The 115645-nt window shown below is 60.5% G+C and overlaps 6 protein-coding genes across 11 annotated transcripts; 2 read left to right on the plus strand and 4 right to left on the minus strand.

Moving 5' to 3' along the window:
- Positions 1 to 1320: 1320 nt before the first annotated feature.
- Positions 1321 to 50264, minus strand: PIP5K1C (phosphatidylinositol-4-phosphate 5-kinase type 1 gamma). 3 transcript variants are annotated; one of them, XM_059159463.1, is made up of 19 exons: positions 50080 to 50264; positions 28422 to 28453; positions 27016 to 27108; positions 25889 to 26019; positions 25060 to 25177; positions 21982 to 22134; positions 20522 to 20821; positions 19671 to 19876; positions 18180 to 18263; positions 16472 to 16520; positions 14924 to 15008; positions 13134 to 13295; positions 12163 to 12301; positions 12033 to 12065; positions 10597 to 10701; positions 8416 to 8530; positions 7013 to 7090; positions 4379 to 4462; positions 1321 to 4152 (listed from the first exon to the last, which is right to left on the minus strand). In XM_059159463.1, exons 1-19 carry the CDS (start codon positions 50171 to 50173, stop codon positions 4150 to 4152), a joined length of 2064 nt encoding a protein of 687 aa, XP_059015446.1. In that variant the 5' UTR covers positions 50174 to 50264; the 3' UTR covers positions 1321 to 4149. The 3 variants fall into 3 exon arrangements, with proteins under 3 accessions (XP_059015446.1, XP_059015447.1, XP_059015448.1); XM_059159464.1 differs by lacking the exon at positions 7013 to 7090 and having other exon boundaries at positions 50080 to 50263; XM_059159465.1 differs by lacking the exons at positions 4379 to 4462; positions 7013 to 7090 and having other exon boundaries at positions 50080 to 50263.
- A 4276-nt stretch (positions 50265 to 54540) lies between these two features.
- Positions 54541 to 81125, plus strand: TJP3 (tight junction protein 3). 3 transcript variants are annotated; one of them, XM_059159467.1, is made up of 21 exons: positions 54541 to 54750; positions 65332 to 65388; positions 65518 to 65627; positions 66355 to 66457; positions 66700 to 67009; positions 68181 to 68284; positions 69313 to 69478; positions 69749 to 69857; positions 71252 to 71310; positions 71551 to 71617; positions 71844 to 72000; positions 72459 to 72567; positions 72647 to 72884; positions 73006 to 73217; positions 75577 to 75672; positions 78465 to 78535; positions 78818 to 79028; positions 79111 to 79211; positions 79394 to 79657; positions 80453 to 80499; positions 80876 to 81125. In XM_059159467.1, the coding sequence occupies exons 2-21, from the start codon at positions 65341 to 65343 to the stop codon at positions 80976 to 80978; spliced, it is 2685 nt and encodes an 894-aa protein (XP_059015450.1). In that variant the 5' UTR covers positions 54541 to 54750; positions 65332 to 65340; the 3' UTR covers positions 80979 to 81125. The 3 variants fall into 3 exon arrangements, with proteins under 3 accessions (XP_059015450.1, XP_059015449.1, XP_059015451.1); XM_059159466.1 differs by lacking the exon at positions 54541 to 54750 and adding an exon at positions 61283 to 61473; XM_059159468.1 differs by lacking the exon at positions 54541 to 54750 and adding an exon at positions 65983 to 66067 and having other exon boundaries at positions 65326 to 65388.
- Positions 81083 to 88733, minus strand: APBA3 (amyloid beta precursor protein binding family A member 3). Of its 2 annotated transcripts, XM_059159469.1 has the most exons (11): positions 88422 to 88733; positions 87186 to 87788; positions 87058 to 87097; positions 83903 to 84048; positions 83665 to 83751; positions 83415 to 83576; positions 82803 to 82979; positions 82508 to 82720; positions 81765 to 81884; positions 81516 to 81656; positions 81083 to 81421 (listed from the first exon to the last, which is right to left on the minus strand). In XM_059159469.1, exons 2-11 carry the CDS (start codon positions 87759 to 87761, stop codon positions 81350 to 81352), a joined length of 1734 nt encoding a protein of 577 aa, XP_059015452.1. In that variant the 5' UTR covers positions 87762 to 87788; positions 88422 to 88733; the 3' UTR covers positions 81083 to 81349. The 2 variants fall into 2 exon arrangements, with proteins under 2 accessions (XP_059015452.1, XP_059015453.1); XM_059159470.1 differs by lacking the exons at positions 83903 to 84048; positions 87058 to 87097 and having other exon boundaries at positions 88422 to 88732.
- Positions 88734 to 88884: 151 nt separating this feature from the next.
- Positions 88885 to 92320, plus strand: MRPL54 (mitochondrial ribosomal protein L54). The gene is made up of 3 exons (XM_059159471.1): positions 88885 to 89448; positions 90086 to 90251; positions 90860 to 92320. Exons 1-3 carry the CDS (start codon positions 89331 to 89333, stop codon positions 90990 to 90992), a joined length of 417 nt encoding a protein of 138 aa, XP_059015454.1. The 5' UTR covers positions 88885 to 89330; the 3' UTR covers positions 90993 to 92320.
- Positions 92321 to 93176: 856 nt separating this feature from the next.
- RAX2 (retina and anterior neural fold homeobox 2) lies at positions 93177 to 94506 on the minus strand. The gene is made up of 2 exons (XM_059159472.1): positions 94291 to 94506; positions 93177 to 93580 (listed from the first exon to the last, which is right to left on the minus strand). Exons 1-2 carry the CDS (start codon positions 94504 to 94506, stop codon positions 93242 to 93244), a joined length of 555 nt encoding a protein of 184 aa, XP_059015455.1. The 3' UTR covers positions 93177 to 93241.
- Positions 94507 to 97942: 3436 nt separating this feature from the next.
- MATK (megakaryocyte-associated tyrosine kinase) lies at positions 97943 to 104205 on the minus strand. The gene is made up of 13 exons (XM_059159473.1): positions 103671 to 104205; positions 103435 to 103494; positions 102970 to 103083; positions 102743 to 102858; positions 102420 to 102639; positions 101756 to 101849; positions 100434 to 100499; positions 99603 to 99702; positions 99429 to 99513; positions 99267 to 99340; positions 98965 to 99160; positions 98484 to 98570; positions 97943 to 98390 (listed from the first exon to the last, which is right to left on the minus strand). The coding sequence occupies exons 1-13, from the start codon at positions 103698 to 103700 to the stop codon at positions 98151 to 98153; spliced, it is 1482 nt and encodes a 493-aa protein (XP_059015456.1). The 5' UTR covers positions 103701 to 104205; the 3' UTR covers positions 97943 to 98150.
- Between the last annotated feature and the right edge of the window lie 11440 nt (positions 104206 to 115645).

Consider the following 115645-nt stretch of genomic DNA (forward strand, 5'->3'; position numbering starts at 1 on the left):
GGCCCTAAGGGCTGTGGGCGGAGCAAGAGAGAACCAGGAACAGCGAGTGGGGCGGAGCCTGGGGAGGCGTGACCCAGAAGAAGAGGGTTCCAGGGGAAGTGGAGCCGGCGTGGGCGGGGCCCACAAGGCGGGATCAGGAGGAGGCGGGGCCTTGGGGCGGGGCCAACGACAGGCGAGCCGTGCGGCCGAGGTCTCTGGGCCGGTGCAGGCAGGCGGTGAAACTTTGAGATCGTGGGTTCGAGTCCAGGCCGCTCAAAAAGGCGGCGCACGGAAGCCAGGTGGGAGACTGAATAGCCTTGAGGCTGCACAGCCTTTCACAGTCACCACCATGCTGCATCGCCCGCAAAGATGGGGAAACTGAGACCCAGAGATGGAAAGTCACTTTAATAAACAGTCCCCTCCTCCCACAGCCCCACTGAGGCAACATGGAACTGGGATCTGAACTGGGTGGTTCAGCTCTGTTCTGCGGGTGCTGGGGAGTCACGGGAGGGTTTTTAAGCAGGAAGGGGGTAGGGGGGGCTGGTGGTTATGTGGAGTCCCTGCTGGGCTGGTGGCCAGGAAGGACCACAGCGGGTAGAGCTGGAAGATCCCAGAGTCGCTGTTCAAAGCTCCCCCAGCCCACCCCAGAGGATGGTACTTCATGTTCCAGTTCAAGGTCTTCAAGTGTTTGAGCACACAACTTCACGACCTCACCCTGAAAGTTAGGTGCGCCCGCTGCTTGGTGTGGAGGCCACTGCGGCACGGATGGATTTCCAAGGACCTTCTCTGCAGCCGTTCATAACAAGCCAGCTTGTCACGGGATGTGGATAAACCGACAGGTGGGGGTGGGCCCTGTGGTTTTCAAGACCCAGAGGTACGGATGAGAGCACGGGCAGGTGAGTGTGAGACAGTAAGCACATTCCAGATCTTCTCTGCATGGCCGGCCTGTAAAGGGGCTGTGCTGTTCCTCATCACGACAAAACCAGGTTTCCAGGGGCCAGCTTCGGGATGGGACCTCACTGTCAAAGCAGCGTTTCTCTAGTCGGAAATCCTGGAGAAGCGTTTTCCCCTTAAAAGGGGTCCACGCTTTACTCACTTTGAGCAACTCTGGCAAAACCAATACAAAGTCTGGGCAGTGTTCTTTCGAGCCAGGCTGCACTGATGTCAGAGATTATTCAACGTTTTCTGAACTCAACTGGAACCTGGAGGTGGCCACAGCTATCAAGGCATTGGGTCCCACTGTTGTTATTTTAAATCTGACCAAGGTTTCTTTCTGTCCTCATTCAGTCCTTAAATTCCCAAGCAGACCCCCAGAACGCACAGAGGCAAAGAGAAAGAAGGTTGATGCTTATTACCCGATTTTATTAGAGAGAACTCTTCAACGTAAAAAGGAGGAGGGGCGCTGGGGAGGGGGAAGGGGCCCGAGACTGCATATGTTACTGGGGCCAGCGGGGTGCACGGTTACAGAGGTGCCCACAGCTCTGGGTTTGAGAGACGGCATTCTGTGCCCGATGAGGCCGCACTCCAGATTGTCACACACCAGACCACGGAGGCTGAGCACACGGAACCCCCGGAGAGAATTAAGACACACAAGGTTTGCAGTTTTGTTGTTTGGAAATCAGTTCAACCATAAAAACGACATGGAGGGGCGGGGGGCGGGGCAGGCGATGCAACTGAGCCACCAGAGAAAAGGCGGTGGAGGGTGCTGGCCCAGGGTGCGGACTGAGGGGCTGCAGCGACAGTACCATGGCAAGGGACCCCACTGGAAGGGGACTATTGCACTGAGCCGAGTGGTGGAGGGAGGGGCGAGGGCAGGTGGACAATGGAGGCTGGTGGGGGCTCCCGGGAAGCTGCAGCTTGTCAGTCTCGGAACTTTTCACAGCTCAGCAATCCCAGGCTCTCCGAGATGCCATCTGAGACGCACCAGGAGGGAGACAGGGTGTCGCCATGAAGGAATTTAGATTTCTATGCTGGGGGTGGGCGACAGTTGAGTGGGTCCAGAGCCTTCCTGAGGGGGCGGGGACGGAGGAGGGGAGCCTGGGAAAGGCCATGGGTTTGCTACACATTATAAATAAAGTCTTGCCTTCTGACCCCTGGCCCCCCCAAATAATAAACCAATAACTCCCATCAGCACAGTCTGCAGACCATGTTGGCATCCGTGTGACAGTTCTTTGAAAAGGGACCAAGAATGCCACCCACACAAAACGGGTCCCCCAAGGGGTCTCAGCAACTAGCACAAAAATAGAAACGTCATGATATCCGGGAGGCTTGCAGACTTCTCTGGCAAGTCAGCATCCCAGCGATGCCTGTTCCGTGATTCGCTCCAGAGAGCCCGAGGGAGCCAGCAGAGCTCCCCTCCTTGCTCCTCAGGCTCCGAGTGGCTGCAGGTGCGCCGGGCACGGGCTCACTGTACCAGGAACGTGTGCACGGCTCTGGTCATCCCCGACAGAACTCGCAACGTGCCTGACTATCTGGCCTTGGGGGCCTGAGCGGGGGGACTCCAGTGCCAGCTTGTAGGTGACACAGTTGTCCCTGTCAGTCATCAAGGCCTGAGATGCACCTCTGGACCTCCGCCTGCTCAGCGGCCACCTCCTCGGCGGGAAGGGGTGGGACAGACTGGCGACTCAGGGCACGCAGACAGACAGCGTCTGAAATCGGGTGAGGACGCTTCCCGCCATCTGGTCGAAGCCCCCTTTGACAAGATGGAGGAGATGTCATTTTGCTTCTGATTTGGGACATCCACAGCCTTGTTCTGATGGCTCCTCTCAGGGCTGCCTTCCCCGGGCCCCACGCTGGCGCGTCCCTGGCCAGCCTGGACAGACAGCAGCCAGCCCCACAGGCTCCCTCCAGGTGCACAAAATGAGCTGTGCGGGGAGCCAGGGGGAAGTGAGAGCAGGCGAGGGACCCAGAAGAGGGACTCGGAAAATCAAACTCCTGATCCGTGGGTTCTCCACCAGGAAGGCAGGGGCTGGAAGAAATTCTTCTGGCTGTAGCTTCTGCTCTGAGCCAGCTCCCCCTCCTCCCATGCAAGCAGGCCAGTGTGAGTGGGGAGGGGGGCAGAGCGGGCAGAGGGAACCATCCACGCGGGGGAGGGCATTTCTGTGGGGGCAGGACAGACCCCCACCCCACCCCCCGGCAGACTGTCAGTTCCCATAGTCCCCTCTGGACTGAGTAGGGTCTCTGAGCCCAGGCGAGGTTGCTTCCTGTCGAAGATGACAAACCAAAAACATTTTTCTTTTCCACAAAGAATTTTGTCACCTATCCTGTAACTTGCTTACATATCACCACCTTAAACAAACAAAACAAAACAGAGAAAGCCCATCCCAGTCCTGAAGGGGCTCGCTTACTGGACATCTGAGCAGCCTGACTACTGGAGCGCCCCTGCTCTCCGGAAGCACCCCCGGCCTGAGGGCCCAGCGCTCCTCCCTTTGCCTGGGCCCTCTCTTTGAGACACCAAGCGGGGGCGTGGGGAGGGCAGAGAGGCCCACAGTCCTGAGCTCCATCGAGAGGGGTGGCCTCCTGGCCTTTCCTGCCTCTCAAGTCCCCTGGCAGGTGAGGTGGTGGGAAGCAGATGCAGAGAGATCACGGGCACCGGCAGGGTGGAGGGCCACCCCCAGACCACTGGCTGGCCACGTCCAAGGACATGCGTCCAGTGCCTGGCCCGGAACACCTGAGCCCGGAGTGCCTGCGGGCCAGGGGCCCTTCCCTCCTGGGCGGCAGCCCATCCAAGAGGAGAGAGGCAACCTCGGAGTGTGGATTTCAGCCGGGGTGAGCAGGCCACGGGGCACAGGTCCCCAGAGCCAGCAGGCCCTGTCCCCTCAGGGAGACACACGCAAACACAGCAACAAGCCCGACGTGGGGCGGAGTGGACTCGCTTCGTTCTTCCCGACACGTCCTTTTTTTTGTTTTCTTTTTTAAAATCTTTTTGTAAAAAAGCACACCTGTGCTGCGGTCTTTGTGCAAAGAGTAAGGACCCAAAATAAATACGTGATCGGACACTCAGGGAGGTTCACAGTCTCACAGGCATACGTAGTCGACGGGAGCGGCGGCCGGCGGTGAAGCCAGGTCCTGCAGGCGGGCAGCGCCTCCAGGAAGCAGCCAGGGCGGCGGCGGCGGCGGCGGCGGCGGCGGCGGCGGGCGCTCGGCTCCGGGTCGGTGACTGCATAGACATTACTGCGGAAGGTAAAGTGGGCGGGGGGGGGGCGCGGGTGAGCACGCGGGGGGCGGCCTGGCAGCACCCCAACCTGCGCGGCCTCCCGGGAGGGCCCCGGCCCCGCCGCCGCCCCGCCCCCGCCCGCGCGCCCCCGGCCTCCGTCTCCCCGGCGGTCCCGGGGCAGGTGCGGCCGAGCGGGCGGCCCGAGCCCCCGGCCAGGGCGCGGCGAGCCGCGGGCGCACTTACGGTGTCGCTCTCGCCGTCGGAGGCTGGGCGGGCGTGCGCGCTATAGTGAAGCGGGGAGTACACCCAGCTCCTCTCATCGGTGGGCTGGGCGGGCGGGCGCGCGGGCAGGAAGCGCGCAGAAGAGCAGGGGTGCGAGGAGGCGCGAGACAGGCGAGAGGGAGGAAGGAAGAAACAGAAATAAAGGAGGCGGACCCCCACGCGGACGGCGAGGAGGCGGCTCGGCCCCCGCGCGGCCCTCCCCGGACGGGCCCGCCCCCAACCCCGACCGCTCTGGGGCCGGCGGGGCGGAGCGGCGGCAGCGCGCGGGGTGGGCGGCAGGAAGCGGTGCGCGGAGCGCAGGCGGGGCCCGGTGCAGCGGGGCGGGCGGGGGCGGGGTCGCTTGCTGTCCCCTCCCCTCCTGCTCGGCCCTCGGCACCGCAGCCTCAGATCCCGCCGCCTGCGTGGCCACGGTGGCCACCGGGGACGCGGGCTGGAGCAGGGCACGTAGGACCCTCCCCTGGGGGGCCTGGGTGATGAGGGCAGTCGGGGGCGCAGGGTGGGGCCCATCTAGTGCCCAAACGCACAGATCCGCCGGGGTACACTGAGGCCCCGGCCACCCAGACAGCAAGTAACAGAGGCCCGGCCAGAGGGTGGGCTGCTCCTCCTCCAGCTGCATCAGGGAAATGGGCCCCATTCTGGGTCAGACTCGCGGGCGGGGAGCGCACGTTCCTCCAGCACCTTTCCCTCCTGGGGTTCTCACCGCAAGAACCCCCACAGCCCCCTTCTCATTCTTCCTCTTTCCCCGGGATCCCCATCACCGCCCCCCCGCAACCGGTCTTCATCGCCTGTGCACCTACCCCCCTCGCCCGGCCTCTGTTTGGAGAACGCAGCCTGAGTAGGCACTCACCCTGACTAGAGCCACGGAGGCCACACCTAATGAGACCCCAGATCTGCCCCTCCTCCGTGGGATGGCGATGCCCAGCCTCGCCTTTCCACGCACGGGTGGCTTCATCCAAGCCTCATGAAGGACTAGCACCAGTAGGCGGACTCGGTGCTCTCCCCGTGAACGCAGGACCCCTGCCCTGGCTGCCCCCTGGGGCCCCCACCGGCTCTCCTCACCTCTGTGCCCGCTCCTCCCTGCCCCTCCTACAGCTCTCACTGCAGAACCCACCCTCCCGGGCCAGACTGCCGGCACCCGCACAAGGCCCCTGACCCACTGAGCGTCGTGGGCAGCTCACTCTCGCCTCAGCACCTGGCCCAGGGCCACACACATCCTGAAGGCCGTCCATCCACGGACCGACCGGTACCAGGGCACAGGGGCCCTGCTCACAGCACAGGGGTCACAGCACACAAAAACCAGAGCCTGCCTGGAAGTCCAGGGATGGGGCCTGCCTGGGGCCGCCCACACCCCGTGTCCTGCACCGGGCAGCCACAGCACGTGTGTAGAGCCTGGTAGCTGCCCTTCTGGGGCCAGAACTAGGACAAGAGAGTCTCCACCTGAATTCTGCAAGAGCCAGCCCGACAGACGGAGGGATCGCGGGCAGCAGGACCCAGAATCCCGTGCTGACCCACAGACACATGTCCCCAGTACTGCAGCCCCTCAGGCCGCTTGCACTCACCCAGCCTGCACACTTGCTGCTCCCCTGCTCCTGTATGCCCTCTGTCCGCCCTTCCTTCTCCCACCTCCCCACACCGGGGGCGGGAGCAACCCCTCTCTGGCCGCCTTTATAAGCCGCTCCCCCCGGGAGGGGCCCTCAGGACCTGCTGTGTGTCCCCAGCTCTTGGATCATCTTCGGGGAGTGGCGTCCCTGTCTCAGTGGGACACAGCACGGTGGGAACGTCTGGGGAAGTGGCTTCCACTTCTTGGGTTTGCTTGGCAAAGCTGGACACCCAGTGACCCTCAGAGGCATCTGGGGTTGAGGTGTGAGCCTCCAAGGTCCCTCACCTTGAGAAGAGAAACTCCTGCTCCAGGCCTGTTCTGTTCAACCTGTTCTGCCTGCTTGAGTGCTGTGTGGCTCTGGGCAGCTTACCTGGCCTCTCTGGGCCCCTCATTTATTGCTCATGAGGACAATAACGGGTTCTGATAACACCACTGCTACATGATCTCCACACAGAGTCCCAAACACAACGGGCAGATGGGTGTCTGCAGGACACAGGGGCGGCTTGGGAATTCGGACCCATGTTTTCTCCAAACCGTGCCCTCTTGTGGGCTTCCTGGGAAGCTGAGATCGTGGTTTCCCCACTGTGAAGTGGGTATGGAAATACATCTCCTCTCTCCTGCAGTTAAGAGCTAGGCTTTGCTGACCCAAGGGCAGAAGCCCCTTGGGGAGCCATCGGCAGTCAGGTCTGAACACAGGACAAGTGTCTACCAACTTGTCCCTGACTCAGGCTGGGGCTGCGGTCAGATGCAGACCCCACCACCACAGCCAGGTCCCCTTAGCCCCGGCTGTCAGCCTGCAGGCCTAGCAATGCCCACCTCAGGGGACCTAAGTGATGAATGACATCACTGGGGGACACGTGACCAGCCTCGTCGTGATGATTCTTTCCCCAAGTCCCTTCTCAGAGGACGAGGGACAGCCAGAACCTGCAGCTCCCTGCTGCCCCGGGTGGTGGAACGGGGGCTGGGCTCCCTGGACGCCTGCTGTGGTCACTTACAGTCCCTGAGGAGCTCAGCGTCACGGCCCGCAGTCGGCGATGCCGGGGAGAGTAAATCCAGTACCTCCCATCGGTGAACTGGGCGGGCCGGGCGGGCGGGGGAAGAAGCAAACAGAGGACAGGATGAGGCAACAGGAATCCAGCGGGTGGTTGGGTGGGGAGGGCGCTGGGCAGGGGCAGGTAAGCAGATGGCCAAGCGGGAGGGGAGTTTGGGGGTGGCGGGATCCCACTGCAGCCCGTGAGCTTCTCTGCTGCCCGCAGGGCCTGGCCGCCCACTCCGGAGTCAGGACCCAGACGCACACGTAGGACATGGCCCCCTGGGGCCTCTCACACAGTGATCCACAGGATGGGACACAAACCAAGCCCCCAGGGACGGGGAGCTGACGGCGGGTGTGGGGACACATGGTGTGTGCACCTGTGACTTTCAGGCCAGACGGAGGCCCCAAAACAGAGAGCAGGGTGCTGGTACCTGTAAGGCAGCAGTGGCCTTATAGCCTTATTGGGCCTCCCGCAACCCGGCCACGGGGGCAGAGACAAGACTGAAGGCCAGGAGGAGGACAGGCAGTCCCCTTCATCGGATAAGGCCGTGTGACCCCGGAGCAGGGCCATCCGAGGAAGGCAGCCGCAGGACCCACTGTCCGGCGGTGGTGGTGGGGTCACCGGATGGGACCCTGCAGGCTCCGTGGCCCCCCTGCACCCCCCCGCACTAAGCTCCCGGCCCAGCTACCCTGGCTGCCTGCGGGAGATGCAAGGTGGGGGAGGTGACCCCCTGCCCTGGAAGAGAGGTCCCGGGTCCCTGGGGGCAGGGCCCCTTCCAGCTGTGACAGACCCCCACCCATTCCCAGAGCGGCCATGAGTCCTCGCCCAGTGAGGACGGCAGCGCGAAGCGCACAGTCCCCTTGCCTCCTAGAGAACAGACCCCACCCAGCTGCCCCCGCCCCCGGGTGGAAGAAGAGCCACACAGTCTGCGGCCCTTGGTGGCTGACCCCAGGTCTTCCCAGGACCGAGGGGGTCCCAGGGGAGCTCAGAGCTTGAGGACTCCCAATGCCTCCTAAAGGGACGTGGTGGCACGGCTAGAGCCAGGACCTTGACTGGTGGCCTGGCGGTGGTCATGAGTCCTGGGGAGGAGGGGCGGGGCAGTTCCCTGGCCTCGGAGTGGGCTGGCCCGGATGGCAAGGGGCAGGGCGCTCCCACACCGTGTACGCGTGTGTGAATGCGTGCAGGGGCACACTGGGTGTGCAAGAGTGTGTGGATGTGAGTTGACCAGTGAGAGCACTGTGTCCACAAGAGTACCTTATGAGTGTGCATGTGTGTATGTATGCGTGTGTGTGTGCGTGTGTGTGTGTGCACGAGTGGGTGTCCGGCTGAGGGCCGGGCGACGGAAGGCACCGTGGGGAACTTACAAAGTAGATGTCTGTGGCGGGTGCGTCCTCCTCGTCCGAGGCCTGGCTGGCGGGCTCCGAGGCCTGGCTGGTGGTTTCTGCTTCCGCAGCGGCAGCGGCTGGGGAAGCCTCCACCCTGGGGACACGCGCGGACACAGGAGTCCTGGGGTGGGGCTCTGAAGAGCATCCGGGGCCCCAGCCCCTCTCCTCTCTCATCAGGAGGTCATCACAGAGAAGCCAAATAAAACAAACCTCCCCCCGACCAAATACCTCCCCAGCAAAGGGGAGGGAGTTTCTGCCCCCCGGCTCAGGTGCGAGCCTGTCCCCACTCCTGCTTGAGGGCACGCCCCGCTGGGTGGGTGCCGGCCTCACCACTCACCCCCTGGGTGACCTGGAAGGTCCTTTCCCATTGCTCAGCCTCAGTATCCTCACCTGCGAAGCGGGGACCCCTGGCCCCCGCGCCTAGAACCTCTATAACCTTCACTGAGCACTTACTACATGCCAGGCCCTTTCAAGAGCTCAGCATGAATTTCCCCCGCGACCGTCCCCTGGGCCGGGGGCTGCCTCTGTCCTGAGCTGCAGACGGGGAAACAGGTTCTAGATGGAAGGTGAGGCGAGGCCGAGGCCTCAGCAGGTGGCTGGGTTCTGGGGTGCAGTTTCCATCTCACGAGCAAAATGCCCAGCTCCGGGGATTGGGGGGGGCACCTAGAACCACAGAAAGGTGGCTCTCTAGCCGCAGGGAAGGGGGCTGGTTTGGGGAACCCCCCCCAAATAAGTCACACCGCAAAAATCCCGGTAACAGGGAAAACACGGCGGGTGGCAGAGCCCACTGTGTGCGCAGGGACACCCGCCTATCTGTGATGTTACCCTTGCCGGCAAGGTGCGGGCTGGGCACGTGGTGACCACTAAGGAAGGTGTCTTGAGATCGAAGAGAAATTTTAAAGACCCGTAAAGCAGAAATCCCAAGGGAAGCAAGAGAAACTTGGTCATAGCGCAAACACTGAGCCACCCGGCCGAACGGGACCCACAGACAAGGGTGAGATGCAGCAGGGCGCCGCCGGTCAGTACATCAGACCCAGCCAGCTCCCCTCCAGCCCCCCGCAGGGAACACACGGTTCCCCCACATGCCTGATGACCTTAAAACAGGAATTCTGGGGTGCCCGGGGGGGCTCAGTTAAGTGTCTGCTTTGGCTCAGGTGGATCCAACCCCACTTGGGGCTCCCTGCTCAGCGGGGAGTCTGCCTCTCCCTCTCCCTCTGCCACTCCCCCTGCTTGTTCTCTCTCTCTCTTTCAAATAAATAAAATCTTAAAAAAATGAATTTATGTTTGACTGCGGAGGCTTTGATCTGGTTTTCATATATACATCCATTTTGAGCGCTGCTTTCTTCAACTTAAAACTAAACACAGACAGACACTCCTAGCCAGGAGCCGGGCTCTGAACTGCTGGAAGCTCAGAAGTGGGTAGACAAATCCTTGAGCAGGGTCTCTGCCCGCGCCCAGGGCCGTGGCCTCCATGGGGCTCTGTGGGGGCCTGGGCGCTGGGGGGGGGGGGGGGCGCGACCCTGGCCCCTCCCCAGGAGCCCCCAGTGCCACGAGCACAGTGGCCCCAGCCACCCACAGGATAAAAGCGCCGCCTCCCACGGATGCCGATCGCGGCAGGATGAGCACCGGGGACCCCGGGGCCCAGGGCGGCTCCTCACGGGACAAGAAAGGAGCGCGAACCGCGGCGACCGTGCGCGGGGACCAGCCAGGAGCCGGAAGGCAGGCACTGAGAAGAGCCGCGGCGAACGAACGAGGACACAGAACAAGACACAGTCGGCAAAGCGGGCTGCGTCCAGAGGTGGTCCCCGACGACCCAGAGGCCGCCTCCCGCAAGCCCGGGGTCAGGACCGAGTGGGTGGTGCGTGAGAGCCCCTGGACGCACGCATGGCTCGCAGCTCTGCCGCAGATCTGAGGCCCCGGATGAGGCAGCCGTCCCAGCCACCCCCCGCCCGGGGCCCCTGCAGAGACGGCCGGGTTCCCACGCCCTGCATCCCCCGCTTTCCAGGGGGAGGCCCCCTTCCCAGTCTCTCCCCCTACCCCCGCCCAGAACGTGGACTACATTCCCCAGCCTGCCTTGCTGCCGGGTGGCCACGTGACTGCACTCAGCCAATGGAACCAGAGCAGACGCCCGTTGGCCAGGTCCCGCGATGGGACACTCACCCCGCGTCCTCCTCCTTGGGGACCACGATCTCAACGCTGCACGCCGGCTCCACCTGCACCGTGATCTGCTGCAGGTCCTCCTCCACGTGGGTCTCCTCCTGGGGCCTGGAGGCAGTGGGAGGCCACACTTCACTCTCTCTCTTAACTCTGTCCCCCAGGGCCGCTAGCCAAGCTCCAGGCCAGTGCCGGTCTCCAGCCCTACTGGGAGCCTCCATGGGGTGCTCTCTGGGTGCATCTGACCCGTGCCCTGAGCTGGCCCAGCTCACCCCTGGTCCCTCAGGCTGTCCTGCCCACCTGGGGCCTGCACAGGGGCAGGGACTGCTTGTCCACCTGGGGCCATCCTATGACTCTGGTACCAGCAGGTACAGGGGAGTGACTGCTGGCCGGGATCCTGCCCACTCTCCTGGGGGTAGCTGGGCACGGGCCTGGGGCCTGGCCTGGAGTGGACTGGTTCCAGGGCTTTCAAATGTTCGGGCCCCTGGCGTAGGTGGGTCAGAACATTCTAGCAGTCTGGCAGACTGTCTCCCAGTGACAGCCCTCAGCAGCAGAAAGGTCGCTGGGGCGGGAGCAGGCAGCAAGACGGAGGGAAGTGCATTCTGCCAAATGTACTATATGCATCACTTTTTGTTTCCCAAATGGCAGGAATAACGGCCCCAACACTAAGGGAAGCGATGCCTGTTGGTCGGGTCAGCAACAACGGAAATGCGCCCGAGGGCGGTCCGTGGGGACGGGGCCCCAGGAGCTCCCTGCTCACGGGTGACCTCCATCTGCTCTGTGCCCAAAGCAAGGGGCACCGAGCTAGGCTGGTGGCAAGACGAAAGGTAGAAAGAGGCCCGTAGGTTGGTTTTCTCATATATAGTCATAAAGTATTTCTAGAAAGACAAAAAACCCGTCCAGGGGTTGCTCCCAGGGACGGGAATGGGCATGGGGCAAGGGAAGGTGTTTTGCTATATTCTCTGTGTACCAGTTAGAATAAAAATATTTAATAAAAAAGGATCAGGGGTGCCTGGGTGGCTCAGTGGGTTAAAGCCTCTGCCTTCAGCTCAGGTCATGATCTCAGGGTCCTGGGATCGAGCCCCACATCAGGCTCTCTGCTCAGCGGGGAGCCTGCTTCCCCCTCTTTCTCTGCCTACGTGTAATCTCTCTCTCTGTCAAATAAATAAAAAAAATCTTTAAAAATTAAAAAAAAAAGAATTTAGTTAAAAAAATAAAAAGGATCAACAAGCAGGTGGACGGGTCTTCTGCCTGCCCCATACCCCACCCATCGGGGGTGTGGACTTTGGAGAAGACTCCAGTGACTCAGGATTCTGTGCAGTTCAAGAGCCTAACTTAAATCCGTGCCCGGGAAAGTGGTCAGAGAGGCTGGTCTCTGGGTGGGCAAGTCCTGGGGCTGCGGTGGGGCGGTGGGGCGGGGAAGCTGGGGGGTCTCAGCTCACCGGCCATCCTGTCCCGAAGACTGCGTGCGCCGCCTGCAGAGAGAGAGACCAGAGCAGGTGCATCAGGGGGCTTGGCCTCCCACCTGGTCCCTCCCCCTGCCGCAGGGACGCTGACCCTCCACACCCTCACCGGTACCGCGGCTGCTCTGATGTCTCCGAGGGAGACCGCTCCGGGATGGAGAGCGACGTGGAGGACAGGGTTGTAGCGATGGAGGCGGTGGTGGCCTCCTCGAAAGATGGCGGCGTGCAGGGCAGGAGGTCAGGCCGGCCTGCGGGGGGAGCGGGGGCTGTGGGCGCCGGGGCAGCCCTGCCACACCTCTCTCTGCCTCCACCTGCAGCCTGCCTCGCCTGTAGCCACCCAGGCCCCCGCCCCACCTGCCACCCAACACTCTGTTCTGCTCCACCGCTTTAAGAGGGCAAATACCTTCGAAGTTACCCTTGGCACAGAGGCTTCCCATAACCCGCTGCTCTCAAACCGCAGTCCAAACCCTGCTCAAGCCCACAGGTCCTGCGTGAACAGCCGCTTCCGCTTTCCTCACCCTCCCTGACTTTGCTCCAACCGCAGGCCGCCTGCTGTCCCTCCAACACATCAGGTCCCTTGCTGTCCCTCCAACACACCGTGTCCCTTGCTGCCCCAGGGCCTCTGTATGCGCGGTCTCTCCCTTCCCTCATGCTATTCCCCCCAGCCCCTCGCTGCCAGGAATCTTGGACTCTTTAACTCGGGGAACTGGGAGGGATCTTTCAAACCATCACACCCAACCCCATCAAATGCTTCCTCCCTCTAGGTCTCAGGACACCTGGCAATGGGGTGGGTCACCTCCTCGGGTGGCATCTTCTGTTCAGCTCTCCCTGCGGCCATCCTAGCCACTCCCCATCCCCACTCCCTGGAGGGCTGCAGAGCTTAGGCTGGGACTGGGGTAGGAAGGTGACTGGGACCCAGGACCCTGCCATCCAGGCCACCAGCTTCTAGAGCCCCTTCCTCAAACCGGGTTGCTTCCTGAATGCCCTCCCCTCTCAGCCCCGCAGGGACCGCACCTTTCCCCAGCAGACCCCTTCTCTGTCCTGTCCCCAGAGAACCCGCTCCCCAGCCAGCCCAGTCACCTTCGTCCTCTAGCGTGGGGTAGCTGCGGGCCCCACGGAGATCGTACTGCGCGTCCTCGCGCTCGCTGGGGATCTGGCTGGCCGAGAAGGCAGCAGTGGGCCCGAGGGGCTTGACGGCCAGCAAGGCACCACGGCCCTTCTTGGATGGTGAGGACTTCAGGGCTGTGGAGAGAGGCGGACTGGTACTCGGGGCAGCCTGGGAGCCCCGTGGCCAGGCCCCACCAGCCCCCATCCCTCCCTTGGATGAAAGCCTGCTGCCCGCGTACACAGCTCCCACTGCCCGGCCTCCAGCCCGGCCCTCAAGCCTGGGCAAGAAGCAACATCCTTTGCAAAGGAAACCCTGTCCTGCGTCCTACCCAGCTCTGCCTCAGGAGGTCCCAGAAGCCCCTCTGGCAGCCCACTCCGGCCGTGGCCTCCACTTTCAGACATGCAAACAGAGGCCTGGGACCATGCGGGACTCAGAACCGAGGCCCCGGCTCCTGTCCAGGATGAGTGGCCTGGGCAATGTGGCTCAGCCACTCTGAGCCCCAGCAACCTCGTCTGCAGCAACAGGGTCAGACAAGGGGGGTGGCCCCCTGACGCCCTCTGCCCCTGGCCTCGCCCGTCAGCGAACGTCACCAGGTTCTCTCCCTGCTTGGCCCCCGGGGTTGGCCCGCACAACGCCAAGCACGCAGTAGGTGCTTAGTTCGCTTGGTGAGCAGCCATGCTCCCATCCCCGGAGGCTGGCATCCCCCCCGGCCGCAGTGAGAATGACACCCAGGAAGGGTTCTAAGAAGTGAGAAAGTAAGACGCTGACGACGGCCCACTCTCGGGAGACAAAGGCCAGAACCGTGGGGTTTGCCCATTTCCGCGATGCCAGTGACCCCACTGCCATCGGTTTCAAGCTACTGGCTCGACATAGGGGAACGTGGAGTCGTGCTGGCTCCACGAGCTGGTTCCAGGTGACTGGGCGGGTCACCACCCACACAGGCCTGGCCCAGGCTGGGACAGCAGGTCCCACGCCAGGCGTCGGCCCTGCCCGCCCCTGCTGTCTCTGTGGACCCACCGGGATTGCAAGGTGCACGCTGAGACCACTGCCACCAATGACTCTGCCTGAACACCCATGGCGTGCTGGGCCCCGGGCTGGACACTGGGGACACAGAGGCTGACAAGCACCCTGTCTTCTGGGCGCAAAGGGAGCCGAGGGCAGATGGCAGACAGACACGTGGGGAGAAACGACCCTTTCGGGCAGCTTATGGGATCCTGGCCTGGGGTGTGCACCCGGCTCTGGCACTTGAGGCCCAGCACAGAGAGGGGACCCTCTGGGGACACCCACGGGGCACGGGCTGCCTCTGTCCGGTGCCCTCCTTGACAATGCCTGGTCTGGCTGATGGCCAGCTGCCTCTGTGTCCCCCGAGGCCACGTTTCCCTGCTGAGGACTCAAGGCCACAGGTGGTCCCCGTGAGGACCGGCATAGGCCAAACGCACCTGTCATGTGGGTAAACACATCTTGCCCTCTGTACGGATGGGGAAACTGAGGCATGGGGCAGGGCGTCTCCCGCTTGAAGTCACAGCGGCAGGACTCGATGGGGCCAGAACTCAAGCTCAAACAGCGGGCCCCAGGCCCCAAGCTGGGCCCCAGGACGGTGGCGTCCTGACTCCCCTGTTCTCTGGACCAAGTGCCCGACCGAGGCCCACGGACGGCCACATGGCCAGAGGAGGGGCTCTGGGTTTACTGCACTCTTGGCGACCCCACCTCCCCGCTCCGCACCCCTAGGGGCCCTCCTGGCCAGAGGGCCTGGGAAGCTCACAGGAATTCTTCCGGAACACCGTGTTGCTCATGAACTTGAAGAAGCGCTCGGCATAGAAGCTGGGCCGGTGGACAGAGACGGTGTCCTGGGGAGAGAAGGGGGCCCGCAGGCAGGAAGGGCTGAGTGTCCCCACGCCACCAGTGCTCCCCGTGTCCCGGGAGACAGCCCAGGCCACAGAGCGGCAGTCTGACTGAGAGACGGGTCTACGGCACGGGGCTGGCAGGTAACCCGGCAGGGAGGGGCCTGGGAGGGACATTTCTTCCTTATAAACCCATCCTTTAATCCTTCGAACCACGTGACTAAAACAGCAACCGCAGAGAAGTAAGTGAATAAAGAGCAAAACATGGAAACCAGAGGAGTCCTCCAGATGTCCCCAGACACGGCCTGGGTCCTCTGCCTGCTGTAATGTGACAGATCCCATAGGGACACACGGCCTCCAGAACGCACACTACATTTCCCATCCTCACCGCAGTGAGGCAGGACTGCAGGACCCGGTGCTGGCCGAGGGCGTGGGAGCCAAGACCAGGACGGAGTTCCCGCCCCCTCCTCTGCCTGGAGTGCCATCGGGGGCCAGCCACGTGGGCTGGGGGCTGAGGGCCATGCCCAGAAGGACCTGGGCCTCTACTCCACAGGCCACCCTGCCTGCCCCAGACGGCTCACGCCTGTGACGTTACTCTGATTAACGTCTGGACCCTCAAGAGCTGAGCCAAAGTTTACTCTGGGGATTACATGTGGCCTCATGGGAACTTGGCAACTCTCCCTTCTGTGGCGGCTTTCTAATGCCACGAAAGGGTTTCCTGCTGACTGGCTGCCCCCTGGACCATCTCGGTGCACTTTCTGGAAGCTTCCATCTGGACCCCCGCCTCCCCGCCCCCAAACAGAGGGGAGTGAGGGAGGCTTTTACAAACTACATGAACACATACAGCCCTTAGCACTTTAGTAAGAATTGGTCTGCAGGTGGCCATGGGAGGAGAGGTGTGCACCCAAGGCCCCAGCCAGCTCGTCAGCACAGCCGGTGCCTGGGGCCCCCAGATGGGCTGTTTGCTCCCCTGCAGCTGGTCCTCAAAGTCTTTCATATTTGCAAATAACCTACTGCCAAGGTCCATGCGTTGGCTGTGTTGCTGGAAAAAGGTGCATTTTAGCCCATTCTCAAGTGGCAGAGACATGCTGCAGCAGTCCTCAGCCCTCGAGGCAATGGGTCAGCGTTGTGCAATTGGACCCAGGCGACCTCCTATCACAACATGTTTCCAGAACGTTCTCTGCCTAGCTGGCCCCTGACGCTCCTGGTCCGGCTGCCTTTGGGGAATCCTTCCAACTCAGCTTCCAGCTCTTCTCCTCCAAGAAGCCTTTCTGTCCCCCTCCCCCGTGGAGATCAGACCCCCTCACTGGAGGTCCAGTTGCCTGTGTCTTCCCTTCCTGACCCTGAGCCTTGGCCCGTGACTGCCGGGTCACACGGCCGCCCCCAACGGAAGGAGGGAACACGTCTCTCATCACGGCGCCGGGGGACCGCTGTGTTTGTGGACTCAGGAACGCATGAGCGACACTCACCCCATCATGCACGAGGGCCTTCCAGGTGTGCTCCAGCTTCTTGATGAACCTGCAGAGAGGAAAGCACTGGGCACGGGCCTCGCTTCCGGCAGACACTGGGCCGTGTCTGGGGACACCTGTGGTCATCACGACAGGGGCTGCTCCCGCACCGAGCGGGTGGGAAGCCCCAGTCTAGAGGAACTGAGGCTGCCTGCGGCACCAGCTGAGGCCACCTCCCTCTTCCTGTCCCCTCCGTTCCCCATCCCGGCAGCTCCTACCACTGCTTCTGTGGGGGAGGAAGTGAAAAGGCTTCACTGCTTGACCCCATGTGGGGGACTGGAGACCAGTGCCTCCCAGAATACATCCCTCCCCTGTCCTCATGGCCTCGGCTGAGCCCCAGTCCTCTCAGCTGAAATTATCGTCTGGCACTGTGGCTCTAACGAGGTCCCTGCACACCTGGGCTGAGGACAATGGTGCCTCCTCCAGGCAGCCTTCCTGGACACCGCCTCGTCCGCCACAGGGGAGGGTCCTCTCCTCAGCACACACCTCCTCATGACACCCCTGCCCCAGGATGGGTTTGTGGCTGCCTGACATGTGCCAGGCCCCTCCTTGCCGCCACTCAGAGCCTCTGCAGAAACCTTAGTTTGCTATTTGAGAAACTTCTTAATCCTGCTCTAAATCAGGAGGGACGTCCTGCGGCAGAGGTCTACCCAGGTCGGAACGCAGGCTGCGAACACCAGCGATGGATGGGCAGGAGCCGAGTTTCATACGTAGGAAAGGAAGACACACAAGGGAGAAGTCACCAGTGCTGGGTGGACAGGAAGTGGGGACCGCCGCACCCACAATGCCCCCTCGGTTTGGTCCGGATCGTGCAGGAGGCACACACGCTACTCTCAGAATAAAACACTAATGATTAAGGGGCGCCTGGGTGGCTCAGTGGGTTAAAGCCTCTGCCTTCGGCTCAGGTCATGATCTCAGGGTCCTGGGATCGAGTCCCGCATCAGACTCTCTGCTCAGTGGGGAGCCTGCTTCCCCCGCTCTCTCTCTGCCTGCTTCTCTGCCTACCTGTGATCTCTGTCTGTCAAATAAATAAACAAAATCTTTAACAAAACACTAACAATTAAACCACGCTCACGGCCGAGACCTCGTAGAGGATGAGCACGGGTAATGGGGCTGCCAACACCCCAGCTCTGAGCTACAGGTAAGGCCTCACTGTCTGCTCCGGGGCTCCGCCGTGCTCGAGACCACACAACGTGTGGCTGTGGCCATGAGCGTGTCTTCCTGCCCATGAGTATGAGCTGTCCGGGGATGCCGTGCCTCGTGGCCACAGGGCGCTCCCATCTTGCTGTTTACCCCAGCACACAGCACACAGTAGGTGCTCAGCAGACAGGACTGCATGCAAGATGGGCTGGCGACACCCTCCCCGACCCCCCAGGCCCCATGCCAGCCCCAACCTCTAGCTGACAGGAGATCTCACCACATTCTTAGCACAGATCCTGCAGGTGGTGTCACCGGGCTGGGGACCAAATGCCTCCCTTTAGGACCTGGCAGCCCCCTGGGAGCCTTCGGTGTGTGGGGGGCTCGTGGGGGCGGATGGTGACTAAGGGAAGTCTGGACAGCAGAGCACATGGCTTCTGGGAGCAAGTGAGTGCATGGGGGAAGGGGGAGGCGGATGGGGGACAGGCAGGGGGAGATGCGGGGAGCCAGGGCGGGGGGTGGGGGTTCGCACCTGTAGGACTGCAGAATGTCGATGATGCCTATATGCAGCAGCAGACGCTCCCCGCGGCCGTTCACGGCGGGAATGCCGCCCATCCTGCAGGGGGAGCGCATTCAGCACCCGCCCCCCCAGCCCACTCGCTCCCTGCGGGGGCTGCCCTGCTGGAACCGGCCAATCTCCGCTCCTCTCAGACCGGCCACCGTCAGCGGGAGGCTGCGGACAGGCCGGCCCCGCCCCCCCCCACGCGCACGCACACCCATGCACACGCACACGCACGCTCAGCCCGGGCAGGACCCCCAGGGCTTCTGGGTGCCGTCTGGGGGGTTAGTGGTTTCACTCGGCTCCCCCATTCCCAGCCCAGAGCAGTTAGTGAGGTCACACAAGGAAACGACTGTCCTTAGGTCACCAACGACCCGCCAGGCTCAGGCCCCGCAGGCCCCTCTCACGGCACTGCACGCCCTGGTGAGCTCACCTGCGCACCCCGCCATCCCCTGCCGGGCCCTGCGCAGACCCTACAAACACCAAGACGGCGGGAGGTCGGGCCAGCCCTCGAGGACTTGGCAGCTCCCCACCAGGCTGGCCCCGTGGGGGGCTGGCGCCTGCTCCCCACCCGCCCCCACCACGGCTGGCCTAGAGTGGCAGCCCCCACCCCCCCGGCTGTGCACCAGGACATCTGCTTCTGCTTCTGCCTCCGAACCCCCGCTTCCCCAGCTGATGATGGGGGGTGAGGCGCCTTCCCCCCTCAGGACCCCCCCCCCCCCCCGGATTGGTTCCCAGCAGTTCAATGCACAGAGACAAGAAGCCAACCTCGAACCTGACCATGGCCGCAGTTCCCACCCAGACCACCTTCCACGAGCTCCGGGTGGTGTCCCGGGACGTCCGTGGTCCTCATGACTTGAGGGGGTCCTCCTGGCACCAGGTGGGTGAGGGCCGGGGATGCTGCTTGCTCAGTGCCCCCAGGGCCCAGGACCCCCCCTCCCCATACAGAACAACCCCGCCCAGTGTCCACAGGGCCGGGAGGGTGCGTGGGGCATCCACGAGTCTGTCTCCCCACCAAGCCCCGGGCCCCCGCGGCAGGACCAGGTCAGCCCGCTGTCTTCCCACCAAGCCTCGAGCCCCCGCGGCAGGACCGGGTCAGCCCGCTGCCTCTGAGCCTACCACCTCGCCCTCCTTCACAGTGGCCTGTTGTCCCAGGGACTCTGGGCCTGGCATCCTGGTCCCCAGCGCCACAACCTTCAACATTGTCTGCTGCAGACAGTGGTGTCTGAACCCGCTCGGGGCTCCAGAATGTGGAGGGGCCCGTGTCCCCCTACAGATGGCCAATGGCCTCCATCCACTGGCAGATTCATCTGGAAGGCCCTGGTTGTCACACAGCCGGGTGTCTGTGTGTCCACCCTTGAGACCCCCAGGGGGTCCCAGTGCAGACCAGGAACCGGCCGCAGATGGTCTCGCCCTCCGGGCCAGATCCCCCAACTCCCGCCCGCCTCCTGCCCCGCCACCTACGTGTCGTCCGACTCGATGGCCTCGCCCCGCGCGGCCCCGCCCTGGATGGACTCCATGGCCGTGGAGTAGAGCGCCTTCTGGCCCAGCGGCCGCTTCTCGTCCGCGCTGCTCTGGGCGCCCTCGGCCTGCCGCTCCCGCTCCTGCTGGTCGATGTTGTGCACGCCCAGGAGCAGACTGTAGTCCATGATCTTGAAGCTCTCCAGCACCTGCCGGAGGGGGGTCAGGAGGTCACGCTCCCCTTCCCCTCCCCACACCCGGCTCCGTGTGGTCCCAAGCTGCGTCTGGGTCTGTGCCCGCCCCATCCCACAGCCACACGGGGGCCTGTCCTGACCCCCGACTCACGCTTGGTGAGAAGACCAAGGGGGCAGGGCCGGGCCACGTGCAGGGTGGAGGGCACCTGGGGGGCCACCTCTCCGAGTCGGGACTGGGTGTTTCCTTCCTCCTGTCAGAGCTCTGGCCTGCCCGGGGACAGCTGGGGAGCCCGGGACCCCTCCTGGCCCCAAGGGCTCTGACACCTGGACACAGGGAAGCAGGTCCAGAGAAGTCTGGGGGGTCGTCTGGGGAGACCGGGCACAGTTTTCAAAAAGGCCTGGGGGCCAGCAGTGATGGGCCGAGGGGCCAGGGATGCCGCAGAAGGCTCTGGAATGCCCGGGATGCCCCTCATCTTTAGAGCCGCAGGCACGATGCCCTCCGGGCTGCAGGGGTGGAGGAGACCACAAGGACCCGCCTACAGGTGCTCACGCGGCGGCCGCTCATCCAGCGTCCCCGTGTCCTGGAGGGGACCACGGAGGCTGGAGGCCGAGGGCCTGCCCCGCGCCCCAGCCCTGCAGAGGCGAGCCCCATGGCCTCACCAGGCAGTCCCGCTGCAGCGTCTTGACGAGCGCGGAGAAGGTGTCGGCGTCGAGCAGCAGCCCCTCGGGCATGTCCTGGATGAAGTCCAGGTCCTTGTAGGTGGGGATGGTCTTCTCCTTCTCCTTCTTGCTGGCCCGCCGCTTGTACGTGGAGCCCTTGAGGTCGAACTTGAGGTGCATCTTGACGACCCGCGGCAGGACGTTGTTCATGACCACCACGCGGATGTTCTTGCCGCCCGACTGCACACAGTACAGCCCGTAGAACTTGGGCAGCAGCGTCCTCGGGTTCTGGTTGAGGTTCTGGGGGCGGGGGAAGGGCAGGGTCTGAGGAAAGCAGGGGCCTGGGAGCTGCCCCAGGAAGCCCGCCCTGACCACCTGGGCCCCGGGCCAGCCCCTCCCTTGGCCCTCCCTGCGTCCAGACGTGTGCCGGGATCTGTGTCTCCCAGACGAGAGGCTCCAGGAGGGCCCCCAGCCGAGGTGTCAGGGCCAGACCAGCTGTCCCACTTGCCCACCCTGGGGTGACAGGCGGGCCCTGCCTCTGGGCGCCATCCAGGGCAAGGATCGGCAAACTCCAGGGGGAAGGCCGAGTCCAAACACCTGCTTGTTCTCCCGCCGCAAGCTAACGGCTTTGTGTTATAAAACACTGGGGGGTGAAGAACAGAAAACTAGCGTCTTGGGATTTGAGATTTCCCTGAAGCTCACAAGTGAAGGTCACGGGCGCCGGGCCACCCCGGGCTGCTCCCTCGAGGCCCTCGGGGGCCCTCCCGCTGCAGTAACGGGCAGAGCTGGGACAGGAGAGGTTGATCGGCTCTTTACGGGAAGCCTGCCGACCCCCAACCTAGGGGAGCCGGGGGCCCACCCCAGCATCACGTGCCCCAGACGAGACCCCCAGGCGCAGATGGCGCACAGTCCACGCAGAGCTGCCCGGGAAGGCCCAGCAGGGCAGGTGGGCACTCAGGCGGAGCCCACCCCCATCTGTGCCGGCAGCAGGACCCCGGCTCCCATGTCCACCTCCGCCCGGGGGTCCGTGGAGCCCTTCCAGCTTGTGAGTCACATAGGGAACAGGACGCACCCCAGCAGCTGGGCCTTTGTGACATGCCAGCTGGTGGCCCGGCCCCCCTCCCCCACGCCTGAGTCACCAGCTCCAGGAGCCCCACGAGACACGATTTCTGGGATCTGTGACTCAGGGCTGGTGGGGGGTTGGGGGGGCCTGGGGAGCGAGGGTGGAGCGGGTGCCCAGCCCCCAGCCCCCTGCACCCCACCCGGCTCTCAGGGAAGGCCCCGCGGGCCTGGATGGCCATTCCTGCCTGCCGTGTCTGGGGAGGGGGGCCGCGTGAGGGGGTCCTGAGGGCGAGGCTCAGTGGCCCAGCAAGGCTTCCCGAGCCTAGGAGGAGGGTGGGCGTGCCCCGGGGACAGCCGGGCCCCCCGTGCCAGAGAGCAGCGAGGGAAGGGCCGCTCACCATGTAGTAGCCGGGCAGCAGCTTCTGCAGGAACTCGGCCTCCTTGTGCATCACCGTCTTGATGATGAACTCGTCGTCGCTGGTGACGTAGAACAAGGAGCCGCTGGCACCAGGGTTGGACAGCTCGATCAGTGGCTCGTTGCACAGCGAGTACTGGGGGGGCAGGGAGTGGGCAGGTGGGTCGCTGACACCCCACGGGCCCAGCGGCTAGTGGACAACTCTGGAACAGGTCCCTGTGTCAGCCTCCTTTTACAGATGAAGAAATAGGCTCAGAGAGGGAGACTGACGTGCCCGAGGCCACACAGCACAGATTCGAACCCCGGGCTGACCGGCAGCCTGGGTGCTGATCTCCTAGGGCCCAGTCCCTCTCCTGTGAACAACAGACTCCCGGGTATGTTGGGGGCTGACACATCTGGCCAAAACTCCCTCCCCAACCTCCCCCGCAGCTAGGTAAGGCCACAGCCCGTCGACTCAGGCTCAGGAGCTGCCTATGGGAGCTTCTGAGTGGGGATCAGGGAAGGCTCCCTGAGTGGGGGACTAGAGCTGGGGCACCTCGGGTTTGTACCCTTCCCTCCATCCCATCTATTTCCACCTGGAATGCTGATGTGAGAGCTGGAACCCCAGTCACCATGCTGGCTCAGGAAGTGACCTTGAGTACGGAGACCACGCACCAGAACAGCAGAGAAAAGGGGAACCTTTGTCTCGGGGTGCAGCCCCCTGGCACCTGGCACCCCTACCTCTCTTCCCACCGACATCTGCTTCACCCCCGGGTTTGCTGCCCAGCAGCCCCACACATCCTCCCCACCGGCAGGACATTCTTGGACGCAGGGATTTCTAAGGGTTCTGATCGCGGAGGGTCCCCAGCACCTAGGACAGTGTCCAGCCCAGCTAGAAGGCTAGGTCCTACAGGCTGTTCTCCCCGAGCCTTTCCAGCTAGTGAGTCCATGAACAGCTTTTCAGGACTAAGGTTTTTGTGGTGAGTTTCTGTCCCTTGAGCCCCCCCCAAGGCCTGAGTACCACCGGTGTACAGCATGGAAGAGGCCACAGCATGTTCCCCATTGGGCGGAGGGTGCCAGTCCTCCTCGGTGAAGTATAACACGGGGGCTGGCAGATGGCGGCAGGGGGCGGGACACAGCTGAGAAGCGGGGACGCCCCCTCCCCAGGGGGGCCGCAAGTCCTGCCCACCCACAGCCACAAGCCACCAATCCCCACGGAATCACAGAGGCCCACGCCCGGCTGCCCTGGCGCTCCGTCCTCAGCTCCCACCTGCTCCTAGAACCGCAGCGAGGGGCAGGCAGGGACCCCACAGGGGCTGGTGTCCAGCCTCTGGAGCCCATGGCTACCCCAAAGGCACTGCAGCCGACCCCAGCTAACAGGAGAGGGGAAGTGCGGGGAGAAACGAGTAGGGGAAGGGGATTGTGCACTTTGTACAGAAGTCTAGGAGCAGAGAATGTTCTAGAACCATGTGGCTAAGAGCAGCTGCCCTCAGGGAGTGTCCCTGGTCCGCGCATGGGGTCAGGCCCAGGCTGCCAGGGTGACATGCACAGATCTTCCAGCCAGGTCACCATCCGCCAGGGTGGTGACCCCAGATGTGCCCCCTTCTCCCTCAGAGCCCAGGGGGGCACCTGGGGCCCAAGGCTGATTGACTACCCATGCCCCCTCCCCCGGCTCCCCCCTGCTTTCCCTAGCTAAAGCTAACATGGGGCAGCACAGGGCTCTCACAAACAGGGACAGTGGGCATGCCCCCACGAAACTCAGGACCCCACGAAACTTGCAGCGACGGTGGCCCCAGAAGTCTCTAGAGCCAAGGCAGTGCCTGTTGCCCCCGGGAGCCCCTCGAGAAGACACAGGAACCCCGAGGGGGCAGAGCTGACAGGCAGGGACGATCCGGCCGCGTCCGAGCTCCCCAGCCCCACCACGGGAGGGCCTCTCGGTTCCAGGGGCCCTCGTCACCCCGTCACAGCAGCAGGGCAGGTCTTAAAGAGGACAGAGGACACCTGCTGAGTACCCACTCGAGGCCAAGACAGGACCTCGGCTGCCTTCGTGTGTCCACTCTGGGGCCAGCACCCGCCAGCTGGTGTCTGCACGCTGCTAAAGGGCCCCAGGCCATCCCGTCGCTGGCACGACTAATGCCGTGGGCCTTCGCTCTACCCCTGAGACCCAAAATCTAGGGTCACTTCCACTCTAGAACCATCAGGCTGTTCTCCCTCCGATAAGGTTGCGGGACCACAGGCAAGGTCAGAGGGGGAAGCCATGGAGCCTGCCATGGACGCCGTGGTCTGAGGACTGGACCTTGACCTTGGCAACTGGACAGCAGGACAGCTGGAAAACCCCTGGCTGGAATGAGGGCTGGTCCCCCGTGGAAGGACATGGTCATGGCTGAGGGCACAGGTTCCCGTGGACCAAGAACCCAGCGGGAGCACGCAGCCGAGGTCGTGCCAGCACACAGGGAAACGAGTCACCACCGGGGAGAATCAGCAAGACCACGGCCCCAGGGACGGCAGATGGTGGGGGGACTGGGCAGAGCAGACCAGGCGGCTAAGGCCCTGCTCCCGTGCAGGGGCGGAGGTTTCCAGAAGACAGTCGCCGAACAACGGAAGTGCAGACTGGTCCCCGTCTACACACGCCCTGTAACTTCCAGGAGCCCCACTTGTGCGTGTGAGCTCAAAGGGTAGGGCCTACGTTTCCATTTTTCTCATCTAAGAGACTGAAACCACACCAGAACTGGGGGCACATGCTGAGCTGGTCCCCGCGACCTACCTCCCCTCAAAGGGAAGGCAGGACCTGTGATATGGCCGGGGTGACAGGACAGTCCTGTCGCTCGTGCTCTGAGGAACAGGCCCCAGTCAGTGGGCGAGGAACAGGGTCCCCCAAGACATGGGCTTGGAAGCTGACCATCCCCCAGGCTGGTCCTTCTGAGTCTCTGGCCCCAGCCTACCCTCCACCGCCACACTGGGCAAAGTGTGGCGAGCTGCACCCAAATTCTTGAGCCACGGAAACCACGAGGTAACAGACACACGTGTCTCGTGCCTCTCAGAACTCGTGGCACGGCAGCAGCGGGCTGACCACGGCTCTCACCAAGTAATCGTCAGGTCGGATCCCAAAGAGCTCCCGGAAATAGCGGAAGGCGACGGGGGCGTAGGTCTTGAACCTGAAGTCCTGGAAGTGGTGGGCGGGGGTGAGGTTGCTGCCTTCGCTGTGGGGCAAGAAGGGAGGCTGGTGAGGGACAGGGACGCTGCGGGCACCTCTCCCACTGCCCGGCCCAGAGCAGTGCCTGAGGCCTCCCAGTGTGCGACCCAGCAACCAGCACAGAGCTCCCCTGGGGCCAAAGGGCGTGGCCGGTCTGGGGCAGCATCCGGTATCCACTCCCTCCCATGCTAAGTCCACTGCCAGCCTCTCGTGACTGCTCAGCCAATGCCACGGGCGGGGCAGAAACAACACATGTCATTTCCAGGCCCTGCCCCAGAGGTCCTGTGCTCCCAGTCTCCCTTCCCTCCTGCAGGTGGAACGCAGGCGTGATGGCAGGATCCCAGGCAGCCACCTGGCAACACTGGCTGGAAAAGCTGCACATGAGAATGGAAGACCCCTAGAGGGGACAGAGGACCCCAACACCGGGGAGCCGCCTCACAGCCCTGCACCGCCCGGCAGTGTACTTCACGTGAGAAAAAAAGAAACTTTATGTTTTCTTTTCCTGTTTTCTTAAAATCGCTGTTACGCTGCATCTCTCTGATTCAGCAGAGAGCTAAGAGCATGACATACGGAGTCCGACCTCCAAGCCAAGAAGATGGCAGGAGAGGCCCGAGCTCTTCCCCACAGAGAGGGAGTGCGGAGAGCAGCAAGGCTGTGGAGCACCCGATGGCCGCTCCGCACCCGACCGCTGCTCCCCGGTACGGGGCCTGGGCCCTACCTGGGGAAGAAGATGCTCTCCACGACATAGAAGTCCTGCATGAGCACGTCGCGCTCTGGCTTGGAGCTCAGATTGCCCACGGTGTAGCCGATGCCCAGCTGGATGGCTCCCTTCAGGGTGGACGAGGTGGTCTGCGGGAAAACCCCACTGCATTAAGACCCTCGGCCCCCAGGGTGACAGACCCCAGGGCAGATCGGGGCCCCTGCCCAGTATGTGTCACAGACGCGCTAACCTCTGGGCTGTCCCTGAGCTCACACGACTACACAGCAAGGAGGTGGCCTGGTTGAGACTCCAATACCACCTCATGCGGCCCCAAGGCCCATTTCCCATCAAGGTTCTAGAAGGTTCCAACTTCTCAAAACTGTCCCGACTCAGCTGGGGTCTACCGTCAGGATTTTCTTTGTGGGGGGCACATAAATGTGCCCGATGACAGCCAGACTTCATGTCTGCAACCCGGGGTCCTTCTACCCACTCTCCCGGTGATTAGCACTGTCGCGCTGGGCCAGCAACACTCTGCTATGTGCCTCAGTTTCCCCACCCACAGCTGGGTGTGGAGATGGCGGTCCTGGCCATCTGGGGCTGCTGGCATTATGTGACCCAGGCGCCTGGGCTGAAACCTGCCCAGACTTGAGAAGTAGGCGAAAGGAGCGACAGGTCATGGGGCGGGGGTGAGTCTGGGCTCACGGAAATCTTCTGGAACTGACTGTGGTGACAGCTGGACACACTGAGAACACGCTAGAAACCATCGAACTTTGTGCTGCCCTCATGACCTCTCGGCTGGCTGCTCCGTTAGGAATGCTCCCTGGGCCCCGCCTGGCCTGGCGTCCCACGGGCTTCCCATCAGCTCAGCCTCGCTTTCCGGGGGAAGGAAGAACTGCATTTCCCCCTTCCCCCGACAAGCCGGCAGGCCCAGAGGGGCCGGAGGCTCAGACAGGGCTGCCGGTGACGCCTGTGATATCCGTGACAGGCAGCAAGGACCTCACCGGGACCAGGGGCCTGCGTGGAGGGGCCTGTCCCGAGAGCATCTGCCTCCAGCTGGACACGGGCATGGAGCATCCCTGACCCTGTGTGGGAGCCCCGGGACAGCTGGGAGTCCCCCCCCCAACCAGCAGAGGGCAGAAGGGAACCTTCTTGTAGGTGGTTTCGCCAGAGGCGTCCACGCCCCGATGACCCAGCTTCTTCCCGTGGCCGGGACCCGGCTGTCCAGTCATCAGTGGGGCCTGGAGAAGAGGAAGCAGGAAATCAGCAAAGGAGGCGCCGCCGGGCCAGTGTGCCCTGGAAATCCTGACCAGACGGGCTGAGTCAGTGTCCTCACCAGGCATGTGGTGCGGAGGCTGCTGTGGGCAGGCTGTCACCCGCAGGGGCCACACCGCCCAACCCTGCACATCCAGAAGAGCCCACACCCAGACCGGCGACTTCCAGCTCCTCGAGAAAAGCAGGAAGATCGGCAACCCCAGCCCTTCCGCGTGCACGGGGGGCAGCAGCCTGGCTTCAGGGGCTCCCCGGCACTGCTGGCACTGGGCCGGGTCATTCCCAAAGGCCCCACCCCTCAGGGCAGCCTTCCCTGTCCCAACAAGCGCAGATGTCCCCAGACATCACAGTATCCCCTAGGGCGGAGTCGCTCAGCTGAGACCCCTGGGGTGGAATGGCTGTGAACTGAGGGGAGAGGTCCCACCGGCCTGGGCCTCCTACGGGGACAGCCACGGCAGGCATGACAAGGTTCTGTGTGAGCGACTCCCCAGAGGAGAGGGGTGGCAGGGGCCCAGGCTCAAGGCCTGGGTTGGCCAGCAGAGGGAGCTGGTGGCCCTCCAGTCCAGAGGCTGGAGTGTCACAGACGTTGACATGCCCCGTGCATCTGCGCCATCCACAGGGCCCATCTGCCCGTCCGGCCCCCAGCTGACAGTGCTCAGACCCACCTGACCCGCACAGCCCCGTTGCCCCACGCCAGGGTGTGGGCAGCCCCACTAATGCCAACCAACCCCCCCACCGCACACCCCCCCAACCCCCACCTTCGCCCCTCAGTTCCACGGCCTGTATTCTGCATGCCGGCCACCAGGGGGTGGGCTCTCCTCAGCGATGGGAAGGCGCACGCCCTCACCAGCTCCCCACTGCCCTGTAGCTGCTCCCTCCAGGAAAGCCCTCCCCACAAGGACCCCACGTGCCAGGTGGCATCTAGGGGACATGGAGGTCTAGGGCTCGGCGGCCGGGGCGCAGGCACCGGGATGCCACACCGGGGCACATCCTGGGCGGCTCCGGGAACGCAGGACTCACAGACACGCTCCCACAGGCTCCTTTCAGCACCAGGGACAGTGCTGACCCCCCACCGGCACTACCCCAGCCGAGGGCAGCCCATGGCACACACTTGTCCCGCTTCCTGCCCACCACCTCTCCGCCTCTGGTCTCCTGTCCCTCTGTCCCTCGCTGTCTGGGCCGGGTCCCACCCACTCCCCTCCCTGAAACTCAAGACACTGGCCAGACTCAGGGAGGGACCCAGGGAGGCACAGTGAGCTGCCCAGAGCCACAGCACACTCACCTCCGTCGGGGCCATCTTCTTCTGGGCCAAGCCTGCGGGAGAGAAGGGAGAGGCTTCAGCCCGGAGAAGGGGCGGCCTGCCCTGCCTTTGCTGCACACAGGTGCCTGCGGCCTCACTCAGCTCCCCGGACGCGTGGATGCAAGGTGGGAAGTGGGCACCGACCCCGAAGACATCAGGTCCCCAGTGGCAAGCGACTCGCTGAGTTGACACAGTGCTGTCTACACCCACGGGTGGGAGCTCCCCACTCAGGCCACGGGGATATCAGGTAACCCATGGGGTCAGCTCCTGTCCACACAGTCCCTGGGGAGAGCTGCTCGCCACAGGGAGAGGCTCACAGTGAGGGTGCGGGTACGTTTGTCTGTCCAGACCCTTCCCTCTCATCCCGGCTCCCTGTGAAGCCACCCGCTGACCTCTCCGAGCCTTAGCATCCTCGCTGGGCATGCGGGCTTCTGCTGAGGACTATCTGTTCAAGGAGTGCGGACGGCCGCTCCCCACAGATAACGGGCTTTGCGGGGGAGGGGGGCAAGTCAAGGCCCTGGAGGTGACCCTGGGTTCCCAGGAGGCCTGGTGTCCTCACGAGAGGGAGGCAGAGAGTGGGGGTCCCAGAGACAGGTAGACCCGGTGCTGCCGGCGGGGTGGATGGGGGGGGGGGCGTGGGCCTGGAGGAGGCAGGAGCCGGGTCTCCCTGGGACCCCAGGGGGGACCAGCCCTGCCCGCACCGTGGTTTCAGCCTGTGAGACCATTTCAGGCTTGCGACCTCCAGTGTGTGCTAGTCAGCGTGTGTGGTTCCGACCCAGCTGCGCTGACGTGTCACAGCTGGAACAGACGCTCCTAACCCTGGGGGTCTACTACGGGTCCAGCTGGCAGGAAGGCAGGGGGCAACCAGGACAGACACGCTCAAGGGCTCCCAGTCGGGGTGGGGGCAGGAGAAGGGCCAGGACGGTGGAGTGAGAGCCAGGAGGATGACGTGGGAGGAGGGGTCAGGTCGCCCAGGGAGGACTTGGGCCTTTCCCCCAGGGAGGTGGGAGCCCTGGAGGGCTGTGGGCAGAGGACCTGACTCGACTGCTCGCGGGCGCCCTCTGCTGGCCGCTGCGGGGAAGATGGACTGGGCGGGGTTGGGGGCGGAGGGTGAAGGCAGAAGCCGGGAACCAGGGTGGAGGGAAGGTTCTGGCGCTTCTGGTCCGGGTGGGAGACCATGGGCCCGGCCAGGTGGAGGCGGGAGAGAGAGGGGTGGGCAGATTCGGCAGGTGGGAAGCCAGGGCGGACGGGCTCTGCTCACTGGAGGCAAAGTGAAGAAACCAGCGAGTTGAGAGCCCACAACTCCGGCCAAAGTGACGAACAGGGCAGGGCGGCCTCAGTGAGACGCGCGTCGAGGCCGGAGCGGGCGTGGGGACGGTCAGGTGCCCGCGGTCAAGTGCCCGCGGCTGAGCTGTGTGAGACCAGCCGGACCCCCAAGTCCAGAGCTCAGGGCAGGGCCAGGCTGGACACAAGGCGGGGCGTGGTCCCACCAGTGGGAGGTGGACGAGGCCGGCCGGGAGCAGACATTGGGGGAGGCACCCCGGGCCAGGTCTCCCCCCAGCAGAGGAGGGGCCCCTCCACTTCTAACACCAGGTCGGGCCAGAGGCTGGGGGCAGGGGAGTGACTGCTGATCCCCTTTGGGGAATGAGAATGTTCTAGAATCAGTGTGGTCAGCTGCACGGCATTGTGAATACACTAAAAACTAAACTGTAAGCTTAAAAGTATGAATTATGGTTTATGAATGATACTTATAGAAAAAACGAACCCAAGAGGACCCTGAACCTGGGGTAAGCCTGGGGCAGGCAGGGTGGGGGGGACGGAACCACCACTGCCCTGGGTCTCGGCCAGATGCCGGCGATGGTCCAGAGGAACAGGCTAGGTGGGTGACTGGCCGATATCAGGGTCATGGTTGCAGGGACCACCAGGGGCCACCCTAGCCAGAGGTCAAAGCCGACAGACCGAGGCTGGTCACTTGCCCAAGGCCCCAAGTGCCCACCTGCAGGCCAGTGTGGGTGTGGGACTCCCAGCCTGGGCGCCCTAGACTCAGGAATGAGCCTGGGCCTATCCTGAGGCTTGGTCAAAGACAAGCAGGCAATGGAAGGTGCTAGAAAGCTGACTTGTTATTTGTTGGTTTTACATCTGGGGTGTGGGGGGAGGAGGAAGAAAGAAGGACTGAGGCCAGAGGTAGAGCACGCAGAACATTCTGGACATGGCTTGGGGGCCCCTGCAGTCCCCTCCCCTTCCTGGCCAGCCTGGGGGCTCTGGGCCCTGGAGCCCAACCAACCGTGCCCACCTGTGACCTCTGCAGCCCCCAGCCCTTGACCCTGGGGCTCTCTGCCTGGGTGGTCCAGGCCCCCCCCAAGTCATTTCCCCTGCCCCTGAGTTCTCCCAGCTTGTCAGGGCGGCCTGGTGGCTCCCCTGCACGTCCAGGCCACGCCAGCCCCAGTGTCTGTCAAGAAGTCCTGCCCGGGTCGGCCTCACCTGGGGATGCCTCAGGGTCACCTGCTTCACACCCAGGGTCCCCACCTTCAGAGGGCGGTGGCTGCTCTGGGCAGGCGGGCTGGGGAGGCCCCGCGGCCCAGCCATGCTCCCGCCAGCCAGGCCAGGCACGGCAGGCAACAGGAGCTCCTCCTAGCCCGAGACAAGACCCGTTCTCTTCCTAACGAGCCACCCCATTTTGAGGAAATTAAGTTTTAAAAATAGCCTGGGGAGGGAGAAAGGGCCAGGCTGGGCCAAGACCTGCCTTGGGACATGGCTTCCCAGCTGCCGGGCAGAAGGCAGGGGGCAGCCAGGCCCAGAGAGTTCAAGGTGAGGGGGTGACCTGCCCTGAGCAGGTACCTACTAATGTTTGTTGACTGACTGACAGATGGATGGACAGACAGACACCCTTTCCTCTCCCCTGGTCTCCAGCCCAGCCCTTGCCCCCAGGCCATCCTCCCTGCACTGGCCACAAGAAGGCACCCGTGAGCCCCCGAGTCAGGTCCCTCCCTCCCCTGCTCACAGCCCTCTAGGGCTCCCACCACCCTGGGGCAAAACCCCAAGTCCTCCCTGGGGTCCCCAAGCCCCGCGTGACCTGTCCCATCTCCTCCCCTGCCCTCCATTCCTCCCTCTCCCCAACTCTGCTCCAGCCATACAGGCCTCCTCACTCTTCCTCTGACATGCCTGGGTCCTGCCCCAGGGCCTTTGCACAGTTTGCCCCTCCCCCAAACACCACTCCCAAGACACTTGTAGGGTTTGCTAACTTGCTTCATCCAAGACTCAAATGTTACCCCCTCCGAGCTGTCCCCCAACCACTTCGCCCAAAACAGCCCCTCTGAGGTCACTCTCCTCACCTCCTTGGCTTTCTCCGTCTCCCAGACACAGAGCAGCACCCAGTACCTCCGTGTTATGTACCTCCCACCAAAGGGAGACCTGGTCTGCTCGGTCACCCCCGACAGACACCTTCAGAGCTCTCTTGAGTGCAGAGTCTCTGCAGGACGCGGGTGGCAGGTGGGCAGGCATGAGGTCTGGCGGCTCCATGCAGGGGATGTGCCCCTCCCTGCCCAGGAAGGGTGCCGGCTCTGCGTGACTCAGAGCCACCGAGAGAGCACAAGGACAAGGCAGGCAGGGCCAGCAGCCCCGAGAAGCCAGGAAGTGGGGCTGAGGCCCAGCCGCAAATTCGTCCCTGATCAGCTGGAACCATCGGGCTGCCTCGGGCCTCCCGTGGCACAGGCCTGCAGAGCGGGGCCCCGTGGGGAGGTGTGGGGAGGCTGGGAACCCCAGGGGGCAGTGCCAACCCTCAGTCCTGGGCAGCCTCGGCTGGCCAGGACGCTCACGAGTCACGCTTGCAAATCCTCTCTCTGAACAGGAAGAAAGGCTCCCGGGGTCGGGTGAGGACAGCCGGTTCTCTGCAGCCACGAGAGACTCTGTGCTTCACAAGGAACCGTGGGGCGCAGGGAAGGCCGGCGGCCTCCGATTCTGCCCTCTACGATCCCTGAGCCCCTGGCGCCCAGAGACTGGAGACCCCACGTGGAGAGGCAGGCCACCCCCAGCTGAGGGCTGGGACCAGGGTGCGGGAGCCTGCTGGGTCTCGGGGGGCCTGCTGACCACGGCTGCGTGACCGAGCCCGGGCGCGGCCGGCCCAGGGGCACGATCCCAAGCGGACTGGCAGCTTTCTTCTCCAGCACTGAGCTCTGCGCAGTCTGCGGTGCGGCCACGGCTGACGGACGCGGGCACCCACTGACACGCGGAGAGCGTTTCTAGAAGGGATATGAGGATCTACTGCCAAGGGCTTCTTTGGGGACGGAAAAAAGAAATAGAACTTTAACTCCACCGTCCAACTTCGATGCTTTACATTAAAAAAAGCATTAAATATATTCAAACGCTGGATTGTTCCGTCTTACAAATAATGAGGTGCACCCCCCCCCCCCCGCCCACCGCGCTGCCCCGGGACGGACCCCGAGCCCACGACGCTCAGGGTGGGAACCAGACGCAGACGGTCACAGCGGGTGTGAGTCCACGCGTGACACGCCCAGACCAGGCTCCTCCACGGACGGAAAGGGGCTCACAGGGGCTGGGGGACAGGAATGGCTGATGGGGACGGGCTCCTCTTGGGTGATGGAATGTTCTGGAACTAGACAGTCATGACGGCGCGACATAGCTAATGCAGCAGCACCCACGGAATTGTGTCCTTTAAGAGGGTGAATTTATTTATTTTGGAGAAAAAGAGAACAAGTGTGCGCATGAGCTGGGGGAGGGGCAGAGGGAGAGAGACCCTCAAGGGGACCCCCGCTGAGTGTGGAGCCCCACGTGGGGCTCGATCCCACGTCCCTGAAATCTTGACCTGATCCAAATCAGGAATCGGATGCTCAAGCGACTGAGCCACCCGGGCGCCCCAGGAGAGTGAGTTTCACGGTTCTGTGAACGCGTCTCAGAAACGAGTCCCTTCAGTTGCAAAACCACTGCCCAACGATGCACGCCAACCGGAACATTCTCCGGACACCTCCCCGCCGGCAGGCAGTGCTGCGAGTGAGCGGACAAGCGGCCTCGGTCACGCCGTCCCCTGCACGGAGGCCAGAGGGGCCAGACACCACCGACGTCGTGATCTTACTCTGCAGCCGTCATCCTAGGGGCAGCGAAACAGGGATCGAAGACACTCCCCGGGGTCGAAAGTGAAAAGCCTACGATCCCATCTCAGAATCCAGAAAGCCACTCAGCAAAATGCAACCCGAGTTTCACGTACGAAAACTCTGAGAAACCAGAGAAACGGACAGGAACGGGAAAACGCAGAAGAAAGCGAAAACCCACGGCAAACACACAACGTGCACCGCAAGGGGAGGGGTGCGGCCAGGAGCTGCCGCGGCCGTGGGATGCCGGCCAGCACGGCAGGACAAGCAGAGAGACGGAACGGAGATCCGAAAGAAAGACGACCTTTTAGAAAGTCCAGGAGAACCAAAGGGCCAACCGTCGGCGCGAACCCCAGCCGAACCCCAGCGGAGTGGGCCGCGGCAGGAGTGCGGGGGGGGGGGGGGGGGGAGGCGGCCTTTGGGAGTTCCCGCCCTTTGCACCCACCCCTGCTCTTCACGTGGCCTCGCCCTGGTTTCACGCTCGGGTGAATTTTCATCTGCCGAATGCTGATGGCCCTTCCCTGTGAACACACGTCCCCCAGGGGCACCGAATCCCCAGAGCGGGGAGGGGGGTGTGGGGGTCCAGGTGCGCGGCGGGAGGTAAGGGGGGGACGCATCACGTCGACACAGCGCCATGCCAACGCTGGGCTCCGGGCGGTTTGCAGTGAGCGCCCCCCGCCCCCCGGCCCATTCTTTCAGCTTCTCCGAACAGCTGGAAATTTTCCTCATGCAGTTTTCCCCCAGGTTAAAGGTGAATTTTGACCTGCGCGGCCTGGTGTTTTCAAACTTAGGAGATACGCGTTTCTTGAGTGGATTCTGCCTGAGGAATGTGGGTGAACGTGTGGGAAACAGCGGCCGACCCGGAACTCGGAACTCGGACGTGCGGGGCGCTGTCACGGGATCCCTGCGTCCACCGGCCTCAGGGCCTTTGTGCTGACCGTGCCCCGCCCGGAGGCGCTATCCTATCCCTCCATCTCCCTGCCGCTGGCTGCTGCCCTCCGTCACTCGGGTCTCAGCTTGAGTGCAGCCTCCTAGAGGGGCTGTCCGCTCCCGCCCTCTGCCCCACCTGTCTTTTTGGTTCCTGACACGGGTCACTGTCGGAAGCTGACTGCTCTCTTGCCCTGCTCCTTACCAAGTGGAGCAGAGACCAGGACCGTCTTGCCGACGGACGTTCACCCCACATCCAGACCCAATCCTGGCACATGGTCTGAGCACAGCAAGCACAGGTTGCGTGGAGCTGGGCGGGGGACAGTGGGAAGACGAGGTGGGCATGGCTTTGGGAAGGACCCCGGAGGGATGACAGCCAGGACGAGGAGATCCCCGGCTCAAGAGGAGAGGACTGGGGAAGACGCAGAGCCCGAGGCCGGGTCAGGCGCACAGCGGGCCCTTCACCAAGACAGGGGCTGCAGAGGAGGGGCACCCAGGGCAGGGCACCACGCCGGATGGCGCGTGGAGGTAGCAAGTGCATAAAACAGGGTCCCGCATGTGGGACGTCCCCGATCCACGTCTCTGTCGAGGACTGGACACACCGTGGGGAAATGTGGCTCTCCAGCTCCCCTGTGCCCAGCGCATGAGGGAAACCCATCCGGGCTCTGAGCCCGCAGCCCTAGGAGAACAGCCGCCGCGGCGCTGGGCAGCCACATGGGGCCTCGCAGCGGCAGGACTAGGCAACAGCCGAGAGCTTCGCCAGAGAGGGCAGCGCAGACCAAGGCTTTGGGACGCGCAGAACTGTTCTCGTCCTCTGGCATGGTCTTCTCGCCCGCGGGTTTGCATTTTCACTCTGAGCCCCCGGGAATGATGAACGGTGTCAGGAAGGAATTAGAAACTGTCCCTAATAAGCAGCTTCCCAAAGAATATTCTGTTCATTCCCGTCTCCCTCACTAGCTCATCGCGAACTGCGACCCCCACCTGCTGGCCGGGCCCTGCCGCGGGGACAAAGCGCTACGGAGGGTCTGTCTGCTGAGTAGCAGATTCCAGCACCGGGAAAAGCACAGCATCCTGTAGGAGATCCCAGCAGGTTAAACAGATCGGCCAGTATCTCCTGTGAAGGACCCGAGGGGACCCAGCAGAGGCAGGGACAGTGACCGGGGAGGGGGAATGACATAAAGGTGGCTCTCACCCAGGGCAGTCCCGCCCCATCTGGGGACGTCCATGGTTGTCACGCTAGGGGGGGCTCCTGGCGTGGAGGCTCCTGGCATGGCTCCTGGCTCCAGAACGCCACTCAGCCCCCAGTGTGCTCGGGACGCCCCCCAGAATGACCCAGCCCTGTGTCCACAGTGCCGGGACGGACTCTGGAGCTGCTGAGGGGGGGCGGGGGGCATGGGGGCGGGGAGGACGCGGGGGGGGGGGGGTCGGTACTCCCTAGGTAGTAAAACCTGTCACGATACAAACATACCCAAGTGTACTAGCCTGTCTACTTCGACTTTTGTCTGCTGCCCCCATGGCAGAGCGACAGCGTGTACACATTCCCAGGGCTGGGCTGCTGCACCCCAACCTCTCACCCTCCCGGGAGGCAGCGCTCCCTGGCCGACTGTCCAGCTGGGGAGACTGAGGCTCAGAGGGCTGGGCCCATTCAAGGCGGCAGAGCCTGCACCCGAGGCCCTGCGGATCCTCTCCACAAGCCAGCGCCAGCTCCCAGCTGGCTCAAGGCCACCGGAGCTGACCTGTCCTCATGAGCCACCAGAAACTTCCTCGCAGAGCCCTCCTACGGCTCTCCCAGACCCTCAGGGACCAGCTGCAGCTCTTGACTGTGCTCCCAAGCACGCGGCCTGGGAAAATTTGTAATTCCTTCCTGACACCGTTCACTGTCCCCTGCAGCCATCAGGTCACCGTGTGACCCCCCTCCCCACCCTGTGTCCTGGGCCCGGCAGGAGAGCTCTACACCACTCTCCCCTGCCCCAGGCACAGACACTCCGGGCTGTGCGCTCCCTGAGCCGGCGCCACCTTCAGCCAACTGGTGGCACGCAGCCGTTACTGCCCAGTGTCACCGAGACTCCGAGAGCTCCGGAGGACGGGCCACTTCCCTGCGCCCCCGCCGGTCTCCCTCAGTGACTCCCGTACCGCTCCTTTGCACAGAGCCGACCTCAGTGCGCTTCACAGAGTGAGAAACCCTGGAGGGCTACGAGGAAGAGGAGGAGGCGGAGGGCAAGCACCGCTGCGAGCCTCAGGGGAGAGCGGGGGGGGACAGAGCTCTCACGTACAACCCAAGCTGGACGCCTGATGAGAGGCTGAGGGCCCAGCAAGGCCACGAGCTTCCCACCAGGCCTGTCCTGGGCAACACCTCCCATCACTTTTCTCAGAGGGAGGCTGAGGCTCAGAGGAGGTGCGTTACGCTGTTTTCTGCTGGGACGGCGGCCCGGCCCTGCTGGAAGCACAAAGGTGTGTGTGGAGAGGACACACGCCAAGCTGGATTCCTAGCGACTTAATCCCAGGAGCTGAGAGCAGGACCTGAGCCCAAGGCAGACCCTAAACTGACTGAGCCACCCAGGCTCAGGCTGTATTTGAGAGAGAGAGAGCGGGAGGGATAACCCACCGTCTGTTTTATAAATAAAGTTTTATTGACACGCGGCCACGGCCACTCATGTGGGAATATCTACAGCGGCTTCCGCACAAGGACGACAGAACCGAACCCTTAGAAGCGAGACCATCTGGCCCTTTGCAGAAAGCTTGCGAGCCCTGACCTAAGACGCGTGGTGAGCTTCAAGTCTTGCTGCGCCTGGGGGCCTGAGGACCGCCCCCCGCACCTGTCCGTGCTGCTGTCCTCCCCGGCGGGCGCCTGCCTGTCCCCTGTCAAGTCCCCAGGCAGGGCCCTCCAGGTCAGGAGCCTGAGGCCTGGGTCCCCACCCATCCCCGGAGCCAGCGGCACCCTGCAGAGGCATGGGGGTGGGGCTCCTCAAGGGGACGCCGGGCGGCCAACACGGGACATGCCACCACAGACCTCCACCGGAGGCGGGGCCTGTGCACGAGCAGATCTGAGCACCGAGGGCAGGAGCGCCCCTGGAGCGAGCCCCACCCCCAGCAGGTGCCCGACAGAAGAGCACGCGCTGTCTCAGGACCAACGTGTGAGGTTTCTTGGCCCAGTTTCCTTCCCAGATATATTTTTACTCCCCGGAAGCCAGGGCTGGGCTGCAACACTGCACTTGAATTCTAAAATGCCAGGAGCCAGCGAGGCAAGCCAGGGCTGCTCAGATAGAAGCCCCTCGGCCTGGGTCTTGTCACCTGTGCAGGTGTCTGCTGGGCGGGCTCTAGGGAGACGGTGGGGACCTGGGTGTTCTTCTGACCTGACAATAACTTCCCAGCGTGGGCCAGTCTCCCCAGCATGGTGGGTCTAGGCTTCCAGAATCCTAGGGGGCCGGATCTGTTTTACAGGGAGGCTGGGCGGGGCGGGGCCAGGATGTGGACACAAGCCAAACTAGAACCAGGCCCCAGTGCCCGCCAGGCTCCAGGATTACCACAGGAGCCCCCGCACCTCGAGGGTCCCTCTGCGTCAGGCGTGCACTGACGGCTCAACTCGAGCTCTGGCTCGTGCCTGCGTGGGGAGGGCCGCGCCGGCCCCGCTCTGCAGCTGAGAGAGCGAGGCTCTGAAGCCAAGCGAGCTGCCCGTGGTGGGGGGAGCAGCCTCCAGGACGGGCTCCGGTGGGCCCAGGCCCCTGGCATCCACGTGCTTCTGCAGCAGCCGTGGGCATCACCAACAGGGTATGGCAGAAGCGAGAGCGTGTGAGTCCCAACATGGGTCAGACACTGCCGTGTCCCCTTGTTCTTGGACTGGGCACCAGGGGACAAGTGGCCACCCTGCTCTGAGGACAGGTAAATAGCCTGGGAAACCGAGGCCACCTGCCACACGAGGGAGCAGCTCAGGAGCAGCTCCTCCAGCCTCGGTCAAGCCTTCGGATGAGGCAGGAGGCTCATCTGCAACCTGATTGAAGACCCCACGCTGGAGCCCCCCAGCTCGGCCACCCCCGGCTCCTGACACACAGACGCCGTGATCAGAGACCCCACACCAGAGCCCCCCGGCTTCCAGACACACAGATGCCGAGATTGGAGACCCTGCACTGGAGCCCTCCAGCTTGGCCACCCCCAGCTTCCAGACACATAGATACTGTGAGATACTAAATGTGTCTAAAGCCACTGCATTTTGGGGTAATTTGTTTCAGAGCAATTACTACCTGATAAACGTGGGGTTTCCCCATGGCTCCTGAGTACAGACGAGGAGAGTGGGTTGGGGGTGTCTACGCGGGAGGCCTCCTAGCCCTTCCCTCCACCTTTCCTCCCCTTACTGCACTCCTGCCACATGGCTTCCTCACTGTTTCTCACATGCGCCAGGCACAGCCCTGCCCCAGGGCCTTTGCACACACTTCTCTGGTTGGGGTGCTCTTCCCCATCTCAGCATTCAGGTCTGGATCAAAAGTGTCCTCCTCAGACAGACCCTCCCCACATGCCTGGCTGAAGCTGGCTCCCTGAGCCGATCTCCATCCCCATGGTAACTCCTACCCCTGGTCAGTTCAAGCCTTCTCTTTATTCCTTCGGTCCTGCAGTGGCTGCTCTCTCAGAGGCTAGGTGCCTCCCGAGGCAGGAGTCACGACTTATTTCCCTGCTACGGCCCAGGGAGGCCTGTGCCCAGTACAGTGCCCAGCCACCAGCACCTGCTCCCTTCTCCCCGGTGCTGACACCGGGAGTCCCGACAAGGTCTGGGCCCAGGGCACTAAGGGCTCGGCTCAGGAGGCAAATGGGGGAGCAGGCGCCTCTGGGCACAGCCTGCTTTGTGTCTCTGAGCCACCAAATGAAAAGCTCCTGTCAGCTCCAGCAACCGGCCAGGAAGTAGCACGGACACAGACACGGTAACAAAGCGGTCAGCCCAGTCTGGTCCCCCTGTGGTTCATCAAACCCTCCCTACAGCCACGTGAGGTTGGCACTATGGCTGCCTACATTCATGTGGAAGCCGGGGCTCCAAGAGACCAGCCAGGTCACTGGCCTGAGCTTATCCAGGAAACAGTGGGACTGGATGAACGTGATTCCAGGCAGTCAGGCTCCCGCCTGAGCCCCAAGCATGAGGGAAGGAGATGGGGAAAGACCCGCCATACTAGAGCCAGCAGAGCCTCCCAGGCAGAAGGAAGAGCCAGTGCAAAGGCCCTGGGGCAAGACCATGCCTGAAGAGTTGGGGAATCAGTACAGAGGCCCATGGGCTTGGAGCAGAGTAAGGAGAGATGAGGACAGGAATGGGACAGGCCGTGCTGCCACTGTCACCGCAAGGACCCACGTGCGGCTGGTTACGACAAGGGTCTGTCTCCAGCCCTTCCCAGACTGGGGGCTTCCTGGAGGCAAGGCTGGGATCCACCTTGGCCGGTGCTCCAATTGGAGGCCAGGCTGGGGCTGGAGTCCGATCTGGTTCCTGAATGAGTATCCGTGACACCCGCAGGCTCAGGAGCCCAGGACGGGGTAGGGATCCTCGCCCACCCAGCGCCAGCCTCTTCCCGCGCTCCTTCTGGGCTCCACTGGCGACGGGCTCCCCTCCAGGCCGGGCAGACGGTAAGTGCGCGATAACGAGCTGATGGGCAAGCAGAACGAGTGACCAGCCCGTGCACGGCGGAATATTATGCGGGATTTAAAGGAACATGGTGGCTGTGAGCTAAGCTGACGGGGGACTGAGAGCCAAGCCAAGCCGAAACCGAGTCAGACACAGAACCAACTGAGCCCCCTGGGCGCCCCTCACGTTTCGCTGTTTTAAAACCGACCGCGAATGGGGCGCCTGGGTGGCTCAGTGGGTTAAAGCCTCTGCCTTCGGCTCAGGTCATGATCCCAGGGTCCTGGGATCAAGTCCCGCATCGGGCTCTCTGCTCTGCAGGGAGCCTGCTTCCTCCTCTCTCTCTCTGCCTGCCTCTCTGCCTACTTGTGATCTCTGTCTAATAAATAAATAAAATCTTAAAAAAAAAAAAATTAAAAAAAAAAAATAAAAAAAAATAAAACCGACCGCGAAGCCGCAGTCACTGAGATGGTGGGGTCCTGCCGTAAAGCCAGACAGAGACGTCAGGAACTGGTCCCGAATACGTCTGTGAGAACCCCGAAGTCGGCGTGCACGTCACGGCCCGCGGATTTCCACGGGGATGCCGAGACCACCCCCGGGGCAAAGACGGCCTGAGCCAGCGGCGCGGGCACAGCTGGAGTCCCACGCACGGAGGATGAAGCCGGACCCCACACGCAGAAGTGGCTCAGAACCCAGCGGAATCTAACCGGGGCGACAGACGCAGCCCTGAAGCTCTCAGGAGGGAAAAGGGCGAAGTGTCTGTGGCGCGGGGCCGGCCGTGGTTTCGTGGCGCGGGGCCGGCCGTGGTTTCGTGCACGGGACAAGTGGAGCACGCGCCACCGAGGGAAAATAGCCAGACTTCCTCAAAATTCGAAACGTTTGTACTTTGGGGCGCCCAGCCGGCTCAGCGGGTGGAGCCGTGACTCTTGATCTCAGGGTCATGAATTCAAGTCCCATGTTGGGCATGGCGCCTGCTTTAAAAATAACTAAATAGGGGCACCTGGGTGGCTCAGTGGGTTAAAGCCTCTGCCTTCAGCTCAGGTCATGATTCCAGGGATCTGCGATCGAGCCCAGCATCGGGATCTCTGCTCAGCGGGGAGCCTGCTTCCCCCTCTCCCTGCCTTTCTGCCTGCTTGTGATCTCACTCTCTGCCAAATAACTAAATAAAATCTTAAAAATATATACTAAAAAAAAAAAGATACCAACTTACTAAATGGTACCCTATTAGAAAATAGTAATAATAAAAAATAAAAATAACTAAATAAAATATATTTTTAAAAAATGTTTGCACTTCAAAGGACACCACCAAGGAAATGAAGAGATGACCTACAGCACGGTACAGAATATTTGCAAATCAGAGATCTAAAGGGAAAAGTATCTAGAATACATAAAGAACACTTACAATTCAATGAAAAGAAAAATGGCCCAAATGAAAAATGACCAAAGGGTCTGAACGTCTCCACAGAAGATGTACGAACAGCCAACAAGCCTACAAGGAGCTCCACATCACTGATCACCAGGGAAACACAGATCAAAACCAGAGTGAGAATACTTGACACCCTCCAGGACAGCTAGCGTCAAACACAGAGGAGCACGCAGTGTCCAGGACGGAGGGGGTCAGAGCCCTCACACACAGCTGGTGGGAATGGAAAGCGGGGCGGCCGCTGCAGAAAAGTCTGGCAGTTCTTGAAACAGTTAAACTTAGAGTTTCCACACGACCCAGCACGTCCACGACAACATCTGTCCACACAAAAACCTGCCCATGCGCATTCGTGGCCACTCTATCCGCAATAGACAAAACGTGGAAACGACCCAGCATCCACAGCAGATGAATGGAGACACAAAACACGTGCCATCCGTGTCACCGAACGCCACCCGGCCAGAAGGGGACCGAGGCACCCACACGCACTACCACATGGACGGACCCTAAGCACACGTTGGCCAGTGGGTGAGGGCAGGGTGAGGGCCTGCTAAGGGGGAGAGAGCACAGGCAGAGGTCCTGTGGGAACGGGATGGGGTGGTTTTAAGGAACAGCACAGAAAGGATTTGGTGTGGCTGCAGGGGACCTAGGGGTGCCGAGGCTGGAGGCAGGGGGCAGTCGGGGGGGCAGAGCCCTGACCAGCAGCCCCCCCTTCTTCCCCTATAGTGAGATCTGTCCTGCTCCCCCACCCCAGTCTCACTGCACAAAGCAAGTGCATTTCCAGAGGGGTAAACAGGAAGCCTTGCAAAGGATGGGGGGAGGGGTGGCCATTAATCCAGAACTCGGCACTTAGGCCAGCAGACAGTTTTCCAAAGCCACAGCATTCAAGAAAAAGGGAATGAAGATTCCAGAACTCTGACCACCCTTGCCACAAACACGGTTACGCACATGTATGGGCCAGGCGCAGGCCTCCACCGAAGTCCAGGGCCTGAAGCTTGAGGGCATCAGGTGGCTTCCCGAGGGGGCAGGCGGAGGGCCGAGGCTCGCTCCCGAGGACTCAGGCAGAAGGGCTCAGGGCGCCGTCTAATCGGGCCCTGGGAGACCAGCTGCCTGCGTGCTGGAGGGTGACCCTGCACTGAACCCTAGCAAGGGAACAGGACGATTCTGGATCAACTGATAAAACGTGAATCCTGCCCGTGGACCGTGGACTGGATCGGGGCTAAACTTCTTAAACGTGACCCTCACACTCCGCGAAGAGGACACCCTTGCTGACAGGGCACAGAGCTGCTCCTTCTCCACAGATCCCACACCTGCACATTCACCCACTGGCCACGTGCCACCCCAAATCGATACTCGTGAGCCTTGCACGGTCCCCCGTAGACCCAGGCAGGGGAGTGAAGATTCTGTCACCTCACACCTGGGTGTCTGGCCGACGTCGCTCTGCCTCCGGGTTTCACCCCCTGGACCACACACGAGGACCCTCTCCACGGCCTACTAAGGGGCATTATTTAAATTTTTGTGCTTTTGGGGTGCCCGGGTGGCTCAGTGGGTTAAGCCTCTGCCTTCAGCTCAGGTCATGATCTGGGGGTCCTGGGATCGAGCCCCGCATCGGGCTCTCTGCTCAGCGGGGAGCCCGCCTACTTGTGATCTCTCTGTCAAACAAAAAAAAATTTTAAAAAAAAAAAATCTCAAAAATAAATAAATAAATAAATAAATAACTTTTTGTGCTTTCTGCTGGTGGATTTTTGCTGTTTAACACCCAGCGCTGCAGTGGTCGCCCAGAAGACCGTGCGTGACGTGCCCTAGACAAGCTTCCACCGGCCACGAGCTCAGTGCCAGTGAATCAACAATGCGTAGTTTACTAAACAGAAACACACACACACACACACACACACACACGACACAATGTCATAACCAGGGGTTCACGGGGACCTAACCCTGGGTTCCCCCAGGAGCCCTGCTTCAACATTCGCGAACTCCGTGTTTGCGGCCACGTCACAGGACAGAAGTGCCGGAAGGACAGGAACTGGCCACACGGATGTGTGAGGACAGGGGGGCCTCACGTCCGCAGCTGACGACCCGTGGCACCTCCCTCCCTCACACACACGCACACACACGCACGCGCACACAGGATAACATGCCCTCCGTAAAAAGATAACATGACGCCGTGAAGCGTCAGCAGCTGGTGAATCTAAGGGCCTCGTGCTGCCGTACGACTGCATCTTTTCCTACGGCCATGACATTTTTGAAAATGAGATGTTAAAAAAGAAAAGGTAGGATGAACCCAGAAAACCACCTGGAATGACCGTTCTCTGCTCCTAGAGACAGAGGGGGCGAGAGAGAACCTTCCCTTCCTCCTGACCGCAGGTCTGACTGTTGCTTTCTCAAAGGAAACATGTTATTACTTGTAGTTACAGACTTGCCTGCTGCAAGAACCAGGCAGCTGAGTGGGACAGAACAGAAAGTCCAGAAATAGACCAGCCATGTGCAGCAAGCTGGTATGTGATCAGGGGACATCTCAAATCAGGGAGGAAAGCCGATTATCCAGAACGCAGAGTTGGGACAACCCTGAGCCACCTGGAAAAACGTGGAACAGTCAACTCTCTTAACACCTTGTATGAGGACAAATTCCAAATATAGCAAGACCTTAAAGGCCTTTTTTTTTTTTTAAGTGAAACTACAAAAGTACTAGAAAAATTATAACCTCGGAACAGGGAACCCTTCTCCAGCCGTGACACCACAGAGACACCATAGAAGGAGAGACTGATAAATCTGACCACATGAATACATTCATCCCCGCTGGAAGAGAAGATGGGAAAAGACTGCTCACGCTGTGTCATAAGTGAAAAACAAAAACAAAAACAAAAGCCTTTCACAATATGTAAAGAGCTTCCACAAACCAATAAGAAAAAGACTGAAGAGCCCGGTTGAATACGGGAAAGATACAACTACCCGGTTCCCAGAAAAGAGGGGGAACTCTGGGATGTGAATTATCCAGCAATGAGAAGGGGACCAGCCCAAGCCCACCTCGGGGTGTCCTTCGCACACGAATGTCCGAACCACACCCCACTTCTTAAACCTTTAGCGGCAAGCCCAGGCAACCAGAATAAAGGCCAAGAAACACATGTGTGGTGCACGCACGAGACAGAAAACAACTGTGACAAATGTCAGGAGTTCCTTTTTCCAACCCAAGCCAGCAACTAGGTCCCCCAAATGCCATCACACTGCCTTAAGCACGTAGGGCCCCTCTCCACGCCCTCCAGGGTGGCCTGGGGGAGGAGCGGGGGCAGGGCCCCGTGCCTAATCCCCCACGGCAGTAATCCCAACACACGTGGGCGGCCTGCTGCTTCTGGCCCCACAGCCCAGCTGATGGCAGCAGGCGATCCCCAGCGGGGTCTCAACCAGGCCCATCACGAGGGGTGGCACGTGGCTCAGTCACAGCCGCCGGTGGCGCGAGCAGGAAGGCTTGGGAGCCCAAGACCCCCCAGGGCCTGGGCCTCCCCCGCTATGAACATCGCCATCACGCAGCTCTCATCCAGTGAGCGTGACCCCAGGGCCGTGGGCCTCCCCCGCTCCTGTCCCAGGAATCCTTGCGATCCTGCCATCCTCACCGTGAGATGGGCTGAGATAGGGAGCAGCGAGTTCATCTGCCCAGGGGCACAGCATCCAAGGTGATGGCAGGGTCAGCCCTGGGTCAAGACCCTGCCTGCCCCTCCCACATCAGCATGAGCCCACTGGAACACGCTCCTTCCGGGCCCTCCCCATCGCCACCCCCCCCAGCTCCAGGGCACAGGCCAATCCCTGCTGGGTTCCTCAGCTCCCCCAACCCCCTCAACCCACCCCCCAGAGCCTCCATCCAGGCCCCAGCCTGGCTCAGCACAGCTCACCTGCCTGCCCCAGGACACTTCTTCCCCATCAACTGGCCAGAGTGCTGGGCCACGCCAGCCACCTGCCACAGCCTCCCATGACTGGCCCTGTCTGTTTCAGGGCCCCCAAAACACGGACTTTGTTTCCATGGATCAAATGAGTCAAACTCGTTCCTACCTCGGGGCCTTTGTACAGGCAAATCCTCTACCAGAACACTGGACCCATGGCTGCTTTCCTCCCGAGGTCACTTCCCTGGCAACACCACGACACTGATTTCTTTTCCCACTACGTGCTCACCACTGACCAGCACACTCTCATCCAGGCGAAGGCAAACATTTCCCATAAAGCATGAGACCATGAGTATTTCTGACTCTGCCAGCCATAAGGTCCACAAGCAAAAGTGCTCACCGACAAGTTTGTGAGTCTGCGGGTGCGGCTGTGTGCAAATAAAAAAATTTTTTAAAGATTTTACTTATTTATGTGACAGACAGAGATCACAAGCAGGCAGAGAGGCAGGCAGAGAGAGAGGGGGAGAAGCAGGCTGGCTCTCCGCTGAGCAGGGAGCCCAACGCAGGGCTCGATCCCAGGACCCTGAGATCATGACCTGAGCCCAAGGCAGAGGCTTAACCCACTGAGCCACCCAGGTGCCCCATGAATAAAATTTTATTGATGAAAAAACTGGGGCTAGATGGGCCTTGGCCCCCGCGGCCAGGCTGCTGACCCCGACCCGCTCTGTCTACTTGTTCTCCGTGACAGCCGCGAGGGAGCCGCCCGGCTCACTGCACCTAGAGCCCCGCTGGCCCCCAGCAAGTGCCTGATCAGTGCTGAATGAGCACTATCTGAGGACAAAGGAAGAGGCACCCACACGTCCTCGTGCAAACAGAGTCCAACAGCAGACCCTCGGCGGTGCCAGGATCTGTGCGGAAGCAGCGGCCCACGTGTGGCCTCCTGGAGCTCACCCATCTGTCCGAGGAGGGACGCTCCCCGTGCCCACACGGAGCTGGCTACCTGCCGGGGGCACTTCGGAGCTTCCAGGTCTGTCCACGCTCATCACACCCATCTCACAGGTGGAGACACTGAAGTGGCGTGTCCCCGGCTAGCCAAGGGCTCATCTGGGATGAGAACTGGGCGGTCGAGTTCCAAGGCCTCTCCGCAGAACGGACTGAACCATCAGAGGTCCAAAGGGTCCCTCTACCAAGCAGTATCCAGGACAGAATTCCAGCTGGGAGATTCCGGCCTCCAAGGGGAGACCACTGGCCCACAACCTCAGAAGAGGCCTCCGCCGACAGGCCTCACCCCAGCCCTGCGCACCAGACCTTCACGCAGGGCGTGCCGTCTTCCTTTCTCTCCTTCGGTCCTCCCGCCAGTGTTGGCGGAGACGTCACTAAGAAGCAAATAGTTGAGCAGAAACTGGACAAAGAGCAAAGGAAGCAAACAACATAGATATGAAGGACGAGGGCACATGTGCAAAGGCCCTGGGGCAGGACCAGGCCTGGTGTGTCGGAGGAACAGCCAAGGGGCCCATGTGGCTGGAGCAGAGTGGCCGAGGGGGAGAGAGGGAGGTCATGCAGGGCCTCATGGGCCTCGTGGAGGACTTAGGTTTTTACCCCAGGAAGGTGGGTGTCCTGGAGGGCTACTGGCAGAGGAGAGTGGGACCTAAGTCAGTTTTCTGGAATGAGCTGCTGGGAGCATGGAAGAGATGGGATACCAGGCCAGCGATGGATGACGGGACTAGACCAGGTGGGGCAGAAAAGGAAGAAGTAGGTAGACTCTGGGTCCATTCTGAAGACAAAACCAGCATAATCTGCCACCAGATTAGATGTGGGAGGGGGCGGGGGGGGGCTACTGGGAGGGAAGCCAACTGTTCTGTGATATCAGGGAAGCAGGAAGAACGGGAGGGAAATGGGAAATGGAAAAACCACACCTCGGCTCAGGCCAAAACCCCCGGGCAGATCACAGGTCCCAACAGCCGACCTCGTGAATGCATCCAAGCCCCCAAAAGCTGGCAGAAGACCCCATCCGGCCCTCTCTGGACCAGACCATTTACATAACCAGATTCAAAACACACAGTGTTTATCATTTCACCTCCATCAGACTGGCCGAAACAAGGAGGCTGGTAACATTCAGAGTTGGCAACACTGGGGCAAGGGTCTCTCTCGGCCCCTGCCAGACCTTTCTGGAAAGCCGGTGGGCATCAGAGAACAATTTTCAAGCTGCTCGCCACAGCCCAGCCACTCCAAAGCAGAGACTTCAACCCCCAGGAGTTCAAGTGCCACAGTTAGAGGCCAAGTTCAAGGATGTTTACAGGAAAAGGTGGACTCCAGAAGCAGCCAGAATGGTCCTCAGCAGGAGGCTGGCTGAACCAGTAATGGGCTGTCCCAAAGGTTCCCCAAGCACTCTCACAGGCTGCCTCACGCTAGCTCAGGCGAGGCTCACCGCCAGCCCCAAGCAGGCACACACATCACTCCATTTCACAGACGGGGCTACTGAGGCTCCGAAAAGTCAAGGCATTTGCCCTTCAAGGTCACGCAGCAACTGAGTGGAAGCCAGGTGGTTTGACTGGGCTTCTCCCCCTCTTAACCATGGCCCCATATTCTCTCCCTCTGAAGAATGTAACTGATAGCAACAGCCGGGGTGGGAAATTCAGATTCCTGCGGATAAAAAGCCAGCCAAGTTATGGGATAACATAGAGTGAGGTCAACGGTTGTCACCTAGGGTGGCCATGTCTCCAGGGGACCCTAGAGAGGTCTGGAGACATTTACTGTCATCACAACTCAGGGGCGGTGATGCAGGCACTGAATGGGCGGGGCCAGGGATGCCGCTCAGTCCCCTCCGGGGCCCAGGACACTGCCTCCACACAAAGAATTTTCCAGCCCAAAACACTAATAATGCCAAGGCGGAGAACCCCTAGTGGGGCATGGAACCATCTTGGCGAAGGAGAAGCAGACGTGTTTATGGATTTCTACATTTCTATGAGCAGGAGGAAAAGCTTGGACGGTTATCACCCACACTTAGGATTTACATCAGAGACATGAGTTTGGAAAGGGAGCAGCAGCTCTTAATTTTAAACTGAGTGAAATAAATGATTTGCTGGGGGAGTCAGATTTCTGTGGATCTTGGTGACAGACCGCCGGGGCTGGACCCTTAACTTCCGGGTCGCGCACAGCCAGTGCTTAGAACCAGCAACCCCAGGTGCCTGGGACCTTATCTGCCCCCATCTGAGCCCTTAACAAAACAAATGTTTGCTCTGTGGCTTCCTCATCGTCACTGAGTCTTGGGCTGTTTTGTCTCTAATCAGCCCTGGTAGGAGGGCTGATGGTGGAGGTCAGGGATCTGATGAAACAGAGTGTGTTTGGGTCCCCGAACCATGTCTGAGGCTAGCTGAAGGGCGAGGCCACCGGATGGCCGAAGGAAGCGGGTCATCGACGGAGCACTTCCAGATGGCAGCAGGGACAGAAGTGGCGGGAGGCTTCCAGAGCCCAGGGGGGAAGCTCGCTAGCCCTGGCGCTCTCTCTCCAGATACTTCGCCCACCCCCCCCGCCCCCCCCACCCCCAGCCGCACAGCATAGCCCGCCTGCCAAGGAAGCTTCAGGAGGCCTGGGGGAGGAGGAGGACGGATGCCCGAGTGGGTGTCTGCAGGGCCTCCGCTAGCGAGGGCTGCCTGAGGAGAGCAGCCGATCCTGCAGATCCGGAAACTTCTGTCTGGAAGCTGGAGAATGTGACCCAGAAGGAAGCTCAGAGGAGAAGGGGCCATTCCTCCCGGCAGCAGCCCGGCTCTGCCCAGGGTATAGCGGGCTCGCCAAGAGCCCACGGGGTTGGGCCAGGCCACCTGGCCCCACACACCTGCTGTTCTGGAGGGCGAGGGAGGATTAGGGCCCCCACATGCCAACAGTCGCCCTCCAGTGTCCAGGGAGAAGGCTGGAGGGGGGCGCCTCTTTCTCCCCCACCTGCCTGCAGAGAGAGCCTTGACTCTGAAGGCACCCCCAGATGTCACTGTCCTCAGTCCCCTCCTGTCATAAGGAGGTAAACTGAGGCCCAGAAAGGCAATGAATGGCCAGCGCGCTAGAAACCGGGTCCAGTGACTCCCACGGAGACAGACGAGACAATCAGGAGGCTGGCCCAGATGGCCTCAGAGACCCCCCCAACCCTGGCAGCTTCTGCCCTTCACCACCCAGAAGACGTGCCCCCAGGGGTGATCCCAAGAGCTGACCCCAGCAAGCGGGCGGCCCCAGCAGACTGTCTAGGAAGGGGGAGGCACACCTGGGGCGGTATCACCTCCCCTGCCATGCCCACCTCGGAAGCATGGCCCCTCCCCAGAACGGGGGTGCTACACCGTCCCACACACGGAGAGCAGCCCCCCGCCGACAAGACAGGGTGCGACGCCGTTCCCAGGCGCCCCGGGCGGGAGGCAGTGCGCCCACCCACCGCGTGGCCTCACCCCCCCCACCCCACGCGCCTCCGAGGGGGGGCTGCTCGCCCCTCGGCCTCCCAGCTCCGGGCTCCGCACGTGCCCCGGGTACCCCCGGGAAGGGCGGCGCCCCCGCGAGCCCCCCGCGCGGGGAGTCCCATCCCCCCCCCCGCGGGCGCCCCCGAGTGGAACGTTCCGGCCTCCCCGCGGCGGGTCCCGGCGCCCCTCCGGCGCTCGGGCGGCTCCACTGGGCCGCGGCGGGGGGAGGCCGGGCGGGCCCACTCGGGGCGCGGGGAGGGAGGGAGGTCCGGCACCGTTACCTGCCGCCGCCCCGCTCTCCGCGGCCCAGGCCGCCTCCGAGGTCACGGCCCCCGCCTCGGCGCTCTCCGCCTCGTCCGGCACCTCCAGCTCCATGGCCGCGCGCGCGGACCGGCCGGACGGCGGGCGGCCGGAGGCTGCACCCGAGCTGCGGCCGCCGCCGCCGAACAACAACCGCCGCCGGCTGGAGGGCGGAGGGAGGGGGCCGGGCCCGGGGAACGGGGGGCGGGCCCGGGGGCGGGTCCAGCGTGCGCCAGCGTGCAGCGCGCGCGCGCCGCCGGCCGGGACTGGGGCGGGGCGGGGGTGGTCGCCGAGCGGGGAGGAGGGGCCTGCGTGCATCCCCGCGTCTCGAGCGCCCCCACGCGCCCGGGGGGTGGAAGGACGGCGCCGTGCGCCTCGTCTGATCCTGTGGCTGGAACTGTCACACGTCATAAACCCAAGCACCGTCTACAATTAACCCACTACTTACCATCAGAGCGCCCATGACACCTACGTATGGTGCGTGCTTGGTCATGAGTGGTCCTTATCATGACGTAATAAGTGATGTAATAAGCCAAAATAGATTTGATTTGTGCTAGCAAGCAAGCACGGTATATAAAGTACGTGAGGTTAAGGTCCAGGCATATTAATACCATTACTGGACAAAAGTATGATATTACTAGCGTAGAGATAATGTTGACAGAGAACGTGCAAGCGTCATATATAAAACATAACACAATGTGTAACATACGGGCAAGTACAAGTAACAATGTAATTAAATGTCAGGCTGGATGTGAAAGCTTCCCTGAGCAGTCTCTCCCGAAGTCAGGGGTCTATTCCTTGTTTGCCCTTTTTTTTTTTTTTTTTTTTTTTACTAATAATACTTATCCAGTATCTAATATAGAACATAACACCTAGAAGGAAATAAATATTTGATAGAATTGATCAACCAGATGGGGACTATCATCACTCCCGTTTTACACACAAAGAAAACAGGATCTCGGAACATGGAGGTCACTTGCTGGAAATCACAAAGAATCATGCTGCCTGTCAGTGTATTTATGAACTGGGTTAAGAATAACTGTGTTCACATCATCGTTTAATGGTGAATTTATTGGTGATATGGCTTGGTGGTTACTAATTCTGAGGTCATGATTCAGGGGGTAATAAACGTTGTTATTATTAGTTTTGTTCATGACTAACGATTTCAGCTAGGGGGGGCACGTGGAGGGATTTGGGTCTCCATATGGTAAGGGACAGACCTAAAATGTTTTCACCCAACCCTGTCTGACTCTGGAAGCTTGGTCCCTCACCACTGTCTGGGGTGCGGGCAAGGTAGGTGGGAGACTGTGCTCTGGGGTGCTTGGCAGTGGGACGATGGGGAATCAGGAAGAGGGAGCAGGTCACAATCATACCCAGAGGTTAGAAAGATTTTTCTGAAATGTTTTCCCATCAAAATAAGGAGACAAGTGAAGAAAGAGAAGGGATAATGGGGTGGAGGTTGGGGGACCCTGGCGGTAGGTATGATGGAGGGCACGTGTTGCATGGAACCCTGGGTGTGGTGCATAAACAATGAATTCTGGTACACTGAAAAGAAATTTAAAAAATAAATTTAAGGGGCATCTGGGTGGCTCAGTGGGCTAAAGCCTCTGCCTTCGACTCAGGTCATGCATGATCCCAGGGTCCTGGGATCGAGCCCCACATCAGGCTCTCTGCTCAGCAGTGACCTGCTTCCTCCTCTCTCTCTCTCTGCCTGCCTCCCTGCCTACTTGTGATCTGTCAAATAAATAAATAAATAAAATATTTTTTAAATGAATAAATAAATAAATAATTTTTAATAAAAGGGAAGGGATGGAGAACAGGACTCGGGGTGTGGCAAAAGGGGCCCCCAGCTTAGCTGTACCCAGTTAGAAGGGAGCCAGCACAGAGTGGAGTCCAAAGACTTAAGGGATTCAAAGGATGAAAGAGGAACAAAATGTGGTCCATCCACACACTGGAATGTTATTCAGACTCATGAAGGAAGGGACCCTGACACCTGCCACGACGTGGGGGGGCCCTGAGGACACAGGGCTCAGGAAGAGGAGCCAGACCCAGCAGGATACCTCCCGCAGGACCCCACTCCCCGGAGGGCCCCAGAGGAGTCCCATCCACACAAAGAGGAGACAGTGGGAGCCGGGGCTGGGGCAGGGGGTGGGGGTCCGTGCTTTGTGGGGACAGAGTCTCCATGTGGGGAGATGGAAAGTTCTGGAGACAGAAGGTGGGGGTGGCTGCAGGACAGTGTGAGTGTGCTTCGTGCCTCTGAGCTGTGCACTTAGAGATGGTGAGAGCGGTAAATTTTATGTTGTGTGCATTTTTACCATCATTTATCAACAATAACAAAAAGCCTCCAGGAAGAGCCCTTTGGACATATGCCACGATGGATCTTGAATCTGTTTTGTTTCTTTTTTAAGATTTTATTTTTGTTTTTAAGTCATCGCTACACCCAATACGGGGCTCAAACTCACAACCCCGAGATCAAGAGTCGCACGCTCCCCTGACTGAGCCAACTTGGCACCCCTCCTTTAAAATCCATTTTTTGAATGGTTAGAGGGATGATTCTCAAAGCGTTGTCCTTGGACTGGCCACAGCAACTTTACCCAGGAGCATTTTAGAAATGCAGATTCTCAGGCAGCCCCAGACTTTGTGTATGAAACACTCCATAGGTGGGACCTATAATCTGGGTTTCAAGCAACACCCTCTACCCCTACTCTCGGCAGTTTAGAGGCCTGAATTTGACAACCACTGACTCCAACTGGAGAAGGGCTGGGTGGCTGGGTCGATGATAAGGTCATGAAAAGGAACCAAATTAAAAAAAAAAAAAAAATCAACTTTCAGGTTGATTCTGAATGTCTCCTGGAAGGAAGTCAACACTAAAACCGGAAAAAAAAAAAAAAAAAAAAACATCAAAAAGTGGCCAAACTGGTCTTATTTAGACATGCGGAAGTGAATGTCAAAATCATCAGTTAAAAGACGCTCAGGAGGGGGGCGCCTCTGGGAGGGGAGAAACGGTGGGGTGACTAGGGTACCGCCGATTTTAGCAAGCCTGCATGAGAGCTTGACCCTTCTGAGTGCGTGCATTATTAGGAAAAACAACCCCAAACTGGCTTTGTGGGAGGCCAGAAAGTTCGGGCAGGGAACGGAGAGGAAGGGCAGGGATCCCGGTGGGGCCGCAGCTTCTGATTCTCCTACTTCATTCTTTCATGGGGTCCTGCTTCTGGATTCCCATTTTGCAGGCAGGGAAACTGAGGCTGCCTGGCTGGGGTCGGTTACCTGGTTTTTGGCGCCCCCTGGCGGCTGTTACCATTAGCGCCAGGTGTCCCTGGAAGGACTCCTGGTCCTTCCATCCCCTTCCCTAGAATCCACCCATCCATCCATCCATCCATCCACGCATTCATTCAGGCCACAAAATATTATTGAGCACCTACTGTGTACCAGATACTGTCCCAGGCCACAGGAATGAACAGGACAAGAATCCATAACCTCAATTTGGCAACACCCTAGAGAAGACAGATAAACAGTCATGAGACACAGAGCAGTTTCGGTGCTAATAAATACTTTGAAAAGAACACAGATGCACTACAACGACGACAGAATGTGATGGATAGTACGCGTTAAGCCCATGCTCCCCCGTTGTCCAATAGAATGACCACGCAAGCCAGTTTAAATTTAAAACTTTAAATGTCATTTTTAATTTTCCTTGTGACCACATTTGGAAGCATGAAAAGTGAACAGGTAAGATTAATTTTAACAACATATGTGACCTGACCCAAAACATTCTAGGTGTGGGAATCGAAATAAAAAACGAGTTATTTTACGTTCTTTTTTTGCATGCCGAGCCTTCCAGATTGGACGTGTGCCTTACATCTACCTGCACCTTCTTCTTTCTGACCTGTGGGTGGATAGTGGATAGAGGGTGTGGACCCACTTCGTACCCTGCACGGTTCTGTAAGCACTGTCCAGACACCCATCCACTTATCCAACTTCTGAAACAGTCTTAGGAGGCAGAGGCTGGTGGGCTCTTGCCATTGTTCAGCTGGGAAACCTGAGGAGATGCAGCAACTTGCCCGAAGCTGCCCATCAAAGTAACAGTTGAAGACTCCTAGGGTAGGAATCCAGGAATCCAAGCAGGGGCAGAATTTGCACTCAGATCTGTCCAGCGGGAAGGAGCCAGGAATCCGTAGTCATCTGTGGGATGGCACGCCTGCTGGAAGGGCTTGTCAGCCCCAGGTTCCAGGAGGGCCGCGAGAAGGGGAGCCGGGACGTGCTTGTTTTCCCGAGGACCCGCGTGTGCGTTCCAGTCCCTGTGCTGAAGCCAGGGCCTGGTGCTCAGTGGCACGAACAAGGCAGTCAGTCCCTCAGCGTCCCTGGCCTCTGGGCAAGCAGGGGTTAAGGCCAGCTGCTCCCACGTGAGAGCACCTTGCAACAAAGCCACACGCCCAACCAGCGGCTGGTCTCTCTCTGGCATTGTGCACCTTGTCCTGCTGGTTCCACCTGCCACGGGACAGAACGCTGCCTCCACAGGGGAGGAAAAGTTGGGGAACCAAGTGAGGAGGACAGAGCTCAAACCTCAGGGCCCCTCCCTACCCCCATGCCAGGCAAGCACCCGAGCCCTGGCTGCCGCCGCCTGCCCAGAGGCCATCCTGCCTCCTAGACAGGTAAGTCCCCCCCTCCCCAGCCTGGTCTGCACAGAGCAGCACCAGCTCCCTGACCACGGGGTCCTGGGACCCCCCCATCATCTCCCCTCAACTGCCCGGAAAGCAGGAGACGGACACTCCTGCGCGGGCATTTGACATAGTTTCTAAGGGATTATCTGGCTGGCAGTTACAGCCCCCTGGCGACCTGCCCAGGACACCGGAGCCAGAGACTTAAAAGGGTCATTGTTGCCCCAGGTGGTGCCAGGGAGGAAGAAGAGGTAAAGGCTGGCTTCTGAGCCCCCAAAACCGAGAAGGGGAGGCCTGGGTAGGGAGGCGGCAGGTGAGGCAGCACTTCCTGGAACCCCCGAAGAGACTCCCAAGTTTCCAGGCTGTGGCACGTGCCTCCCCCACTGCTGGGACCCGCAGCGGGCCAGGGAGGGGTCCCACAGCAGGCTTATCTCGCCTGTCTCGATTCCTTCTCTGGGCAAAACTTGCCAATGGAGAAAAGCCAGATGGGGAGGCAGGGCACGGGCAGAACCTCCTGTGGGCAAGGTGCTGGGTGGTCCCCAAGTCAAAAAAGCTCAGAACCCGAAGGGGACAGCGTGGAGAGGAAAGAGGTTTTTCTGGGTCATTTGCTCCCCAAAGCGCAAGACAAAGCTTCCTGGCCAGTCGGGTGTCTGATTGCACTTCAAGTCTCTTTGTCTGGGACAGAGAGGGCCCTCTGGGGCCAGGGAGGCACAGGCACATGAGTCACCAGGTCTGGAATTGGGGGTCACTCCCAGGGAGTGGAGAGGCTTCAAATCTGGAGTCTGTGGCATTGGAAGGGGATATAGTTTGACTGTGAGAATCCCACCTGCCTGGGATTTGGAGAGAAAACCCACGGAGTCAGATAGATCTGGCCACCAGCCACTTTGCCTATCAAAACCTCAATTTTCCACTCTGTAAAATGGATACAGTTCGAGTCAGCATGACCCAGGGCTGCTAAAAGCAGCAAAGGAGAGTGTAGGTAATCGATTCTCAGTCGGTGGTGGTGGGGTAAACGGTCCCACCGCGAACCAGAACTCAGAATGCCAAGCTAGTTGCCATGTCCCATCCTCCTTCCTAATAGACAGAAGTTGAACTCAGGCTCAGAGAGGGACAGCCGTTTGCCTGCAGCTGCACAGCAAAGTCAGGATTTTAGGCAGACAGGAGAGCAGGAGGTCTGGAGGCTGCCTCTGACCACCCCACCCCCAACAACCAATACTCCAGGCTCAGCATCTTATAAAATTCCTTCCTCCATGGTGCAGGGCTTCCGCATGGCCCTGAGTTCTGGCGAAAGTCCGCTGATGGGTGCCTGTTCTTCCTCCTCAGCCTGGCCTTGAGCCAGAGGAGCAGTGTTTGCTCAGGGAGGAGCCTGACACCCTTTGGAATGGGCTGAGGTTAGTGGGAGATGCTGCTGGGAGGAGGGGCTGCCCAGGGAGCAAACTTGCTTGAATGAGCACCTACTGTGTGTCGGGTGCTCTTTTGGGCCTTGGCGATTCAGCAGGGAACCAGACCAATGAAGATCCCTGCTCTTGTGGGTTTGTGTTTTGGCAGAGGAAGACATTCAAGAAACAGGATATATGACAAGGAAGGAAATTGTATCCGGGGTTAAAGACCGGTCAGTGTCACAGGGAGGGAAATGTGGAAAAGCAGCAGGGACAGGAGTGAAACAGTCAAAGAGGTATTTTACAACCCTCAATAGGAAGATCAGGGTAGACTTGCTGTGAAGGTGACATCTGAGGATACATGAAGGAAGTGACTATTTGGGGAATGAGCGTTCCAGGCAGATGGCACAGCCCATGCAAAGGTCCTGGGGCTGAACCGGGGCGGGCATGTTGGAGGAACAGCCAGGAGACCTGTGTGACTGCAGCAGAATGGGAGAGGAGGAGAGAGGGAGGAGGGGAGCACGGGGAGGAGACCGGGCAGGTCCTGCAGGGTCTTGGGGGCCACACAGAGGCTTTGACCCAGGGAGGTGGGAGCCCTGGAGGGCTGTGGGCAGAGGAGGGTGGGACTGGACTCGCGAGCTCCCGGGCACCCTCTGGTGGCCACCGCAGGGACGACAGATTGTGGGGGTGAGGACCAGGGAAGCCAAAGGCAGAGGCCCTGCGAAGTGTGGGTTTAGAACAAACATTTTATTTTGAATCATCTAAAACTGACGGAACAGCTGTAGATTCAATTCAGAGAGTCCCCATATGACCCTCACCTGGTCTCCAACACTAACCCGTCCCGACCGCGGGGTGCTGTGGCCAGGACTGACACACCAACACCCTCCCTCACCAGGAGCTGAGCGCAGGCTGCCGTCGGAGCGCAGGGATTTCCTTTTCTGCCTGGGGGGGGGGGGGGGCCCATCTAGGACCGAAGAGCCCATTCAGCTGTCAGGATTCCTCTGCCTCCTCCCGGCTGTGACCTTCCCTACCGAGAGGGGATGATCAGGGTTTTTGCAGAAAGCGCCTCGTTTGGGGTTTGTCGGGTGCATTCCTTATGCCCCGGTGGCAGGGGGGAGGGGCAGCATCGGGGGCAGCATGTACAGGAGGGTGGAGGTATGTCCCAGGGCTTGGCAATGTGGGGGGTCCCGGGGCACCTTAAGGAGACCACTGTGGCATAGAGGGGGAAGGAAGGTAAGGAGGAGCATGTAGACTCTCTCTTCTAGAAGATTGCAATGCGGGCTGTGGCTGGAGGGGGACTCAGAACGTACCCCTACCTGGCCCTCCCCCTCCCCACCACAGGAGGAAGACAGAGCTCTGGGGGGGGGGGGAGTTCTGCTGCAGGGGAGGAGCACAGCCTCCCCCACGACTGCCACCCCCACGTTGCCAGTCCTTATGGGCTCTGTGGCTGGGCCCGCTGAGGTCCCCACTCCGAATGTGCTCCCCCCCACCCCCCACCCCACCCCCCGCTCCAGGGCACACAGCACTGGCCTTTCTCCTCTGCTCAGTACCTTGGGTGGCTCCCCAGGAGCTATTTACTCATTCATTAAGCACTTCCTGCATACCAGGCACTGTTCTAGGTGCCTGGGATACTCTGAGGGTAGAGCTCGCAGGCCAGTGGGAAGAAGAGATCTTCCAAAAATCGTCCCATAAATAAATGTGCAGTTAATAAGCTGCGACCTTAGCTCAAGAACTTTCAATGGCTCCCTAGTGTTTGTAGAGCGATTGAGCATCCAATCAATGCCAGGCTTTGGGATGTCCTCTAAAACTATCTGCGCTTCTCCTGGCCTCGAAACTGTTTCCCCCCCCTGTAAGTTAGAGGAAACCGGAGGTGGCGGTGGCGGCAGCATGCCAGACCGTGCAGGTCCATAGAAATGCAAACGAATTTTGTCCAAGGGAGGCTGTTGATTACTGCCCTGTCGCAATCGTCAGGCTTACTGTCCATCTGTAAGTTCACGTCAGCATTCTGGGTGTGTGCGTAGGCGCGTGTGAGCGCACTGGGCACGCGTGAGAGCAGTCTGCAGTTCGGTTCATGGTGACATAGGATGTTGGTGTCTTAGTTCTGACAGTACACTGTGGTCGTGGAAAATGTTAGTGCCGGAGGAGACTGGTTGAGGGTCATCTGGGGACTTTCTGAATTGTACTTACAACTTTTCGGTCAATTTTATTTTATTTTTAAATATTTTATTTATTTATTTGACAGACAGAGCACAAGCAGAGGGAGCAGCAGAGGGAGAACCAGTCTCCCTGCTGAGCAGGGAGCCTGATGAGGGGCTTGAATCCAGAACCCTGGGATCGTGACCTGAGCTGAAAGCAGATGCTTAACTGACTGAGTCACCCAGGGGCCCCTCGGTCAAATTTTTTTTGTTTGCTTTGTTAAGATTTTATTTATTTATTTGAGAGAGAGAGATCACGAGTAGGCAGAGAGGCAGGCAGAGAGAGGGGGGAAGCAGGCTCCCCACAAAACAGAGAGCCTGATGTGGGGCTCAATCCCAGGACCTTTATTTAGATCAGGACCTGACCCAAAGGCAGAAGCTTAACCCACTGAGCCACCCAGGCGCCCCCACTCGGTCAATTTTAAATGATTCCAAAATAAAACGTTTGTTTTAAAGCCACACCTTGCAAGGGCCTCCAGGTTTGACCTCCCTAGTACCCAGCTCCTGCCTTAGCCCCCCACTGCCTGTCCTTCCCTAATGACCACGAGGGGGCGCCTGCAATCACCCAAATCAGGGTTTGCCCCACTGTGCTCACTGCCCTCCAGGTCTCCACCTCCCTGGGGGTAAAAGCCCAAGTCCTCACCTGAGCCCCCAAGCCCCTGCATGACCTTCCTCATTCCTCTTCCTGCCCTTCCCTCCTCCCTATACCCCCACCCACTCTGCACCAGTGCCTCCTGGCTGTTCCTCCAATGTGCCAGGCGTGGTCCTGCCCCAGGGCCTTTGCACAGGCTGTGCCCGCTGCCTGTAACACCTAGATCTTTCCACGGCTCCTCCGTCATCTATTTTAGATGTAATTGTTCCTCTGCTTGGATCTCTCTGGCCCAGGGAACTCCTCCTAAACTCGGTTCTCATTTTGAGTGCCATTCCTTGGGGAACCCCTCCCTGAGCCCCCAGCCCCTGTCGTGTCTCCCTCCCGATGCTCTCACAAGTCTCAGTAGCACTTTCTATTTATGTTACATGACGATTCGAATATCATCTGGCTCTCCTGGGTCTGTCACATCAGCCCTTGGTGTACACCCGGCCCCAAGCCCCCTCCGTGGGTCCCACCCCCAGGCTCTCACCCCTCCTGCGGCCACCACTCTCAGGGACCTCCATCCGGCCCCGGCTCTCTGTCTGAGCCTCAGTTTCCCCCCTAGGCACTCGGAAAGACGGAGCAGGGTCATCCCAGGGTTAGTTCCGGGACCCCACTGTCCAAAGCATGCTCCCTCCCCCCACTCCCTCACGCCATGCCCGCACTGCCCCCTCCTGGTTGAATTTGGCACTGACACTTCAGATAGGAAGTCAGTTGGGTTGGGTTCCCGCTTAGGTACTTGGTGTAGAGCAGGAGACACTTTCTTGCGTTAATGACTGAATAAAAACTATGAATGCAAGAATGAAGTAGATTGGGGAAACGCAGATTTTTATGTCCTTAAAGTGATCCGGCTCGGGGGTGGCTGGAATAGTGGGCTTAAGGCCCATTATTATGTGTAATTGCAGCGAAGCAAACTCTCGATAAACGCGAGCCGGGAGCCTCATTACCGCACATTGAACCCCTTTAGTCCATAGATACTGGGGCTGAGGTCTGTAGTGAAGCAGGAGCTTGGGGTGTTCCCCACACGCGGACCACTCCCGGGCACTGACAGCCACCAACACCCACGGACGCATGTCAGCGGGGAGCTCACTTATGTTTTCCTATGACTCATTAAAACAAATACACAGCTATTTAAAAAAAAAAAAAAAAGTTTGACCTTGTTCTACCTAAAATGGTTTTGTGTACAGCCTGCTGGTGGCCAAAGATCATATTGGGGAAAAGCGGAGCTCTCCCCTCCAGCCCCGAGGTTTGGAGTCGGTCCTCAGATGGGTTTCTGCCAAGGCTTACCGTCTTGGGGGAAATTTGGAGATGCTTAGAGGCCCATGCTGGCGGGCTGGGCTCTGCGGACTCGTGTTTTGGGGAGAACTGAAACGGGGAGGGGTAAGAAATCATGGGGGGGGGGCTCGAAGATTGTATTATATCATCCTGTTCCCTTGGCAAACTCTTACCCAACCTTCAAAACCCCAGCTGCAATGCTCCCTCTTCCGGGAAGCATTTCCTGATTCCCCAGTTTCCTCGTTCTTCCCTACTTTCTGCGCCACAGCGTGGGTGGGATTCCTCTCTGCCAGCACGGACTGGATGAGGCTGGGAAGCGTGTGCCTTGATTTGCCCTTTCGACCTTGGCATGAGGTGCCACCCAGACAGCTGGGTGTCCAGGTAAATATAGCTGGAAGGAAGGTGTGGGTGGAGCCACCGTCAGCCCCGCCCACCCAGGTGATTCCTCGCTCCCTCACCTTCCCCAAGAGAGGTCTTCCTGCCCCCAGCCCTGTCCTTCCTAGATCTCACCTTCCGAGGCTGAGGAGGAAGCCTGACCTTTGCTCCCAGAATTTCCTCCCACCAGCCCCGCCCTGCTCGGCTGGGGGCCCGGGCCCGTGCAGAGTGGCGGCTCCCGCGCCCCTCCGTGCATCCTAAGTCCCTGCCGCTGACGTCATCGGGCCTCAGTTTCCCCTCTATGTAATGGGGGTAAAGCTGCCGGCGACGGGGCGCCCCGAGAAAGGCTAGTGCTCGGTTCTGGACGTCTCCGGCACTGAACCTGCTCCTGCTGCCGTGGTCCCACCTGATTCCTGAAAGGGGCAGTGTCCACCGATGTTGAACCGCAGGTTCCGTTCGGAAACGCGGCGGAATTTTTGCCGGGTCTTCGCGGCAGCCTTGCCGGCGGGCCTCCAGCCCCGACGGCCGGCCGTGGCTCAGCCGGGTGGAAAACCCGGCCTGGCTCCCCCGCCCCGGCGCCTGGATCCCGCGATCAGGGGCGAAGGCGGCCTCCCTCCGCGGCGTCCGGGAGGCGTGTCCGGGCGGGGGCGGGGCTGGTAGGGGACAAGGAGGAGGAAGAGGGGCAGGTGCAGCCGGGAGCCGCGGAGCGGGCTGGAGGAGGGCGAGGGCCGGCCACTCTGCCGCCAACGTCCCCAGCCTCCTCCCTCACCCCAAGGTGGGGACCGAGTGACCGTTTCCAAGGCCCCCCAGGGGCAGGGGCGCTGGAGAGTCCCGGGGGTGGACCATGGCCGTGAGATTCCAGGCGAGTAGCCCGCCGAGGGCGGGAGGGGGAGGGGAATGTAGCCGGAGTGGGGGCTGCGACCTGGACCCAGGGCCCCAGATCACCCCAGCTTACAGATGGGGAAATTGAGGCCCAGAGGAATAGCGTGGCTAGCCGGAGGCTGCGCAGCGAGGGGCGTTCGCGCCCGCTGGTGTCCAAAAGCTGTCTCTGGGGGCTTTGTCTGCCCCAGGGTCCTCCTCGTTACCCGGTAGACCTAGGTTCAAATCCTGACTTTTCTGTAGAACTCTGGGCCCACGAAACAAAGCTTCGCTGTACCTCGCCTATAAAATTGGTGACCGTTTTAAAAGAAGGGCGTAGGGAGGATCCTAGGAGAAAAATGTGCTTTCAGCTCTTGGCACATGCTGGGTGCCTTGTGAAGATGTTTACGCCGGGCTCCCGCGGTGTTCCCTCAAGTTTGAGCCACAGTGGAACGGCAGCGCTCACTTCTTGTGGGCTGGGGTGGCTTCGGTGAAAGCGAGGAAGCTGCTGGAGAAGCAACCGCCATGTATTGGGCGCTTGCTGTATACTGGGACGGCAGAGACGGAGATCGAGATGCCCCTTTTCCACAAGAGCGAACCTGCTGGGAGGGATCTCCGTGTCTCTGTCTGGGGGGGCCTCGCCCTCCAGGGATGGAGCTTACACCGATTCGCGGCGTCTGCACTGGGTGGGAGATCGCGCGGGGGTGGGGGTGGGGTAGACTGAGGCCCGGGGGGAATATGGCTGTCCCAGACCACACTGCTCGAGCCCTAAGGTTCCCGCCAGCTTTCTTCTTGGCTGCGGGGAAACAGCTTCCAGAATCCCCCCCCCACCCCCCCCACCCCCCCGCGAACTGGCCTGTTTGTGTTGTGGCCCCCTTTCCCGCCTCCCCCACCTTTGTTCCCGGAGCTGGGGGCGGGGCGGGGGAGAGAGGACTGCGGTCCCAGAGTCTAGTGCCTGGGGTTGTGTGACTTGGTACCACCTGACCTGCCTGCTCTGGGCGACTCCTCCTCCCCTCTGCTGTTGGTCACCGGCCTGGGGCTCGGCGGGTGGAGAAGCAGGTGCGGCCCCGCCCCCTCAGAGCTCTCCCAGATGGGTCACTGGCTGAGGGGTCTAGGAGTTCCCAACACACCGGTTGATCTCCTGGCTGAATAGACCTTTCCCGCCACCGTTCACTCGTTCCCCCAAACTCTTGTCTCCCTGCTGGTGTTGTGGGGACGATGCTGGGGTCCCTGGGCCCCCAGCCCTGCCCACCAGCATGCCCCCAGACTAGAGGGGTATACGGGACATAGTGCACAGGGACATTCCAGATTCCAGTAATTAAGGATGTGAGATGTGTGTATGGGGCCATTGAAGACTCATTTCCTGAAGGAGGAGACAATGGCACTGGGGCTGTGAAGGTTGAATAGGAGTTTGCCAGAGAGTACCATTCCTGCTAAGGCTCTGAGCAGAGGCTGATCACAGGGCCATGACCAGAGTGTGCAAAGAGACAGGCTCACCCAGCCTTCACAGCCCGGGGGTTAGACCAGAAACTTGCCAACTGATGATCACACAGGATATTTTAAGACAATCTGGATGCCATGAATAAAACATAATGAAACACGGAAGAGTGATAGGGAGTCAGGGAAATTTGGCTAGCCAGGGCCGGCTCCCTGAGGAGGCAGCTTTGGAGCCGAGACCCGGAGCGGCAAGGGCTAACCGTGCGCAAATCCTGGGGTTGTGTGTTAGGCACAGGGGGCCATCGGGGAAAGCTGTGGAGGTGAACTGGGCTGAGGGGGCGCCGGGGGGGTGCTAGGGTTGGGTCTCTGGGTTTTAGTCAAGGCCTCTGACAACCGAGGAGGCACGAACCCGTGCAAGACAGGACAAGCCTGGGCCACCTGCACCTGTCCCCTGGGGGCCCTGGTTCCCTGGGGCTGTTTCTCAGAAGAAGGCCAGGAAATCCAAATTCGGGGGGCCAAATTCAGCACAAATCTAAATTCAGCACAAAATCAAAGCCAAGTAAAAAGATTCTGTTTTGAAAAATAAGTTTCTAGAGAAAAGATGCATGGAGCAGAAGAGGGCTGGGGTCTGTGGCGGGAGCTGGGGTGTGGGACGGGCTGCCTGGGTCCGCCGTCGGCTGTGTGACCTCAGGCGTGGTGCCTCTCTGGGCATCCTTCTCTCTCCCTTTGGAGGAGGCCACATCCTAGGGCCCCTCAGGATTGAGCAAGTTGGTGTGTGTAAAGCCCTCGGAACAGGTTTTCTTATCAGTGTGCAGAGGAGGAAAGAGACACCTGCTGCGTCTGGGGAGGGGGGCAGAAGGGGGGCGGAGGCTCTTTCTGCCTTTGGCTTGTGGCTCCTCCGTGCCCCGCTCCAGGGCAGCGGGGATGGAGGCCAACCCATTTCACAGCAGGGGAAGCCAAGGCTGGGAGTGGCTCCAGGACCACCAACAGCCAAGGGGGCTGAGTCTTCGTTGTGAGCGCTGCCCTCTCCCTCCGGCTCCCGCTCCGGCTCCCAGTAGCAGAGCCTGGAGTGCCTGGGAGGCCCCGCCCTGGGCTTTGTTCCTCTCTGCCCCACTCCCCTCTCCCTGGGAGCCAGGAATGCTGCTCTCCCGGGAACCGGCAGCAGCCGCCAGCGCAGGGATTTTCTGTTGAGAGAATCACCCACCTGCGGTGCCGGGCTGGGGAGGGAGGTCCTTTCTACCAGGCCCCAGGGAAATTGAGCCACTGAATTGCGGGTGGGGGTCTTCCTTTCTGCCTTCCCATCCATGATCTGGTAAGTCCGCATTCCCCAGCCGCCACCTCTGTCAGCTCTGTTGGCTTGGCAGGTGACTTTGCCTCTCTGTGCCTCAGTTTCCTCCTCTGGAACACAGGGATAATAGATAATAGAAGCTCCCTTCAGTGAGTGGACTAAATGAGATAGGACATGCGAAGTCCTCGGCACAAGGAAAGCCCGTCCTTCCTTCCTTCAGCAGCTCTTGAACCCCTGCTGTGAATCAGGACCCCACTGCCAACGAGGCAGACAAAAATCTCTGCCTCCGGATTTGGTTTTCTCGAGAGGGGAGGTGGACAGAGCAAAAAAAAATCTAGAGAAGGTGAAGGGGTCCCAGGTTGTGTGAATTGGGAAACCGTGTTGGGGCAGGGTGGCTAAGGGGGTCTGTTGTGGAGTGCGAGGGCTTATTGTTCTCAACAGGGGGTTGGGAGGCCACCCCAATAAGGTAACACGGGAGCCAAGATGAACAGGAGGCCAAGGGAGGACTCAGGCAGAGATCCGGGGGAAAGAGAGTTCCAGGAGGAAGGAGCGGCGGGTGCAAAGCCCCAAGTATTGGAGGAACAGTGAGGAGGCCCCGGGGGGGGCTGGAGTGGAAAAAATGCCCTCTGCCTGGCCGAGCTGGCTTGACCTGCAGGCGTGGGTCCCCCCAGACCTGATCCCCCAGGCATTGGCCTTCTCCGCTCTTACCATTATGGTTCACTTAAACCGGGGTCTCAGCTTTGGCATATGACCATTTGGGGCCAGGTTGTTCTCTGCCGGGGACTGCCCTGCTCTGCGGGGGTTGAGCAGCACCCCTGGCCCCCACTTGCCCGGTTCTTGGAGTCATGATGTCCACAGATGTCTCCCGATATCCTCTGGGGGGGCAGAGCGGTCCCTACTGAGAACCCCGACGTAGACCCACTTCACAGATGCAAAAGCTGAAGGCCCCCGGAGAGGTGGCCACTTGCCCACAGGCTTGGATGGTGGGAGTGTCAGACCCGGGCTCCCCACCCAGGGTAGGGGACCCCCAAGTGCTTCAGTGGACCTGCCATGGCCTCACACCCAGGGTAGGGGACCCCCAAGTGCTTCAGTGGACCTGCAATGGCCTCACACCTACCTTGCGTCCCCTCATTCCAGGTGCTGGACATGGAGGAGATGACCATTTGGGAACAGCACACGGCCACGCTCTGCAAGGTGAAGCCTCCCTCTCCCCGTGTGGGCACCAACAGGAATGTCCTATTGGTCCGGGGCTGCTTGACTGGATGGGAGAATCTTTGTCCCCAGGGGAAGCAGATGCTCATCCTACGTCTCCTCATCTCTTAGGACCCCCAGCGAGGCTTTGGCATTGCGATCTCTGGTGGCCGAGACCGGCCCAGTGGGTCCGTGATTGTGTCTGATGTGCTGCCCGGGGGACCAGCGGAGGGCAGACTGCGGTGAGTAGGGAGGCAGCAGGGGTGCTGGCTGAGAGGAGGGACCCGTGTGGGCCAAAGCGAGGAGCCAGCACAGTGCCTGCTGCCTTCTAGCTCCGGCAACACAGGGCTTGGAGCTGGTGGCAGGACCGAGTTAGCGATGTGGCCCTCCCTCTCCCCAATGCACTTTCTAGTCCTCCGATGTAGCTCTGAGGGTCATAGTGGCCCCAGGCATTCCTGGAATGAGAGGACTGGGAAGGCTGTTTTGGCTGGAGGGAGACCCAGTGTCCTGAGCCTTTGGGGGCAGGAGGCTCTGGGGAGTTATATTGGGGGGGAAATGGCTCAGGGACCTGAGCGACTCATGGGTGATCTGGTTCAGCCCAGACTCAAGGAACAGCTTCAGAGAGAGAGAGAGATGTTGAAACCCAGACAGAGGAAGAGGGGATGCACAGAAGAAATGAGGGGTATGAAGACACCCATTATAATCATAGCTCCTGTTCTGTGGTTGCATTTTATTATTATAGAAGCATCTATGATTGGCCCCATTTTACAGATGAGGAAACTGAGACCCAGAACAATTCAGGTCTTTATGAGACATGGGACCCCAGCGAATTAGAAGCAGGCCTTGCAGAACTGGGGGTGCCTACCCCAAAGTGGGGCACTGGGGAAAGTATTAGGAGCCCCCAGGGAAGGCCTGGGGAGAGGGCTCCCCTGTGAGGGCTCCTCCCTGAGACCCAGCCCCCTCCCTCAGGTTGGGGGACCACATCGTCATGGTGAATGGGGTCTCCATGGAGAGTGTCACCTCCACCTTTGCCATTCAGATACTCAAGACCTGCACGAAGTTGGCCAACATTGTGAGTGGGGGGGTCGGGAGGGGCAGCCTCTGGGCCAGGGGCCGCCTCTCCCCCCAGCCCGAGCCCCACCTGGTCCTGTAGCCCAGGGGCAGTCGGAGTGTAAGCTTCTCCAAGCAAGTGGACTCTCGTCCCCATTTCACAGCTTGGACGCTGAGGCCCAGAGAGGGGGCCAGGGTTCCCCAGGACCACCCAGTGGATGGGGGCAGAGCCTCGAGCCGGCCCCCCGCTTCCTCCCCTAACAGACAGTGAAGCGTCCCCGGAAGATCCAGCTGCCCGCCACCAAGACCAACCCCTCCGGCCGGGGCCATCGGGACTCCGACGAGGTCGACCACGGCCGCGGCTATGAAGGGGACACGTCCAGTGGCTCCGGCCACTCCTGGGACGAGCGCTCGCGCCGGCCAAGGGCGGGCCGCCGGAGCCGGGCTGGTAGCCACGGGGCGAGCTCTGAGGCTAACGGGCTGGCCCTGGTGTCCGGCTTCAAGCGGCTGCCGCGGCAGGACGTGCACATGAGGCCCTTGAAATCCGTGCTGGTGCGGAGGCGAGAAAGCGAAGGTGAGCCCGCAGCCGGGGCGCGCTGGGGCCGGGCGGTGCAGCATTCCCACTGATTCCCGCTGAGAGGCACCACCACTGCGCTGGCCCCCGTCCTGCGTGGCCTGTGGTCAGCAAAGTAAGGGCCCCCACCGATGTGCCTGGCCTGGACCCCGCAACCTGTGGATGTGTCCCCTCCTGAGGGGACCTTGTCACGCCTTCCCAGGTGGGGGTGACCCTGGTTTCTTGGGGGCCTAGCATCCCCATGAGGTCCTCATGAGAGGGATGCAGAGGGCGGGGGTCCCAGAGACGGGCAGACCCTGCGCTGCTAGCGGGGAGCTGAGGGGACAGCGCGTGGGCCAGGTAAGGGCAGGAGCCGGGGCTCCCTGGGGCCCCGGTGAGGACCAGCCCTGCCTGCGCCCAGGTTTTAGAACTTCGAGCCCAGAACTATGAGACTGCAGATCGGTATCATTTTAAAGCCACTAGGTTTGTGACGATGTCGAGCGGCCCCAGGAAGTCCACATACTGGACGTGGATGGAGCGTCACGATCACTGGATCCCCTTCGTGCCACCAACGGGGTCGTGACCTCCAACCCTATCTCGAGTCCATGGCAGCACTGGGACTTTAGAATTCTAAATCTTTTTTTTTTTTTTTTTTTTTTTTTAAGATTTTATGTATTTACCTGACAGAGAGAAATAACAAGCAGATGGAGAGGCAGGCAGAGAGAGAGAGAGGGAAGCAGGCTCCCCGCAGAGCAGAGACCTCGATGTGGGGCTCAATGCCAGGACCCTGAGATTATGACCCGAGCCGAAGGCAGACACTTCACCAACTGAGCCACCCAGGGGTCCCCCACCCTGGGATTTTAATAGCAATGGTCACATCCTGAACCCTGGTGGTGATGTCATTAGTAGCATCTGTGGGGTGATGGAGCAGGGCGCTGGGGAGCTGGGACCACGGCGCTGTTCCTTCCCAGGCCCCCGGCCGTGACCTTCTGTGCTGACATCATGATCCTGGCTGGTGGGTTGTCAGAACAGCCCCAGGGTGGCGTGGAGGGGGCCAGGCCCGAGCTCTCCCTTCAGGTGGGTGGCCCGGAAGGCCGGCGGGAGGGTCGAGGGCAGGTGAGAAGTCTGAGCATGAGAGGAGCCCGCAGCCCAGACCCCAGGCCCTGCCTCAGTTTCCCTCCTCCCCCTACAGAGTTCGGGGTCACCCTGGGCAGTCAGATCTTCATCAAGCACATCACCGATTCGGGCCTGGCTGCCAGGAACCGTGGACTGCAGGAAGGTGACCTCATCCTACAGGTGAGCCCAGACTTCCTGTTGGGGACAGGACAGGGAGACCCAGCCACAGACAAGGTCAGCAGAGCTGGCTGGAACCATGGGCCTCCTGGGTGTTGCCTGTTTCCCAAAGGTTAGAGAGGACAACGCGGGCTCCCTCCTGCCCCCATTCTCTCCTCTAACGCGGCCAAATATCGGGTTCCAGTATTCCCAGAATCCCATGGGCTGGCCACGGCGCTCCTTCCAGAACTCGCCCTGGGTGTTCGGTGCTGACGGTCCAGAGGCCAGGCTTAGAGGCGCGGCTCTGCCTTAGAGCTGGTTTCTTTCCAGACTCTTCTTCTGAAAACCTGTTTCTAGTGATTCCTGGTGTTTGATTTCCAAACCGTTTCCAGTGGATTGCTTCAAGAGTCTCTTCAGAGTTACCTGTTTCTAGTGACCCGGAGGAATTGTCTGTTTCTAGTGGTTTGGGGCAGATGCTAGAAATCGGTAACCCAGAAGGGGGGGAATGAGAAACTCACAATCCCCGGGGTAGATGAAAACAGACACACCACTGGGGAAATGTTGGAAAGGGATTCCCGGAGCGCCCCAGAGAGGACCCTAAGTCCTTCCCCAAATTATGTTTCTAATGCACCTCTAAATGTCTGTTCCTAGTACCTACTACAATTGTCTTCTTCTAGTATCTTGGCTATCTACTCCCTGTTCCCTATTTAGACTTGTTTCTAACAACTGTTCCTTGGGTCTCCTGAGAAGTTCCCCTTCTAGGAAGATGGGGAGTCAGCCTGCTTCTAATTTTCCCCTAGTGCCACCCTGCCCCTCAGAAAATTGGCCGATTCTGGAATTTTTGTGGGAGGTACTTCAGGCATGGTCTCCTCGAAGCAAGAGGAATCCAATTCTATTATTTCCTCTAGAGATTGGCTGTTCTTGTGAATTCTTGGGTATTATGTGTTTCTAACCATCCATCCCCAACCCACACTGCACAGACTATCTGTTTCTGGTATCCCCGATTTTGCATTAACTCCCTTCTCGTCTTCTTCCTTCCCGGCCCCTTTTAGATCAATGGTGTGTCCAGCAAGAATCTGTCTCTGAGCGACACGCGGCGGTTGATAGAGAAGTCGGAAGGGAAACTGACTCTCCTGGTGCTCAGGGACCAAGGGCAGTTCCTGGTGAACATCCCGCCGGCCGTCAGCGACAGCAACAGCGACAGCTCCCTCCTGGACGGTGAGGGGCCGGAAGCAGGCCCTGGGGGTTCAGTGGAGGGCAGGGGAGGCACAGAGTGCCGGGCAGAGCCTGGCGGGGACTGGCGAGCCTAGCTCCGGAGAGGCGCGGAGAGGGACAGAAACTTGCCCAAGGCCACACAGTAAGTCAGAGCAGGCGGGTAACTCGGTCGGGGCCCCTCTGCTGCGAGGGGCCTTGATGTTTTGCTCTGTGAAATGGATCCAGTCTGGAAGGTGTGGGCCGAGGCCTGAGGGGTTGTGCTCTGCCCTGCAGACATCTCGGACCTCGGCTCGGAGCTGTCCCAGGCGCCGCCCTCCCATGTCCCACCGCCACCCCGGCACGTGCGACGGAGTTTGGACGCCAGCCAAACCGACTCCCCCGAGTACGTACGCCGTCGGCCAGAAGGGTCGAGCCCGAGGGAAACATGGGCACATACATCTTTGCACCTGGCAGCCTGCCTGGAAGAGGCTTCCCCTGTCCACCCATAGTCCTCCCTGCCTCCATGACTGGCTCTGGGTTCTTGGTCCTGCTATGACCCGACTTTAATGCAGAAGGAACTGAATTTCACATCACAGCCCAGAAGACTCCAGAACGCATCACGTACATTTAGGGATTTTCTCTCGGGGCACAACAGCCATCAGCCATGGATGTGTGCTGAGGTCTGAGGGCTCCTGTTCCTTATGATGTTGATTACAGATGGGGAGGGGGGGGCGGTGACCTAGCATTGTGTCCTCTGGCGGCTATGACAAGACACGAGGGCTTAGGACATCACAGGAGGGCGTGGGTGGGGCCACGCTCTCTCTGGAGGCTCGCGGGTGGGGGTGGGGCTCTCTCCTAGCTTCCGGTAGCTTCCAGTAGCCCCCCCACCGCCACCCTTCTCCGTCTTCACATCATCTCCCCTCTGTGCCCCTCTGTCTATGTGTCCAAGTGTCCCCATTTCGTAAGGACACCAGTCACAAGGGATCAGGGTGCGTGCGCCCCGCTCTTACTGGTAGGACCTGCTTTCTGCTCGTTATATCCACAACGACCCTATTTCCAAGGACTGTCCCACGCAGAGATGGGGTGGGGCGTTAGGACTTCAGCAGATGAATTTTGAGGGGACACAACACAATGCCTAAAAACTTAAGTGCCCAGGGGCATCTGGGTGGTTCAGTCGTTAAGCATCTGCCTTCAGCTCAGGTCATGATCCCAGGGTCATGGGATCGAGCCCCCCGTCTCGCTCCCTGCTCAGCAGAAAGCCTGCTTCTTCCTCTCCCACTCCCCCTGCTTGTGTTCCCTCTCTCACTGTGTGTCTCTCTGTCAACCAAATAAATAAAAATCTTTAAAAACCTAAGTGCCCGACAGGTGGGGATAAGAAAGTGGGCATCCTGCTTAAGCATCCGCATTTGTGAGGCAGGGGGTCTCTCTGTTATCTGCGGCTGTGTAACAAATTGCCCCAAAGCCTAGCAGCTCCACATGCCAGGAAACGTCCTCATGCCGTGTCCAAGATTCCAGAGCTGGGGCGGCTTGGCGGGTCCCTTCTGATGTGTGATCTTTGCGGGTTACAGCCACAGCGCCCCCTAGGACTGTCGGGTTTGGGGGTGGGTGATCCCCTCCCCAACTAGTTCACATGGCTGCCAGAGCCATCCCCGGGGCCCAGAGAGAGCAGCGGCACCTGTGGTTGCCAGCTGGGAAGGAGCAGGACCAGGAGTTGAACCCGGGTGCAGCGAAGTCAGAATTCCAACAGTTGCCTCTCAGCATCCACCCCCACTTCACCCCAAGTCTGTTCCCCTCCAGGGAGAGCCCCCCACCTCATCGGGAAAATTCGGTGGATTCTAGAACCGTCTCAGAACCAGGTGAGCTGATTGGGGAAGGGTGGTCACTCTGAGCGTCCCTCTGGTTTTTCTGATCCCAGCCAGTAAGTCTGTGCCAGGCAGGGCAGGAGAGGCTGGCATGGGCCTTAGAGGTCAGGGACGGCTCCCTGGGGAGGGTGGAGGGCTGAGTGACAGCACTGTAGGGTAGGGGGGCCATCCGGCAGCGGGATGGCGGCTGGACCAGTCCCTGTGCTTTGGAAAGAGACTGCTGTTCCCTTTCAGACTCCCCGAGGCCAAGTAGCTACGACATCTACAGGGTGTCCAGCAGCCAGAGCGTGGAGGACCGTGGGTATGTCCCCCAGAAAGAAAGCCCACTGGCTCAAGGCCCACACATCCAGGGGCCGCCTCTCTAGGACACATGGTCCTGCCTTCTGGCCCCAGTCTGTTGATGCGTCTACCATATGGCGCCGTTTGGGAAACTGAGGCCCGGAGGGGGTGGGGGCTCTCCCAAGGACGCCCAGCATACCCCCTCCCTGCCCCCTCCAGCCTGACGCGGCCTCTGCCTCCCCTACCAGGTACAGCCCCGACTCCAGGGTGGTCCGCTTTCCCAAGGGCACAACCATCGGGCTGCGGCTGGCTGGGGGCAATGACGTGGGCATCTTCGTGTCGGGGGTGCAGGAGGGCAGCCCGGCTGACGGGCAGGGCATCCAGGAGGGAGATCAGATTCTGCAGGTGACTGGGGACAGCTGGCAGTGGGTGCAGTTCCTGGGTCTGTTCCTGCCCGTGTGTCCTCCCCTGTGCTTGCCCCACGGGCTGGTCACACCCCTTGCCACGGACATTTGAACATTTTTAAAGTCTCCCTGGCAGCGTCATGACCTTGTTGGCCGGATCACGACCTTGCTGCCCAGGACATGGCTCACCTGGGCCACCACCTCAGCAGGGTCATGCCTTCCTGGTGCCTTTCCTGCCCCTAGAACCATCGCCTCCTTCAGCCCATTTTATAATCTTAACCGCCTTGAGTGTCCTCCTTGTCCCGGGCCCCCTTGCCCCTGTCAGCGGGGCACCACGTCTAGTCCCCGCTGTCTTCCTCCTGGGAGGGGGCTCTGTCCAGGGGCGGAGCTGGGATGCCCAGCGCGGGGAGTGGGGGGGCGGCTGGGGCTGTGTCCCATCTCGCGCCCCCTTCCTGGCAGGTGAATGATGTGCCATTCCGGAACCTAACCCGGGAGGAGGCCGTGCAGTTCCTGCTGGGGCTACCACCGGGCGAGGAGGTGACGCTGGTGACACAGCGGAAGCAGGACAGTGAGTGTGTGTGTGGCCCAGAGGGCTGGGGCCCAGTGGCGGCGGCCCCAGGTGCTCACAGAGCCTCCCCTGTCCGCAGTCTTCCGGAAAATGGTGCAGTCCCGAGTGGGCGACTCTTTCTACATCCGCACGCACTTCGAGCTGGAGGCCAGTCCGCCGTCGGGCCTGGGCTTCACCCGCGGGGACGTCTTCCACGTGCTGGACACGCTGTACCCCGGCCCTGGGCAGAGCCGCGCCCGCGGGGGCCACTGGCTGGCGGTGCGCATGGGGCGCGACCTCCGGGAGCAGGAGCGGGGCATCATCCCCAACCAGAGCAGGTGCGCCCCCCCCCCCCCCCGGCCTCCGCTGCTCCGCCGCAGACCGGCACGGCCTCGCCGCCCACCGTCCCCAGGCTGCTTTTCTGCCGCCCTCGGTGACCAGCCCCCTGCTTCTCCCCAGGGCGGAGCAGCTGGCCAGTCTGGAGGAGGCCCAGCGCGCCGTGGGGGCCGGGCCGGGTGCCTCCGGGGGCTCCAGCGCGCGGGCCGAGTTCTGGCGGCTTCGGGGCCTTCGGCGCGGAGCCAAGAAGACCACCCATCGGAGCCGCGAGGACCTGTCCGCTCTGACCAGGCAGGGGCACTACCCGCCCTATGAACGCGTGGTGCTGCGAGAAGGTGGGTCTCCAGGGCGGGGGGGGGGGCGGGGGCGGGGCGAGGGGGACCGGGGGCGGGGCCGGGGCCAAGGGGTGGGGCCGGGAAGAAGGCTCCTAAGATAGTCTGAATTTGTGGACCACGTGTTCTTCGGAAGCCCCCATCCTCATCTTTCTCCTCCCACCAAAAATACCCATTTGGGGTTATTGTGGGGTGCCCGAGGAAACAGGAGAGGGCTTCTTTGCTTTAAAAAATTTAATTCCAAAAAAAAAAAAAAAAAAAAAAAAAATTTAATTCCTATTTCCAATCAAGTTAGCCACATAAATGATCAAAAAAGAAATGGTTACAGATAGTTTAAATAAGGTGTCTTGTTAATGTATCCAAAGTATCGTTTTAATCGATAATACAATTATAAGTTGTCAGGGAGATACTTCGCATCTTTTTCTGTGCGTGCACCGTGTTAGAAATCTGGTGTGTATTTTGCACTCAAAGCACATGTTGGTTCAGACCAGCCGAGTTGTAATTCTCCGCAGCCACACGTGGCACCAGACAGCACAGCGGGGGGCGGGGGGTTGCACATTCCGTGGGTGCTGCAGGCGCCAAACAGACACCCTTTAAAATACACGCGTAGGGCGAACAGGTGTTAGACCGAAACGTGCACGCGCATGTTCGCAGCGGCGTGATTCACAACAGCCCAGATTTGGAAACAACTGAATGCTTAGCAGATGAAGGGATATAACACAGCGTGTCCCCCCATGCGCGGGCAGGTCCCTCCGCCCGAGCAGGAGGGAGATATCCCAGCGCGCCACCCTGGGGGCAGACCTCAAGCCTAGGACGCTTAGGGAGGGAACCAGACACAGAAGGCCACAGGGAGTGTGAGTCTACGTGCGTGACACGTCAAGAACAGGCTCCTCCAGTGACGGGAAGGGAGCTCATGGGGTCTCGGGAGGAGACGGGGGGGGGGGGAGTGACTGCTGATGGGGTGATGAGAATATTCTGAAAGTAGGCGTGGTGGCCGCACAGCCCTGTGAATATACTGAATGCCCCTGAACTGCATGCACACCTTCAAATGTAGAGTAAAATGTAAATTTTAGGTTATGTATATTTTAAAAGGTAATTTCAAAAAAAAGAGCTAAAAATCGTAAGAAATTAATCAAATATTTGGAAATACACACAAAAGCAGCGTGTAGATCATAGATCCTTCCTCTGAGCACTGGGCTGGTGCAGAGACGGGCCCATCCAGATTGCAGTGGGGGAAGCGAGCCCTTGCCCACAGCTTTGGGGGGGGGGGGCGGAGAAGGAATTACCGCAGGGGCAGAGACCTTTAAAAGAAAAACATCTGGGGCGCCTGGGTGGCTCAGTGGGTTAAAGCCTCTGCTTTCGGCTCAGGTCATGGTCCCAGGGTCCTGGGATCGAGTCCCGCATCCGGCTCTCTGCTCAGCGGGGAGCCTGCTTCCCTCTCTCTCCATCTGCCTCTCTGCCTATTTGTGATCTCTGTCTGTCAAATAAATAAAATCTTAAAAAAAAAAAAGAAAGAAAAAAGAAAAAAATCTGCCAGAGGGATGGGAATGGGCTGAGCTGCTCCGCAGTTGCCCCTCCAACGTCCAGGAGAGGAGAAACACTTATATTTTGAGAAAGACTAAAAAATAAAAAGCCACCAATTTAATTTTGACCAAAGAATGTTTAGAAATCTGAATGTATCGAGGTTTTGAGAGAGAGAGAAAGGCCTGGAGTCCGGGAAAAGAGAACAAGAACAGAGTCACGGTACAAAGGGGGGGTGCTGGTTACCCCCTTTCTCCTGTCAGGGTGCCCTCTGCGCCAGTTTCCTCCTGGCTAAAATGGTGCATCCATCCGTCCAGGGGTTGGCAGACTCTTCCTTGTACAAGGTCAGAGACGCACCGTTTTAGTCTTTGTGGGCTGGGTAGTGTCCACCAGAAGGACTCAGCTCTGCAGGAAGGCAGCCAGAGATAATACCTAAAGGAGTGGGCGTGACCGTGTTCCAATAAAACTTTATTCATAAAACAGGTGGTGCGCCAGACCTGGCCCCTGGGTTGTAGTTTGCTGACCACTGAGTTAGCTGGGTTCGGCGGCTCTAACGGATCCCACGTGACCCCTGCAGACACAAACAAGACCCCTATTTTTAAGTAACAGACGAGGCGGGTAGGCGAAGAGGGCTCCTATCCTTCCCGGAAGGATACAAGCCGGCACCGCACCCATCAACCGTGCTTGCACCCCATTGGCCGGGGTACTGTCACATGGCTGTCCTTGCCCGCAGTGGACGCTGGGAGATGTAGTCTTTAGCTGAGCGGCCATGGACCTGGCTAGATCTAGCAGACTTCACTACACATGGGACCTTGATTGTTTTCATTTCGCTGCCCCTCAGCCAGCTTCAAGCGCCCGGTGGTGATCCTGGGGCCTGTGGCGGACATCGCGATGCAGAAGTTGACTGCTGAGATGCCTGACCAGTTCGAAATCGCAGGTGAGAACACAGGTCCTACAGTGGCCTTGTTGTGGGGGGCGGGGTCATTTGACAAGACTTTCCCCCGCCGCTGGGGCCAAAGCAGCTTGATGGCTGGGCTGCTGCGACTGCTGTTTGTTGGCAGCCCGTGGAGATGTGAGCACAGGAGGCGCCAGCACACCTCTAATGCTGGGGGCCGATGTCCGGAATCAATCTTGGAGCTCTTTGTCCAGATAGAGCCTCAGAATCCTTCTTTAAAGATTATTTATTTATTTATTTATTTGACAGAGAGAGAGATCACAAGTAGGCAGAGAGGCAGGCAGAGAGAGAGAGAGAGAGAGGAGGAAGCAGGCTCCCTGCCGAGCAGAGAGCCCACGCGGGACTCGATCCCAGGACCCCGAGATCATGACCCCAGCCGAAGGCAGCGGCTCAACCCACTGAGCCACCCAGGCGCCCAATCAGAATCCTTCTTAACACAGCTCACCAGGCAGCCAGCGTGCCACCCGGTCCCTCGTTTGTGGGTGAGATATTTACTGAGCCATCGACACAGCTTTGAACAAGAGAGACACTCCCCTGCGGAGGGCCCCAAATTAACGACTCCAGAAACAAGCTAGCTTAGGGGGTCAGCAGATTAAAGCTCCTGGGCCAAACCTGGCCCATCAGCTAAGCTTTAATACAGCCTGCTAACTAACAATGGTATTTTCACATTTTTAAAAAGATTTATTTATTTTTACAGAGAGAGCGAGAATACGCACCTGCAAGGGGGGAGGGGCAGAGGGAAAGAGAGAATCTCAAGCTGACCCCCCCATGAGCAGGGAACCCATTGTAGGGCTTGATCTCACAACCGACAGATCACAGCCTGAGCCAAAAATCCCCAGTCGGACACTTAACCCAGCGAGCCACTGAGGCGCCCCGTACTTACACATTTTAAATGGTTGAAGAGAAGTGAAAAGAAAAATTTTGTGACAGGTGAAAATGCTAATGAACTTCGAATCTCGGAATCTACAAATAAAGCTTTATTGGGAGACAGCCACGCCTGCTGACTTACATCCTGCCTGCGGCTGCTGTCCAGCAAGAAACGTTTGCAGAGCGCATGCACTGAACACAGAAAGCCTCTGCTCAGAGCCCCATGGGGCTGAGATCCCAGGAGCCCCCACAGGAGGGGGAGAGGCATTTGCAGACACAACAGCTCATCGAGCTCCTGGAGGGTCCTCTGATGGAGAGAGGCCGTTAGACGAGCACCTGTCAGCTTGAAGCAGTGCTGGGGAGTCCGTGTCCTAAATCCCTTCCTGCTCGTGGCTGGGTGGCCCCGAGCTGGTGGCTTGCCCTCCCTGAGACCTCCCTTCCCCGTCTCTCGGATGGGGCCTGTTGCGCTCACCAGATGTATCTGTGACAGCGGCTCATGGCTGAGGTTCCCGGGTGTGGGGTTCCCGCCGAGGGAGGTGTGAGCGTCTCAGGAGGTGTCCGTTTGGCCTTCTCACTGCCCCCGGGGCTCAGCAGCCTTCCAGGAGGCTTTTCCAAGAGCAACCTGGGACGCAGGGTCTGTGGGACAGGAACTTGGCCGCAGGAGGAGGCTCCGGGGTCCTGAGGGCCATAGTGTCAAAGCCAACATGAATGGCCAGTGTCCATGAGGATGTGGGAAGTTGGAGCCCTCGTGCGTGGCTTGGGGAACAGAGCGGGGCGGCCACTGGGGAGGACAGTTGGCAGCTCCTCAGAAAGTCAAACACAGAGTCATCATCTGACCCAGCCAGTGAGTCCACATCTGGGTCTACACCCAAGAAAAGTAAAGGGCAGGGGTCACGCTGACCGCTGACCCCTGCCCCGCCCTCCCCGCCCCTCCCCCCAGTTCCTAGCGGCATTGTCCATGGAGGCCAAACTGTGGACATGACCCAGGGTCAATGAGTAAACACGCCTCGGTCCATCCCCACGTGGGAACATGGTCCAGCCTTAGGACGGAAGTGACCTTGACACCTGCCACCACATGGAGGGACCCCAAAGACACTGGGCTCAGCGAGAGCAACCAGACCCAGAAGGACTCAACCCACAGGACCCCAGGAGGGCCCCAGAGGAGTCCCGTCCATACAGACAGGAGTCTGTGGGAGCCGGGGCCAGGGCAGGGCTGGGGAGTCTGTGCTTCACAGGGACAGTGTCTCTGTGTGGGGAGATGGAAAGTTCTGGAGATGGAGGGTGGGGATGACAGCGTGAGTGTGCTTCCTGCCACAGAGCTGTGCGCTTAGAGAGGGTTGAGGTGGTACATTTTATGCTATGCACATTTTATAACAATTAAAAAAAAGAAACCGCCTCCCCTCCGTGCCCCAGGGCAGGGCGTGTCTCCTCCTTCAGCTGCCTGGCTTTGCTAGAGGGCTTCCTGGAGGAAGCAGTGCTCCCTCTCAAGTCCTGGAGGACTGATGGGGGATGGGAGACCAGGCTCCTTCCACAGTCTGAGCAAAGGCCTGGAGTTGGGGGTCAAGTCTGGCAGAGGCAGTGTCTGGAACACAGACCCCAATTCAGGCTCCTCCCCCTGCCCCTTGTTGGCTTCGTGACCCTGAGCCAGTGACGTTCTGTCCCCGAGGCTGTTTCCCAGTGGGTCAGTAGCAGTGTGGGCCGCGGTCAGCAGGGAGACTGAGCGCCGTGAAGCGTCAGGCGCGAGGCTCGGGGAACTGCGGCGCGAGGCTAGGGGAACTGCGGCCGTTTTGCTCTCGGGGCGATGGGGAGCCAGGGTGGGTTCTTGAGCGGGGGAGGGGCAGGTGGGCTTGCATATGGGCTGCTGGCGAGCGCCCTTCCGAAGCCCCCGGCTTCTCTCCCCGCCACAGACAGTGTGTTGAGGGCGGACAGACCCTCCAAGATCATCAAGCTGGACACCGTGCGCATGATCGCCGAGAAAGTAAGCGGGGACTCCCCCAGCGCCCCTCGGGGAGGTGCTGTGATGTGGGGGCTTGGGAGGGACAGGCGAGCCCTGGGCCATCTCCGCCCTGCAGGACCTGCGGTGCGAGGCCGGGCTTCACCTTGACCTCGCCCCGCACACGCATCTCTGATGAGCTGTTCTTCACCTGCCTCTTGACTCGTCTCCACTCTGTCTCCGTGTTTCTGTCTCGGCGGTCTCTTCCTCTCCCCTCCCCCGCCCCCACTCCTCCCCCGCCCCCGCCTCCACGTGGCCTGGGCCCAGAACAAGCATGCGCTCTTGGATGTGACGCCGTCGGCGATCGAACGCCTCAACTACGTGCAGTACTACCCCATCGTGGTCTTCTGCGCCCCCGAGAGCCGCGGGGCCCTCAAAGCCCTGCGCCAGTGGCTGGCGCCCGCGTCTCGCCGCAGCTCGCGCCGCCTCTACGCGCAAGCCCGGGAGCTGCGGAAGCACAGCGAGCACCTCTTCACCGGTGGGCTGGGAGCCCGGGAGCCCGGGCAGGCGATGGGGCTGGGGCAAGGCTCTCCGCTGCGCTGATGCCCCCCTCCCCGCAGCCACCATCCCCCTGCATGGCACGAGTGACGGCTGGTACCAGGAGCTCAAGGCCATCATCCGCGAGCAGCAGACCCGGCCCATCTGGACCGCGGAGGACCAGGTGCGGGTCAGGGGTGGGGGCTTGTCCGCGGTCCAGCTTTGACCTGAGGTCAGGGTCATGACCTGGTTTGGGACTGAGATCGAAGGCTGGTGTCTGGGGTCAGGGATCTGGTCTGAGATCAGGGAGGGCCTGGCTGGTTGGGGGGTGGTGTCTTGGCTCAGCCTGGGCGCCCTGCCCCACAGCTGGACAACTCCTCAGAGGACAACCTGGAGCTCCCACACCGCGGCCTGGCGGACAGCTCCGCGGATCTGAGCTGTGACAGCCGGGTCAACAGCGACTATGAGACAGACGGCGAGGGCTACACCGACGGCGAGGGCGGGCCCCACACGGACGTGGACGAGGGTCCCCCAGCGCCAGCTCTGGCCCGGTCCTCGGAGCCGGTTCTGGCGGATGAGCCCCAGAGCCTGCAGGATCATGGGAGAGCCTCCAGTCCCCAAGGGGCCCAGGTGAGCAAGGACCCGGGGTGGCCCTGGCAGGGGTCTTGGGATGGGGCTGAGACACACCGCAGGGTGGGGGAGGGCCTGTTTCCCCCCAAGATATTAACAAACAGAAGTGTCTCAGACCCAGACCTAGGCCATTTGAACCCATGAGTCACTGAACAACTTTAAACAAATGTTTTAACCGCAGTGTTTCCTTATCTGGGATCCAATGGAACAGATCAATCTCCACGTCACAAGGTGGTGGTTTAAATTGAATGTGCTTACCCAAGTCCCAGCCCATAGGACTTGGGTGTTTACCAATAACAAATATTTACATATAGTATTCTTTGTGAGGCTGCCTCAGCCCCCAAAGTGCCTTTCGGTAAATCTGACAAAGGAACCCCTTCCTCCAGGCCCTTTTTAATTAAATGTGAAAATGTACACATCTATGATGTACTCCCAGGAGTTGAGCAGTACCCGACCTGCTCAACTGTCCATGGAAGCTTGCTTATGGGACAGGCACTATCCTGAGCACTTTCCATACATGATTATGAACTCCTAGCAACCCTCTGAGGAATTCTGGAGACAGGAAACCCAGCTCCTCCTGTGCTGACAGGCTAGGGGATCTCAGCCAAGGTCTTCCCTACCCCCATCCCAGCGTATCTTCTCACTAAAAATGAGAGAGGAGTTGCAGGCTTTGTGAGCGAGGAGAGCCTGTGGGCAGCACTGCTTGGGCCAAGGTGGGGAGCTGGGAGGGGGCGCACTTCATCCCAATTTTCCTCACTTTGGGGGAAGTGCTGATCTCCTTTCTTCCCCTCCTAGGTGGACAGCCACCCCCACCACGGTCAAAGGCGACAGGACAGTGTGCGGTAAGAGCTCCTGTACTCCAGACTGGAGCCCCTCAGCCCTTTTCCTGGGACACAGCCTCAGGGGATGAAGGGACCTGGAACCAAGCTGTTTTCACGTGCTCCCAGCCTAGTGGGCGAGATAAAAGCAGTAGGGCCAGTTCCACCCTAGGTAGTCAGGGCCCATTTCCTGACAGGAGTGGGAAAGCTTCCAGAAGGACAAGACATGAGATGGGGCTTTGAAGGATACATAGGAGTTCGTTAATGAGGGCTGACCCCTAAATCCACAGTCCTGCTCATCTCTGTCCACACACACTGTGCCTGGCAGAGAGTCAGCCTCAGGTAAGGGTAGTTCAAGCCTCCCCACCGCCCACAGCCTTTCCTGTTTCCTGATCCCCAGGACATATGGGCGGGAAGCCCTGAAGAAAAAGTTTACACGAGCTCGAGATATGGAATCCTCCGATGAGGACGGCTATGACTGGGGTCCGGCCACTGACCTGTGATGCCTTCCCCGGTGGCCGGGCTGACCCATACTCCCCCCTCCCCCTGGACGGGCCCAAACCCAGAGCTGGGACTCCATTTCCCATTCAAAACCTAGAACCCAGCCTCCTTCTGCCAGTCTTTTTAATAAATAGAGTATTTTCACAACACTGGTGTCTGGCGATTTTTGGAAAGGACACGGAGTGAGAGTTGGTTTTGTCTTTCTTCTCTCGACCCCTCAGACCTCAAGCCAAGATTTTGCCCATTTTTTTAAGCATTTAATGTTTTCCGTCAGAAAACAACAGGGCACTGAGAAGCCTTGGAGTCTCCACGGGCTCCCAGGGCCCCCGGGGCTAAGGCACGGCGGTGGGAAGGAGGGGACGCTGGTGGCTGCTCACAGGTACACGGGCTGCTCCTGGCCGGTGAGCAGGCGGTAGGTGGCCGCTGGCATCGTTTTGATGTGGACCTGTGGGCGGGGAAGGCAGAGAGGAGGTGGTGACTCCTGGGGGGAGGTGCGCTGGCAGGAGGCCCCGCCCCCTCCCCGCCCACTGCCCGCCCACCTCCGTGTGGGCCTCGGTGAGCAGCTCGATGATGCGGGCGTGCGGCGTGGCCACCACGCTGTGCCCGTTGATCTCGATGATGCGGTGCCCCACGCGCACGCCCCCGCGCTCTGCGATTCCGCCCCGGAGCAGACTGCAGATCTGCAGGGCGTGGGGACAGAGATGCCATGGTGGCTCAGGAGGCCGCGCTTGGGGCCACCAGCCCCCACTCCGTCCCCCAACCTCCCCGTCCTGGGGCCAGGGTCTCACGATGCCGTCCTCCACGCAGAAGCCCAGCTGCTCGCGGGCGTGTGGCCGGCGGATGATGGCGGTGGTGACCGGCGGGCAATGGATGATGCTGAGGGTCACTGAGGTCTGTGACTTCACCTCCTGCGCGGGACGGGGGCTGTTGGCCTAGTGGGGCCTCCAGGGTGCCGTCGGGCCTCTCGGCACACTGTAGCACCCCAGGGCCTCAGATTATCCACTCGTGAAATGGAGCTTCGGAGTCAAGGCTCTGGATTCTAGAAGACCCCTCGAGAAGCAGTTAAGAACACAGACTCAAGCCAGGAGGCCTTGGGGCCAAGCGGTGACCTCTCCCCTCCCCATCTCTTCCTATGGTTCTAGAATATCCTCTAGAACATCTGCAGTCTCAGCTTCCCCGTCAAGAGCACGGTTCTAGCAGCATCTGCCACGCTCGCTCAGTAACATGCTGGACGGTATGGGAAGTCCTCCCCAGCTCTGGGCCTCGGTTTCCCCAGCTGGCAACAAGGGTCAAGGCTCAAGAACACACTGGCAGCCTCGTGGCGGAGAGGAGGGCTCCTGGCCCTGCAGCTAGACTGCCTGAGTTCATATGCTGCCCCCACACCATCAAGGTCCCCCTGGACCAGCAGCGCCCCCTCTCGGAGGCTCTGTCTCCCCAGCACACGGGGGTGGGTGGGACCTCACACTCTGCCTTGCCCCTTCCAGAGGGCGCCAGGGAAGGACACCCCGGCCACCCCACGGCGTGGACTCACGCGGACAGCAGCCTGGCAGGCGGCCAGGGGCAGCCCCACCAGGCTGGTCCCGTTGATGGCGGTGAGGCGGTCCCCAATGCTGAGGGCCCCCGAGCGCTCAGCGGGGCCCCCGTGCAGCAGGTTGGCGATGACAGCCGTGGGCAGCAGGGAGCCCCAGCCCGACTCCACCAGGGCCACGCCCAGGCCCTCGCCCCGGCGCTTCTCGATGCACACCTGGGAGGGGGGACATGGGGTGAGGGGGGCATGAGGGCTGCCCCGGGGGAGGCGGGGAGGGGCCACCATCCCTTGTGCTCACCTCCCTGCAGTTCTCGCTGTTGGAGAAGTGGTCGAGGTCCCCGTTGTGGAGGTGGCCGGGGCCCGTGGCCTGGCTCTGCTGGGCGCCCACCTGGCTGGGGTCAAGGCCGCTTTCCCAGAGGAACTGGCTGTAGGCCACGGAGAAGGCCTGGCCGATGGCCTGAGCAATGAGCTGAGCCTGCACGCCGATGGGTGACATCTCTTGGGGGATGCCCCACCCACCTCCTTCAGGTCCCCCAAACCCTCTGGCGTCCTCAGGGCCGAGCCCTCCCGCCCCCGTGGCAGGGGCACGATTCCCAGGCGGCAGTGGATCCCCTGTGGCTTCTGGGGACTGTGAAACCAGCCACTGTCTTGGGGAATCTCTGGGGGTGGGGGGGGAGGGAGAAGGGCCTGGAGCTGGGAAGGTTCGGGGTCGGGCGCCAGTCTCCGGGGCTTCCAGGAAGGGCCAGGGGCTTTGGGGGTGGGGAGGGAGACAGCGGCCAGCACTGGGGACCAGTGGGAGGACACTGTGGTGACAGCATGGCCAGGAGGGCTCTGGAAGAGGGTAGAGCCAGCCTGAGATCCCCCCCCAACGCCAACCCCCCACCAGAATGCCCGGAGCAGGGCTGCTCACGTCTTCGGAGTGGAAGACGTGGCAAAGCATCTTGTAGAGCTTGTGGCTGGGGGCCTGGGACGCCGGCCGCCGGGCCAGCCGCCGCCGCGCCATGAGCACCAGCACGCTGCCGATGTCCGCGATGTAGGAGATGGTCTGCAGGGCATGGTCCATCATGGCCTCCTGGGAGTGGGGGGACACCGGGCCTGGGCGGGCTGTGCGGGCCCTCAGCGGGGCCCCCATACCCCGGCAGCCGGCCCCGGCCCCATACCTGGGAGTCGGCCGTCAGAACCTTGACCCTCTTGGTGGACACGAAGAGGTCCACTTCTGTCATGGGCTGGGTCTCCCCGTCGGGGGCCTGTGGGTGGGGGGGGTGGGAGGTGGAGGTCTGCGAAGACCCAGCCTCTGCTGTGCTGGGCTCTGAGGGCCTCAGGGGACCTGGCCAGCAGCCCATCCGCCCACCCGCCCACTGGCCCTGGGGAAGCCCACCTGCCCAGCCCTAGCTTCACCTTGACGCGGTCCATCGCCTCCCGGGCCTGGGCCATGCGTGTGCTGGGGGGCGGGTTCCGCTCAGACACCAGCTGGGTGGAGCCCAAGTATTTGGCCCCAAATATGACACCGTCTAGGAGGTCTTCGTGGTCACAGGGACCAGGGACTGAAGGCAACAGTGGAGGACGGTCAGCCCCTGCGAGCCCCCAACCACGCCTGTCCAACCCCACGGGCGCTGCCCTGGGTCTCGGCTCCCTCAGGGGTCTGGAAGCACAGAGTTCTACCCCGTGGTTTAGCCCCCCTGAACCACACGCATCCGCCCACTGTTCCAGAACCATCTCATCTTCAGGAGCCAGACATCTAGAGACCTCTTGTTTGTCTACAGCCAGCTCGGACTCTGTCCATGGGGCAGTTTCAAGAGTCCTCCCGGAGTCTAGAACCGAGGCCAGATCCCAGAAGTACTCCAGCACTCGGGCACCTCCACCCTGGCTTTCTAGAATTCTGTCATCCAGCTAGAACCAGGCACTCCCATTTCTAAAACCAGCAACCTTATAAAACCACAGACAACTGCTCTCAAAGGTTCAGGAATCCCCCGAATCAATCCGGAGCCAGTCAGCTTTCCGGCTGTTTGAGAACTCTCCCTTCTCAGCCCAGGACTGCAGGCAACTCCACGGTTCCAGAACTCCCCAATCAGAGCAGGAAGAGATGACTTCCCCCATGTCTAAAATTCTCACACTATCCAGAACCCCAAATGGCTCCTCGTGGTTCCAGAGCTTTTCCACAGGTCCCACCCCACAGGATTCTGCAGGGTCTAGAAATCAGCACCCCTCCAGAACCAAATTTTCCTACTCCATGACTCTGTAACTTCCTAATCGTAATGGCATTGGCCATCACGGCCATTGGCTCTTCCTATGGTTCTGGAACATCTTCAAATGGTCGGAACACTTCGGCTGATCCCAGCGGACCTAAGAGGATATCAGTAGTCCAGAAAAGAGCAACTCTGCGTGTAGTTCTAGAATTCCACCAACCTAGCCCAGCACTGCACGGGAACTCTGCAGTCAAGGCTCCATAATTCCTGAGCAATCCAGAACCAGCCAGTTCTAGAATGTCCTAACAAGGAGTGGTTGCTTTTCTGGTTTAGAACTGCAGGTGAAGGCCCCAGCTTTGGATGACCTGAAGTGAGTTTTATCTAAAGCCCCTTCTGCCCACTATCTTTTGGGATCTAAGCATTCTGGAAAAACAAACAGGTCCACTCAGGGTTTCTAGAACCACACCACCTAGTACTCTAGCGGCCACACACGTGTAAGGATTATGCACCTCAGAAATGCAAACTGGATTTTGGAAATTTAGTATGAAAAAAAAGGTAAAATAATTGTTAAGATGTTGATTATATATGGAAATGACACCTTAACTCGCCTGAGTTACTTAAAATGTTATTACTTTTTCCGTTGTTTTTTTTGTTTTTTTTTTTTTAAGTTTTTGCTTTTTGTTTAAGCAATCTCTACACCCAACATGGGGCTTAAAATCATGACTGTGAGATCAAGAGTCCCACATCCTCTGACCAAGCCAGTCAGGTGCCCCGTGTTTATTTTTGTTAAAGCAGATAACTAGGAAATTCAAAGTCACACATAGGGGTACCTGGCTGGCTCAGCTGACTCTTGATTTCGGCTCGGGTCCTGATCTCAGGGTCATGGGGTCAAGCTCTGTATCGGGTCCCGCACTGAGTGAGGAGTCTGCTCAGGGTTTTCTTTTTTAATGTTTCATTTGTTTATTTGAGAGAGAGAAAGAGTGAGCACAAGCAGAGGGAGCAGCAGAGGGGAAGGGAGTAGTGGGGAGCCCAACGTGGGGCTCAATCCCAGGACCCTGAGATCATGATCTGAGCCAAGGGCAGATGCTTAACTGACTGAGCCCCCCAGGCGCCCCTGGCTGGGACTTTCCCTCTGCCTCTGCCCCTCTCACAGCTAACATGCACACACTCCCTCTCACACTAAATGCAATTTTTTAAAAAAAGTCACACATCACTCATGTTATGATTCTATTGTACAGCACGACTCTAGAACTTTCTGATTACTCTGGAATCAGACAGCCCTGTCCACAGGCCTAGAACACCCCCTGGTCTAGAACTATAAGCAGATAAGCTCTATTCACTCCATGATTACCAAACTCCCCAGTCTAGACAGCTCTGTTCACCATTCTAGAACACGTTCAAGCCCAGGTTCTTTTAAACCTAGAACCACGGGGCAAAATGCCAAGTTCTGGAACTCCCAAGGTAAGTCATTGCTCCACCCATGATTCCAGCACCTTCTTGGAACTCTAAGTCCAAACGAGCTTCACCTTCCGACAACCATAAAACTTGCTCTTTGACTTGCAGCCCTAGGTAGTCTAGGGGGAAATCCTAGAACATTCTAGGTGCCCAGAACTGGTTCTTTCCATGTTTTCAGGGCAGAGATTGACAAATTTTTTCTTTTCTTTCTTTCTTTTTTTTTTTAAAAAAGCACACCCTGGAGCCTCCACACCCAGCCGGGAGCCCAACGCGGGGCTTGAACCCACAGCCCAGAGATCAAGACCTGAGCTGAGCTCAAGAGTTGGACGCTTCAGCGACTGAGCCATCCAGGCATCCCAAGATTGACAAACTTTCTATGCAGGGGGCCAAACTGCAGACAGTCTGTCTCTGTGGGCCAGTCGGTCTGCACTGCAACTACTCAACCTGCCCGTTGTAACATGAAAACCACCGTAGACAATATGTAAATGAATGGGCAGGACTGTGTCTCAATAAAACTTTATTTGTGGACACGGAAATGGGAGTTGCATATCGTTTTCACACATCGAGAAATGCTGCTCTGTTTTTCTCCAACCACTTAAAGACATAAAAGCCCCTGTTAGCTCATGAGACAAGCCCAAACGGGCGGGTTGGATCTGACCATAGACGGTAATTTGCCAGCCCCTGCTCTAAAACCCAGCGCCATGAATCCCACGCCTGCCCCTCCTGTCCCCATCCATTCTAGAACATTCTCACCACTCTCTCCCACACCATCTGGAATCTACTCAACCAACCTCAGAGCCTCTCTAGAAGCAACTCCTTACTGGGAAGCTTTGTACCGTTTTTGGGAGGAGCCTGATTGGGGTGATTCTGAAATTGCTAAATCTCTGGGGCCAGGGTGGGCGGGACACTCACCCTCCTGGAGGGCAGGGTATGGCACCGGGGTCTTGGGGCTCTGGAAGAAGATAGAAGAGGGGTAGGACTGAGTGCCCTGGCTTGGTTCCTGGCAGCAGAGGTCCCCTGGGGGGCAGGACAGGCTCTACCTGGGTACTGGCACGTGGTTCTTCAGGAGCAACCAGAGGAACTGTTTCCAGCCAGGGTTCTGGGGAGCTGCTGGAGCTCCTGCTGCCACCCTGCTCGGCAGAAGCTCCCTCCGCCCATTCCGGGGCGCTGGTATCTCCGTCTGGGTCCTCAGGGGGCTGCAGTGGGCGAGGGGCAGGGTCCGGAGGTTCCTTGGGACAAGACTGGGAAGGAGGGCACTCCTGGCAATGCAAAAGGCTCAGCAGGTCGTCCCGGCCGGCCTCGGCAGACAAGAGCCCATGGCCATCAGCAATGTCCCCAGAGGCCAGGCCGTGGCCCGTGGCCACGTGCAAAGGGCAGGGAGGTCCATCCGGGGACGAGCCCACCAGATCACCAGGCAGAGCCTCAAACTGGGGTACCAGGTCCTCAATACTTGGCCCATCGAGTTCCATCTGTCCCAGGCTGCCGGAGCGTCTTGGCACCGGGTCCCACTGGCAGCGGGGGGGTAGGTCCTGAGAGGGTGAAAGTGTGTCCCTGGGCTCCTCCAAGTCCATAGCTGGAGGGCCCGCGGGAGACTGCGAAGCTGTCAAGAATTCCATGCCTGGACCCCAGGCTCAGGCCAGCATCTGCAAGAGAGATTCAACGATAAGACTAACCGAGTGCCAGCATGGTGTCAGGCTCCAGGTGGGTGCTGTCCGTGTAGAACACAGAATCTAGCCCCCATCATACCCTGCAAGGTATGGTCTCCAATTTACGGCTGAGGAAATCCAGATGCCAAATAGGCAGTGGTAAGAGAGTGGCTTCATAGGCTCGGAACCTGGGAGTACGCCCCTGGACCTGTCAGCCCAGGCCTCTCCCCACCCGTGGACCCTATTCCCCCAGACTTGGTTCTTCCAAGTCTCCCCTAGCGCGACCTGTAACCCAGGCTGGAGACTCAGCCTGACTACACAAACGCGCTGGGTGCAGGTCCCCGACACCTCGCACTCAGGACCTCAGCCTAAGACTAGATCCAGGACCCCAGACTCAATATTAGAGATCCAAGACGCCAGAAAGCGGAGCCTAGTCTCAAAACCTCCAAGACCACGCTCAAGACCAACCCCGGACTCTGACCCGGACCTCAGAATCCTGCCTGAAAACGTAAGTCCACCTAAAGCTACGAGTGAAGCCCCCAGTCCCCTCGCGGACCCCAGCCTCAAGACTTCAGACCCCCTTCCCCAGCCGCCGCCTCCGGACCCCGCTCTGCCCACCGAGGCACTCACTTCCTAAACCGAGGTGGCCTCGGACTTCGAGACCCCCCCAGATTATCCCCAGCCGAACAGTCCTCCAGCGGCCGCCGCTCCCGGATTCCCGGTCCCGGCGCCGCCAGGTCTGTCCGGGCAGCGCTCGCACCCACTGGGCTTGCGCGCGTGTGCGGAGCCTGCTGGGAAATGTAGTTCGCCCAGCCAGCCTCACCGCGCGGGAGCCCTGGGTGCCGGAACCAAGGGTTCGAATCCCGGGCCTCTTCACGCAGAGCGGAAGTCGGGCTGCCCTCTGGACCCGTTTCTTCAATTACAAATTGGGGTTAGTGATCACTGCCTGCCATGGACGGCTGTGGGCATTATTCCAATGGATGGCAGATGGGAAGAAATGGGACCAGGAAGTATTAAGGTGAGAGGCGGTCTCTTTCGACCCCAGAGACACCGGAAGCAGCGCAGGGACCCTATTGTAGACGGACTTCCGGTTTCGCTCCCAGTTGGGAGGCGGAGGGCACGTCCTGGTATAACTTTCCGTCCCTGAAGCTGAAGCTAATAATAGCGCCTACCTCCTACTTGTGAGGACTAAAGGAGATCGCGCTGGGAACGGATTTGGCAAAAGGTCTGGAATATAATGAGTCTTAGGTATTGGCTCCTTTTAGGCTTTCAGTAATGGCCCGTTAAATAGAATCGGGAATGTATAAAGCGTGACCTTAAAGTGATAACGGAAGAAGGGCAATAGGTAAATGAAATACTTTTTGAAAGTCCCCTCTGAACAGTAACAGGGTATCTAGAAAAGATTAAAGAAGGCACCGTGGACGCCCAAGACTGGAATACTACATTTCCCAGAAATCTGTAGGAGCCTACAACTCCCAAGCACCCCTTGCCTGCTGTCGTCTCCCGGAAAAGTGCACGTGCCGGCAGTCAGCATACGTCATGGCGGCCAGACGCCTCATTGGGGCTACGTGGACCTGGACCTGCTGGCGGACCCTGGAGCTCCTGGTGCCTGCCGAGCCTGGAAGACTCCTCATACGGGGCTATGCCAAGAGACCGGGTGAGCTGGGTTGAGAGGGACCCAGAAGAGAGAAGTTTGGGACACTGGGGAAATAGTGCGCAGGCGCTGGGTTGGGAGGGGCTTCCTAGAATCATTGCGCAAGCGCAAAGAGGCAGGCGCTGAGCGCTGTGCGCTCTGCGCAGGCGCAGTGTGAGATTCCCGGGAAGGGATTGCTCTTAACTGCGCAGGTGCGGGGTGTTTTTCTTGCTTGGGGGGTGGGGTTGTCATGAACTTGGGTCCCAGTCCTGTTTGTGGCCTTAACGGCACTGTGTGGTCTTGAGCAAATCGCCACTGGAAGTTTGAGGACGACTGGGGCCCATCTGAGCATTAGGCGCTTGAAACAAAGGCAAAACCTCCCGGGTATGGCCTGGCCTGCTCTGTGTTGGGAGGAGGGAGCTGAGGAGGGGTTGGGGCTTCAGGACGCGTGCCACCCCTTCTCTGGGAGAGGAACAGAGCTGGAGAGCAGTGATCGGTCGCTGCAAGCGTCAGTGTTCGATGCAGGCCATGTCCCACTTAAATCGTCTTGGGTGCAGCAGACGGTCTAGTCGGGGTGGGGGGCACCAGCGGTAAGAGGGGCAGAAGGGAAGGCCGGCCTCCCGCGGCCGCCGCTGGCAGAAATGACTCTCCCACCCCGCAGTCATGAAGGGGGGCAAAGGCGGCAAAGGCGGTGTGGCCAGTGAGGCCCTGAAGGACCCAGACGTGTGCACAGACCCTGTCCGACTCACCACCCATGCCATGGGTGTCAACATCTACAAGGAGGGCCAGGACGTGGTCCTGAAGCCAGACTCAGAGTACCCTGAGTGGTGAGTGAGCCAGGCTGGAGAGCCCAGAGAGCGCGAGACCCGGTGAAGAGGGTCTGGCTGATCAAATCTGAGGCTTCCGTGGGGCCTCCCTGGGGGAGGGAGGCAGGACTCGAGACCCCAGTGGGTGGAAGGAGCTTTAAAGGTGGAGGGTATAGTCAGTGCAAAGGCCCTGGGGCAGGACTGCACCCAGTTTGTTAGAACAGCGGGAAGTGAAGGCGGAGCATAGAGGGAGATGAGGCGGGAGGTGATGGATCTCAGCCCTCACAGGGCCCCGGGGGATGCAGGGAAGACTTTGCTCTTGTCCTAGGACCAGTAGCAGGACATAGAAGCCATTGACTGTGCTGATCCTTAAAGCTTAGGGACAGTTCAGAAATTTTGAGTGAATGGGTGGGGAGGTGTTCCCCGCGGACATTACAGACAGTGACCAGGAGGCAGAAGACTCAGGGCATCCCCAGCTCAGGGTGGGGAGGTCATGCCCCAGGAGGTCACCACCACCACCATGTGGCTGGGCTGCAGGGCCCAGGCTGCTGCCACCTCTGCCCATGGCGCCCCGGGTGGGGGGCCCTCTGGGGCTGTGCCTTGCCTGATTCCTGCCCATGCTACGGCAGGCTGTTCCAGATGAACGTGGGACCCCCCAAGAAGCTGGAGGAGCTGGACCCCGAGACCCGGGAGTACTGGCGGCTGCTGCGGAAACACAACATCTGGCGTCACAACCGCCTGAGCAAGAACCGGAAGTTCTAGTGGGCCAGCGGCCGGCCGGCCGGAGTGCTGGGACCTCGCCAGGCCCCGGAGGAGGACCCTGCGGCACGCCTCGGCTTCTCCACCTGGCCTCCACGGGAGACTTTATCTTCCTGGAGAAAACGGGGTTTTCTGAGGACAGAGGAGCCCCCTGAGCTGGTGCCTATTTGGTCCCCACAGCAAGGCTGGATCAGGGCGCTGTCTAGGGCGGGTGGGCAAGGTGGCAGGCCCGGGGGCCGGGGGATGAGGGGGTGCCTCAGGCCTGCGGCTCCAGGGGGGAGGCTTTTCTAGACACGCCTCTCAGTTGTAGGGGATTCAACGCTGTTCCCAACTCTGCGACCATGGGAGAGGGACTGACGCATCTGGGGCAGGCTCTCCCAGTGTGCTGGGCTCGGGGGCTCCGGTATCCCGATGGCCCGCTCCCTCTGGCTCTGGGTCCTTGTCGCCCCGGTGGGTAGTTTCTGGACGAGGGTAGCTCCAGGACTCCTGGCTGACACCCCCTACCTGGTTTGGCAAGCCCAGCCAGAGGGACGGGACGACTTCTCCTTCCTACTAAGGTCACGTGTTCTCTGCATTGGCCATTTGAGCCCCGGGACCTAGGTCTACCCACTGTCTTCCTGTCACCCCACTCGTGCCCAGGGCTCAACCTCTCCCGCGCCCACCCCACCAGGAAGTGCATCGGGAGTTTTGCATTGGGCCCATGAACCTGACCCACAGCCTGAGTGAGAACCAGCTCCCAGCGGCCCCACTTCTGTCCTGCCTGCCTAGGGGCAGGGGCTCCAGGGCCGAGTCAGAGAGGGTGTGTGATTGCAGGGGTGGAGTGGCACGATGCGGGTACCACCTGGGGGGCTGGACCAGGGCCCTCCAGGCCCCTCTGTGCTGTCTTGTCTAGCGGGGTGGGCAGAGCTGGGGGCTAATTCTGCCTCCTCCCAGGAAACCCAGAGCCCTCATCCGCTTAGGAGGACTGCGCCAAGCAGATTACCTGCCCTCCCTGGTGGCCCGTCCAGAGCAGGTCCCAACCCTCCCGCCTGGGGAGCTCCGGGACTCTCAGGGTAGAAACAGTTGTAATGGCCACAAGGCCTGACCAGACCTGCCTCCTATCACCTCACTGCCCACGCCTCGCTCATTGATCAGCCCCAGGGACCTCCTGGTGGTTCCTCCCCTTCACTGGGCCCAGTCCTGCCCCAGGGCGTTTGGACATGCCATTCCCTCTGCCTGGGTGGCTCTTCCCGCAGGTGTCCCCATGGCTTGCTCTTTTACCTCCTCCAGTTCTCCGATGTCCCCTCCAAGAGGCCCACGACCGCCCTGTTAAACTTCAGTCCTGCCCCACACTCGATTGCCTCCTGTCTTGCTTTCCCTCAGCACTTAAAGCCAGCGGGCGCTTCGCGTACGTGTGTTTATTCGGGTGTGCTGCTCGTCTCCGGCGGGGCTCCGCCAGGGCAGGGGTTTTTATCTGTTCGCCAGCGTGTCTGCACTGCATGGCGGGCGGATGGATGGGGGGGTGGGTGGACGGGTGAGCGGCCCAGCTGCCACAACGTACAGAACACGCGGCCATGGGACTCATGTATGAGATGCCAAGTGAGCTGAGCTGAGCTGAGCAGACCCGCTCGAACCCCAGCGGGTATGTGCTGGCGTGGGGACCCAGCAGTGCACCTGTGGTCCCTTCATGGACCGAGCTCACACAGGGTGCTGGTCGCCTGCAGCTTCTGCCCTTAGCCCCTCCCCTCCATCCTGACCCCGGCTGCCGCGTCCTTTGGGGAGGTCCCCTGTCGTGCGGATGCTAGGCCAGTCCCAAGCCTGGTCGCACCCTGTTCCTTGCCCTCCGCGGCCTCCTTGTCCTGGGGTCCATCTGAGTTCTGGGAAGGCTGGTCGGCAAGCCTGGCCTCTCTGGGCCTCGGTTTCCTCTCCCACAGAGCAGCCGTGTGAGGGGTGAAGCGACGGGCCCCGGTGGGCGCACGGAGTGAAAGCGGGGGTTTCTCTGCGGGCAGGAGGCCCAAGGGCTGGGGCTCAGCTGTGAAGGGCGAGCGCAGGCAGGGGACGTGGGTGCAGGAGTGCAGCTCGCCATGGCCTCGCTGTCCCAGAGCCTCACCGTGCACCCCACGCCAGTCTGGCGGACGGGGAGACCGAGGCCTGGGGTCAGGCCATCTTGTTCCTGAGACGGTGCCCGTCTCCCCGCAGGGCCGGCTGGGGATGGGGGCTCCAGCATGGGTGGCCATGGACAGGCGGAGAAGACTGGGCTGGGTGGGCCCCACTCAGGCTGGGGGCCAAGCCCTGTCCAGAACCTGTGCGTGCTCCTTGGCCAGCAGCCGCAAGGATGCCTCCTCCAGGGGGAAGCCCTCCGTGAAGGCTGGACCAAAGGCATGGGGGCCAAAGGGTGACTGCAGCCCCGGGCCTGGGCCCAGGAGGCGCGGGAGGCCTGGAACAGCCGGGGGCCCGGGGCCCAGCCAGGGCTCCAGGGGCAGTGGCATGGCTGGGGGGCGGGCAAACGGCAGTCCTGGGGCCTCGGGGAGCCTTGGGGCTGCCACAGCCCCGGAGCCTGACTCCAGACGCTCCTGGCGGCGCCACTTAGCCCGTCGGTTCTGGAACCACACCTGGAGGTAGCGAGAGGACCAGTTGAGGACCCGCGAGGAGGAGCCAGCCCTCTCTTCCCCACCCCACTGTGGCCTTAGGGGCTCCCAGCTCTGCAGGGTTCTGCCTGCCATCTGGCCTGACTCCCACCTGCAGTGCCAACATACCGTTACCTGTCTCGAAGGGTCCCCCAAGTCCCCCACCAAATCAGCCCCAAGTCTTCCGAAGCTAAGCCCTCCTCACCACTCTGCCGAGCCCCTCAGGCTCCGCAGCCTCTCTTGGCCCCGGACACCGGGTCCAAGCCGCTCAGCTCGGCAGTGGATGCCCTTCACGACGAGCTCGCTCTCAGCCGCGCTCGGCCTCCGCGGCCACCGGCTCTGCACCAGCGGCAAGTGGCCCCCGTGCAACCTGTCCCACAGCTCAGCGCGCACTCCTGGATGCCTAGAGATCACCCGTTCTCCTTTCTTTCTATTTTATTTTAACGTAATCTCTACACCCAGTGTGGGGCTCTAACTCACAACCTTGAGATCAGAAGTCACGTGCTCTAGCAGCCGAGTCAGCCAGACCCCAGCCTTTTCTCCTTTCTAACTGGAAAACTCCTACTCAAACGCTAAGGTCCCAGTCCCACTTCCCCTCCTCTGGGGAGCCTTCCCAGCTTCGAGATCTCACACCTACACACCGGGAGGGTCCCAGTGCGGCTCTGGCCCCCTCCCTGGCCCATGGCCGCCCTCACCTGCACGCGCACCTCAGGCAGGTGCACCTTGGCCGCCAGCTCCTCGCGGCTGTAAACGTCTGGGTAGTGGGAGGCCTCGAAGGCCCTCTCCAGCTGGTGCAGCTGGTACGTGGTGAAGGTCGTGCGGTTCCTCCGGTGCTTCTTCTTGGGGGCCTCCTCGCCCGGGCCCGGCCCCCCGCCCTCCGCCGCCGGCCCCTCGCCGGGGCTCAGGAACATGGCTTCTCCTCGCCCCACCTGGCCGGGCGGCAGCAGGACGGAAGGCGGTGAGGCAGCAGCAGGGACTGCCAGCCGGGGAGGGCAGGGGAGCCCCTGGCATCCGCTGGGCCGGGGGGGGGGGGATGCACCTTCCTTCCGCCTCCCCGCCCCCCTGGCCCTCGGGATGCTCTTGCTGTCCGTCCGTCCGTCTCCTCTCCGTGCGTCTGTCCTTCCACCTCTAGTCCCGCTTCCCCGCCTGAGCCCTCCCCGACGGCCTCCATCGACCTACAGCTCAGCTTTGGTCGGTCTGTCTGTCCATCCCTCTGTGAGCCTGGGACCCCCAGGAAGGCAGGAGGCTGGGAGGCTGCCCCCACTGTCCTCCGTCCCGGGGTGGGGCCTCTCTGGACCTCCAGCTGCCACTGTGCCCACCTGCCCTGTACTCACCGCCCCCAGCAGCCCCGCGACGGCCCCAGTATCCACACAGCTCCGGCCCCAGCGGGCCCAGCACCCCGTCTGCTGCTGGCCTGGCCCTGCCCGATGGGGCGGGGAGCGGGCTGGGGTCCAGCAAGGGGAAGATTAGCACGAGGTGATTAATTGAGGCGGCCCCTCCCGCCCGGGCACTGGCTGCTCTGAGCTGCAGAGGGCGGGCACGGGGGAGGAAGGCTGGTGTGTGTGTGGGGTGGCCACGGGCCTGGGTCCACTTCCCCTCACAGGACACCAGCAAGGGCCTCCCCTTCTCGGGGCCTCCGCTTCCCTAGCTGTAGAAGGGTGACACCAGGACTTACCTGATGGGGCTCTCACGGGGCAAGGAGGGAAGCCAAGTAGAGAGCATTGCACAGCTATGGGCACACAGCAGGTGCTCAGTGTCCACCACTACTATGTTTATCAGCTGGGGCCACAGAAATTTCCTCTCAGACACACAGGTGGTGACAGGGGTGGGGGAAGCCAAGGTCCTGACAGGGGAAGGCCGTTCCAGTTGGCTCCCCCAGACGCCAAGCTGGCCAGGGAGTAGGGGGCATTTGCGCTGGGTTTTGAGGAATGAATAGAAGTTCACTCTTCATTCATTCAATGAATGCTACTGAGCACTTACTGTATCCTGGGTACTGTTCATAGCAGTGAACCGAACACATCTTGGAGCTGACATGCCAGTAGGGGAGACAGACAATCCGCAAAGAAGACAGAGCATGGCAGGTGCTTCCAAGGCCAGTGAGAAAACCCCAGCAGGGGAGGGAGGGGGAACAGAGGGGGGTTGCTCTTTTAGAGAAAGTCAGCAGAATGGGGGGTGGAGGCCAAGGCTGAGATGCGAGACACAGCTCTGCATGAAGGGGAGGTCACCAGGGAACCACAGACCGTTGTGGAGCCGGGCGGGAGGCATTCGGATGGACGCATCCATTGTGGGCAAATGGGAGGCCGGGAGACGGCTGGAGGCCCGGTCAGGGCAAGGGCTCTGGGGACGGACATGGGGGAGAGGGGACAGAGGAACAGTCCTCCGGGAGAAAGCTGGGGAACAGGGAGGCACTGGTGATACCCAGGCCCCCATTTTGGGGACAGGGGATGACAAGATTGTCCCAGAGGCAGTGGCCCAAGAGCCAGAGCGGGTCCCAGGGGAAGGCCCTGAGGCTGGCTTGCCCAACTGTCCCCCGCCCACCCAAAGAGCCTGGTGCCCAAGAGGAGGGGAATCTGGGGTTGGGGGGTTAAGGTGAGACCAAGAAAGTGTCTGATGGGTTCAGAGACGTGGAGGACAAGGAGGGAGACTGTCTCTGCGGAGGGCGGCGGGAGGCCCAGGCCCGGGTACGGACCAGGAAGCAATGCAAGGAAGACAGGGCCCCTGCCTGGGTGTTGGCTCTGGAGGGAGGGGGCGCAGGAAGGAGAGACAGGCTTGTGGGCACCCCCGTGAACGGGGCGCCAGGCCCCGGAGGAGTGGGTCCACCTGCGCGCACTAATGGCCTTGGATGAGGAACCAGCTGTGGCTCCTGCTGAGGGCCAGGAAGGGGGGTCGGGCCTCAGCGCCCAGCAGTGCGGGAAGTCGGGCAGGGGACCCCAGCCACCCTCAGCCCAGGCGGGAGGCCTGGCTGGTGCTTCCCAAGGCTCCCCGGGGCCCTGTGAGCCCAGCTGCCCTGTCTGGAGCCCTGAGGTGGGCTCCAGGCTCTGGAGCGGGGGGACACGAGGCCTGCAGTAGGAGGCGGGGGCGGGGGGTCCCTAAGTCTGTCATTGCTTCATTACTAACGAGCTGCTCTGTTCTCAGGCCCCAATTAGCTAATTGGCCCCGGGTGGGTTAAGAGGCTGCAAGAGGGATCTGGGCCTTGGGCGCTGGGGCTTTGGTGGCTTAGCGGCCTGGGCTGAAGGTGCAGACGCTGCGTCAGCTTAGAGGACAGGATTAGGGGCGGGGCGGGGTGGGGCCATGCGACCCCTCCAGCGGGATTGCGAGGTCAGGCCACTGACCTCAGCCCCACTGGCCTCCCTTCCTTGTTTCTTCCCCAGGAAGAATCCCGAAGCCCCTTCAGGTGCTGGTGGGGAAACTGAGGCCAGTGGGTGGGGAAGGCTTCTGGGGGGCACCACAGGCGTTCAGTGTGACCTTGTGAAAGTCCCCGAGCCTCAGCTGGAGGTGGACCAGCCAAAGGGGGAAGGCGTGCCGTGGTCTGGCCATCCCTCCCCAGCCCTAGCTTCGGGGGTTTCTGGGGTGAGAACCACCCCAGCCTGGCCAGAGACCCCTCGAGGCATCCTAGAAGCTTCGCTGGATGGGAAACACCAGTTGAGCTGGGGGTGACGGTCAGTCACAGCAGTAACTGAGCCTGTGCGCGCAGAGCCCTTGGCCGGTGTGAGCCTTCAGATCCCCGCTGCCACCCCAAAAAGATGCCTGCTCATAGAGGGGCTGCTGGAGCCCAGGCTGGGGGACCCCCTCCCCCGCTCACCAGATGCACTAACGTGTAGCACTAATGTCCCCCTCATCCTGGAAATGCTCTCAGGTCGGATGGTTGGTCACCACAGGTCAGGGCCACAAGGCTCAGAACCTGGGGGTCCAAGCCCAAGTCCCAAATTCTGCGTGGGGTGTGGACACAGGGGCAGGGCCACACTTGGCAGCCAGTCTCCCCCGGAGTCACTGGTCTGGAAGCACCACGGGGTGAGACCCTCCCGGGCTCCCGCTTGCCCACCCTGACGGGCAAGGGCTGAGGCAGAGGCAGTGGAGGAACCACCCCAATACGGTGGCCGTGGGGGTACCACAGCAGGAATCATGGTCCTAAGTAGGTCCAGGGGTGGTCGTGATACGGGCCTGGGGGGTCTCCGGGCTCCATCCCTGGAGACCTGTGTCCCTGCGGTGGCTGCAAGATCCCGGCTGGGCAGGGTCCTCAGTGGGTAGACACTGGGCAGGCGGACGGCCCCGGGCTGAGCGATGGTGGCAGGGGGTCCCATGGGGTGCAGGACGCCAAGGGCCGCAGAGAGACTCAGACACCGGCCGTCCTTGGAAAGCAGTCTTTATGGAGGGCTGACCCCTCGCCTCCCCGGTCCGCGGTGCCCACGGGCTGCCTGGAGTCCCCTGTGGGTGCCTGCCCCTGCTGCGAGCCAGATGGGCCACTCACCGGACCTGACCCTCTTCAGGCCTGGCCGTGCCCCCACACCGTGCCCTTCACTCTCTCCTCTGGGGCCTGAGGCCCCAGTGGGCAGCGTCAGGGCTCCTGGCCTCGGGGCAAGGGACAACTGTCCGCGTCCTGGGCCCCCGCTGGGGCCAAGGCACCCGCGCTGCGCAGTTCCCGGGCCAGCTTCTCTGCCAGTTTCCGGAAGGGTGGCCGGCGGGCAGGCTCAGCCTCCCAGCAGCTGCCCATGAGGGCATGGATGGGGCCCGGACAGCCCTCGGGGGGCTCCATGCGGTACCCCTTCTCCACGGCCTCAGACACCTCCTTCAGCGACTGTGGGAAGAGGGCACAACGGCGTGGCTGGGGTCAGGGCTACAGTCGTCAGACCCGCAAAAAGCCCAGAGCCTCCCCCCAGGCCCCACTCACCATCTTGGGGTATGGAGCCCGGCCGTATGAGAACACCTCCCACAGAAGCACCCCGAAACTCCAGACATCCGACTTGCTGGAGAACTTCTGTGGGGCCCAGGATCAGGGTGAGGAGGGGCCCCAGCTTCCTCCAGGAAGTCCTCCTGGGCTCACCTTCACTCTCTGGTCGCCTCCCAACAGACTCCCTCTGAACCTCCCTGAGCCAAGTGGGACTCAGACCCAGTGCAGGGAGGGGTCCTTGGTATTCTCGGGCCCAGGAGAGAGCCTGTCTGTTTCAGAAATGGGGAAACCCGGGCCCAGAGGGGTTCACACAAGGGAGAGGCCAAATGTAAGCTAAAAGGGGACGACCGTGGGTCAAGTGCTCACTGGGGCGGCAGAGCCATTCCCTTAAGAGAGGTCCAGAGCAAATGAGAGCTGTGCCCAGGGTCACAGAGCAGGGCGACCAGGGCTTTGAGGGTCGCAGGGGCGGTGGGGGGCTCACCCCGTGTTTGAGAGCCTCCGGCGCCGTCCACTTGACGGGCAGCCGGCTTGCGTCCAGCCCCTTCCGCTCAGCTTTGGCCAGGCCGAAGTCGCTGACCTTGGCCACCAGGTCCTCGGAAATGAGGATGTTGCGGGCGGCAAGGTCTCGGTGCACCAGCTTCTTGCTCTCCAGGTACTCCATGCCCTCGGCCACGTGCCTGGGGAGGGGGCGGAGCCCGAGGCGGGGGGTGGCTCCGAGCCTCAGTGTCCCCTTGACCTTGGAGGCCCCCCCCAACTCCACCCTGCCCCGGGAGCCCCACTCACAAGGAAAACTGGAGGAGCTGGGGGGTGCTCACGAGGGCCCGGCCCCGTGTGCGCAGAAAGTTCACCAGGTTGCCCTGCGGGGGAGGGAGATGGGCCTGGGGGGCTCGAGGCTGCTCGGCGGCCCCCCCCAGGCCCCGAGGGCACCTCAGGCCTCACCCCCACCTTGCTCACGTGCTCCATGACGATGTAGAGCCCCTGGTGCAGGATAACGCCCAGCAGACGCACCAGGTTCTTATGCTGCATCTTCCTGGGGGGGCCGGCAGGTGGGCGTGAGAGCTCGGCCGAGACCCCGCCCCCACGACGCCCCGCCCCCACGACGCCCCGCCCCCGCCTCACGTCATCACTGCCGTCTCGTCCAGGAAGGCCTGGGCGGTCACGTCACACTTGATATTCTTCACGGCCACCTTCTGGCCCAGGTACTCGCCCTGCAGGACCGCTGGGGGGAGAATGGGCGTAGGAATGCCCACCCACCCCGACCCCACGCGCCCCAACACCGCTGCGGGGCCCCAGGCCCCGAAACCCTTCACGCCCACAAGCTGATCCGAGACAAGCACGAAGCATGTGCCGCTCGGGGACCAAATCCTATCCTGTCAGAGGGCACCCCGCTTCTGCCAGGCCCCCAAGTTCAGGGACGCCTGGGCGGCTCAGTCGGTTAGGGCCCCTAAGTTCTGGTGGCTTTTAGTGTTTTAAATGTTTGGGGAAAAAAATTGAAAGAAGAATACTACTTTGCAACACAGGAAAATTACACCGCGCTCCCGTGTCAGGCCGCAAATAAAGTTTTATTGGTCCACGGCCCTGCCCGTTCATCTACCTGTGTCTGCGGCTGCTTCCCTGCCGCAAAGGCGGAGCTGAACACGGACTCAGACTGTCTGGCCCCAAACGCCTGGAATAGGTGCCCTCGGGCCCTTTACAGAGAAGGGAAGCCGACCCCTGACCTCAGTAAGCCCCAGAGCCTTCCAGGGGAACAGCTCCCAGGAGGGGCGTCCAAGCACAGGGCCTGGACGGGTGAAGGCATCATGCACCACCGCCGAGCGCCTCCCGGGGCTGACCTCAGCCCCTCACAGAGCAGATGCTAACCCAGGGAAGAATTACTTCACCCCCCAGTGATTCCTAAACCTGAACACGCCCCCCTCCCCCCTTCAGCCTCTGACCGAGGCCTCCACTTACCTCCGAACTCACCCTCTCCAATCCGTGCGCCCAGCGTCAAATGCTGCAGGTTCAGTAACCAGCCAGCTGTGGGGGGAGGGGGTGGGGGACGGGGTCACGGGGGAATGGGCCCCACCTGGCGAGAAGCCGGGTGGGGTCCCCGGCTGCGTCCCAGCCAGGGCACACATACAGCTGCTCCCAGCAACGGCCTGAGACCCCCCCACTCCCAGCCCTGTAGTCAAGTGCTGGAAAGCAGCCGAGCCTGTCTGCCCCAGGATGACCTGAGGAAAGGGGTTATGGGGGGGAGGGGTGGACCCCAGGCTTGCTCTCCAGGAATGCCCCATCAGGTCCAGGGGGAGATGTTGACAAACCCTTCAGGGCTACCCTTCTCACTTCTACCTGAACACTGTGTCCCTCCAAATATCCAGAGGCTCTTCCCTTTAAAATCCTGTACCTCTGGCCACCCAGGATACACACCAAAAAATACAAGAGACACGGGGACCAGTAAAGCTTCTGGAATCTTCTGGCAACGTTTCCAGAATCTTCTAGAATCTTCCAGTGCTCTAAAGAGCTTTAAAGGGTCTGGGGTCCAGCCTCCCTGACTCCCTGTCTCAAACATGCCTGTGTTCTCCTGTTCTCTCTCCTCTAGTAGGTTCTTTAGCCCCCTTCCCCTTCCTCCCCAAAGCCCCCCCTCCAAATCACGAGCCCTTAGTCATGGCCATGGACAGGGACACCAGCCTCCCCTTGAGGCCATCCCCGAATCATCCAGATTTCCCTGGGAGAGACAGACACCATCATCAGGTTTAGGAGTGGCCTTGGGAGGGGGCATTGCTCAGGGCCTTGAGCATGGAAGATCTCATTATTGGGGGGTAGGGGAGCACTTCAGGTGGAGGGAACAGAAAGCACCATAGCAGAGAGGCCAGAGAGGAAAACCAGGAGGCAAGCAAAGAAGAAGGGTTTGTAGATGAACAGAGAAAGATGGTTCAGCCACAAGGGAAGGTTCTGGAAGGCAGGAGAGTGACGTGGGTGGACTTTCATGGTAGAAAGTCAGTTCTGGGGGCCCAGAGGCAGGCGTCCCATGGAAGAGGTGGTCTGGTGGGATGGTCTGAGGCCAGGCTGGGGCTGGGGTTCAGGTCTTTGGCCCAGGCGACAGGGCGGATGATGGGGACACAGAAGCAGCAGCAGGGGTGGGAATTCGCTCCTTGTGGGCTGGTGGGCGTCTGTGGGTGTCCTTGCCTGACCTGAGGGCTGCCCCAGGTCTTTCGCTCACAGTGCCGGCACAGCAACATGCTCATGCAACGTGGCCTTGGCCGTGGGCCCCCTGGGGAGGGGGAGGGCCCTACCTTTGGCCAGCTCCTCCTCTGCCGACTTGGTGCCCTGCTTCCTCTTGGGTTTCACTAGCTTCGTGCAGATGGCCCCCTTGTCCTTGCTGTAGTGCTGCGGGGTGGGGTTGGGGCAGAGGCAGCGGTGAGCCTGGCCCCCCTCCACGGGGGGGTGCGGGGGGTGTTAGCAGGGAACCCCTGCCTTCTGTGCCCTCCGCAGCGGGGGCTCTCTGAGTGGGGCGGGGGGGGGGGGGGGGAGCCAGGGAGAAAGGCTTCGCTTCCCACCCGGGGAGTTGGACTGGTTTCCATGGGAACGGAAAGGATCCAAGCTAGGAAACAGGAGGATCCTGGGGAAGGTGGGGCGGTGGTCTGTGGATTAGTGTCGACAGACAGCGAGGTTCCTAGGGGTGCCCAGAGGAAGCACCCCAGATCCTCCCTAGAGGTGGACCCGGAGACCCAGACCAGCTGCAGGGCTGATGGTCTGCGGGGAACAGCTGCTCCTTCCCGCACTGGGACTGAGCAGGCAGCTTTGGGTGTCCTGGGCCCAGCAGTTCCCGGAATCGAGTGGAGGGAGTTACGGGGTGCGGGTCCCTCGGCCTCCACCTTGCAGACCATGCGGCTCTGTGGCCGGGTGAAGGGGCGGGGTCCCGGGGCCGGAAGGGGGCGGGGCCTGCGGCGGCCACACCTCCACCATGTCCATGAGGTTGCAGAAGCACACGGCCTCGTCGATGGTCAGGTGACCGTCGCGGTGCAGCACGCGGTAGTGGATGACGTCGCGGCCGAAGCTGACGCACAGCACGTAGTCGCCGGGGTGCCGCGCCGACTCGCGCACCAGGAACAGCCCGTCCTCGGGCGGCTGCAGCTGCTGCACGGCCTCGTGGCCCGAGATCTTCCCGTGGAACCACCTGCGGCCGGGCGGGAGGGCACGCTGGGGCCAGGCCGCCCCAGCCCTCCTGCTGCCCATCCCGGGCGGTCCCCAGACCCACCCCGGGCCGTCCCCAGACTCACGGCATGAGGCTGAGCTTGGGGTCCGCCGACAGGGCCTCTCGCTCCCGCAGCGCCCCCGCCGCCAGCAGGCCCTCCTGCCCGCTGGCGTGGTGCTTGGCGCGGTACCAGCTCTTGCTCTGCAGGGAGGGAGCCAGGAGTCGGGGCTGGGGGCATGGGGGCATGGGGGGGCCGGGTCCCGGCAGAGACACACCCCACCGCCCGCGCCAGGCCCTCCAGTCACCACTCACCTCGCAGGCCTCCAGGATGGTGACCACGTCGCCCTTGCGGAAGGCCAGCTCTCCCGGCTTGGGGCGCGTGTGCTCACACTTGGTGATGCATTGGGTGCCTGGGGCCCAGCGCCTCTGAGAGGTGGGGGAAGGGGTGGGGGAGGGACAAAGGGGCATGAAGGAGAGGCCCAGGGAGGGAAAGAAGTAGAAATTGGGCAAAAGACAGCAGGGCAGAGACAGAATCCAGAGGGAGCAGCCAGGGCAGAAATCTCACTCAAAAACCCCGGGTCCCAAACCAGAAGGTCAGGAAGAAAAGGTGACAGAAAGGTAGCATCAGGTGACAGTGAAAAAGTGTGCAGCACTGGCTGAAGGGGCCTGAGTCCCAGAGAACAGCCCCCACCCCCCCGACATGGGAATGAGGTCCCGCGGCTGTGGGCCTGGTGGAGCATGGCCCAGAACCCCAGCGCCTGGGTTGGGGGTACTCACCGTTGGCATCCTGGCTGAGATGAACGCCCGACGCCAGGCACGGAGGAAGCAGGGGCTCACCTGGGGGCGGGCAGAGAGCAGCTGGAGAGCCCCAATCTGAGGCAGACTGGGGCCCAGGGCCATTACTAACTAACCACTTCCTGCCCAGGCCAGGGGGAGGCAAGGGCGGGAGGGCATCCCCATCGGGGGCTCCAGGGGGTGGCTCCCCAAAGCCTCTCTGGGGAGGTGGTCTTTACCCACAGGAGTTCCTTATCAGTCACGGCCATGGAACATCAGCGAGGAAACCATAGAGTCCGGCCCCGCCATCGTCCCGAAAGGGCAATGGGGCCATAAGGTGGGCCCAGAGTGAGTGGCCATAGGGTGGGGAGGGGAGAAGTGCCTGCTGGCTCAGGCCCCAGTGGCCACACAGTGGGTGGGGACCGGGTGCCACCTAATTGAGCTTGGCTCTTCCTCTTTTCTGATAAGTGGGCAGGGGCAGGGCGAGGAAACAGAAGGTGATTCAAGGTCATTCCCAAGTATCTCTGAACCTAGGGTGGGGCCGGGAGGGCATGGGGGAGGGGGCATGCAGCCCTACTGGGCTCCTCTGGCCATCCACAGAGACTCTCTGATGCCCCCCAGTCCCAACACCAACCTAGGACAGACAAACAGTCTCTTACTGCTGCTGGAGAAGGGGCTTGTCCACCCCCTTCCTCCTCCTTGGACCCTACAGCCAGCGGCTGGGCAGTGGGGACGGTCGAGGGGGATGAGCCTCTGACCCTCCAGTATTACCCCCATAAACCCCCAGCCCCATGTGTACTCACACGCATACTGATCCATGTACACACGAGCACACACAGAAACACATGGGGCTTGGACACAGGTGGACACAGGTACCCACAGGCACGCGGGTATGCAAGCAAAAGCACGTTCACCTAGAGACAGGTGTGTACACTTCTACACATGTGTACACACGGGCAGACTCTCAGACATCCAGAAATGTGTGTACCTGTCCCCCAACCCCCCAGCGCACACAGAGACCCACACTTGAACACCTGGGCACGGAGCCGCGGGGCGCCGGCCACTGGGCCACCCCCGCACGCAGAGCTACACGCAGGGCCGCGCACACGCATCTCGGCCACACGCGAACATCCCTCCACGTGGACGCGCGCATACACACACCCGGGAGCTTGCAGACGCGCACACTCGCGCCCAGAAAAACACCCCCACCCTGCGCCCGATCGCCTCTAACCACCCGCTACCCCAGCCGCGTACCCGCCGCGCACGCCAGACGCGCACTCTCGCGCTCACACCAGCCTCTCCACCGCACGCCCGGGACGCCCCCGGAGCCCTCGGGGTTCCCCCTGACACCCCGCCACTGCCCCTCCACCCCCCCGCCTCCCCTCCACCCCCCAGCCACCGCGCTCACCTGTTCAGGGGGCGCCCCCGGGCCGCGCCCCGCGCCCACACCCAGGAGGGCCCCCGCGCGCTGGCTGCGCACCCCGAGGCAGCCCTGGCTGCACAACTTGGAACAAGTTGCTCCGTTTCCTCATTTTGGGGTGGGGGGAGGAGGGCTGGGGGAGCGGGGGAGCGGGAGGCGCCGCGGCCCAGGAGGCCCCCGCAGGTCCTAGCGCCGGCCGCACTGCGGTCTGCTCCGCGCGCCGCCGCCGCCGCCACCGCCGCCGCCGGCCCCTCCCCTCCCAGCCCCGCCCCTGAGGCCCCCGGCGCGGCCCGCCCCACCCGGGCGGGGGCCCGGGGCTGTCGCCGGCTCCACGCCGCTCCCTGGCACCGCGCCGCGGGGCGCGTACCCCGTTCGCCCTGGGAAACAGGGGCCTTGGAGCGCGGAGCGGGTGCAGCGCACAGGGCGGAGGAGTTGCGGGGAATAGGGAGAGTGAGTTGCCCGTCTGGGGCGATAAGCAAGCCGCAGAGCCCACACTATGCCTCGGACCCTTCGGACTTCGATATGCCCTTCTCATCCACCTCCTCTGCCAAGAAGGTTGTTGGTGCTGGCGTCTGGCGCGGAGCGATTGCTCAAGAATGTCACTGGTCATCGGTGTGTTAGGGTCACCGGCAACATTAGGGGGACCTGAGGAACCGGAGGCCTCCTGCTGGAGCCTGCCCGGGGTCAGCCCCGCTCTGCCCGGGGTTCTAGGGCCGGCGGCGCAGGCTTCGACCTCAGACGACGGTTTGATGAGCATTTGCTGGGCGCCCGACAGGCCCCCCGGGCACGCAGCCCAGCGATCGCTCCGCTTCTGCCGGCCGAGTCCGTTGGACAAGGGCGGCTCTCGTCAGGAGGTGCGTGAGGGCCCAGGACGCCCAGGGAGCCTGAGTCCCGTTCAATCTTTTGTCAGCCCAAAAGGCTAAGTGTCCGGCTCCAAGGCATCATGTGACATCTCAGAACAGAGGCCCAGTTACAGAATTGCAAAACATACCTATTATGGAACATTCTAGAACAAAAACTAGGAAATTGTATGTATTGAGGTTCTAGAATCCACAGTTGTCGAAACCCACCATCAACACTGTATGACTCAACCCAAAGGGCAGTCCCCTCCTATCTCTCCGCGCACAGGGAAAGTTCCAGAAGGGGACCCTCCCAACAGCTCCGATTATCCCCAGCGAGGCCGGTGGGCGGGAGGAGAGGGAGGGAGAAGACCTCTTTCCTGTGAGGTGGTGGAATTCACCGTAGGGGCTGATGTCGACTGGGAAGATGTCCCAGTGGATTTCCAGTAAGCAGGGCTCCCGGGCTGGGAGTATGGCCACACCTCCCAGCTATGGGCCTTGCTGTGGACCCAGGGCTGGGGGACACTGCAGCCAGCATTCAGTTGGGTCAGAGGCCACCATATATGGCAAACCGTCATCACTTGCCTGAAATAGAAACATCAAAGTGGCCACAGGAAACCCAGTAACACCAGTAGTTTCAGACCAGAGGCTGCAGACAGAGGTCCCATGATGGAGGCCTGCCTGCTCTGCTCAGCAAGGACAGGAGCCTTATGTGTAAGACCCTGGGAAGGCCCCAGCACCCGGAGAGACGTTCTCTCTGATGCAGTCGGGGAGACAGGGAGAGGGTTGAAAGGGGCTGGTTTGCCCCCCTGTGAATTCATACTTAGTGTCTGAGTCATACCCAAGTTTTCCCCAGGACCCCAGGGATCACTTGTCCCACACTCTGGAAGGCCCTACCCGAGGAGGAGGGATCAGAGGAATCACAGGTGCGGAGAAGGGAAAGCGACAGACGTCAGCGGACGGCTCCAGGTGCCCAAATCTCCAAGGGTTAACCTGGGGCGCGGGGGTCCGCCACCCCTCAGCATATGGGCACGGGACCCTGAGCTGTTCCTGCCTCTGGGGAGATAGGTTTGTGTCCTTGGTGTCTTTGGGTCAGAGCTACAGTAGGGGTGAACTTCCCACTCCTGAAAGCATTCAAGAATTGGCCCCTTGCGGGGTGCCTGGGTGTCTCAGCAGGTTGAGCCTCTGCCTTCGGCTAGGGTCATGATCTCAGGGTCCTGGGATCGAGCCCTGCACCGGGGTGGGGGGGGGGCGGGTGTCTCTGCTCAGCAGGGAGCCTGCTTCCCCCTCTCTCTCAGCCTGCCTCTCTGCCTGCTTGTGATCTCTCTCTCTGTGTCAAATAAATAAATAAAATCTTAAATAATAATTAAGTGATAGCAATATCTGTGATTCTTTGTAAACTCATTACATAAAAATCTAATGAATATCATCATTTAAAAAACAATGAAAAGCATTGGCCACTGGGAATCTCAGAGACTAAATGGGTATTGCAGATCCCAGAGGTGGCAACCCCCGTTTCTCCTCCTCCTCCCAGGAGTTGGGGGGACTAACCCCTTCCTTCTACGAGCCTGAAGCCAGCTGGTAGCCACACCGTCAGACAGGACTCCAGGAGGACCCAGTCCCGGGCTCCTCAGCCTCCAGACTTCTACCCTGTCCACTTGACTCCAGAAATTCTCTGATGCCCCAGGCCACCCGCCTGGTGCAGGCTGGGAACCCAGAAGGCCTCCCCTGCTTCCCCAGCTGGCCTCCACTTTTTCTCCCTGCGACCACTCACCTTCCCCTGCGTGGCTAAGGGTGAAAATGTGACCGAGGCCCTCCCCAGCTCTAAATCCTTCCAGAGCTCCCTGCAGCCTGAAACGCTCGGTCCGGCGCCCCGAGCTCTTCCAGTTCGGCTGCCAGCTTCCCCGGCCTCGTCTCCTTCTGCTCCCACAAAGCACGCAGCGGTCTGGCAACTCTCCGCTGCAGGAATGTGCGTGCTTTGGGGCCCGGCTGTCCCTTCTGCCGGGAAGGCTCTCCCACCTTGTCCAGCGGGCATCTCCAGCGCCCGTGTGCACCGCAAACGGCACCACTTTTACGGAGCCTTCTTGGGTGCCCGCACCTTTCTCAGAGCCAGACCCTGCTCCCACGCCCCACAGAGATGCCTCGCTGGAGACACCAGCTCTCCTGTGTCTGTGTGAGGGCTGTGGACCGGGTCTGGGTGACCGAGCCCATCAGCCTGCCTGGGAAGGAGGCCAGGCCCAGTGACGTGGAAAACAAATCAGAAGAAAAATTATTACGTTTCCTTACTACCTATAGCCCCTTGACAAGTCCTTGAAAGAGGCAGAGTGACATTCCTCTAGGGACTCAATGGCCTTGAGGTTGACACTTGGCCAAGGGCAAAAAAGTCAATCCTAGCCCAACCCCCAGGACCCTATAAGCCTACTCTAACATACAAAAATTCTTTTGGAAACTTCTTTTATCTCTACCCCCCAAGATATAGGTTGGCAAGCATCCCCCGAGACCCACCGATATACATTTGAAGGTTTTCGTGGCTCAGGATTTACTAAATGGTAATGAACGACCCTCCCCACAATAGCTACACCCTCGGGATCCCGGAGCCTCGTTTCCAAAATACCTGGGAGGCCTACACTATCCCCTGACCCCTTCCCAACTTGAAAATATATAATGGGTCCCTCCTCATGGCCCCAGAGGGCGGCTCTTTCTGCCCTGGGGTCCTGTCCCAGGGCTTTAATAAAACCACCTTTTTGCACCAATGACGTCTCAAGAACTCCTTCCTGGCCTTGGCTTCAAACCTAAACCGCCCCCCCCCCCAACAAGAAAGCAGGAACAGAATCCTGCAGGAAGAATCCAAACCCTTGCATGCAGCAGCCATGCCTCGAGCTCACACTATGACTAGCGCTGGAAGCCACTCGTTGCTTTCTGGTTGCTTCCGAAGGGGTTTCTGCCACTCGTAAGCAAAAAGATTCCTAATACTGAAAATGGGTCCACATGTGGGAGGATGAAATAAACAGACTAAGACGGATTCGTGAGTCAGATTAGGGCACCCTGAACCCAGCTAGGAAGTGGGATCTCCTGGGCGTCGCCTTCCAAGAGCCGACAAACCTGCCTTCCCTCCACGGGGTCTGCCAGTGCCGTTTTCCATCCCGTGCAACAGAAGAACCCGGAGGGACCCCCTTCCTCTCCCTCCCGAGTGCCAGTCCCTGTTTATTCAAATCTCACTGCTCTTCCCATCCTTTCTTTCCCTAGGTTGGCCGTTCCGGCGTGTAGGACACCCCCTTCCCCTAACTCCGGGCAGTCTGGTGGGAGCCAATCCTCTCGTTTCAGGATTAGAGCGGCTGAGTTCCCGAGAGGCAAAGCAACTAGTCTGTGGTCACACAGCTGGCTGGGGCTGTTGATCAGGCATGTGGACTCACTCAACGCAGGCAAAGAACAGAGGGAGTCGTGTAACAATGCACTTCACATATCAGACAGTAGGATGGGCTGCACAGGGACGGAAGACCCCAAGTGCTAGAGGCTTGAATTAGATAGAAATTAATCTCTGAGGGATGCACTCCTGGGCAATGTCAGGAACCAAGGCTCCTGACGTCTTGCTGCTCTGCCTTTCTCAGCACAGGAACGTTCGTCTCTTGAGCAAGGATGGCTGCTCGAGCTCCAGCCCTCCCATCTGCATTCCAGCCAATGGGAAGCAGGAAGCTGGGAGAAGAGTCCCTTTAAGGACTCTTCCTGGAAGATGCATGTGACACCTTTGCTTCATTTCATTGGGTAGAATTTAGCCACATGGCCAAATTTAGTAGCAGGGGAAGCTGGGAAATGTAGTCTTTACAGCAGGGGTCAAGGAAGCATCCTCAAAGCTCCCAGGCATGTTCCTACCTCAGGGCCTTTGCATCAGTTGTGCCTTCTGCTTGGGATACTTCCCCAGACCTACCCAATATCCCAGCACCCTAGAATAGTTCAACCTGCTGACACTTCCTATCCCCTCCCCCTATAGCTCTGGAGAGCTACAATGGTCTAACTGACCACATGTTTTACTTCTTTTTCTCGTTTACTGGCTGCGTCCTCGCTAGAACATCAGCTCTCCAGGGGTGGGGATTTGGGACCGTGTCATTCATTGCTGTGGCCTTTGTTCCTGGCACACAGGAGATGCTCGGAACGTATTTTTTTAAGCCAGTGAATATTGGGGAAGGGTGGGGTTAATGAGCAGTGACGGACATGTGTGAAGGGAAAGAAACACTGTCATTGTACCCATTTCACAGATGTGAAAACTGAGGCCCAGAGGGTTCTGTGGCTCCTCCCACCCCAGGACACAGGAAGTGGCAACCTTCAGTTTTAACCTAGGTCTGTCAGGCTCCACAGCCCACACGCTGCCCAGCAAGATGTTGCGTATATATGACAGACCCCCAAGGAGTTTTCTAGAGAGCAGATGAGGCAGGCCAGTGGCAGCCAGATGTGGGAACAGCTGAGCTGCTGGGCCCCCAGCAGATCTTCTGCTGGAGCACATGGCCCGATCAGACTGCCCCAATTAGTACATCTTTAATTTTAGCTTTCTGCTCCCTGCCAGGGACTTGGGGATTCGGTGGAGGAACATTCCGCTCTTTCAAGGAAAATCACTGCATCGCTCATTCTGCAACTGGAGACATGGTCTGATGGGCCCTTCTCCACTCACTGGCTCCTCCAAGAGACCCTTACTGACCACCCATCACGACCCCCTACCATCTGAGCCCACACCACTGCCTGCGACCCCGTCTTACTCATTCCTGTGGATTGCCCTACCAACTGGCGTTGGCCACCTTGACAAAACATATGTTCCATGAGCAAGAGCAAGGACGGTCTCTGACTTGGTCAGTCATTTGTCTCTGGAGCCTGGCACATAGCAGAGTCTCAGGTAAACTGTTCGCAGCAGATCAATAAACACTACAGAACACTTTTGTTTTCTAGGACTGGCTTTGTTATTTTCCTGAAGTTAGTAATTGCCTTTGTTTTGTGTGTCTATGTCACTCTCTTTCCCCCAGGCTTTCCAGCAGAATGAACTTCTCCACTCGGGGCCAGCTGCAGCCCGGCTATACCCCTGGCCCTTCACTGTTTCAGCACTTGGGGGCTCCTAGGGGGTCGCTCCTGTCTCTGGGGTCCAGATCTCCGTGTTTCTTGGTTTGTGCCCTCGTTTTGGGAAGGTGCACCTCTAGGCATTGCCAGAGAAGGTATTTTCCCTCCATGCTCCCGTGTGACTGGTGCTCTGGCTGAGGACACTGTGCTGGTGGTGGCTTTCAGTCTTGGGCAGTTGAACAACCCGAAGCTACCGTGTTTCCTCATTGTCTGCTTGTCACATTGTTCCTCTCTCTTTGGACACTTGTAGAATCTCCTTCACCACATCCTGCACTTTCAAAGTGTGGTTTTGGTGTGGGGGGTTGGATTTTTTGTTGTTGTTGTTACTTTTAGTGCTGGGCAGTTAGTGGGCTTTGTCGTGTCTTCCATTCCTAGCAAACTTTCTTAAATGACGTCCCTGGTGATTTCTCCCACTTTGGAGTCTCTCCTCTGTCATATATTGGGCTTCCTGCCTTTTTTCTTTCATCTTCTCGTTCTTTTTCTTCCAAGCCTGCCAACATTTCCATCTCGACTATCAGGTTTTTAACTTCCAAGGGCTTTTTCTAGTTCTTGGAATGTTCTTTTTCCTTCCTTCTTTCTTTGCTTTAAGTCATCTCCACACCCAACGTAGGGTTTGAACTCCCCTCCCCGAGATCCAGAGTCACACGGTCCTCCAACTGAGCCAGCTGGGCACCCCTGGAATGTTCTTTTTTCGAAATCCAAATGTAGAGCTGTTTCCCGTCCACGGTGTCTTCTACAAGCTCTCCAAGGATAACCTGCAGAAGGGCTTCTCTCCAGCTGCTTCCTTCTGTTCTGTCTCCTTCCTCCAACAAGTTACTTTTTTCTCCTCTTTTTGTGTGTTAGTCTCTCACTAGCTAGAATTTATGAGGCACGTGCTGCAAAGGTGGTAGGAGACGCCCTGCCCTTAGGGTGGCTTCACTCTGGGTTGAGTATGGGACACTGGTCTCGGGAGTCACAAACACCAGCAACAACTGCTCTGAAAGCTAAAGGGGTCACGGTTCCAATGCGCGACTTCCATCTCGATCGCTGGTTTCCACCTTTCCACCGGTCCTCCCCCACACCTGCGTCCCAGAGGTGGAAGCTTTCTGGGCAGCAAGTGTGCAAAACGGCATTTTACTACTGAGTCCTCCCCTAGCTCTGCAAGGCTGGTACTGCTGGTTTTGATTAAGCTTTACAGAGGCTCGGGAGGCGAAGTGAGCTGTCCTGACCCCTGCCCCCCAACCCACAGCTCACATGTTCAAGGACCACACTGACACTGGAGTCACCCTCATGCAGGAAGTGACAGCTTCTGGTTCTTTGGGTCCTCCCAGGGAAGGCACCGAGTGCTTGCTGACTGGCCACGGGTAGATCTGCGGGTAGATCTGCGGAAGCCATGTGAGTGGCAGTCCATGGCGCGTGACAGATGCTCCGTAAACACGTGTTGCATAATCGAGAAGACGGGAGAACGGCTGTGGGACGGGAAGACATCACAGAAGGAAACCAAACTGCTACACTTCAGTCCATGCGAAGAAGATATTTTGGAAATGAGAACACACAGTCCCGGCTTGGGGGCGGAGAACAGGGCTCCTTCATTTAACCAGAGGGAGACCAGCAATGCTCTGGGGGAACGTAATGTTGCCCACGGAGTTTCAGATGCCTTCAGCACTCCTGCCCTTTGATCAAGAAGTTCCATTTTGGGATATCTATGGGAGAGACAGAATCCCAACTGTACAAGAACGTGTTCGTCGTGCTGTCGTTTATAATCTGACAACAGTCTAAGTGTCCACCAGTAGGGGGTGGCTAAGATTAGGGTACTGTCCTTTTATGGAATACTACGCATCTGTCAAAAATTACTTCTCTTCCAGGACGTCGGGGTGGCTCTGTCCGTGAAGCGTCTGCCTTGGGCTCAGGTCATGATCCCAGGGTCCTGGGACCAAGTCCTGCATCAGGCTCCCTGCTCCGCAGGAAGCTGCTTCCCCTCTGCTCCTCCCGCTCGTGCTTCCTTTCCATCTCTCTCTCTCAAATAAATAAGTAAAATCTTTTTTTAAAAATTACATCCCATCGTAGTAGCCAAAATAGTGCAAACAACCGAAAGGTCCATCAGCCGATGAGGGGCTGACAAGATGTGGCCGCCCGCCACACACGGAATACCAGGTGCGGACAGGAGCGAGGCCCCCACGCGCTGCCCTGGGGACGGACCACGAGCCCACGATGCGCAGCGAGGGAACCAGACACAGATGGCCACACGGAGTGGGAGTCCACGCGTGCGACGCGCCCAGACCAGGCTCCTCCACCGACGGGAAGGGTGCTGGGGAGGGGAGCGTGACTACTGATGGGGGAGAAGCTTCTTTTTGGGTGACAGAATGTTCTGGAATGAGATAGTGGTGATGCTTGCGCTCCTCTGCAAAAGCGCCAAAAACCACTGCGTTGTACACTGTGAAATGAAGCAGTTTTATGTTATGCGGTCATTGCCACGATTGTAAAAATTACGTGGTAAGGTCTGCAGAAGTATTACACCGGACAAAGCATCTGAGCGCACTGAAACACCCCGAGAAACCCGCGTTGTGACAGGGTCCCTCCTTTCTTCCAGCGGGAATCCGCGGTACCGAGAGCCGCTCCGCACCCGAGAGCGCGGGAGACACCGGAAGGAAGGAAACACCGGGTGTTCGGGCTGGTCCGGGTCACTCCTCTGCCGTCGTCCTGAAGCCTGGCCTTCTGCGTAATGGAAAACCCAGCGCACTCGAGCTCTCGGCTGCAAAAGCCGACGTAAAACTCAGCGTCTTTACCGTCGTACGGTGCAAGCGCGCGGCTCAGCGGCGGAGAGCTCGGGCGCGCTGCTGCACGGCCACCCTCGCCGTCCTCTTCCGGAACTTTCCGTCCCCCACGTGGAGACTCCGTCCAGTGAAGCGCAGACTGCCCCACCCCTGCCCCAGCCCCCGCTCCCACCCTCTCCTGTCTGTGTGGACGCGACTCCTCTGGGGCCCTCCTGGGAGTGGGGACCTGCGGGAGGGACGGGTCCTTCTGGGTCTGACTCCTCTCGCTGAGCCTCCGCGTCGTGGCAGGGGTCAGGGTCCCTCCTTTCTTCCAGAGTCTGGGTGGACTGTCCAGTGTGTCCATCCACCTGCTGACGGGCACCTGGGGCACGTGCGCCCTGTGGCCTGCGGGGACACCGCTGCGGTGACATCGCGCTGTAAATACCTTCGTATTTCCCAGAGCTTTCTTTCTGGCCGGACAAACGGGGCACTGGCTCGCTCCTCACCCCCGCCCAGGCCGCCTTCTCCACCGCAGGAGAGACCCGCGTCCTCCGGCCGGTCCGCTTGGCAAGTCTCCGGGGCAGCCAAGCCACAGGCGTCCAGGGAGCCCTCGGAGGCGCCCCCCCACCCCACCCCAGGGCAGCCCGAGCGGCCAAGCCTGCAGAGACGCTGCCTCGGCCACCGGGGGGTTTCAGACCAGGACGCGGGGGCTTTCCCGGCTGCCCTCCGAGCGGGGTGGCAGGTGTGCCCGCGGGTTCCGTCTGGCGCGGCCCGCCAGGCCCGGCTGCAGCCCCGCCCACGCCGCCGCGTCACCGCTCCCACACTCACCGTCTCCTAGCAACCGGGCTCCGGCCCGCGGCCCGCAGCCCGAGGTCTCCCCGTCTCCTGCCCGCCTGCGCGGGGCGGCTCGCTCCCGGGTCCTCCGCCGGCGGGGGCCCGGCTGGAGAGGGAAGATCAGAAGCGACCTCTCCTCGGGCTTGCAGGGAGCTCCGTTCCCCCAGACGCTTCATCCATCTGGACCCAAGGCTTCGCTAACCAACTGCTTTATTTTTATTTTTATTTTTTTGGAGTTGCTAGGGGGGAAAGATTTAACTCCCTGTCAACAGGGTTGGTTTTAGACCACTCGGTGGTGAAGATACTGTCTTCCCCAGGAGCCAGGGGTGGGGACCAGCGAACGGTGGGTTACGGGGTTTCCCAGAGCTGCCCCTGCTGGGAACCGCGTGCGGGTCATAGCAGCGGGGGATGCGCGGCTTTCCACGGCGGGGCAGGTGGGATGGTCGCGGCCGCCAAGTCCTCGCCCCGGGGGCCAAGCCACCCTCCCGCCCCTTCCTCCTCTTGCCCCTGCCCTCGCTGAAGCCTCTCGCCCAAACCATGACAACGGTCTCCTGGGATAAGATGGCAACAAACAGCGTCCTCTCAGGCGGGAGGCACGCTTCTCGGACAGTGAGACTCCTCTCTGGGTGTCAGAGCGCGGCTTCAAGCAGTTAACACATTTATTGGGTGACTACTATGTACTCGGTAGGTTCTAGACCCGGGGATACCACAGCGAGTGAAGTGGATGCGTTCCCTGCCCACAGAGTTCCCATCCGTGGGGGAAGGCAGGGAACGCATGGACCGCAACCAGTGGTGTGTGGTGAGCAGATGACGAATGTGGTTACGTGACAGGGTAAGGTGCTCAAGGAGTCTGTGAGGAGGCGACGTCTGGGCTGAGACCCAAGGGAAGGAAGGCGTTGCTGGCCATATAGGTCAGGGAAGAGCTTACCAGGTAGTGGGAACAGCATGTGCAAAGGCCCGGGGGTGAGAACAGGTTTGGCTGGTCTGAGGACAGCAGGGGCTGGTGGGTCTGAAGCGGAGTTACGGAGGAAGAGGGTGGCAGATGGGCTTTTGTGGGGCTTTGTCGGGATTTGGGGTTTTATCCTGAGCTCCTACTGCCGGAGGAATGAAGCAGCAGATGGGTCACCATGATGGCAGGCGGAAGTGGGGCACAGAGGAACCCGGGAGGACTCCCCGGTGGTGGTGGTGAGCCTGGGGAGCTGGTTGAATGGCAGAGCCATGGACAGATGCAGGGGGGTGGGTGCAGTGAAGCTCTGCCACAGGAAGTGAAGACGGTCGGGTCCCTCCCC

This window comes from Mustela lutreola, chromosome 2 (genome assembly GCF_030435805.1).
Source record: "Mustela lutreola isolate mMusLut2 chromosome 2, mMusLut2.pri, whole genome shotgun sequence".
NCBI lineage: Eukaryota > Metazoa > Chordata > Mammalia > Carnivora > Mustelidae > Mustela > Mustela lutreola.

Bases quoted from the DNA above. Each gene is read 5' to 3' on its own strand.
- PIP5K1C (XM_059159463.1), bottom strand. From the start codon at position 50,173: ATGGAGCTGGAGGTGCCGGACGAGGCGGAGAGCGCCGAGGCGGGGGCC. The intron at 22,135-25,059 runs GTGAGAGCCGTG...CTGCCCCCCCAG, and splicing joins TCCGACCTGACGATTACTTG to TACTCGCTGTGCAACGAGCC. The intron at 4,463-7,012 runs GTAAGTGACCAC...CCGCCCGCCCAG, and splicing joins CGCTGAGCTCCTCAGGGACT to CCCACCGATGAGAGGAGCTG.
- TJP3 (XM_059159466.1), top strand. The intron at 72,885-73,005 runs GTGCGCCCCCCC...GCTTCTCCCCAG, and splicing joins ATCATCCCCAACCAGAGCAG to GGCGGAGCAGCTGGCCAGTC. The intron at 80,500-80,875 runs GTAAGAGCTCCT...CCTGATCCCCAG, and splicing joins AGGCGACAGGACAGTGTGCG to GACATATGGGCGGGAAGCCC.
- APBA3 (XM_059159469.1), bottom strand. From the start codon at position 87,761: ATGGAATTCTTGACAGCTTCGCAGTCTCCCGCGGGCCCTCCAGCTATG. The intron at 83,752-83,902 runs GTGAAGCTAGGG...CCCCACCCACAG, and splicing joins AGGCGATGGACCGCGTCAAG to GCCCCCGACGGGGAGACCCA. The intron at 82,980-83,414 runs GTGAGCAGCCCT...ATCGGCGTGCAG, and splicing joins ACGTCTTCCACTCCGAAGAC to GCTCAGCTCATTGCTCAGGC.
- MRPL54 (XM_059159471.1), top strand. From the start codon at position 89,331: ATGGCGGCCAGACGCCTCATTGGGGCTACGTGGACCTGGACCTGCTGG. The intron at 89,449-90,085 runs GTGAGCTGGGTT...CCCACCCCGCAG, and splicing joins GGGCTATGCCAAGAGACCGG to TCATGAAGGGGGGCAAAGGC. The intron at 90,252-90,859 runs GTGAGTGAGCCA...ATGCTACGGCAG, and splicing joins GACTCAGAGTACCCTGAGTG to GCTGTTCCAGATGAACGTGG.
- RAX2 (XM_059159472.1), bottom strand. From the start codon at position 94,506: ATGTTCCTGAGCCCCGGCGAGGGGCCGGCGGCGGAGGGCGGGGGGCCG. The intron at 93,581-94,290 runs GTGAGGGCGGCC...CGCTACCTCCAG, and splicing joins TGCCTGAGGTGCGCGTGCAG to GTGTGGTTCCAGAACCGACG.
- MATK (XM_059159473.1), bottom strand. From the start codon at position 103,700: ATGGCCGTGACTGATAAGGAACTCCTGTGG. The intron at 102,859-102,969 runs GTGAGTGGTGAC...CCCTCCCTGCAG, and splicing joins CCATCCTGGAGGCCTGCGAG to AGCAAGAGCTGGTACCGCGC. The intron at 99,161-99,266 runs GTGAGTGGGGCT...CCCCCTCCCCAG, and splicing joins CAGCTCCTCCAGTTTTCCTT to GCACGTGGCCGAGGGCATGG.